The sequence below is a fragment of the Triturus cristatus genome, chromosome 7, assembly GCF_964204655.1.
Source record: "Triturus cristatus chromosome 7, aTriCri1.1, whole genome shotgun sequence".
Classification (NCBI taxonomy): domain Eukaryota; kingdom Metazoa; phylum Chordata; class Amphibia; order Caudata; family Salamandridae; genus Triturus; species Triturus cristatus.
Genome location: NC_140590.1, coordinates 643685706 through 643829884, shown reverse-complemented (window position 1 = coordinate 643829884; position 144179 = coordinate 643685706). Strand labels below are relative to the sequence as shown.

General features: G+C 47.0%; 1 protein-coding gene and 1 long non-coding RNA gene across 2 annotated transcripts; one reads left to right on the top strand and one right to left on the bottom strand.

The window, feature by feature from the left end:
- Positions 1–54449: 54449 nt before the first annotated feature.
- Positions 54450–59282, bottom strand: LOC146810281 (t-SNARE domain-containing protein 1-like). Its single transcript, XM_085617271.1, has 2 exons — positions 56492–59282; positions 54450–55588 (listed from the first exon to the last, which is right to left on the bottom strand). The coding sequence occupies exons 1-2, from the start codon at positions 57028–57030 to the stop codon at positions 55567–55569; spliced, it is 561 nt and encodes a 186-aa protein (XP_085473397.1). The 5' UTR covers positions 57031–59282; the 3' UTR covers positions 54450–55566.
- A 46-nt stretch (positions 59283–59328) lies between these two features.
- Positions 59329–133950, top strand: LOC146810280 (uncharacterized). Its single transcript, XR_014966570.1, has 3 exons — positions 59329–59451; positions 96324–96524; positions 133721–133950. It is a non-coding gene; the product is annotated as an uncharacterized LOC146810280 (long non-coding RNA).
- The last annotated feature ends 10229 nt before the right edge of the window (positions 133951–144179 follow it).

Here is a 144179-nt window from a genome sequence, read left to right as displayed (position 1 = left end):
ACATATTTTTCTTTTTAAATGCATCCAGTTTTCCTTTAAGGAAAACAGGCTGCATTAAAAAATATATATATACTTTATTGAAAAGCAGTCCCAGACATGGAGATCTGCTGACCCCAGCAGGCCACCATCGCTGGGAGTGCCCACCATTCCCAATGGGGCCGCAAATTGCGACAGCCTTCATTAATATTCATGAGGCATGCAATGGGGTCCACCCCATTGGGAAATGCTAACTGTGTCTCACACACTGTTGTACACTTGAAATTGCGACTTGCAAATTGCGACTCGCAATTTGTCGCAATTTGCAGGTCATAATTTCCAATGGTCTTACATCTGGCCCCAGATGTTTGTAAGTGGTTATTGAGTTTTTATGGGCCCAAACTCTCAGTTATAATAAAGTATTTGTTTATGATATATTGGGGATATAGTAAATGAGTCTACAAATCATCACCATTTCCACTGGATCACATGCAGGCAAAAGAACTCAGGGATCAGAAGATACATATACGGGGAGAGATTGATGGAAACAACCAACATGGGGACAAAGTGGAACTACTGCTACTTTGCGTATTTACATTTTGGATTTTGTAGCTTGATCAGCAACTGAATTTCCTTGAGTAAATTCCCTTACTCTGTTGAGCCAGCTTATGCTGACCCTCCACCAATGGGAGCAGCCTGTTCAAGTCAGTCTCCTGTAGCCAGAGTTACTTCACCCTTATTGCCTTTCCTTATGAGCTCTTGTAACCATTGGATCCATAATGTTTAATAAAGTCCATGTTATACCCCTGCACATAAAATGAGCAGTCAGGAACAATCAATATTGTGACAGAAGCATGTACCTTTTATACTTGTAAGATGACTACATATAATTCAGCTATTTGTGCTGTTGAATCACCTAAGAACTTCAGATGAACATGCCTAATTTTAAATTTAGAATCCCATCGCTCTTCCTTTACTGCTGTGGAAGAGAAGCACCGCTGTTGTCCCTACCACAGGTTGTGGCGATCTATCTGTTTAAAGACAGAATGAGTACAACTTAATGCTCTTCTCTTATTGGTGGGTGGTATGGAAATGCTTGTTGATATTGGAGGAATTGATTTATTTTTCTAATGCAGGACATGCACGTTATACGTTCGAATACTGAGCACACATATAAGGCTCTAGAATTTGGTATACTTGCCTTAGTGGCTGCCTCTAGTGGTGGTATGCGCTCCCTATAATACATTTTTGCTTGTGCTGTGGGACTTTCTTTAATAATGACCCTTTGGACTGACTTGGGGATTTTGTTCTAATGGAGCAAACACTTTTCTGAATTTGGATTCAATATATATGCAATCCGTGTGATTGGGTCATCATTGTAATATAGGTAAGTGAACCCTGCCTGACTAGGAATTATTCTTATTGTATAGATGTGTTTTATTTTGTGTCTGCAAATGTGCTGTTGAGAACTCGTCTTTCTGAAATTCTTTAAGAATTTGAGTGTTTTCTCCTTCCAGTTCTTCCTTGATCAACTGGTATTTTACTTTGACTTTCTTCACATTATTCGGGAGATATGTTTGCTTGAAATTTAGAAATCATTTTTGTACTACATACTGGGGCTCAAATGTCCTACACTTCTTCCAGAACACTTACCCAGGAATGGATCTCAGGAAGATCATGTTTACACAGAATAGTGTAGTTTTAGAAATAAGTGGTGGGGCCACAGTGAGCCAAATTCAAGTTCACTCTCCAACACAGATACTGAGCTGTGTTCCGATTAATTTTGCAGAAACACCATCCTAGTGGCATTTGGAATATGTAAAAACCAATCAGAATGTCAATTGTGACTGTATAAGTATCGATAGTTGTCCGTAGCGAGATGAGAGTCAACATCATACATTGAAGCATAAGATTGTAAATCAAGAAGTAAGTTCATTTCTGGTGTTCCACCTGCACGCAAGTTTTGTAGGGTCCAGCTTAATGACAGAATAGAACGTAATTGAAACTGGCCTTGACATATCCGGACCAAATCTTGTTCCACAATGTCTATAGCAGAGGATACAATGTTGCCCAATGAATATATCCTGGATGACAGAGTCGTTAACCCATTGTCGACCACAGCGAGAGATTTCTCTAAATTAATACGATCAATTTCTCGTATTCTTTCTGCAGCATCTGCTTGGGTAACCTTCCATATTTCATTATAAGCAGCATAGATGCTGGCATATATGAAACGTTTTTGACGCGGTTTTCTTGGACTTAGCAAGAATTCCCTAAGATTTGCGTCTTCTTTAAGTAAAGATAAGTGTTGTTTCACATCCTCTAGTGTAGATGTCTGCAGCCAATCAAGGCATAGTTTTCCTACACTGTATGTTGTTTCTACCCCTGGATGCTGTCTTTGAACATAGCGTGGGTCTGGCCTATTGATCGTTAGACCTTGTGTCTTGTTCAGGAATCTTTCTTGACATGTTTGTGTCTGTGGGCCAGAGCAACCATTTTTTCCATTCGGAATCTGATCTGTTGTTTTTTAAGATAGTATGTACGTCAACCACCCCCTGTGTAGTGCTATTACTTGCAGGTGCAGGTTTGGACGGTGTGTTCATGTCTTTGATCTTGGCTAACCCAAGGCAAGACGTTTGTTGGACAGTGTCATTCAAAAACATTATCTGCTGTGGTATGATGCAGGCTCTAAATAAAGCTTCTTTCCCCTGCACTTGCCAATCTTTTGTACCCCACACAGATTTTGTGTCAAATGTGTCTTTCCAAAAGTTGAAACCCTGTCTAGACAGTTGGGCAATAAAGGCAGCAGATTAAATCTGTTTCATATTGGTTAACATATTTTTCGTTCCTGTTTTGTTTACATTTTTAAAGTAAAACGTTTCTGGATTGGATGTATTATATCCTGAAAAATATGGAAACTACGGGCCCGATTCACAGAACTAACTTAAGACAATATCCTAAACTTACTACTTTTGCTATTCACAGAAGGCATTTAGTAGTAGTAAAGTCAGGATTTTGTCTTAAATCTGTCTTAAGTCTGTCTTAAGTCTGTCCTAAGTTTGTCTTAAGTTTCTCTTAAGTCTGTCTTAAGTCTGTCTTAAGTTTGTCTTAAGTCTGTCTGTCTTAAGTCTGTCCTACTACTTTTGGTATTCACAGAAGGCATTTAGTAGTAGTAAAGTTAGGATTTTGTCTTAAGTTTGACTTAAGTTTGACTTAAGACAAACTTAAGACAAACTTAGGACAGACTTAAGACATACTTAAGACAGATTTAAGACAGACTTAAGACAGACTTAAGACAAACATAGGACAGACTTAAGACAGACTTAAGACAGACTTAAGACAAAATCCTAACTTTGCTACTACTAAATGCCTTCTGTGAATTCCAAAAGTAGTAAGTTTAGGATGTTGTCTTAAGTTAGTTCTGTGAATCGGGCCCTTCATTTCAAATGTTTTTGAGCTACCCCTTGGTGGTGTAGGACAATGTTCCCATTGGTTATACATAAATACATTTCTAGGTGTTGAAGATTTATGCAAGAAATGATGACCATAGTGGTTGTAACAAAAAATCTGTTCATAGTCTGTTGAACCCTCTAAGTATTCATGGTTGGAGAATGCAGCAGACCTTTCTAGATCAGACATTATGTTATTAACAGTCTCAAAGTCCTAATCATCAGAATAGGTACTGGAGGTAATAAAGTTACTTAATGAAATCTTAAATAAGTGTTGAATCTTCAAAAGTTCCAATGGACCAAACATATCATAATCTGTTTTGTCCCAAACTATATCATTTTGTATAGGAACGGCTGTGATGTTTACTGCTGACAAGTCTCTTGCTTCACGATGGAATGATTTGTGTGGTTTCAAGAGTAAGTTCACATTTTTACTTCCTGTGTCCAAATGAATATATCTTCCATCTATCAACATGTTCAGAGTTATTACTAAAGCTAGCCAAAGTAGAAAGAAAAATATTCCAGAAATAATCCATAGTTCAATCCATGGTGAAACCAGATAAGTCTTTCTCACGTGATGAAAAAAGTCTTGTGTTTGTTCTTTGAAAGTTCTTTTTGCTGGCGTTGTTTCAGACTCACTGGGATCCTCAGAAAACATATCAAAGTTAATGAAATAGCCAGAAGCATTTCTGTCAATGGTTGGAATTGCCTCAGGATTTGTTGAATTCGCTGGAACCAGTGGATCACTCGCTACGTTGGTGTAGACCGGTGTATCTGGACGAACTGTTTTTTGGGTTTGAAGAGGAATGAGTTCCATAGCATTGTTGCTTAGTCCTTCATTTCTTACTGTTGGATTTTCAATGGTGATGAGTCTTTCAGTTTGAACCTCTTGGATAGTAGCTAGAGGAGTGCATCTGCTACTTGGTCGGAGTCCACATGGCCTACTGTTTAGTATTGGCCACATATTGTGGTTTGATGAGGTCGATGGACACAAATATTTTCTCCTTTTTACCAGCAAGGGGCGGCAGAAGTACTGTTCTTGATCCGTGGATTGCTAGGACAGGTACCGGTTGTCTGTAAGAAGGCCCAAATTCCTTCTTGTCCGCGATCTTTTCTCTGACTAGATCCCCAAGCTTTGGAATCCAGACAGGCCTTGCTGGGACGGCAAGGCCTGTGGTGGTTGGCTTCAGGAAAACGTTGCTTTGTTTCGATCTTAGTTCATTTAAGTCCTGTAAAACAGCCAAACGATCTTTGATATCAAATGGTTTATTTTCCACCACTGTGGATTCGAGATCAGGAACCCACATTCTTGTCCCAAATAGGACCTCATATGGAGTGACCCCCCTAGAAAACTTCTTGGCAAATTGTTTAATGAGCGTTGGAACCCATAAAGATGTTTGACCCACCCATCACCCGAACCTAATACCCTAGCAGTTATAGACCGCTTTATGTCACAGTTTTTCCTTTCCACAACCGCATTTCCCTCAGGATGGATTAGAGAGGAGTACCACAATGCTACGCCCAAACTGGCCATGGCTTCTTTGTAAGCCAGAGAGCTAAACGTAGGGCCCTGGTCAGAGTGTAGCGTACCTATTGCGTATGTGCCGATAAAGACTCGCAAATCTTTTATAACAGTTTGAGCGTCAGCCGAGCGCTGAGGCCACATCCATAGGAACCTTGAGCACGAATCCACTGTGACCATGATATATTTATAGTTACCATCCCTTTGCAATGGACCGCAGTGATCCAGGTAAACACAAGCTAATGGTTTGTCTGAAATTAACAGGGGCGTCTGCGCAGGACGTTTCACTGTAGAGACTTTCATCTTTTGGCATATTTCACATTCCAAAACATAGTTTTTGGTCTGTTTCCTAATGCCGGGCCACCAATATCTCTGTTTTAATAATGATACTGTGGCGGAAACACCTGCATGAGCAGAGGCTATCCCTTCATGTGCTGCTAGGATTAGTCCTAATCTACGTTCCATGTTTGGAATTACCCTATCCCCCACTCCAGGGATTCGAGCAAACGGAACGTTGTTCGCATCAATTATATACGAGTATTTGAGTGGAAATTGTTTAGGTAATGCTGCACCACGGCCTTCGCTTGAAGCATTGACAGCCAACAATATCTCACTGTCTATTTTAGCTTTTGAACTAGTGATTGCAGCTACGGAAGCCGTTTGTACAGCCCCCTTCGCGGCTTCATCAGCCAATGAATTCCCTGCAACGTGAACGCCATCACGTTGATGACTCAGCGTGTGTATCACGTGAGTGTTTTGTAGTCCGTTTTGCAACTGAACTACTTGTTCCCAAAGTGCTTTATGCTTGATTGTTCCATCTTTTGCATCTTTGAAACCATTTTGAAGCCAATTCTGTAAATATTCATTGTACGATTGTACACAGTAAAAATAATCGCACACTATAAGTGTGGGGAATTCGCGATCCGTATTTTCAAGTGCCAATTTGAATGCCTGTAGTTCAGCTCGCTGAGATTGTGTTTTAGTGACCATTGGTCGGAATTTACCATTACGCATACGACCTTTAACGATTGAGCATACTGCACTGTAAGCTTGCTTACTCTCCGTGGCAGGTTGTGCCGATCCGTCAGTAAAAATTATAAATTCATACTGGTCAAGAGGGAGAATCTCAAAAGGCAGAGGACATTTGTGTTCGTATTGCAGGAATGCTTGTGTTTTTAAATAAGGATCAAAAACATATTCAACATTGCAGCAAGAGAATTAACCCATTGTATCCATCTTGGATGTAAAGCTTTTGCATTTGGAATGCTCGCTTTTGTAACTGCCTCTAAGGCTGGTACTGGAGTCACGACAATAATGTGTTTCCCCTGGCCTAGAGCTCTTTCTTTTGCTACAGTGGTTTGAACTTCTGTCAGAATTTTTTCTGTCGAAGTGAATCGCATTTCCGCTTGTGTATACAAATGTGATTTGTATGCAATTGGTACTTTTTCACCTTCATTAAAAGGTAAGTAGGTGAATCCGCATTGACCCGAAAATATCACTAAATTGCGTATTTACTTGTGTTTGTAAGTGATTTGTTGCTAACATGTCAGCTTGGAGTGAACGCAGGATATCTGTGTGTTCCTGTGTCCAATCTTTGATTTTGGAATCAGGTTTGATTAGTTTGTATAGAGGTTCAACCCTTTCTGCGTAATTTAGAATGTAAGTTCTTCCAAAATTCAGGAAACCTGGGTGCCGATCACGATCCGGTAAAAAATTCCCCCGTGCGACTCGTATCGGGTCTTTTTACCGTACGAATCGTACAAGTGCCGTACGAACTGGCAATCACGATTCGCATGGTAAAAAGTCCATACGAACCGCACTGGGAATCATTCCCCACACGTCCCCGGGTCGGAAAATGTGTCCGACACGTCCTCGGACGATTTACCTTACAAACGTGAAAAACCAAGTCCGACCTAGGAATCACGATCCATCCCGTGCGTCCGAGGTTACAACCGTATGGAAAAAACACCGTCCGCACCGAACTCCTACAGCAACCATGGAGACATGTGCCCGCATACGTGCCCAATACTCCCCCCAGCCCCCGTACGTCCGACACGTACCCCCCGTATATGTATACCCCCACCCGTCTAGGTACACCCCAGTACGTTCCAGTCGTACCCCCACCCCAGTACGTGTCGTACCACCGTCAATGTACACCCCCCCACCCCAGTACGTGTCGTACCACCGTCCATGTACACCCCCCCCCTGTACGTGTCGTACCCCCCGTGTACCTACACCCCAGTACGTGCGAGCCACACCCCCACCCTAGGACGTGTCATAGCCCCGTCCACCCACACCCCAGTACGTTCCAGTCGTACCCCCACCCCAGTACGTGTCGTACCCCCCGTGTACCTACACCCCAGTACGTGCGAGCCACACCCCCACCCCAGGACGTGTCATAGCCCCGTCCACCCACACCCCAGTACGTTCCAGTCGTACCCCCACCCCAGTACGTGTCGTACCACCGTCAATGTACACCCCCCCACCCCAGTATGTGTCGTACCACCGTCCATGTACACCCCCCCCCTGTACGTGTCGTACCCCCCGTGTACCTACACCCCAGTACGTGCGAGCCACACCCCCACCCCAGGACGTGTCATAGCCCCGTCTACCCACACCCCAGTACGTTCCTGTTGTACCCCCACCCCAGTACGTGTCGTACCACCGTCAATGTACACCCCCCCACCCCAGTACGTGTCGTACCACCGTCCATGTACACCCCCCCCCCTGTACGTGTCGTACCCCCCGTGTACCTACACCCCAGTACGTGCGAGCCACACCCCCACCCCAGGACGTGTCATAGCCCCGTCTACCCACACCCCAGTACGTTCCAGTCGTACCCCCACCCCAGTACGTGTCGTACACCCCGTGTACCTACACCCCAGTACGTGCGAGCCACACCCCCACCCCAGGACGTGTCATAGCCCCGTCTACCCACACCCCAGTACGTTCCAGTCGTACCCCCACCCCAGTACGTGTCGTACCACCGTCAATGTACACCCCCCCACCCCAGTACGTGTCATACCACCGTCCATGTACACCCCCCCCTGTACGTGTCGTACCCCCCGTGTACCTACACCCCAGTACGTGCGAGCCACACCCCCACCCCAGGACGTGTCATAGCCCCGTCTACCCACACCCCAGTACGTTCCTGTTGTACCCCCACCCCAGTACGTGTCGTACCACCGTCAATGTACACCCCCCCACCCCAGTACGTGTCGTACCACCGTCCATGTACACCCCCCCCTGTACGTGTCGTACCCCCCGTGTACCTACACCCCAGTACGTGCGAGCCACACCCCCACCCCAGGACGTGTCATAGCCCCGTCTACCCACACCCCAGTACGTTCCAGTCGTACCCCCACCCCAGTACGTGTCGTACCCCCCGTGTACCTATACCCCAGTACGTGCGAGCCACACCCCCACCCCAGGACGTGTCATAGCCCCGTCTACCCACACCCCAGTACGTTCCTGTTGTACCCCCACCCCAGTACGTGTCGTACCACCGTCAATGTACACCCCCCCACCCCAGTACGTGTCGTACCACCGTCCATGTACACCCCCCCACCCCTGTACGTGTCGTACCCCCCGTGTACCTACACCCCAGTACGTGCGAGCCACACCCCCACCCCAGGACGTGTCATAGCCCCGTCTACCCACACCCCAGTACGTTCCAGTCGTACCCCCACCCCAGTACGTGTCGTACCCCCCGTGTACCTACACCCCAGTACGTGCGAGCCACACCCCCACCCCAGGACGTGTCATAGCCCCGTCCACCCACACCCCAGTACGTTCCAGTCGTACCCCCACCCCAGTACGTGTCGTACCACCGTCAATGTACACCCCCCCACCCCAGTACGTGTCGTACCACCGTCCATGTACACCCCCCCCCCTGTACGTGTCGTACCCCCCGTGTACCTACACCCCAGTACGTGCGAGCCACACCCCCACCCCAGGACGTGTCATAGCCCCGTCTACCCACACCCCAGTACGTTCCAGTCGTACCCCCACCCCAGTACGTGTCGTACCACCGTCAATGTACACCCCCCCACCCCAGTACGTGTCGTACCACCGTCCATGTACACCCCCCCCCCTGTACGTGTCGTACCCCCCGTGTACCTACACCCCAGTACGTGCGAGCCACACCCCCACCCCAGGACGTGTCATAGCCCCGTCTACCCACACCCCAGTACGTTCCAGTCGTACCCCCACCCCAGTACGTGTCGTACCACCGTCAATGTACACCCCCCCACCCCAGTACGTGTCGTACCACCGTCCATGTACACCCCCCCCTGTACGTGTCGTACCCCCCGTGTACCTACACCCCAGTACGTGCGAGCCACACCCCCACCCCAGGACGTGTCATAGCCCCGTCTACCCACACCCCAGTACATTCCAGTCGTACCCCCACCCCAGTACGTTCCTGGCGCACCCCCAACACAACCTCCTAAGTACGGAGCGCACCCCATGCCCCAACATCACAACCGCATGTACGAGTCGTACAAAGCCACACACAAGGACCAAATCGTACAACCAAATGGCCCATGTACACACCGTACACACGCTCAAAACGCACGTACACAACAAGGACAAAACAAAACAACTCAACAATACACCATTCGAAAGGCACACAGCCACTAAACATGGCCAACAACCACTAAAATAACACAATCACTGACCTGCAACTGTCAAAAACAAACAGAGGCCCAATACACCACCACTCCTTATAACACACCCACCCAAAATTCAAACACTGCCACACCCACCCATGGACCAATAAAAAGGGCCCACACACACAAACCATGAGCCTTTGCAACAGACCCACTGCTGCCAGACACCACAGAACCAGACTACAAGCGACACCACATCTTACACTTGCACACCTTCACACGACCACCCTCACAAACACCCTCTCATCACATTCACACACACACACAACCATCCACACCCCCCCCCAACATCCACACACCCCCCACACCCACACCATCCCCACCCACACCCCTCACCATGCCCACTACCAAGAATCCAAAGTTCAGTCACCGAGAGTTGGAGGTCCTTGTTGATCAAATCCTCAGAGTCGAGCCACAGATCTTTGGAACATTGGTCAGAAGCACCAGCCAGGCAGCCAAAACAGCCATGTGGCAGACCATCGTCGATGCTGTGAATGCTGTTGCGGACACCAGGAGGACCAAGCAGGATTGCCAGAACAGGTGGTACGATCTGCGGAGGAGGGTCAGAGCCAAGAGACAGGAGGAACACGACCAGGCCAACGCCACCGGAGGAGGGCCCTCCCGCAGAGCCGTACAGTACCATCCCTGGGAGGAGAGGGTGATGGCCATACTGCCGGTGGAGGCAGTTGAAGGAGTAGAAGGACTCCGAGACCCGGGTGAGTACACAAACAACGCACCTCACATGGGGGGAACTGCAACCACAACCAAAATTAATAACAGGCACGCAACCACCACAAGCCATCGCATTACTCAACCACACTCCATGAGCAGGCACATGCCACTGCTGCCACCATGCCCCATGCACCCAGCTGGACAATGTCAAGTCACAGGCCACAGAAGACAACAACACATGACACGGTAACCCGGATGGCGGGAGGCTGGGCACCAAGAATCACATAGTGCGACTCCAAAGCAGACAACAATGCCCTCTGCCCATATGGCCTAGGTCACAGCCAGACAAACACTGTGTCCCAACACAGGAATGACTTGCCAGCAAATGGCGGACGCCTTGCATCAACACATGGGGGTGAAGGCACTGTTTTGCACATGCCAGCAGCTAATGAACAGCCAACAGTGTGAAAGAGTGGCAGCACACACCACCACAGCAGCAGCGCACAGACACACAGCAGACAAAATGGGTGCCTGGAGATCAGAAACAAACTCACATCAACAGGCTAAGGGCCACTCAAAGATCTGCTAACAGTGTGTGCCCAGGAAGCTGGGCCAAGGTGACAGAGGGTGACACACGGAGGGAGGGAGAGGGGGACACAGAGGGAGGGAGAGGGGGACTGAGAGGGAGGGAGACGGACAGAGGGAGGAGGCTGACACACAGAGGGAGGGAGAGGGGGACAGAGAGGGAGGGAGAGGGGGACAGAGAGGGAGGGAGACACAGGAAGATGGACAGAGGGAGGAGGCTGACACACAGAGGGAGGGAGAGGGGGACAGAGAGGGAGGGAGAGGGGGACACAGAGGGAGGGAGAGGGGGACTGAGAGGGAGGGAGACGGACAGAGGGAGGAGGCTGACACACAGAGGGAGGGAGAGGGGGACAGAGAGGGAGGGAGAGGGGGACAGAGAGGGAGGGAGACACAGGAAGATGGACAGAGGGAGGAGGCTGACACACAGAGGGAGGGAGAGGGGGACAGAGAGGGAGGGAGAGGGGGACAGAGAGGGAGGGAGACACAGGAAGATGGACAGAGGGAGGAGGCTGACACACAGAGGGAGGGAGAGGGGGACAGAGAGGGAGGGAGAGGGGGACAGAGAAGGAGGGAGACACAGGGAGAGCAAATCAGTCCTGTGGTGTGTGGGAATGTCTGCTCGTCAGCAGGTGGACTGCGTGCATGTAGACAAGGGTGGCCAGTGCCAGAACCCCCCCTCTTCATCATGGCAAAACGCAGGGCCATGTCACAACCTGTACACGAGCACAAGGACAGCCACCTGCATCATATAAGTGTGTGGATCCACTCCATGTGCACATGTACAGTGCTACAAGGAAGGCGCAAATGCATAGCTCGGCACACATGCACACTCCACTGCTGACTGCAGTCACACTTGACGCAGCAAGTAAGACTGTGCCACACATAGTTAAAGGGGCCAAATTGGTGCCCAAGGGACACACACATGCACAAGTGCACTGTGAGTGGAATGCAAGACAGATCCTAATTCCAAGAGGAAATGTGCCAACTTTGTAACGGATGAAACATGGATGTTGCATGGATCAAAATTAACATTTTCTCTCTCACACACAGGTCAACGTCGTGCTGCACCCCCCAACACTGGGGGGGAACACTCACAGGACCCGGATCTGCAGGAGACCGATCCCACCGGCAGCGACCACTCTCACCACTCTGCGGACGACCCCGACCGACCTGGCCCCTCTGGTGTCCAACCACCTGCAGCACCTGCGTCAGGTACAACCGTGCCAACCACCACCCCCACTCCTGCCACATCCCAGGAGACACCCAGGATCCCTGCCCCAACACCACAATGCAGCCAGGCTCGCCAGGAGGGACACGGTGTCCCGGGCACCCAGGAGGAGGCAGGCGACAACGCCAATGCCACCCCTCAGGGGTCCCGGAGACCCGATGTGCCCACAAGTGCAGGCCAGACGCAAGTGGGCAGGGGTGGTGGGAGTGGAGGACGGCGGAGGCGCGAGCCTGACCAGTTGGCTGGGGATCCGGTATTTTCACATGTCCGTAACATCCTGGACTCATACCGGCAGGACACCACGGGCATGGCCCAGGTTGTGTCCGTCCTCGAGGGGATCAAGGTCCAGCAGGCCCAGCAACATGCGGAGCTAATAGCCTGTCTACAGCTACACCAACGGAGGATGGAGGACAGACAGGCTGAGCAAGTGACGGCGTCCCAGGGGATTCACGCTGAACTCCGTCGGATGGCCGACACCATGGCCGACCCTCCCTGTGCCAGAAGGCGGAGAACATCACCACCCACAGGGAGGGATCATGAGGAGGAGGAGGAAACATCCGACGGAGCATCCCAGACGTCGTCACGGCCTGCTGCTGAGGTTCCCCGCAGGAAGCCGGGTCGTCCACGGAAAGGACCGTGAGGGTGGCTGCTACATCACCATCTCCCAGGACACCTGGCCTGGCACCTGGCCCACTGGAGCAACAGCATCACAGCATCAAGAGACATTCTCTGCCACATGGCCCTGCTGGTCACTGGCTGACCAATGTTGACAAAGACTGTGGCATGGACTCTGAGGATTTCCAATGGCAAGGACACCAACTCCCCTACTGAACTTTGGATTCCCTAATCCCGGAAAGCCCCTCACTTTGTCCCCCCCCCCCCCAATAATAAATCACACTATTAAGAGTAGATGCCTGCTGGTAGCATTATTACCTAACATGTGTCTTGTACAGTCTAAACATGCCTGAGTCCTCTGTTCACTTCAACCATCCACACCCTGGGGCCTGAGTCTGGCACAGGACACATGGGTCACAGTTTATTAGGCAAGACAGACATGGAGCACCATACACACCCGTGATGGTCAGAACCAGCTGAGGGGGTGGCCGAACAACCGTGCTGACAGACACATTGAGTACAGCAACAGTCATGCGCAGAGGTCAGGGATCCTGGCCCGTGTCCTGGGGGGCACCCAGGTACGTGTAGACAGGTGGCAGAAACATGTCCTGCAAGCTTGAGTCCGGTGGATGCAGAGAATGGGGGCCTGGACAACGTTGGATGCATGGGGATGGCACATGTCACACTACCCACACAGTCATGGACATCATGCCCAATACACAGTCTCAGCACACACACACAGCTTGCATCTTGCCACTCGACACATTGACACATAGCCACAATCTGGGAATACCATGCCAGACATGCAGGATGCACCGTGCCAACACACCAGCATTGACTGAGAAGAGGCACCTTGGAGGCATAGGGACACCTTTAATAGTCATGTTTTTGGGATTGCAGAGGCAACTTGAAGTACACATGAACACATCATGTGGAGTAACATGTGGCTCAAACACTGGCACCCCCCTTCTGCAGCACAAATGCGTGATAGCCATGGAACTGGCACACAAGTGTCGGCTAACAGCTAAATACCCACAGCTGCTCACGGAGAGACTGCCATACACCATACATCCGCTGATGTGGAAGTCCCACGCCATGTCAAGACAATGTTAACCATATGTGTCCGAGGGCAGTGTCACACACATTGATGCCTTCATCACAATCCACTATCCCATCACTGATGACTGTCAACAAGTCTGACCATCTATTCAGGTGTACCCAGCTGCATGTTGTGTCCCATGGGGATGCCACATGTCTGCAGAGGAACCAAACCCCGACCGGGCCAGTGTGCACACATCGTGAACAACTGCCACACCCAATACACCCCAGATGCATCCCTTACCCCATGGAGACTTCCAAATGTGTCCGTGCCTGTAACGCTGAGTCAGCCCACGATGCCATGTCCATGAGGAATAGCAGTGCCACAACAATGCAACCAGAAGACGGCATGCGCAGGTACCTGGGGAAGAGAGACACACAAGAAGTCAGCCACAAAGAGCACAGCCACTTGCATGTGCATTGACTCGACACATGTATGGATGAAAAAATGCTAGGTCACAATTATGAGTGGGGAAATACTACCATCACTGCCACCATCACTCCAGTGACACACCCACGCACACCTCTGACTCACGTGCCATACATGCAGGTGGAGACACGCATCACAACACATGCCACACGGGGACCAAGGCGTGCACACTCAGACACTGGTACTCACCACTAAGCAAAGAAGTCGCGTATGAGCCGAGTCCGGATGTCCTCTTGCGGCTCCACATCCTCCACATCACTAGCCCCATTGCCAAGCCCTTCGTCCTCCACGGGTGGATGGTCCTCGTCATGTTGATTCAGGATGAGTGGCACAGCTCTTTCAACTGCCATGTTGTGCAGCATGCAGCAGACCATGAAGATCTTGCAAACCTTTGCCGGGGCATATGGGAGTGCGCCGCCGGTCTTGTGGAGGCACCGGAATCGGCTCTTCAGCATGCCAAACGTCCTCTCTATCACTCGCCTTGTCCGGCCATGGGCGGTGTTGTAGCGGAGCTGGGCCGGCGTGATGGGGTTGCGGAGAGGTGTCAGCAGCCAAGGCATGTTGGGATAGCCAGCGTCCCCTAAATGGAAAGCACATGGATATCGTTAGAACTGGCGAAGCGGTAGTGCTGCTCGGCCAAACAGAATACAGGACAGACAGACTGTACCCACCAACAACACATGCTCGTTCGTTGCGCAGCTGCATCATCATATCAGGCATCCCGCTACGCCTCATGATGTAGGCATCGTGTGCTGATCCTGGGAAACGAGCACAGACATGTGAAATCACCATGTTGGACAGACACACCACAAGGGCATTGATGGAGTGGTAGTGCTTCCGATTGCGGTACGCCACCTCCCGTGCGTGTGGTGGTACCAAACCTACATGTGTCCCATCTATGGACCCAATGACATGGGGCATCCCTCCCAGGGCATAGAAACCACGCTTGACCTCAGTCATCTGTTCAGGGTTTGGGAACTTGATGAAGTCATCCAGGTGAATCAACATGGCCTCCAAGAAATCATGCAGCACACCGCTGAACATGCTCTGGGACATGCCACCAACATGAGCTATGGTATTTTGGAAGGTACCCGTGGCAAGGAAATGTAGGGCAGCCATTACCTTCAGCTGGGGTGTCAGTGCCGTAGGATACCTGTGCTGCGGTTGCAGGTGTGGTGCCAGTCTCGCCGTCAGCTCCAGAATCAACGGTTGGGTGAAGCGGTAGAGCCGGATCCTGTCATTCTCCTGCATGGTGGCCAAGTCTGGAATTCTTCGGGCAACAGGAGGCGCTCTGCAGTAATTTGGAAGTGACAAGGAAGAGTGAGTGCACTACGAGAACAACTCATGTCTACTGAGCACATGTAAATCTGGCAATACACACATGCCACATAGGGAGTCAGGCATGTGCTACATGCCCAGGACACGTATGGATGCAAGGTGACACTCCTTCCAAGACCCAGCTACACACGGTGATTGAGAACCTCCCCATGCCACGCCATGGAAATAGCTGTGTCCCAGTGCAAGTGCACTGCCCGACGCAAGACAGGAGTGACATACACCCACACATCAGCAGAAGTGTGATGCCGATTGAAGAGACTGGCAGCGGAACACTTGAGCCACAGGTCACATGACATTACACTAGTCCAGCCCACACACCTTGCCATGAAGGTGCACATGTCATGACTCACCACACATTCCTTGTGAGTTTGCTGACATGGCCTTGTCACGCTACTCCGTGTCCCTTGCATACATGTGCACCTCACATCCGAGAACACATGTGGCATGGTGTTGGGAACAGTGTGCAATGACAATCTACACACAGCCACATGTTGGTTGCTGCAACGGCTGCAGCTTTTGAGGGTGCTACAACATCAACCTGATGTAAATCCCGGACACATATATGGCATAGTCACATTGTGCACTGTGGGTAGTGATAAGTCATGTTTCATGACCCCTGTACCTGGCATCATGGGACACTTCCGGGTGTTGGTGTCGGTGCCATGCCAGTGACGCTCACCCCAAGTGCGCAGTCCCACATGCACACATGTCAAAGGAGTCAAGGGCATGCCTGGCACACATTGCACCCTCACACAGTACACATGTACACATCTCATCATACATCTGGTGCCTTCTCCACTCAGGAGGCATGTTCCACATCACAGCCTGTGACACCTGTGCCCCACACATGTGGTAATGCACAGACGATGCCTTGATGTCCATTCCTGGACAAGTATGTCCATCCATGGACAAGTATGTCCGCCCTATTCCTACATGTGTGTCGCCTATCACCACAGTGATGTGTAAAATCCGCCGTACTGCTGCTGAGAGGGCCTGTGCATGTTCCCAAATCACTGTGGGAGTGCTGCCGTATGTGTACCCATCGTGATGGCGAGCGTAGATGCGAGTGTACGGTCCGTGCCACTACGGGTACGCATACGCGTGCAGACCCATAGTGATGGAGAGCGTAAATGTGAGTGTACGGTCCGTACCACTACGAGTACGCATACGCGTGCAGACCCATAGTGATAGAGAGCGTAAATGTGAGTGTACGGTCTGTACCACTACGAGTACGCATACGCGTGCAGACCCATAGTGATAGTGAGCGTAGATGCGAGTGTACGGTCCGTACCACTACGGGTACGCATACGCGTGCAGACCCATAGTGATATTGAGCGTAGATGCGAGTGTACGGTCCGTACCACTACGGGTACGCATACGCGTGCAGACCCATAGTGATGGAGAGGGTAGGCATGCATGTACGGGCCGTTGCCATGCATTTGGGGTGCCCTAGGGCCCCCACACGCACCGTACCTGTGTGTGATGCTCCAAATTACATAGGGGACAAGTATTAAGGCCTACATGCATGCTGGTTGTCATGGAGACCAAGTTCAAAATTCGAAATTGTTCTGGAAGGTGCACAGAAGAAGTCAGTTGGAATTTGTCTACTTTGTTGCAATGTGTTTGTGGGGCTGACATCATGCAGGAGAATGAAACCGATAGAGAACACACAGACTGCTAGGTTTGTAGGGATTGGTGGAAACATAGGATGCAAATGTGAGTGACCAATCTCTCTGTACTCCTGTGCATGAGACTGGGCAGAAGGGCACATATAAGGCAGCCAGGTCCCATGAGGGAGCACTTGCCTGCACATCTTTGCATTCGTCGACCCAGCTGCTGCTACTGATTCCCTGGAACCATGTCAAGGGCTGTGGAGAGGACACAGCCATTCACCCTGGAGGAGAACATGGCTCTGCTGGATGTGATCCTCCCACAGTACCCCATGCTGTATGGGCGACCAGGGTATCAGGTGAGTGCATAGGCCACTGCCACAGACTGTCCCTATGTTGTGACTGTGACTTCTGCCATTGCGTCCAGGTGTAACACACATGCCATGTACTGTCGGGGGGGTCCCAGGGGGGGGGTGCCTGATGTCTCCCAGCAGTGCCCTGAGACAGGAGGGGTGGGGGCCTATCACTCACTGCAGTGCCCTGAGACAGGAGGGGTGTGGGCCTAGAACTCACAGCAGTGCCCTGAGCCAGGAGGGGTGTGTGCAGAGTCCTCCCAGCAGTGCCCTGAGACAGGAGGGGTGGGGGCCTATCACTCACAGCAGTGCCCTGAGACAGGAGGGGTGGGTACAGAGTGCTCCCAGCAGTGCCCTGAGACAGGAGGGGTGGGTACAGTGTGCTCCCAGCAGTGCCCTGAGACAGGAGGGGTGTGTGCCTATCACTAACAGCAGTGCCCTGAGACAGGAGGGGTGGGTGTGATGCACAGTGTGAGCCTTGATCATTGATTGTGACATTGCCATCATTCCACCTGTGTACCCACTGTGGCACGTAGTGCTTTTTACCCTCACCAGGGGATGATGTCCCTATGACAAAGGTGCAATGCGTTGGCTGCATGACATGCCTTGTTGTAACCAGCTAATTTGTACCCATATGTCTCTCTGTGACATGTGGCTGGTGTATTGATGTGGTGTCACTTGTTCTTCCTCACAGGTAGGCGCCACTGCCAAGGAGCAGATCTGGCTGACCGCCGTCAGTGCCGTGAGGCGTGTGGATGGTCGGAGGCGGAGCCTGCCCCAGGTGAGGAAACGCTGGCAGGATATCCGGTGCTGGACGCGGAGGATTGCACGGCTCCTGCTGGGGGACTCACCTGAGAGCCACAAGAACCGCGGCCGCCGCCGTCTGAGCCACCTCCACAGGCGTGTGCTGCCGGTGGTCTTTCCAGACCTGGAGAGGCGCTTACAGGCGATGCAGCAGCCGGAAGGGGGTAGGTACATGTGTGTTTGTTGTGTGTCACCGGCATTTGTAAGGGCACAGTAGCATGAATTCACTGGCAGGGTTTAAAGGTGCTGTGCAGATCCTGTTTGCCCCAGTATAGCGCTGTGCCCCTGCCACCCTTCCCCTCCTTGCAATGTGTTCCCTGGTCTGTGTGTAGTCACTCCTTCACAGGGTAATGTAGGCTGGCGCTTTGTCCACGGGAACAATGTCTGTAGCATCATGTGTGGGGGTGGTGTGTAACAGGTTGTGGGACATTGCCTGTGCACTGTCAAGTTCACTGCATGTGGGTTCCATATCAGTTGGCACTGATGCTGACTCCAGACATGGGAGTTGGTCTCTCATGTGTCATGCCTTACAGCGCGCATGTCCCATGTAGTGGCCTGTGACATGATGTGCATGAGTGTGCGATACACATAGTGCAGGGATGGTGACGTGTGTTGCAGTCATTACCATTCAGTAGCATGTAGTTGCGTGCCCACTACTGTCCCCTGGGGCACCTTTTCCTCAGTGGTGTATGTGTCATCATAAACGTGGCCACTGTCAGTGTCTACAGCGTAAGTTGTGCTCTCTGCCATTGTCCCCTGTCACCATGTATATAGACGTGCTATTTTGTACAGGTGTCCACTGTGCAGCCTGACCTGATTGTCCTTCTTCATACTCACAGTTGCCAGTGCCTGTGTGTCTTGCTATACTCATCTGAGGATGGGCACTGGTACCACATTATTTGTACAGGCGCACCTTGGCTGTTTGGCATTCAATCTCGCTTTTTGCCTGCCCCTGTGTGTATCACCCAGACTATGAGATGTTGGTGCCACCTGTGTCTCAACAATTTGCCTCGTGTAGGGTCTTCTTGGGGCGGGCAATGCCTATGTGTTAAATCCTGATTACCACTTGCTGGGTCTGGGCAGTGTGTGATGTGTCTGGACACACACGCAATGTGCAGTGACAGAGTCATGTTGTGCATGTTTTCAGCATTACCTATGCAGCATGTGTCTCAAGTTCATGGATATGGTCCCTGGTCATCGGTATTTTCGCCAACGCTGTGTGGTGCAGATGCAGTGCTGGATTGTCCCCAGGGCCTGGGTGCTATGTCAGACTCCTTTTCCTGTGTTTAGCTATTGTCTCATGCTCTCCATGGTATTTCAGTGGCATGGTGGCTCAACCAACTGTGTGTTTCATGCCCTACATCGGTACCCTGTTCAGTAGATGTTAGGGATCTTCCTTTTCAGGCCATGCAATGTTACCTATGTAGATTGGACTCATGTGACAGATGTGTACAGATGTCTGATTATTTCTGTCTCTCCACCCTGCCCACAGCATCGTCAGGGGACACAGAGGGAGACATGGACACAGACCAGGCGGAGGGACCGAGCACCAGTGCCAGCCGTGACATCGGGTCTGGCACATCGAGTGGTACAGAGGCGGAGGAGAGTGTGGCCGAGGACCTGTCGACTGGCACATCAGACTACGAAGCTGACAGGTCCGGGGACGATGTCTCCGAGTGGGCGGAGGCTGCACCAGCAGCTGACAGCGGAACAACACCTCGCACCGCCCCCTCAGTTTCCACCAGCCGCCTCCCACTTGCTCGTGTCCCTTCCCAGCGTGCCCGGTCACAGCATGTCTCCTTCCTGCCAGGCACCGCACCCCCTGCCCCTGTCTCCACTGCTGCCGCCAATGCAGAGTCTGTGGACATCCAGCGGCAACTGCAGGTTGGTCAGGCTGCGATCCTTAATGTCCTCCATGCCCACGGCAAAACCCTCACCAACATCGAGGCTTTCTTGGAGGGCATTCATTCATCGCAGGCTGACCAACGCAACTTGCTGAGGTCCATCGACTCCACACTGACTGCAGCAGTGGGTCTCCTGCAGCGCGACCTCCCCCCACCTACCCCTGCCCCATCCACACTTCCCACTCCCATGCCTGTCACACGTACACCCAGACGTCGGCATGCACCCACATCAACGGACACGGGCACCACACCAGCAGGGAAGGTCCACCGCACTCCTCCTGACACGCACACACAGGGTGAGGTAGGCACACCCACTGGGTCGGGGGGCAAACGTGTGACACGCAGCCATAGTGGGAGTCCGCATTCCACCCAGTCCACTCCCTCCAAATCCCCTCCCCTCAGCTCTCCTGGCCACATCTCCCCCAAGGACACCTTCATGGCCGCTCTGTCCCTGAGCCCCACAGTTACACCACCACGCAAGCGGTCAAGGAGGTCCCCGGTCAGGGTGGTTGAGTCTCCCCCCCTGTCTCCACCCTCCCCCGGTGGCGCTGCGACCCATCCCTCTGACCCCCCCCCCTCCTTGGGGCCTGAGGTCCCTTCGGGTGCAGGGGACTCCCTGGAGGACCTTGCAAAGGTGTGTAGTGCCATCCTGGCCTCCGCCTTTGGCACTGACCCACCCCCTGTGGTGGAGTCCTCCATCCCTGCACCCACAACGCCGCCCCTTTGCCCTGATGTCCCTGCGGTGCCTGTTGCTTCCCCCCCCCCCTGATGCCCTCACCAGTGTGGAAGACGATGCCATTTGACTGTGCAGGCAATGTAGGGGACACGCATCCCACTGTGTCCCCCATCCAGCTGAGAATCATTGACTGCCCTATGGGCTTTGTGAAGATTGAACTGCCTGCGATCCACGGACATTGTGCTCATGCTGAATAAAGCTTAATTTTGTTTTCATTATCACACTACTGCTATGCTGGTATTGGTGTTGGTGGGGCTGCTACATGGTTTTGGGTGGTGTGTAAGGGTTTGGGTGTGTGGGATGTGTAGTAGTGTACTGCTCATTGGTGGGACCCTGTGATCTGTGTGCCATCACAAGGTGTTGGCTAACTTTCTTTGTTCATGTAAGCAGTTACTGCATGGTGCACTTGTCCTAGGGTGTATTCCTTCCTCTGTGTACCCAGCTTTCTTCCCTGCAGGGTGTTCCCAATGTTTAGCGCAGAGCTGTGTCTACATGAGCTGTGTGTGTGACGGAGCCCTTCTACTTTGGCCATGCATGCAGGGCCATGTCTCCACCTGCGACAATCGTGGCATCCTTGGTGATCACTGTACTTGTGTGTGGAGTCTGTTGACATGAGTTCATGGGGACATGTTCCCTTGTAGCCAGTATGCATGTGGATAATTCTGGCCTCACACACATGTGTTACACCCCTCCTGTCTCAGGGCACTGCTGGGAGTGATGGGCACCCACCCCTCCTGTCTCAGGGCACTGCTGGGAGGACTCTGCACCCACCCCTCCTGTCTCAGGGCACTGCTGGGAGGACTCCACACCCACCCCTCCTGTCTCAGGGCACTGCTGGGAGGACTCCACACCCACCCCTCCTGTCTCAGGGCACTGCTGGGAGGACTCCACACCCACCCCTCCTGTCTCAGGGCACTGCTGGGAGGACTCCACACCCACCCCTCCTGTCTCAGGGCACTGCTGGGAGGACTCCACACCCACCCCTCCTGTCTCAGGGCACTGCTGGGAGGACTCCACACCCACCCCTCCTGTCTCAGGGCACTGCTGGGAGGACTCCACACCCACCCCTCCTGTCTCGGGGCACTGCTGGGAGGACTCTGCACCCACCCCTCCTGTGTCAGGGCACTGCTGGGAGAACTCCACACCCACCCCTCCTGTCTCAGGGCACTGCTGGGAGTGATAGGCACCCACCCCTCCTGTCTCAGGACACTGCTGGGAGGACTCCACACCCACCCCTCCTGTCTCAGGGCACTGCTGGGAGGACTCCACACCCACCCCTCCTGTCTCAGGGCACTGCTGGGAGGACTCCACACCCACCCCTCCTGTCTCAGGGCACTGCTGGGAGGACTCCACACCCACCCCTCCTGTCTCAGGGCACTGCTGGGTGGACTCTGCACACACACCTCCGATTTCAGGATATGTGCGCTTGGCACATACACGGTGGGGGTACGCACAATGCATTCGAGGTGAGGGTACGAGTCTACTGACACTGGTGTGGTGGGGGTACGCTCCGTACGTCCGCGGGTGTGGGTGCGGGTCGTACTTACACTGTTGGGCTGGGGGGTACGCTCCTTGCATTCGCGGGTGGGGGTACGGGTCGTACTTACACTGTTGGGCTGGGGGGTACGCTCCTTGCATTTGCGGGTGGGGGTACGGGTCGAACTTACACTGTTGGGGTGGGGGTACGCTCCGTACGTCCGCGGGTGGGGGTACGGGTCGTACTGTCACTGTTGGGCTGGGGGGTACGCTCCTTGCATTTGCGGGTGGGGGTACGGGTCGAACTTACACTGTTGGGGTGGGGGTACGCTCCGTACGTCCGCGGGTGGGGGTACGGGTCGTACTTACACTGTTGGGCTGGGGGGTACGCTGGATGCATACGCGGGTGAGGGTACGGGTCGAACTTACACTGTTGGGGTGGGGGTACGCTCCATGCATACGCGGGTGGGGGTACGGGTCGTACTTACACTGTTGGGCTGGGGGGTACGCTCCTTGCATTCGCGGGTGGGGGTACGGGTCGTACTTACACTGTTGGGCTGGGGGGTACGCTCCTTGCATTTGCGGGTGGGGGTACGGGTCGTACTTACACTGTTGGGCTGGGGGGTACGCTCCTTGCATTCGTGGGTGGGGTACGGGTCGTACTTACACTGTTGGGCTGGGGGGTACGCTCCTTGCATTCGCGGGTGGGGGTACGGGTCGTACTTACACTGTTGGGCTGGGGGGTACGCTCCTTGCATTTGCGGGTGGGGGTACGGGTCGTACTTACACTGTTGGGCTGGGGGGTACGCTCCTTGCATTCGTGGGTGGGGGTACGGGTCGTACTTACACTGTTGGGCTGGGGGGTACGCTCCTTGCATTCGCGGGTGGGGGTACGGGTCGTACTTACACTGTTGGGCTGGGGGGTACGCTCCTTGCATTTGCGGGTGGGGGTACGGGTCGTACTTACACTGTTGGGCTGGGGGGTACGCTCCTTGCATTCGTGGGTGGGGGTTCGAGTCGTACTTACACTGTTGGCATGGGGGGTACGCTGCATGCAAATGCGGGTGAGGGTACGGGTCGAACTTACACTGTTGGGGTGGGGGTACGCTCCATGCATACGCGGGTGGGGGTACGGGTCGTACTTGCACTGTTGGGCTGGGGGGTACGCTCCTTGCATACGGGGTGGGGGTAGGGTCCGTACATATCCGTCCCCACGCTATGTGATGTTTGTGCGGCCCGTACCCAGGCCTTTGCCACGTGGGTGCGATCCGTCCCGCCATTGTTGGGGTGACGTGTGTGGGCGTGGTCCGACTGGTACCCACGCTCTTCAGGCGTGGGTACGGGACGTACCTGTCTGGTTGTGTTGCCGGTTCGTGTGGTGACGGACTTCCGTTGTGGCGGTCGCTGGCTTATCAGGACACGCCCCCACCCCCTCGTGGTGACCAGGGCATGGGAGTCAGGTATGTCCAGGCCATGTGTGGTGTGTGACTTATGTGGTTGTTTTGTGGCCTGCCCTGGTCGTGCCACCCCCACCCCACCCCACTTTCCCCCCTCCCTTAGTTATTCTGACCTTCTGCGGCGTCTGCGTCGTAACCTGTAGAGGAGGTGTACTGCTATGAGGGCAGGGATGACTCGTAGGTTCGGGTCCATGTCTGTCCGTCGCGTACTGGTCCTCCTTGTTCGCGTCGTCGTCTGTCCGTCGCGTACTGGTGGTCCTTGTTCGCGTCGTCCTGATTTCCCGGCAGTTTTTGGCTGCCGCAAAATATTCACCGTGCGGGGTGACGTCGGTGCGAATCGTGATTCCTGGGTCGTGAATGGCTGGCTGCGAGCGTCCCGACGTCAGGTCGGCGCTTTCCCGGATCGCATTGGTAGGTGTTTTTTGTTCGGTCGGGCTTTTTTACGAATCGTACGGTAATGGTGTACCCGTGCGAATCGTAATTCCTTGTTTGTAAAAATTGTCGACCGGGTACGCGTCGGGCGGAGATTATGCTCCGTCCGACGGTTCGTACCCGGTTTTTGCCGGATCGTGATAGGCACCTTGGAATCGACTGTACGTTTTTCAGCGTTTTTGGAGGTTGGAGCAGCGCGCACTTTTATAAAAAGTTTGCTGCCATGCTTTTGCCTTCACTTGAAAGTTCACATCCTAGGAAAAGGACCTTGAGATGGACAGTTCTCAATTTTTTAAAGTTGAATTTATAGCTCTCCGAGGCGAAGCCCAGTATAATGGTGTTCACCCTGTTCAAGTGCCTATCCAGGTCATCGACTGTCAGATAATTATCATCCACATATGACAATGCCTCGTCATCATATATTTGTAGTAACTCTGTTACTCTTGCTGAGAATAACCCCGGGCTGTTCTTGAATCCTTGAGGGAGTCGACAGAAGTGACGCTGGATCCCCATTATTGAGAAAGCTGTCAAGTACCTACTGTCAGGTGCTATGTTTTGACAAAAGAAACCATCTGAAATGTCCGATGTGGTTTTATAATTTTTACGCACAATGTTATTCATTAGTGCTATACTGTGTGCATTTTGTACTGCAAAAGTTTTAGAACAAGTGTTCAGGTGTCTGTAATCCAAAACTAGACAATATGTGTTGTCTGGTTTGGAAACAGGAAACAAAGGATTGATCATTGATGAGGTGCATGTTTCAATCACCCCTTGGTATTCAAGTTGATCTAAGATCTCCCTGACCTGTTTTTTAACTTCTTGCTTAATTGGGTACTGCCTTTGTGCAGTAGGTTGACATTTTAATTGGATTTTATGGTGAGGTGAGTCCTCATCCCATCCTACATGATTTTTTTATAATGCTGGGGCCTGGGCAACTGCCCATTTCATGGCATAAGTATATTTTAAATTTATAGGAACATGGTTGGAGAATGCTGGCATAATGATGTCTTCGCCATGTGGGCACTCTCTGACAAATTTTGATGGCCAGTCGTTTTCTGCTAGAAGTATGTCATAAACCCTTGAAAGTTTTTCCCAAAAGAGTGCTTTCACTTTTCTTGGTATGTCTCCCTCCATCCGGAGTGTTATTTCATATATCCTTTGAGGAGTACTAACCTTGGTGTCTACAGTCTCAGCTGTTATATACTCATTAAAGTCCACTATCTCCAGACGTTCCTTCAGGTTCTGGTGAGCTATTTTTATTTCTGCTGCACTGTCCAGCATTGTCTGAGCCCATTCTCCGTTCTTGAGTTGTGTCCTCAGAATTCTCGGCCTGTCTGATCTTCAGACCTGCTACCTTTTTCTTAGTGAATTGAGGTTTTGGTTTGTTTTTCTGAACCTGTTGATCGTCTCTGGACTTCACGCGTTCTTCCTTGTGATCTGACCATCCTCTTCTTTCGGATGTTTGTGAAGATGTCGGAAAGGTACGAGAGGAACGTGTATCAGTATCTTGATACCTGTCAGGTTTTTTCAAATTATCCCTATTCCTGAGGTAATACCTCTTGTTAGAGTGCTCCCTTAGAGGAGACCTACCTCGGGATTGAGAACGTTTTTCTTTTTAATGTTGTTTGTTATTTTCCCACTTCTTTTTAGAAGATGCAGGGTTGTGTTTAATTGAGTTCTTTTTAGGACCCTCAGACAGTTGTGGTTTAACTGGTTTCCCACCTAAACTGTCTCTACCAAATTCTTCAAAGGATTTTTCCATTATTCTGGGTAGTTCATGTTGATGTTCCGTTACATCAAATTCCCTTAATTTCTGGCGGATCGCCACTGATGCTGCCTCCCCTTTAATATTAGATAATATTATTGTTGAGAACTTGTCGAAGTTTTTCAGTAATTTCTAACCTAAGTTCAGAGCAGGCTCTGCCCCGTATTCATTTTGAATTTGTTTCAGGACATCAGGAATTACCGCAATAGACGGAACACCATGTGTTTTAGTATAGATGGCAGCAAAGACTGCGTCCCAAGAGGTGCAGTCTTCCAGATGTGGTGTGATCCCCATTGGTAAACAGATTGTTAGTATTCTGTGTTTCTCATAAGGGCTAGTATTGGGAAATACTGCTTCGATTTGAGTAATTGTTTGAGCTATCCAGAATGGAATTTGTTCACGTTTTGTGGGCTTTTTACCCATGACTGCGTGTAACGTCTGTGGAGTAATTTTTAGTGTATTCCCCTGATGAGTAGTTTGACTTGGAATGGTTATTGGTGGTTGGACTGTTAAAGTCCGCATGACATATTATACTAACTGTCTGTAAATTTTTATCAACTCTTTGAGTTGAGTGAGTAATTCTTCAATTGCTTCAATGTCAGGATGCTCCTGGTATGTGAGTGGAATGTCAACATCCTCAAAGGGAATATATTCCTGAGGTGGTTCATCTTCTTTGAAGAAGTGAAACATTTTTTTACTGGATTTGATTCTGGGAATACTATCTATTAATAGAACACCTCTGTCTGAAAAGATTCATGTGACTTTCACGAAAACTGCTCTACCACCTCTTGGTGTTAGGCTGTGTTTTATAAGTTTTAGAGTGATGGCTCTCCTTAAATTTGGATGGATGTTTATAACACCCTCATCGGTTTCATTTAAACCTGTAGTATTAAAGGCTGCTGCGACTTGGTCAGTCGCAGCCTCTGTATTATCCCCGTTTTGGGACATTGTTTTTTGAAAAATGTAGAACAAGTGTCAAGGAAACAAAGATAAGGTGCACAATATTTTGGAACACTGTATCCTTCAACGTTGAACAAACCAAACAGCTAATACAAAGGATTGTCGTCCTACTCAGCTATGGCGGATATTAACCCTACCCACTCCAGACATCTTATGGAGTATTATGAGTAGGGGTCTCTGAGAAAAGCACGACTGAGTTATTTCAGTATCTAGCGTTAAATTAGTGCTTTACCAAACGTTGGGCGCCATGTACTGTAGTTCCTATTTCCCTTATAGGCTCAGCGCATTGGAATAATATACACTATATATTTGCATAGGACTAAGGTCAGTATGCTCCTATTGAGTATATTAAACTTAATTACTTGTGTGTGCCAGCTAACTCAGAGGTCACTAGAAACTTCTCGAATGAACAAGAAGGGAATAGTTTCTGACAACCGCATAAACATGACAACTTTGTTTCCCTTAGAATCGGAACGCGTCTCAGAATCGTGGAAACAATAGATAACAGTTTCACTCAGTTAATCGTACATGCTTAGTTTCTCCAGGGGCACACAGAAATAGATAGACGGGCATTTCAATAAAAGGATTTATTGAACAGTCTTGTTTCTCGTGTAAGAGATATGAGCTGTTACAATCATTAGACAGTAAGCAAGATATAATACGCACAGCGTAAGCAGTAAGAAGAAATAATACTGCAATAGCATTGTCTTTTAGCTATGACATATATTCATATATACATACATAAATAACACAGGCTAAAAAGTAAATACTCGTCTGATGCTTCTCAATAGTTCTACCCCAGTATACCTAACCTAAGTGTAGTACGAGGTAAGAAGTAGGTGCTGCTTTCTTATAGTATGGTACATACTAAGTTTAATATGCCAAGAGTCCCTCTAGGTTCTGGTCAGCTCCATACCTTTAGAATGAGCGAGGTGGGTATCTCTTTCCGGGTCTCAAATTCTAACACCCTGCGAAGGGAGTCAGAACACTGGAAGCTGGATTCTCTGCGAGCAGGGATAACAGCGTCTGGTCAGTGCGTCAGGCCGGGATATGGTCTCTTCCATACTTCCCGTGACGAACCGTGCAGGCAAGTCGTGCTGAGTCGTGCTGTGGTTTGCCATAGTAAGGGAAAGTATATTTATACCTGGAAGGTGTTTAGGAATGCTAGCATTGACATAAAGTCGGGCAGAGGAAGACGTCATGGATGAACCCCTAAGGAATAGTAGTTCATGCATAATAGATGAGTTCTTGGAGAAATCAATAATCCTAGCTGGGGAAAGTCTCGTCGGCTTAAGGTGCTAGTTTCTAAGAACTCATTGTGACGTGGGATGGACAGATGTAGGTGACCATGCCTGTATTTGGATAGCATGGCTAATGCCTAAATAAGGACTGGGATTCCTATGCCTAAATAAGGACATTACGAATCGTGCCTATATAAGGACATGATTCAGGGAAACCTATATATGGGTATCTAAATCGAAACACAACACCAGGGGCTTGGTATAAATCTCCTTTGCTCAATTTGCTTTTGCAAATATTGTTATTATGTTGTCTACATGTTGTATAAGTATATTCACTGCATCATCTACAATGTTCAATTCAATTTGTCTTTTTTCAGGTGTTACAGAAACTTATAAAAGTACATGGTAAATGTTAGACCTGGCATCCTTGTTGTGGTTTTCCTTCTACCTTTTTGCCTTCAACCCTCCTGTTTTGATGACTTTGTTTTTGCTGACTTTGCGACTCTGCACCCTTTATTACTGCTACCCAATGCTAAAGTGCTTGTGCTCGCTCCTTAAAACATGGCAAAATTGGTTTATACTCAATTGGCATACATAATTTACTTGTAAGTCCCTAGTAAAGTGGCACTACCTGTGCCCAGGGCCTTCAAGTTGAATGCTTCGAGGGGGCCTGCAGCACTGATTGTGCCACCCACTTAAGTAGCACTTTAAACATGTCTCAGGTCTGCCAACGTAGCCTGTGTGTGCAGTTTTAAACTTCATATCGACTTAGCAAAACAAACGTTTTGCCAGGCCTAAACCTTACTTTTTATTACATATAAGTCACCCCTATGATAGGCCCTGGCCACCCCGTCACGGCTGGTTGCAGTGTATTTAAGAACAAAAGTCATGTACTTTTCCGTTTTAGATGTCCTGATAATGCAAAACTTTAAAGATAATTTTCTACTACTGCAAGTCCCGCTTTTCAATCAGATAATATTGGAGTTACCTTATTGTATTTAATAAGTGATAATTTCAAAACGGGAGCAGGTAACCAGTTCATGTTTGGTATCTTTGGAATTGTAATGGAAAACTCTCTCTCATGGTGAAGTTGAATTTTAAATATAATTCTGAAATTGCCACTTTTAGAAAGTTGCAAAAAGACTAAATGCAAAAAGAACAATTGATGGGCGGAATGCTGAAGAATGTCAAACACTCATTCCCAGTGACAGATCTGGCCCTAAATTCATCGGTATACCCACACGTGGGTCCCGTGCTCGTCATGCCACTAGATTCAAGCTATCCTGGCTTATGAGGGGTGATAACCTGAAACCCGTCATAGGATGCTTATTTCTGGTCCAGGGAGGACCTGGCCTGGCATTTTTGGCTGGACTGTGCCCATGGGGAGCAGGGTCAAAACTGATTTCCTTATCGCTGGATCTAAACTGGAATGGCGTGGTGAGCAAAACAACTATGATTTAAGGCCCGGATGTCTGACTGGGGGTGGGTGTTTGACATCGTTCATCAATTGTTCTATTTGCATTTGTCAACCCGAGTGGGGCTGGTATGCCTAGACATGGGTCTCGTGCTTGTCATGCCACTTGAGTGAATCTATCCTAGCATGTTTCCAGTCCAGGGAGGACCTGGCAGTTCAGGCTAGACTGTTCCCATTGGGAGCAAGGTCAAGGCTGATTTGTATATGGCCGAGCCCAATCTGGAATGGCGTGGTGAGCAAAACAACAATGGATTTAGGCCTAGATCTCTGACTTGGGGTGAGTGTTTGACATTGTTCAGCATTCTGTCCATCAATTGTTCTTTTTACTTTTAGAAAGTTGGCATTTTCCTGCTTAAGCCATTTAGTGCCTGCAGTCTGTCTCTGGGTCACATGACTGAGTGTAGCTGCCAGTCGGACTTTGTGTATTCCTACTAGGCAGCCACACACAATAGAGATCTTAGGTGTGCCTGGATAGGCCATCACTGGCAGGATGGGTGGGCAGAGAAGGTCACAGCCCTACTTACACTTGAATAGGCTTTGTCCTGCCTCCACACAAAGAGCTGCATACCCCCTGTAGTTAGTCTGAAGCCAGGACAGGGAAGGCAGGAAGCCTGTGGACTTCTATGAGAAACCTAAAGAAGCTTCTCCCACTTAAAAGGAATGCCCAGGTGTAAATACTGGACCCCAGACACCAACTCTCCAGTACACTTCCGGACCTGTGGAATGTCTGCCAGAAAGAAGGACTGCTGTGCTGCTGAAAGGACTTCCACTCTGCTGGACTGCTGCCCTGCTGGACTGCTGCCCTGCTGGACTACTGCCCTGCTGGACTTCTGCCTTGCTGGACTGCTGCCTTGCTGGATTGCTGCTCTGCTGTCCTCCTGTCTGAGTCTGAGGGATCTGGACCTGCATCTAAACCCAGGACTCCTAGAGTGACTCCAAGGGCTAGTCTGCTGGCCTTCTGTTCAAAGTCAAAGGGACATAACAGGCTCACAATCACAACCACCTGCACCAGCAACCAGATCCAGCTGGAGCAGGCCCCTGAGTGTCCCATGTGCCCCTCAGGTCCTGGGCCCTTGGTGTGGCCTCAGAGAGGCTGAATTGAAGTTTTTGAGCTCTTCACAACTGGGAATGGGTCTGTTGGCACCAGAGCCTTGTTACTTGCACAGCCTACCAATACGAATCAGCCCGACCCTTCACGCTACAGCACTGAGCACTGAGCACTCGCATGGAGCGCCACAGCGAAGTTCCAGCCCGCCCACTTGTGATGACAGCAGGATCTTCACACTACAGCGATGAGCATTCAGGACGCCAGGTCTGCTATTTGTGCTACATCGACAACAGTCCGCGACTCTTCTCCGATCCTCATGGACTTTTTCACTGCAAATGGAACTCTTTGTGCTGGACTGAGAAGGTAATTTCTCAGCAGGACTAACCTGGTCCCTGTATCCAACCCGTGCTCCATCGTGGTCAGCCTGAACTTGTGACTTTCTCCCGGTCTCTCACGACCAGTTATCCGTAAGTGGCACTTTGGGCTTTTCTTCACTTTTTTACACTTACATATTTATAATTGTATATCTCAGGTTCTACTGATTGGATTTTTTATATTTTGGGCTTGATTTATCTATTACATTCTACTTCATTTTTCTAAACTAGTTTGGCATTTTTCTTGTGCTACATTTTCACTTTATTAGTGTTTGAAGTGCTGCATCAATTCTTTACACATTGCCTCGGAATTAAGTCTGACGGCTCTGTGCAAGGCTAACAAAGGGTTGAACCCAGGTTAATTTGGGGTTTGCTTGTGCCTTACCCTGACAGGGATTGTGGTTGCTGATTGAGTAGGGTTTCACCCCTCAACCAGTAACCCAATTTCTCACAGTAAAATATGAAAAATCATGAAATTTCATATATGAACAAAGATGCACAATTAGAACAGATACAAAGTTAAAAAAGCAAAGAATTTTGAAAAAGTACAGCAGATTTGAGAAATGAGCCCATCCTGATCAATTAACAATTGTAAAACGTGTAGTGCTACCCATCTGTTTGTAAATTTGAATTTCCTTAAAAAGGTTCAAAGAAATTGTTTGGTAAAAACTACATAGAATCTATTGATAAAAATAAAATGCTAATGGACGGTCTGAGACACCATCACAAGGGCAAGCACAGACATTATTACTGCTGTACAGTATTAACAGGATGTTTGATCATACCTGTTCTAGATCTAAACGGTAGGGCCCGCTCCTAGCGGCCTGTTACATGAGTCAGGTAAGGCTCTATTGCATATGGTTACATATTTACAAAGTGGCGCTAAGCCACAAAAAGTGGCTTAACACCACTTTGTAAATTTGGAGCAGGACATTGCGCCACAGGAAACTCGGTAAACGTGACGTTCATGTGGGGCAATCCCCTTGTAAATATGCCCCTGTGTCTTTTGTAAAGTTGAAGAAGGGGTGTGATTGATTCCTATCTAAAGGCTAGAGAAAGTTAAAGACAGCCCACACAGTTTAACTAAACTTCAAGTGGTGGTTAGAAATATTAGTAGTTTCAAAGGAAATTAAAAATACCCCTAAATATGGAAAAGTAGATACCCTTTCCATCCTATTTTTTTTTTATGGTGAGAGCACACTCAAGCATTTAGAGCCACAAGGCATAATTTGGGATTTTGCAAAGTTGGTAACTAAATATTAGTAGGCCATAAACTGTGAATAGGCACTAACTAAGCATCATAAAGCCAATAGGACCTTATCGTCTGTGTAAAAAGGAGGGCTGCAAGGACACAGCCCTGGCTCACCACCCGCTGTAAATAAAACGAAACGTCATAAGGCCTTGGGAGTGAGGCCAGTAGGACCGTATCGTCAGTGTACAAAAGGGTGGTAATACGAAAACTGCCAATCATCAATACATCTAAACAAGCATTGATTAAGTAAGGATTATGTTTATAAATATATAAAATAAAAAGGAGAGGTGCAAGGACAGAGTCGTGGCGTATTCCCCAAAGAAAATAAAACTAGTCCGATAACTTCCTGCTGGGACCAAATCTAACCAATAATAAGATAAAGGTTTAGGGACTCCTCCATTGTATCCAGCGACTCCCTAAAGCTACATTAGCAAGGACTAAGTCTGTTATTGTCATTGGGGCAGCCTCACATTCTCGTGTAAATTACTCTTCCTATGATTTTAATCGAGGAGTCAGTAAGCGGGATTGGCCTATAACACCTGATCTACTGCCCTTCTTTAAATGTAGGGACTATGACCGATGTAGACCATGAACAGGGTAATTGTGTGTGTTCAAACTTATTAAAACTATTAGTTCGGAGGGGAGCTCAAAGTTCTATGATGCATTTTGTCTAGTCAATGGGCACTCCATCTGGTCCAGGGACTTAACCAGCAGGGCTCTGGTGTATGGCTCCAATCACTTCAACCAAATTAAAAGTAAGCTTGGGATCTGTACTAGAGTAGTTTGAAAAAGGAATTGGAGGGTGACCATGCAAGGGTGACAATAAATACCCATGATACATGTGACCCATTATACACTAATAATATGGCTGCTCGGCTCAGAAAGTGGGCTATTATTGGCTTTGATAGATTTTACGGACAGCTTAGAGGTTTTTGGGTTGGCAGCAGATACCAAACGCTCCCAGTTATCTCAATGGATGGTTTCTTTCTCTTTAAGGCTAATTTGTATTCTAAACGTGGGCATAAATCTCTTCAATATCCCTATGTCTGGAGGACAACGCATTGCATAAGACTTGATCTGCGGATGATCAAGACGCATCGAAACATCCGTGAAAATAACCATTAGGCTGCCACAGGCCTAAGCAAGGCCTCTTTAAGGTTAAAGCAAAAATTCATAAAAGGCATGCGTTCTTTCACCCCACATTAGCCTCCAAAGATTAGCAGATGGAGGACAGGTTGAAATGTGATGAATGATGCAAGGAGCTGGCGAGGGTTCCAGAGGCCCCAGGCCAGCCTAAGACCCTTCCGTTGAGGCCGTGGGAAGACTGTTGTCACAGGAAGGCAGCTGAGAAGCAACAAAGGGGAGAGGCAGTGAGGCGATTACAGGATTGTGGTCCACATAATTAACATCTAGGATTTCACCCTTCCTGAGACGCTTTGTTAAGCTAGGTGACAAGAATATATAGTTAATTACGGATGCGCAGTCTCTACCATGAAACAGGTTATACGCTATGCGCCCCACTATACTGAGTCTCGAAGATATTGATAGGTGATGAGTCATTATATAACTACTGAGTTTAGGACTCCCTCAGACTGTGGGCTCACCTATGTGACAGTTTTCCAAATGAGGTCAGATGTATTTAGTTGGAGTTTTGCAATAAAATCCGCACAAAGTATTAAACTGAGCTCCTGTGTGGACCATCTGTGCTTAAGCTTTAAATTGCCTATAACACTGAACAGCAGGAAACATCCAGTACATAGGGTTTATAAAGTCATTATTATAGAAACTGATCAAATAGAAGTGAATGTTAGGGGGGCGTGGCCAGGCGCCCGAGGAGTATGGATGCGTCTCCTTAGGGCTCCCGGCACTGACACGAAGGACTCTCGTTATACCGAACCCCAAGTGAAGCGGACTACGGGGGAAAATCGGCGAACCGATGTAGTCCAGGAAGGGACGAAGCCCGGAGTTTTCTGAGGCACAGAGCATTCATTTTTAATAGGTAAAGCGCTCCCGAGTTGATTCGCGGCATCGCAGCCGCCATTTTCAAATTTGGGCTTGAGCGATGAGCGACCTGTTGCCTTAATTACTCAAAATAACGCTGCCCGGACATGTTTAACACTCTCTTTGCTGTACCTTGGTTTAATGTCCACATAAACAGTGAACCCGTGGTACTAGTTACTATTACTGCACCATCAATCCACAGATGTTGAAGGGACTCTGTTATGGCCGCCATTTTGTGCATTTTTCCTCAAAACTCTGATGTGAAGTATTTTCCAGTGCTAGGATGACCGGCATGTGTTTCTTCTCAATTTCACTCTTGTGCTCAAATGAGTGACTGACCATTTTTGAATTATCCACTTCATGGCGCTATATGTTGGTTCCTAAGGTGCACTTTTTGATAGGAATTGAGGGTGACTCTTCGAAGAAGCACCGTTAAAGTGACACAACGTTTGCAGTGAGCTCACCCTCTGAGACAATACACACTGTTTAATCCTCGCAGATTCTATTAATACACTTGGCTGCGCTTCCCTTATTTTAAGTACTGTGTATTCCAAGTTGGCGCTGAACCCCTTTTGTCATTCCTCTTCAGCTAATTCTTTTTGGCCCTACCCTCAGACCTCTCTCCATTATCTGTTTTTTCAACTCATGGGTAGAACGAAAGGCTCCTCTCATAATGTGTTGAAACCACAGCGCTCTATTATTAAAAACTCTTCGCTTTTCTCACAGTTATCTAAACTGGAGCACTTACAACTACTTGGGATGGATAACGACGAAGGCACGATAATGGATTCTTCGCCAACCACCTCAGGAACATCTTCTTCAGGGAAAACCAATTTGAAAAGATTAAAAAAAGATCCTCCTTCGCCCCCTAAGCCAGCCTCTCCAGTTTCAATGGAACTGTTGCTACAAGAGATAAGAGCCCTTAGACCCTTCATGGAGGAGACGAACTCCAAGCTACAAATTCTTTCAGACAATTGGACATAACTAGATACAAGACTTAGTGCAGTAGAACACAATGTCTCATCCCTCAACGATACTACTAAAAGTGTCCCTTTCTTACACTCTCAAGTTTCAACCCTCCAGAAGCAGGTCGAGGACCTGTTAAATCGTAACAGAAGAAATAACCTACGGATTTATGGTCTGGCGGAAGGGGTCGAGGGTACGGACTCTATTACCTTCTACAGATCTTTCCTCCCTAAAATTCTGCACTTACCAGACGACACAGCGCTCAACATCCAAAACGCCCACAGACTGGGGCGAGCATCTGCTACTACTTCACCTTCACAAAGACCGAGAGGAGTCATTCTCTATTTTCTTGAGTATACAGACTTGCTAAAGGTATTGGCAGCAGCTAAAGCCATTCAACAAATCACATGGTCTGGTTCTACTTTGTTTTTTGCGCAAGATTATTCTAGAGCCACAGCAACTAGATGTAAAGCCTTTCTCAACTTAAGACCAGATCTTCGAACCATGGGTGCCAGATATGGCGTTTTTCACCCATGCCTTTTTAAGGTTACCTACAACAACAGGACGACGACTTATAAGGATCCAGTTCGTTTGCAGAGCTTCATTAACTCACATAAGACAGACTCTATGGTCTCTTCAGGATTCTCTTCATAGCTTATCACAGGAATTACTGAATTGCATTTCTAAGATGTTAGTATCCTTGTGTCTGAAAGCTTTACAAAGTTCGTTTTATGCATTCGTAGACAGCTCATTCCTATGGTATTTTAGCTTATTTGTTCCCTTCTATGCTGTTCAGATGACTTTGATTTTTGGTCACAATGTTCATTCTGTTCTATGTTCATAGTTCTTTTATTTGGTATTTAGTTATGTATCTTGTTCTTGCTTCACAGCTAGGTTTAATCGTCAAGAGGTTCCTCCCGGGTCATGCCGAGCCTTCCCTAGACGTCTGTCTCCTCCATGTGGTCCCACACACCCCATCCATATTTCCCTTATGTCGGTATGTTTTATGTTTTGTCTTTTGTTTTCTGTGTCGTTATGTCATTGTTTATCCAATGTGTCATGTATTTTCGGATTATTTGCTTACTAGGTGTCTTCGATACTCTTAATTCTTCTTATGTGCTTGCTATTATTTTTATATTTACTGTTACATGTCCAACCTTTGCTATCTCTTCATTTCTCCATTTTCTATTTACTATTCTTATTTTCTATTTTATCGCTATGCATTGTGCCGATCTTTGGCTCCGATTTCATTGGCTCTGGCTGTTTGATTTGATTGTATCTCTTTACTTTGACTTCGAGCTCATCATTTTTCTCTTCTTTTCTCTTATCACATTCTACATTGTTGCTATACTGAATTGGACTTATGTTCCATATCTCTAGACTGATTTGTTTTTAATAATCTATGTCATTAAAACTGATTATATGGAATGTTAGGGGTTTAAATTCTCTCATTAAAAGGCAAAGAGTCCTGTCCCACTTAGCCAAATTAGATGCTGACATTGCATTTTTGCAAGACACTCATCTTACAGATGTTGAATCATTGAAATTAATAAAAGGTTGGGTAGGAGAAGTTTTTTCCTACCCGGGTGATGGCAAACGCAATGGAGTATTGATACTTTGCCGCAAACCCTTTCGTTCTCATGTGTATCCCAAGAATCAGACGCTGATGGTAGATGGCTGAGTGTTAAATGAACCTTAACCTCTTCAGTGCCCATGACGAGATAGTCTTGTCATGGAGCACGGTCGCGCTGTGCCCATGACGAGACTATCTCGTCATGAACCCCACCCACTAATGTAACGCCCGGCACAGGAGGGGGAAAGGGCGTGGCACAGAAGGGGTTAAAGGGTGTGCCAGTCTCTCTTCTAAATGTATATGCCCCTACATGTGGTGAACCCTCTTTTTGGCACACACTGGCTAAGCAAATTACTCACTGCATAGATGATAATTTCATTTTAGCTAGAGACTACAATCAGATTTTTGATAGACATTCTAGAGTCTCCTTTGCTCCTAATAAATCACATAAGTCTTTGTTCATACTATCAATCAGCACTAGCTCCTTGATGCTTGGCGTCTTTGTAACCCGACCACCAGAGAGTATACTTTCTATTCCCCATCTCTTCACACCCAAGAATGGATTACATTTTTGTCTCCCACAATATTACGCAAACTCTTAATAATGCAGAGATTGGTCCCATTCTATTGTCAGATCACGTTCCCGTCTCAATTGGCCTAGACATCCTACCTATGGTTACTGGTCCCAGACGGTGGCGATTTAATAATGCTCTCCTCTTAGATCCAAAGTTTACTGCTTCCTTCATCACCTTTTTTGATGAGTTTTTTAGATGAATCAAACCCAATCCACGCCGTTCTCAACTTTATGGGATGCATTCAAACCTCAGGAAGAGATTTCATAATTCGCTTTGTTGCACAGAAACGAAAAAAGGCCCGTAAATTCACTATGGATCTCCTTCAGGATATTAAGAGACTGGAGCACTCTTACTACACTTCAGACTCGAAGGATTGTTTAACGGCCCGCATTCATGCAAAATGCAGTTTAATAAGAAGTCAACGGAGGATGCCTCATGATACTTGTTCAAATCTAGCGCGAAATTCTATGGAGGTAAAAATTAAGCAGGGAAGATTTTGGCCAATTATTTAAAAGTCAGACAAAACAAACTAAACATTGAGTCTGTCTTTGATGAACACTCAGATTTAAAATTTAAGGATGCTGACATTTTGAATGAATTTTCTCTTTTTTACAAATCACTATACACTTCTGAGACACAACCCACTGATCATTCCTTATTGCATTTTTTCTCCAATATCCCAAAACCTCAACACACACCTCCAGACGTATCCTTCCTAGAGTTAGATCAAACGCATAAGGAACTATTATAAGCTCTTCAACACCTTAAAAAAGACAAAGTACCAGGTCCTGATGGTTTCACTGTTGAATTTTGTCTCCACTTCTCCAAGCTCGTAATGCCCAAATTATATTCTCTAATAAATTCCTTTAACACATTAGGTGGCTCCTCAGGTTTCTTTTCAGAAGCACATATTTGCCTCATCCCCAAGGAAGGTAAAGACTCAAAATATTGTAAGAATTATAGGCCCATATCTTTAGTGAACATCGACCACAAAATTTTTTCCAAAGCATTAGCCATACGATTAGATTCCTACCTGCCAGATCTGTTGGGAAAAGAACAATCTGGATTTGTCAAGGGTCGATTCATAACTGATAATACAAGACTCCGCTTTAATGTTTTATCTAAATCCTCCCATTTAAAACAACCCCTTGTAGCAATAGCACTGGATGCTGAAAAAGTGTTTGATAGAGTCGAGTGGACTTATTTGTTTTATACCCTTAAATGGTTTGGTTTTGGCCCTAAATTTACATTTTTAATTTCTCTTCTCTATTCAAACCCTCGTGCGGCTGTTTGCGCCAATGGTTTGATTTCCCCTTTCTTTGATTTAGGGAAAGGGGTACGCTCTCCCTAAATGTCCTCTTTCCCACTTCCTTTTCAATTTGGCTTTAGAACCTTTTCTCTCTAAATTACGTCAAAATCCAAATTTACATGGCTTTCAAACATTAAATTCCCACATTAAACTTGCAGCCAATGCTGATGATGTTTTGCTATTTATGTCAAAACCAAATGATTCAATTCCTACCTTTTTGGCGGAAGTGCAAGCATACTCTAATATCTCTGGTTATAAACTGAACAATGATAAATGCGAGATTTTACCCTTAACCAAGTACACTTTCAACGAGGACTTTAGTGATTCCAATTTCACATGGCGCCCTAATCTCACATTAAATATTTAGGTCTTTATGTTACACCTTCAATTTCGGACACAGTAGCATTATGTTTGAATAAGTGCACACAAAAGATTTCAGACCTCACTACTAAATGGCACCCCCTTTACCTCTCCCGGTGGGATTGTTTAGACACTATAAAGATGATGCTGTCGCCTATAGTTCTTTATACTATTTCTAACATCCCGGTCCTTATTCCTACTAAATTTTTTAAGAAGATTAATTCCGTTCTCTCTTCCTTCTTGTGGAATAATCAGAGGGTGGAGTCAATTTCCCAGACTTCCCAGCGTATCTTAAAGCATTCCTCTTACGTCAAGCCTCTCTTTGGTTGCTTGATTCCACAGAGGATTGCCCTTTATGGACTACCATTGAACGTCTTTTTTTGTCCCCCTTCTCCTTTGACGAATACCTTTCCTTCTCACGTAAACCACAGGCTTTATCTACTCCCATAATAAAAGTGACATCTAAACTTCTGGAATCCGCCTCTCCTCTTATTCATAGTACTATAGATTCCTTTCTCAACTCACTAATTTGGCACAATAAAATCCTGCTTATCCGAAACAGACCTTTCTATTGGAAGACTTGGAGACAAAAAGGATTAATATGGATTCATCAGCTTTTCTCACAATCGGATTTTTACCCTTCTATTCACTTATTCAGTCTCCCTGCCTCATTTCATCACAAATACAACCTACTTAAGAAAGCTGTGACGGACACATACACTCACTTATCTGCCACAATTACTGCTTCCACCACCACGATCCATCCTTCGCAACTTCACACTTTGTTAAAAACTACTCCTAAAGCTTCCACTATATACAGTTATATACAGGGCAAAGATATTGTCAGACAGAAATCCAAAATAGAAGAGGCATGGGAACGAGACTTTATGGTATTTTGTCCAGTGTCTCTATGGAGCAAATTATGGACTAAGATATGTAAATCATCCAGAGCAGCCAACATAACGCAAATGCTGTTTTTTGTTTATAACAGACTTTTATTGAGACCAAATGCTTTAAGCAAAAGATTTACGACTATACCAGATTTTTATTGGACTTGTTCTGCTCCAAATGCTGATTTATTTCACATGTTATTCTCTTGCCCGACTGTATACAATTTCTGGAAACAAGTATGGACCCAAATTAACCTGATTTTCGGAACTACATTTTCCTTTTCCTTTGCTAAATTCTCAGGAAGTCTCTCATCTTGTTGGGAGAATGTTAAGCTTAATGTTACAATTATTGATTTGTTATTAGCGGTCGCATTTCAGCAAATCACTGTAAATTGGAAAGACTTCACAAAAATTTCCTATAAGGCTTGGTGGTATGCTGTTTGCCATAATCACAGATTGGATACTTCCTTTGTATATCCTATACATATGGCAACAAAATGTCTGGACTTGTGGTCACCCGTTACAATGTATCTTGATGCAAATGCTAGTCGTTGTTCCCAGCTGCAGCCTTCTCAACAAGAAGTTCAAAAACCCCCTTGAGTTCCCCAAAGGTTCCCAGAACATTTTATATTCCAATGCTTTTCATGATTATCATTTCATTTTTTCTATTTTTATTCATGAGTCTGATTCATATAACTTTATTGTAGCAAAGCCTTTTGTAATGACATGAATTTAATATTGTTAACTATGTATTGACACCTTTATTTTTTTATCAATAAACTTTCTGAACTTAAAAAAAAAAAGAAGTGAATGTTAGGCATACCCTTCACTAAAACTGTCTGAACCTCCAAACTCTTGGTCTCCACAACAGTTATCCCAAGATTTAGGAAAAGCTTAACCTAAATGGAAAGTCCATTTTTATCTCGCCCAGAGGAAGAGGAGGATGAAGGGATAGAGTGGCGTGTGTGTCCGTCACAGTTTAAAGTGAGAGTGGTCAGAGCTAACTGGAATAGAATGAAGCTTATGTTTATCATTCAAATAGATCATCAGGCTGGGATAGTTTAGAGATGATCCCAGCAATATTCCAGCTCAAAATATTATCGGGGAACAAGGTATGTTTAAAATGGAATGTAGACCCAGAGCTAGAACACGCAATCTCAGGCAATAATTCCCCTCTTGCTGGGCCATTATTTGTAGGAAAAGTAAGTCAATCAGTAACCTCAAGATACTGCAGGGCCTCGCACCTGGTAGTCACAGGGGTATGGATTAGCTTGCAGAGTGTACTATACGGTTCCAAAACCTAAGAGGACTTATAAAAGCAACCTATGAGCAGGAGAATAATGCTACTGTCTACCAACTGATTTAACCTGAAAGTGCTAACAGATTTCCACATAGATTGGATTTGCTAACAATACAATCACCATTCAAACTTTTCCTAGATGGAACAAGCCACGCCACACTTCTAGGCATAAGAATATTGTTGCTATTATAGTTGTTAAAACCCCTATTATGTGATAGCAAGGGCAACACTTTATGAAAAAGTTGTTTCCCCGAATCCCCGTCACCGTACCGAAGTTGGGAACAAGCAGATCATGTAAGTAAGTTCAGAATATTGCTCTTGTTAGCAGGGTCCTCATTGGGGTGTTGTGCCCGAGGTAGTTCATTTCACGCTGGGTCCCCCCCAAGAGGTCAGGGGCTCAATTTGTAGTTCAAGAAGATCTAGCAGTAGCAACTTGTGTTCACTGTTTCGTGCTCCCACTTGCGCCGCCTCCATCTGCGATGGATCGGAATTGGACAGGGAAGAGAGGCCACGCAACTGAGCCGCGGCCATGCCACAGGGAGCGCTCCCAAGGAAACAACAGCTTGAGCGCCATGGGACAAAAGAGGTTGATTAGTGACTCAATACGCTCTAAACAATCAATAAGGGGTAGCAATTGGGTACTTAGGATTTCCCTAAAACTGTTATGAACCCTTCTGGAGTGCAGAGGCGGTGCTAGATTGAGGGGAGATGTCTTCAGGAATAGCTACATTCAGAGAATTTTTAAGACATAGGCAAAGTGGGCCCTGGATCAGGCCCCAGCCTTTCAAGGGGCCCCAGAGAGAGCCAGCTCTGTTCTGCAGTCTTTCATTAATGACCTTGAACAATTCTTAAACAGATTGTTTGAAATACCATTTTCCTTGAATTTTTATTTAATGTGGGTGATGTGTGAGCTTCTATTACAGAAATTTTGCTGAGAAATTTTGATGCAACATTTATTTAAAAAAAATCTTTTTTAGATCAAAACAAGACTTCACATATGAGAAATAGGAGGGTGTCTCAGAGAGTATTTGCAGTAATATTAGTGAGCTGCTGCTGTGTTACATTAGCGAAAACGCACGTCACTATCCATGAACATTAGATGTAAACACATTTAGAATTTCGACAACTGCCCATGTGCACTGTCAGTGACATCGTCAAAGAAGGCATGAAAGAGCAGAAATTGGATCATAAATTCAAAACTGTTTCTAACAGGGGCCCCCAAAATACGTTTTGCCCAGGGCCCCAAAAATTGTTAAGATGTCCCTGGCTACACTGAGACTGTGGCGTAGCTAAAGCTTTTTGCGCCCATTGCGGCCCCTGCTTTTGCCACCCAGCGGCCGCGAATTAAAGGGGGGGGTATGCTGGTGATTCCCTTGTTCGGTTTCCATGATGCAATGGCTGCAGATAAGAGCGGGGGCGCCACCCCCAAAACTCAAGCTGCCCGGGGCGGACCATCCTCCCACCCCTTCCTTGCTATGCCACTGCACTGAGATCTGCTGAAGTCGCCACCTGTATTTCCCTTTTTTTCAGTTTTACTGCTCGTGTAGCAGAGGGTGAAAAGTCCAAAATGCAGGGGAGCCTCTGTGAATTGAAATGCTGGATATGGAAATATGAGAACAAAGGGCATTTACAACTTGAAGAATGGGTACCAAGTCTAGTGCATTCAAGAGAAAGTCTCCTTTTTAGGTCTTGAATGAGCCAGCACGCATGCGCTGCTCTGCGCGGCTTTTAGTAAGGACTTTTGAACTCTGAACACACGCTCGTGCATGTGCTGTTTTTTTTATTACCCCCGCAATTGGCCTGAGGATGCATCTTTCTAAAAAAGACAGCACGCAATTGGTCCAAGGCGGGTGCATGTCCTGCATTCTCTGTCCGCTGGCCTAGGGTGCTCGGGAGCGAGCTGCAGCGCCATCTGTTTCCAATTATCACGCCCGCGTCTCGCGGTCGTGCTGATTGGAAACAGATGGTGGTCGCTCTTTAATTCTTATCTTCTGTGCGTTGTTTTGTAGTCATTCATGGTTGTTACGTAGGTGGTAACTTGTTTTTGACGTTTCTGCCAGCACATGAGTGTTTCGGTCCACTTGCTTTTATGCTTCCATTAGGTGAATTCACACGTGATTTCACCGGCGCAATCACTATACAGAATGGAGGCAGGAGTAGTGGCGTACTGGCAGTAAGGTGGGTTAGCTTAATAGTGCGGAGGATCATGCACAAATTTATTTTTTTCATGGGGAGCACACTGCAGCCAAATAGATTGCTCAGCTGTGGTTACGGAGACTCTGCGTCTTTTGCAGCCATAGCGCTTAGTCCGCAGTGCAGCTTCCCTCGCACTTTTATTTTTCAAGACTTTTTTTGTAGCATTTTATATAACTTGAACTTCACCCGAAGGTATTGGAGCGCTTTAAATAATAAGCACTAGTTACATCACACACGATCACTCATATTTCCCTTAAGGTACGGAGAGATTCAGCGATTTGGCCAGAATAACCTGGTAGCTCTGGTCAAAACGCGAGATCCTCTCCCTTGCCCTACATCTTGAGAACATGTCAGGGCCACTTTCATCATGTCCGTTCTGCTCTCCGGAGTCCCTAGGCATCCGCCTGTCAACTTTAGAGCACAGTGCATGACCTTCAGCCAGCATAGGCGACACACTGTATGCCTCGTTCCTAGGCAGCCTATTTTGTTATGACTAGTAGTGTACCTCCTGCTTGCGTTCCTTAGGACATTGCGAAGTCCAGTAAGTGGGGCTACAGCTCCTTACCCTCTTATGCTGTGCTGCTGGATATCTCCTCTTGGACGGCATTGTAGCTGTGTCACTCCATGGTCTGGAGAAGACCCAGAGGGAGGGTCGGATTGACGATAGAAACAGACCTTGATAACCACCCAAAAAGAGATTTTTTGCTAAACATTGCTTAGTATCGGGTGGCTGATTTTTGGGGAAATGTCAAAGGCTGCAGGACATTGGGGGCAGTTTCTATTCACTTAGGGGCATATCAGCAAGGGCCGGCAATAATTATCGCTCAGCGCTCTTAGCGTGAGGATAATTATCGTCGGCCAACTCTGAATTTTATTGTGGAGATAGCGTGCTATTAGCAACGCTTATCTCCAAAGTGATAAAATTCAGAGCGCAAGCTGCCAATTGTGAGATTATCGCTGGAAATACAGCGATAATCCCACAAGGTTTGGCGATAGCTTGCTGATAGGGATACACATACTTAGCCATGATATCCACCTTACAACAGGATATCATGGCTAAGTCAGAAAAATACCAGATGTAAAAAAACAGCGTTAACCGCGGTTAGCGCTGCTGTTTTTTTATCTCTAACAGGGTTAGTGATATCCTTGATAATAGGAGAAATGTTGCTTAGCGACATTTCTCCTATTATTTTACTCTGAAACGCTCCCTTTGCATCTCATTAGAGATGCAAGGGGAAGCGTAGAGTAAAAGGGTGCTAACATACGAATTTGCGTGTTAGCACCCTGTTGCTGATAGGGCGCTAGTTTTATCTCTGCTTTTTTGGCTTTTAAAGCCAAAAAAGCAGAGATAAAGCCCTTGTTGATATGCCCCTAAATTAGTTCCTATAATTTCCCTTGCGATGATGAACAATGGACTAGACAGGTTTCCAAAGTTACATTGAAAGAACGTGATGCTCACAGTACTTGATATTTTACTATTTAATAGTTTTTTATATTAAGTTTGACAAAAAGTAACTCAAGTCAACACGTGTTTCGAGAACTATTACTTCATTTGTTGCTTCATCAGAACTCCCAGTATTGGTGAAATAATTGTTATTGATTGTTTTATTCATTTTAATGATTATTTAACAAGCCAAACATTTTTACTGCTCAGGTCGTGCACAGACTTTTGGCTCTGCTTTCCCTTATAATGTATTGGCTCGCCCACCTCTACTTCAACCTCGTAATGCCTGCACTGTACATGGAAACATACTATATGCAGCTCCTGAACGTGCACAAACAGAAAATATTTCCCCGCACTTCTTTCACCGTGCACAGGCGCACTCTGTCTGAGCTCTTGCACTCCATTATCACAGACAAACTTTTGCATATGTTATTTTTTTTACAGCGCTGTGCTTTTCACAAGCGCTACTGCCTACTTGTTAAGTGGACTACTTCTTAACAGTAGTCCACTTATAAGGTCCCAAAGGAGAGACCTATTGGCTATGCCAATGCTTGTTGTTATTGAGTTTCCTTCATTATCATGCCTGCTGCGAACCCCAAAATACTGTCAAATGAGGTGTTTTTAGAGGAATGATTAAAGTTGCCCACTGCCTTTCTCTTACCCAATATTGTGGCATGATATGCGAGCCTCAACCAATCAGTCCAAAAAAGAAACAAAAGACCGGTGGCCCAGCCAACCTCTGTTGGCTGCTGACGGGCACAGACCGGTCTGGTCTTTGCCCGGGTCACGCCCAGTGTTTAATTTGTAAAAAAAACAGTAAGTGCCAGGGGTCTAGTCACGAGGCCACTGCAGCTTTCACCACACATTGCCCCTGCCAAGCTGCCAATGATAGAAACAACACAACTACTAACCATCACACTTCTACAAGTGAGGGGGATTCAGAATATTACAGGCCTCCAAAGCTATGAGAATGGCTTTCGTAGCAGGTGATAGTCATTTTTAATGTATATTGAATTAATCAGAAGCGTAACTAGAGCCAAATTACGGGGGGGGGGCTACAAAAAATTTCAGGGGGGGCTAATTCTTCCAGCAAAAGACAGAGTGGAGATGCAGGGGCTCTCAGAAGGGTTGAAAAAAACAGCAAAGCCAAGTTAACAAGTAAATGGTCGTTTAAAACCTGTGAAGTACTCGGGTGCGGCTGCGATAAGACAGACGCCAGACCAGCCAGCCTACAGCAGCTTAAAAACTGTCAGTGGGGGTGCCCAGGAAGCTGTCTCAGCCCAGGCTGACACACACGAGGGGGGAGTTGGGGGAGTGGGGATCTGAAGCCCTTTGAGCCCTATGGGCGCCCCTGGAATTAATAATTACTTGTTGTGGTCATCTCTAAATTAGCCAATCAGCACCACCTTGTGGCAATTAAGTGCTGGTAGCGTGCCCCATAAACCACCAGCTCAAATTAAGCATTGGTCATGCCCAGGCCATATCCGCTGTGTCCCAAGCAGCGGGAGGCTGCAAGTGCTTTATAAAACACAGTCCAGGAAGGGGAAGGGCCCGCCTCCTCTTCCCACTCTTACTCGATCAGTTGTTCTGAGACTTGCAGTCCCACAAGTGTCTCCATCCATAATGTTAATATCATCTGCGTAGGACATCACAATCAAGTCTTCCTGCAGCAATTTAATGATGCTGATGGCCCTTGAGCTATTCTGTTATCCTTGAGGTAATATGGTATATCCAAAATATAATATAAATATTGTTAAGTAATATGTTTAAGGAACTATTTTTTGGGTAAAAGACCCATTTGCTGTCTCTAAAACGGTTTGGTACTTTCTTCCTGTGATTTTCATCATGAATCCAGTAGTATGTGCATTCTGTACGGCATATATTTTACAATACTGGTTCAAATTACGATAGTTCAAAATTAATCTCCAGTTTTTACCTGATTTTCATATCAGGAAAGTGTTCATATTAGATGAGAATGAGGTATATTTTCCTGAGGAAAGTGAGTCTGAAGCAAAGTGGTGTTTTTGGTAAAGAAGGAAGAGAGGTTTGAGTTTAGGTCCTGAGAGGGTGAAGTATTTTTAGTGCAGGCTATAGTGTTCACTAAGTCCTTAAGTATTGAGAAGATATCTTCACTAAGTCCTTAAGTATTGAGAAGATATCTTCACTAAGTCCTTAAGTATTGAGAAGATATCTTCACTAAGTCCTTAAGTATTGAGAAGACTATGTCCTTAAGTATTGAGAAGACTAAGTCCTTAAGTATTGAGAAGATATCTTCACTAAGTCCTTAGGTATTGAGAAGACTAAGTCCTTAAGTATTGAGAAGACATCTTTGGGGACATTACTAGAAGATTTTATTTTATTAGAATAATAAGATAAGAGATGGGGGAGTAACGAAGAAAGCTTTGGTACATTTTATTGGCCGCCTTTTAAGTATCTTTGGCCAGAGGCTCATAAGAGGTACTTCGGAGGCTTCGCAGTTTCTTGCATTGTTGTTTTGGTTCTCCGGGTTTGTCGTCGTACCAAGGAGCATCTTGGTTTAATAGAGAAAAGTCGAATGATGGCTTCATCAATACATTTTTTTAAATAGAGAGCAGACTCTGTGATGGCAGCAGAAAGGATAAAAAATGGGGGCTCAAAGTGCCTTCACAAGTTTGGTTGAGTCAATATTGGACACTGCGGCTGATACAAGTATGCTGACCTTGACTGAATTAGTAGAGAAACCACAATACGGAAAGTTGAATGCGAGATCGAAGAGATTAGCCCAGGTCAAAGGCAGTGCTAAGAAAGTTGGTAAAAATGACACACTGAGCAGGTGTCCTGCCTTGTGGATAGGAAAAGAAGGGATGAACTAAAGTCTGATTGTGCCGAGTGAATCGATGAGGCGAACGCACTCTGAGTGTTGGGATTGAGATCCCTAAAATTGTGAAGTTGGAATACTTGAGGCTATACAGAATAAGGATAACTGTAAGAGCAACTGGGAAGTTAGATTAGGGACCCTGGGCCAGGTTCAGAGGAGCTCTTGCATATAAAGTAGATGAATTCCATTTAATGGTGAAAATGAGAATTTCGCCAAGATTAGAACTAATGATAAATTGTCCAGACCTGAGCAAGAGAAAGAAATGCAGTGAATGATAGCAAGTTCACCTCTGTGTTTCCTTTTGTTGATTAACATGCAAGATCCGGTATCCAGAGAGGAAGGAAACAGCAATGCTTGGGAACAACGAGTTCCAAAACCAGCTTTCAGTAACAAAAATCACATGTGGCTTTTGAGTGACCTTGAAGTCAAAGCTATCATGGTGATAGCTAAAAAGGGATATAGTGTTGATTGAAAAGCAGTTGCAAACTGACTATTTTCACTGGCTCCTATAGCTAGTAGTAGTGGGAGGCTGTATACGTGTAGAAAAGTGACATTGAAGTTACAAAAGGAGCCCTGTACGATATACGGAAAGGTGGGGCTAAGTCTCTTCCCATAGAGACATACACTTGAGGGACAATGTTTGGCAAATCTACTTCTTTCTGATGTTATGTTATGTTATGTTATGTTATTTCCACTTGTAACGCGCTCGGCTACTCGAGAGTGTCCCGGCACGAACCAAAGGGGAAGTGAGGAGACAATCAACCAAAGAGATGTGTTTTTAGCTTTCTTTTAAAGACTGCAAACTCCTGTGTGAGACGAAGATCGAGGGGGAGAGCATGCCAGGCCCGGTTGGCTTTGACCACCAGAGAACAGCCCCCCGCCCTCTGGAGTTTATAGCGTGGGACCGAGGCCAGACGTAAAGACGACGAGCGCAGGGCCCGCGTGGGGACATAGAAAGAGAAGCACCTCTGAAGATAGAGGGGGCCCAGACCGTGAAGAGCACGATGGGCCATGACCAAGGATTTAAACTTGATCCTGGCCACTACAGGTAGCCAATTAAGAGAGTGCAGATGAGATGTAACACTCTTCCTGGATGAAATACCCAGAAGCAGTCTGGCCGCCGTATTCTGGACCACCTGCAATTTCTTAATCAAATACCCAGGAGACCCCACCAAGAGAGAGTTGGCATAGTCTACCCGAGAGAGAATCAACGCACAGGTGACTGTAACTCTGGCTGCCTGCGGAAGTAAAGGAAAAAAATTCCTAAGAGTTTTGATAAGACCAAAGCAGCAGCCAGCAGTCTTCCTGATATGAGTAGAAAAAGAGAGATTCTCCCCGAACCAGACACCCAAGTTCTTGACGGGCTGACCCTCAGAGATGGGAAGAGGAAGCTCCTGTGGCCACAACTGTTCGCGGAAATTGGTAGGGAAGGTGCCAAACAGCAAGATCTCTGATTTCTGCTCATTACACTTGAGCTGGGCATCTGCCAGCCAAGTGAAGATGGAGTGAAGGCACTGTTGGGCCACCAGGACTGAACTGGACGCCTTATCCCAAGTGAAGAGCAACTGGGTGTCGTCAGCATAGGCCAAAACCTTAACCCCAAGCGCTTCAGCCAGAGGGATCAGAGGCGTAACATAAATGTTAAAAAGCAGAGGGCTAAGGGAAGAGCCCTGCGGGACACCCGTGGTGACCGGGTGGAAAGAGGAATAGAAGGGAGGAAGCCAGATCTTCTCGACTCTTTCCTCAAGAAAGGATCTAAGCCAGCCCCAAACGGCCCCTGACACACCAATCTCCGCAAGGCGGGATAAGAGAACGTGCGGGACCGTATCGAAGGCTGCCGAGAGGTTGAGAAAAATCAGGGCAGCCCTACCCCCGGCATCCAGGCACGTCCGAATGGCCTCCACAACCTCAACCAAGACCGTCTCGGTGCAGTGACCCGCCCGAAACCCTGATTGAGCTGGGTGTAAGAGAGCCTCAGTCTCCACAAAATCTGAAAATTGCTTGTGCACCACATTCTCACAAACCTTGGCGATAGCTGGCAGGAGAGAGATGGGGCGATAATTGCCAGGATTGAGTGGGTCCAAGGATGGCTTTTTCAGCAGGGGGAGAATCTTAGCCTGCTTCCAGTCCTGGGGAACCACCATTGACTGTAAGGAGAGATTAATAATCAAGTTAACTTCAAGATGGATGCTCTCCGCTACATCGGCCAGGAGCCTGGCCGGGCAGGCCTCTGCCGGAGACCCCGATTTAAGCCCTCTAAGAATTTTAAGAGTTTCCATCGGGTGAACTGGGCTGAAAGTAGACAACAATGCAAGGGGGGTCACTGCGAGACAAGTCCGCCTCCCTACCAGGGCACCCTTGTCTGAGGAGAAAGAGGCCTGAATGGCCGTGATTTTATCTCTGAAAAACCCAGACAACGTAATGCACCAGTCAAACGAAGAAGGAGTCACACTCGCTTGGGCCAGTGGAGAAGTAAAGCTCTGAACAATAGAAAAAATTTCTTTAGAATTATTCCTGGCCGCGTCAATACGGGCCGCGTAGAAATGACTCTTAGCTGAGGCAATGGCGGCATAATAGGTTCTCTGCCTAGCTCTAAGTCTGGATTTAGCCACGAGACAGTAGTCGCTCCTACGCCATGCCCGCTCCAAAATTTTACAATCGTGCTTGATTACTTTGAGAGCGGGTGTAAACCAGCGTTTGGAGGGAGTAGCTCTGGCCGGTCTGATGGGGTGACAGGAGGTGATCGAGCTCACTGCTGTAGACACCCACCCTGTGAACCCCAGCAAACACTCCTCCAAACCCCCAGACAAGACAGGTCTGGCTAAGTCCAGATCATGCGCAGGTTCCAGGGGATCCACTTTCCCCAGAACAGGCTTCCGGGAGCTAATCGCCCGAGTCATCGCCCTAGAGACGGACCAAGAGAAGTAGGATATGTAGTGATCTGACCATGTCACTGGGAGAGGATCTTTAACAAAAATAGGAAAATTGGAACAAATCGGGTCCAATATATGTCCGGCCCGATGAGTGGGAAGGCCAATGTGCTGGGTAAGTTGAACCATATGAAGAGTATCCAGCAAGTCAGTCACCTCCCTGTCCTCAGGAACATCCATATGAAGGTTCAGATTGCCCAACACTAAATAGTGGGAGAACCTGACAGCCCTAGATGTGATGGCATCACCCCAAGCCTGAAGAAAAGAACCAGCCGGTCCAGGTGGCCGATAAATCAGGGAGACCCCCAGAGTAAAATGGGCTGACAATCTGATGCTAAAATCGAGCACCTCACAACCTGCCCAAATCTCGGAGTCACCCAAACGAAGATCCCAAAGATCTTTATAAATAACTGCAATACCACCACCCCTTGACCCCTGGCGATCAACTCTCATGATGCTGTAGCCTACCGGGATAGTCAAAGCCACTATAGGGGCAGAGGAGGAGTCAAGCCAGGTCTCTGTAAGAAACAGCATATCTAATGAACCGTCCTCCAACAGCCCATGGACGTCCACATGTTGTTTTTTTAGAGATCAGACATTAATTAACGCTGCTACGAGCTGCACGGGTGTAGACTGCTCATTAGAACTAGGGGTCATGATAAGAGGAGCAACACTACCTTCCCCTAGCTGAAAACCGCAAAAACTGCAGGTCGCTAAGGGCCGCACTGCCGCATCCAAAGACTGCGGATACCGGCAGGCTGTCACATCCAGGCCCCTAAGGATAGCACTGGAATAGCTGACAAATACAGTGGGTTCTTGGGATTCTTGAGGCGGCAGACAACTGGATGCTGGCATATCTTTGGCATTTTATTAACAAAGCTGCATCACTCTTAACATTACCTAACACTATTTTGGCTACATTGATATTGCCTATCAATGTCACACCGTGGTCTACTGCAGGTGTATTTGCTGAGGACTTTGGTTAATACAGCTGTTAAGGGTATAAAATGTGTAGTTTGGATGAGGTTGCAAATATACTTCCGTACAACTGGCATTGCTGTGGGATAGACATGATCCTACTGGAAGGCACATATTCATTATTCAGTGTTTATCCTGTGGAGCGGAGTGAGGATAAAGCTGCTCCAACTGATGGGCGCTTCTAGATATCCAAAATAGAATTTCGTTTTGATTGGATGAATATTGACCCTTCATTGCATCTATAGCGTGTGGCTTAATGGCAGTGGCTAATGCATGTGTAGATGTTTGAACAGTGCCTGTAACCTCAGTGCTCATACAAATTGTCTCAACTCTATGTACATTGTGCATTACATCAGTCATTATTTCCATAGTCTCTCCTGTAGGTAGTCACCCCATTTCAAGATGAGATGTATGTGTGACTTGCGCTGACAAGGTTTGCCCTGGCAAGGTTAGGGGCTAAATTCTCTGCATGTTGTGTTCCTAGGAATGTCAAGTTAAAGTACGTAAAGAGGGAGTAACAGAGCTACAAAATCACAAAAACATAAAGTCAAAGTTACTAAGCTACTTTGCCCCTGGCCCATAGCCATAAATATTTCTTTCCAGGAGACATTCCTCCCCAGAGTTGATACAGCATAACAGAAAGGTACCAGAGGTGATTTCTTTCCCTGATATTTGTATGGTGAATTGCACAAAAGGGTGAGGTGTGTGAGCACATTCTCCATTACTGTGTCATTATACTCAAAATATAGATAAGCAATTTTGAAAAACAATTTATTTGTGATGTACACTAGACCTGCGAATTTCTGTATATATGATGGGATTGAAAGGAAAGAAGAGGTGTGTGAAGTTGCGAAATCAGCTGATCAGAGTTTATGTGCACTTTTTCGTGCAATACTACCAATTTGTTTTTTTTTATAAACAGTTCTTTGTTATTGAAATGTGTAAGTAAATACTTCTGTCTACATCTGGAGGTGTCACAAATAAATTCACTCTAAATGACAGCCAATAACTTCACGGATATCTATCCCTCCCGTCCAGCTACCCCAACAATTCCCATGTTATGTTCCAGTGACATAGCGTGTGATGGTGTAATACCGGTGAAGTGTTCCGAAGCCCTGATTACGAGTGATTATCAGAAGCATTAAGGGCCATATTATCAAGGAACGGCGATAACATTATCGCCGCTTTAGCGGCAGGAAACTGCCGCTAAAGCGGCGATAAAGGGCTTGATGATATGCTCTTAAGAATTCCCATAGAAGCCCATGTTCTGGTGTCAACATGGGCTTCTATGGGAATTCTCTGGGGCACTTCTGTCCAGACCAGTCAATGGATTGGCTCTCCCTCGTGTTCCTTGAATTCCAGAACGACGTACTTCTGGAACTGATTGCCTATGAAGCAGCGCTTGCATTCATGGACGAGTAACTACCTTCCTGCAGCCACAACTGATTGACACCCAGAGCACAGGTCCCAACACCGTGTTGCATCCTGGAGGATTGGTTCCATAAGCCAGTACAACAGTGGACATGTCTACATTCGCTCGGACTCAGAATGCATGTGCGTGCACCTGCGCGTGTTGCCTCACACCTGTGCAAGGTGCTGCAGAACCATGGGCGGAGCTGCACAGCGTCGTTTGGCAAAGTTCCAAAATCTGACATACTGACGGAGGGAGACGGCACACATAGCAATGTAGCACGACATGTGACCTTTTTGGTCCGTTTTACCTGCTCACTGTCAGCAGAGCACCCAGTCGGCGCAGTCTGGTGGTACAGCTCCATGCTGATCCCATGATCTGTGAGTCGTGTCCCCTAACACGGGGCAATGACGAGACGCCAAACATCACATGACTCGACCAGCAAATCAAGGTGGGCTGAGACCGTTGCCAACCATAAGGATATGTGTACATTTTTCCCACCCCATTCCTTGAACATCGACACGTTCCCATTCTGCCTGTAAGTGTCTTCAGCATTTGTCTGCCTGTTGTGGCCCATCACCTGCCTGTACTGACACGCACATGCTAATAAAGCCTACGCAACTTCACCAGAGTACAAGTGTGATGAGTGTTGATTAGTAAGACCAATCCTGTGCCTCAATTAACATTGTCCGTACACAGGGAGGTATATAGGTGGCAAATCCCTATTGGCAGCTCCACCTCTGTGAGCCAGACATTGTGTTTGGGATAGTTGCTGGTAGACCTGTGCTCTTACGTGTCTTCAGCAATGTGAGTATGGTGTCCAACTTCTTGCCATGTGGACCAATAGGACCCATGATCCATTAAAACAGACTGTGTACACGCGAACAGAAGTTCCGTAGCCACACTCAATGGGGGACACTACTTCAGACGGGCTACCGATTCTGACATTGACACACACAGCCCTATATGATACATGGACGTGGGGCTACGTTGGGGGATGTAAGATTGTTGTGCATGTGCAATGACACCACAGCTAGTTCACACCTTCACAGACATCTAATTGGCCATGTGGGTCAGGCTCAAACATGCGCATTGATGACATTTACAAGGGTGTACCTTTTTGTGCATCAACATCCCTACATTCATCCATACTTGCACATGTGGGTGAACATAGACATGACACATCTGTGTGATTTGGAATGTTTTATTCACATTCTAGAAAGTCTTGGAGATGGAGGGGTACATGGCCAGTTCAAGTCCACATTACGTGGTTGCCCAGTGGTGGGCCAACCAGAGTCCTTGGGGGAATACAAAGTTAATCTGAAGAGGAAGAGTACAGTCCCCAGCTGGATTGCTGTGTCATTGGTCCTGGTGAATGTCGCAGAGTGTTCCGGGGGACAGTGGGAGGCGTTGTTCCAGGGCATGATGCATAGAGCTGAACCATGCAGGGACTGGCCATGTGGCGGGTACGGATGCTACCGCCTCCTTCCTCACACAGTTATTGCACTCCACATCGTACTCCTCTGAGACGTCTTCTGTGTTCGGTGTGTCATGTGTGTGTGGTGGTGTTATGGCTGCATCACTGTGGGCCACTGACACATCAGGGTGCGGAGGTGTAATGGCTGCATCACTGTGTGCCAATTACACATCAGGAGGCAGAGATGTGTGTGTCAAAGTTCCTGCAGCAGTCATCTGGTACAGGCTCTCTGGCAGTAATGGTAAGATGAGGATCTGCAAGGCCTGTAAGATCCCAGCTACATGCCACTAGTGTTCAGCCGTGGCAGCCCTACTTCCAGCCTGCATCCGCTCCATGGTCTCCATTTTCCTCCGCATCTGTGCCAACTCTGTGCTGTCATCGCTGGAGCCTGTCTGACTAGACAGTTCTTGTATCGAGTAATGGCCCCAGCGAGGTCAGCCAAGGATTGTCAGTGAGCATGGTGCAGACAGGAGGTGTCCATTAGGGACTGTACGTTGTCCCTGATGGGACTCAGACACACACGTATGGCATCGACTTTGGCTGCCACGAGGTCGAAACCCACCCGCAGCTGATCTTCCAACACCTCCTGGCCTGCTAACACACAGGGTTGGAATTCATAGTGTTGATCATGTGGGTCCTGTGGGCCAGCCGTGGTGGTGTGTGCTTCCGGCTGTGTGGTCTGTGCAGGGTGTGAGCTCACTGCGATGCTGCTGGGCTGCCCTGCTACTGGGGATAGTGTGCGGAGGCTGTCCACGAGCCGTTGGAGGGTGTCTGGGCAAATGTGCAGGGCGTCCTCTTCATCATCACTGTAGAGATGTGTGGTCTTCTCTTCAGGAGGTGTTGATTGTCCCTCTGTAATGTAAATGTAAAGGGGAGATGCAGGTTAACAGTGCGTTCCATGTATGTTCACGCATTGTACATGTTTACATACAGACTGCATGACAATGTACATTTTGACTGCTTTGGAAGAGCTGGCTATTTGCTGGGAAACAGTGTACATCTGGATTACATAATGAATGTGAGGTTTTACTCGTACATCATCATCTCACAGTGTCATGCAATGCCAGATGTTATTGCCCATTTTCTACGCACAAGCGGCACCAGTTGTGTCCTCTGTCCTGTCGTGGGAGTGTTGCACTTTGTACCACATTGTCGTCAATGTTGATATGCTGTGATTGCTATGTGTGTGTGCCGCATTGTTGGCGAGTCGACCCTGCAGCTCTGATTTGGCGGCCCCTCATCCCTTTGACTTGTGTGCTTTTCGGGTGCTGTGATGTTTGCGACTTGGGTCCTTTGTGCTCTTGTACATATTTTGTACTCTTGTGCATTGTTTGTCTACAGATGTGTTTTTTTGACGTCATGGGTTGTAGGTGCACGTGGATGTATCAGAGTGTGACCTGCTCCTTTACGGATGTTGTCCACACTCAGCCACCTCAAAGTCGTCTTGCGCTCCATATCATGTATTCTGACTGTAGCCATGCTATCTGTCATGCAGTGTCACTTGCATAGTCCGTGTGGCTCAGTGAGCCGCTGCATTTCTGGATTCAGCACATGTGCATGGGTAGGTTGTGGCATTGGGGATATGGAGGGCGGCCCATTTGTGCGCATTGTGGATGGGGGCCTACTTGTTGTTTTTATTTGTGTTGCAGTGTGCCAAGGGTTTCAGGGACATGTTCCATTGTGCTGTGCATGATTGTGTATGTGTGCCATTGTGCCCATCTCCCTCTGTCTCCCCAGGTCCTGGTCGTTACTCACCCTGTTGCTGTTGTGTCCAGACCCTCAACTCCCTGCACCGTCTCCGCACTGATGACTGTGGCCACCATTTCCTCCAGCTCATGCAGCTCCTCCTGCGGTGCAGGAGTCCCACCTCCAGTCGCCTTTGCTGCCTTCCAGTTGGCAGCAAGTTTCTCCTTGGTTAGGCTGTGCACTTCATGCCAGCGCCTCTTGACCTCCTCCATTGACCTCCTCGACACTCCAACTGCATTCACGTTGTTTACGATGGACTGCCATATTTCCATTTGTGTTGCCAATGACGTAGTGGAGGTGACGAACAGTTGTTGGTAGTGTTCTGTCACCTCCGTGACGATGATCTGGTCTTCCTGCGGACTGAACCCAATCTTCCTCTTCCTCTTCTCTTTGCCCTTCCCCGAACAGGGGGTTCCTGGCTGGCCCGCCATGGGGCTTGTGGGGTTCGGGTTGTCCTCTGCACTCGGTCCGTGTGCTTCCATGTTGCTACGCAGTTTGATTGGGATTTGGTGTGGATTTTTTTTCCGTTTATATTTCATTTTCCCCATGACGCGTGGGATTTGCAGTCCTGTGGCTGATTTTTGCTGATTTTTGTATCGCACTTGGCCTCATCGCAGCTTTGTTTGCGTTCGTGATTCGCATTTTTGCGGCGTCGCGTTGACTTCATCGCGGACATTTGACGCGTTATCGTGAGCCTATCGCATGGTGCCGTCGGCTTGGGAATGCCGCGTTACCAAGGTGTTATTTTCCCGCAATGGACTGCGATGTGAAGAGTTGCGTTAAGCTGCTTTTGAGGTAGTTGTCACACGTTATTGAGAATATTCCCCTTAGTTGTTCACTTAGCATTTCTGGAAACATGTGCATCACTTTAGGTGGACAAGGGTCCATTGGGCCCCCGGAACTAATTGTCTTCACTACCTGGCTGAGCTGTTCTACTGAGGGGGGAGAGAAACAGAAGCCAGTGTTGGAAGTTGAGGTATCCAAGCCTTGCTTGGTGTGCATGGCTGTAGCATGGATGATATCATTAATCTTAAAAGATTCATACACTGATGTGACTTTATCTACAAAAAACTGTCCAAGTGTGTTACATAGTTCGGTACCACTATCCATCTGTTTCATAGCGGGGAGATTCGCACATTTTTTACTGTAGCGAAGAGCTCCCTACAAGAGTTCTTAGCCTCACTTATTTTTGTTGTAAAATAGTTACTTTTTTCCCCTATAACCATTTTTTTGTAGTCTGCCAACGTTCGTGCATATTCAATTTTCCTACTTTGGTCTTAGTTAGCTCTCCATTTTTTTTTTTGCCCTTCTGCACACTTGTTTTTTGTACCCTAAGTTTATCCGTGGACCATGGTTCTGACCGATTTTTCCTCCTAGAGATAAAGCTTTTAGTAGGGGCTGCAATATTAACCGCTGATTTGATCCAAGAGGATAACCTATCAACAGTGAAATTGCTGTCTGCCGCTATATCAGGTTTAGTCCTGAATAGTAAATCCTGTAACATAGGAGCATTGATATTGGCCCAGTCCTGATAGGTAACTAGCCTATGAGCAGGTGTGTGAACTGGCTGCAACTGATCTGCACTTGCAGTAAACAAGATTGCTTTGTGGTCTGACCACGGTATGGGAATAATTTAGACAATTTTAAGAGTGGAGTTAGAAGAAAAATCCTGTCTAGCGTGTGCCCGGCCACATGTGTATCATGTTTAATGGTCTGATCCAAAGAAAGGCTAGCCATTGCATCGACCAGTAAGGCAGTGTTATGGTCTGCTAGTTTTTCTAAATGAAAATTAAAATCCCCTAATATTGTAAAGTCAGATCCATCCAAACTGGATTCTTTTATAGGGCTTAAAATATGCAACAGAGGGGTCCGTGCCCTCGGAGGTCTGTAAAGCAAAAGACCTTTTAACGTATAATTGTTAGTAAGTGAGATCTGAAAGGATAACAATTCACAGTCGTTGGAGCTTCCCACTGCTCAAACCCCTTACTTGCAGCTCTCCTCTGAAAATAATTGTTAGCCCCCCTGTCAGCTGAATGATGGCATAACCTGCCGGTAGTGCCAGGGCAATTTCAGAATCTGAGAAACCATCTGCCCATGTCTCTGTAATAAATGCCAAATCAAGTTTATGTGACTCAATCAATTCAGCCACCTCCATAATATGTTTCAATAGTGATCGTGTGTTGATTAACACCGCCTGAAAGGCATTTATAGACTTCTTGTCTGATGGGGTATGCTGGGGTTTTAGCGCTTTCATTTCGTAAAGCTGAGCGGCAACTTGTTATGCGCACACTGCTTAGGATCTCTCTGTAATTTCAAAGGTGGACAGCAGGGGTTTACCATAACCCTCAATAACTCTTTACTAGCGTATTTTATGCTCCTTGATTTGCCACTACTAGGTGCAGGGGTTCTGGCCCTAGGCACGGCCCAGGCACGGATGGGCGCTGACAGTGTATCCGCTGCGTGTCTGCTCTGGCATCAGTTTAGGTAGGGTGTGCAGTGGGAACAACTAGCCTGCTCCCCACTCGGAACTGCCAATGGCACCGGAAGTGAGGAGGAACGTGAAAGCCCTGAGAACACCCTCCGTTCAATTGGCATTTGCCGTGACGGACCGGGGAGACGGCGGAAAGGTGGGAAATACCCAGAAACAAAAGTGCAAGGAACAATGAACTATAAAAAGTAAGCTTTTTTAAAAGCATTAAAATCACGGTTTAAAATAGACAGCGCAACGGTAACCTTACCGCATCGGACTGCGCGTCTGGTCTGGCAACGGTGTAAGTAGGGTTGTGCAGCTGGAACAACTAGCACGCTCACCACCCGGAACTGCCTATGTCACCGGAAGTGAGGAGGAAAGTGGAAGCCCTGAGAACACCCTCCGTTCAATCGGCACTTGCTGTGACGGACCGGGGAGAGGGCGAAAAGGCAGGAAATACCCAGAAACAAAAGTGCAAGGTACAATGAACTATAAAAAAGTAAGTTTTTTTTAAAAGCATTAAAATCACGGTATAAAATAGACAGCGCAACGGTAATCCTACCGCATCGAAGGCTTTTGGAGGATGCACAGCTGCAAGACAAGTCGGGTTGTAATGATTGTCGGGACAGGAGCAGGCTGGCAGGGTTTGGTGCCAGAGTCTACTGATAGTCCTCAGTTCTCACTTCTTCTGCTCCTATTTGTCCTTCTTCTTCTTTTAACAGGTGAATCTGCATTCCTGGTGTCAGAGGGTCACCTAAATATTGAATTTAGGGGTGTTCAGGGGAGTGAAGGGTAGTAGCCTATGGGCTGCTTACCCTTTGGGTCACTACACATCCTATATGAGGGAAGAGGTGTGGCTCCGCGGCCAGGGTGACTGACTCTGGAATCTGGGAATCACGGTTCGATCCCCGTCACCGAGTGACTCTGGGCAATAGCTTGCTTAATCTTCCTGAGGGCCGCCAGCGCCTAGAGACCCTTACGGGTGATTGTTTGTGCTTTACAAATGTGGATTATTTTTATTCCTGTGGGGAGAGGGCATAACCCTGTCTCAGAGTTCCTAATTCCACCAAAATTAGCAGCCTTCCTTAGGGGTGTGACTAGCTTGGTGATGCAACACACCTACTTCAGTCACTAACTTCCCACCTGTCTTGGTGCCCAATGGATATCAGGGCAGGGGTTGGCATTTCACAGGGCAGGGGGAAGCTGGGGTCGCATATCAAAGGTTGCAGTGGCTTTGATGCCCCGGCCTTGATATGCTAAATCACTAGCTAGCCTGCTGATGAGGTGTGGACACCATCCTCCTAAGCAGGCATTGTTTCTGGACTCAGAGAGCATGGGATCTCACCTGCTGGGGGTCAGAAATATGTATTTGGTGGCCGGCTGGACGAAACTAGTCAGCCAGCACACTAAGAGGCTGGTAGATTTCCAGGGGCACCTCTAAGGAGCCATCTGGTTTCATATATTAATAAATCCACTACTGGCATTAGTACAGATGTATTACTGCATTTAATACCAAACACCATAGGTTTCAGTGAAGCCATCATGTAGCTGGGTAACTTGTAATGACTCATGCCCAGTACACATACTTAAGATGGCTTCCTTGTTCACTTGTACTGTGGTAAATAATTTAATTACCGGGACTTAATTTGATGCGGAAAATCTATAACAATAGCTCAGTAAAATAAGAGGCAGAATCCGTGGTATTAGAGGTTCGGAACGGGCTTTATTCCATAATCAATTTAAATCGATGAGCTCCAGATTCCATCACCACGAAGGTTCAGGAAGTGAAGACCGTACTTTATTGATAGGTAATCATTTTTATACAATAGGCATTACAGTGAAACAAATGGAGGAGGCGTAACAATTGATAGTAAAGATAAAACATACATGCGTAGCAAAAGTGGGTGTAACTGGGCGTAACTAAAGAACGTCATCAGGTATGATGTCATAATAGGGTGGTTCCATGAAAGAATTTCGCAATGTCAGCAGAAATACTTGGCAGAAATGCGCGCGCAGCAGCATGACGTGTGATTGACGTGCAACTAGGGGGTGAAGGGGACTTGACATTTAGCTCTACATGTGGCGACAGAAGTCTGGAGGGTCAAGTCAACCTAATCCCAAATCATATCTAACATCCTATGTTTAAAGAACTATGTTATCCAAAAGAGAGGCCTTCTTGGAGTAGAATCTTATTCTATACTGACTATACTGACTGTGAGTGCGTGTACAAGCGTCTAAGTGTCTACACTAGATGCGAGGGCAGGAATCTTCCATAGTAACAGGGCTATGAATTACTTGCATAAAGACAGAGAAGCCGGGCCCTTTGCTCGGTAGCTGGAAGAATGTTTACTTAAACTACTAGACAGGAATGCATTGGGTAGGGAGCGGAGCAGATAATTTCGAAGGTGAAATACAGTTTTTGGCAGGCAACAGGCTGATGTCAGGCACCGTTAGCTGCGCAGAGAATGAGGACAAAGTTCATGGATACAGATGCGAGCTCAGACTGGAGCTTTCAGAGGCAGAAGGCAGGAAAAGCTTGATGGCAGAATCAGGGCCTACTTGCCTGGACTGTAAAATGGCATAAGTGAACCATATAAAGCCGGTGGCCTTTCATACTTAGGAATGGAATATCCGGCCCATTCATGGCGGATCTGAAAGAGGACATGTTGGCGGTGGACGCACATGTGTTTGCGTCTTCATAACTGGAACTGGAGGGAACATACATGTACTTGTGATTTATACATGAAACCGTTGGGGTCCAAGATAGGGGACATAACTGACCAGAAAAATCCATATTTCCACATTCCCTCCTTGTCCCCTACTTGCCCGTCAAGAGATATCAATCTTCATTAATCCATCGATCTGTTCATATAGCATCATTTGTTCTTCTTTCTTCTTCCGTGATGAATGAAATCTTGGTGGTGGAATACACGATGTGGCACACAGACCACAGATCGCTGGTCCACATTGTAGACATAGACAGCAACTGAATAATATGAGGAAGCCAATACCTAGGAAGGATAGGACCTTCCATCCAAAGGTAGATAATACACTCCAAAACCAACCGGACCAAGTCCAGGTGCCTGGATTCTGGTGTATCTGGCTTACAATCTTATGAAGGCGAGTTATGGCTTTATATACAGATGGCGAATTTTCTGGTATGAAAATGCAACAACTTGATCCGATGACCCTACAAGCTCCGCCCCTATCGGCCAGGATGACGTCAAGGACAAGACGATTTTGAAGCACAACAATCCGCATAGCAGACTGCTCTTCTGTTAAATTGCCTAAGGCGGAAATAGTTTCGTTCACTACTGCTTCAAGGGTTCTGGTTAATCTACGTATCAGCTTACTATTGGTAACTGTACCTATATAGGGAAAGAGACCTTTATTGAAATCTGTGTATTTTTCCCATGCGGTCTCAGTATAATCGACTATTGGGAGATCTCTCCTTTCTCTATTGTGTACTAAATGAGTATTTCTGTGATAATCAGGAGGAGCTAGGAAAACAGGTGGCAAAAGGAATCCGATGTAGCAGATACCATCCCAATCTAGTGGCAAACGTATGTATGCTGTCTGACCACATATGAAGTAGGAATGGCGGGAAGCTCTAAATGTAGACTTGCCTTGATCACTAAATTCTATTACAGTGGTGCATCTACTATGGTCCATATGTATGGAACCATTCTTTCTTACACATAATTCACCTTTAACTGGAAATACTGACATGGCGGGCAAAATTGGAATAGCTTCGGATTCGACATTCAAGATCATGACATTGAGCGTAAAATTACCTAATCCATATACTTCATTTTCTAGATCAGTTCCTGTTCTTTTGGGAAGTCCCTCCTTGTTAGGGTGACAGACTTTGAGTAAAACTAAGTTCAGATTTCCCCATACCCAGTTATCCTGGTAAACTGCAGAATTCGAATCTAGGGAATTAATTAAACTAAACCATGCTCCACAGGAGCCGTTGTGTGTGAACGGGTATGGAAAGAGAGGTAGAATTCCTTTATAGTTCTGATAGGGAGGGAGTCGACCACATATCCAACAATTTGTAGCATTGCTAACCTGATGGGAATGATGTAACATACTAATAAAAGTGTTATTGCGCAGCGCAAATCTATAAGACAATTCATGCGGAGGTAATTCACTAAAAGAATGTTCAGCAGTAACATTATAAACATGTCTAGAAATAGGATAATATATGTGCAACAATATACTTGCAGTAATTATTAAAAGACTTAAGGACAACAGAATTAATAACGTCACTGTGCAATGACTACGCAGTGATTTACAGTACGCATGTCGTTTCAGCTTTATCCTTTTGTTTCTTTCTTTGTACAGGTCTAAGGGGTACATGTCAGAGACAAATTCGACCGCTTCACCTTGGAGAGGACTTAAACAATCAAATTGCCTGACTGGTTAGACCTGAGTTTTAGTCTGTATAGTTCATGGCTATTCAGTTCAACCAAAGGAAGTTTAGAGTCAATCGGGGAAGACACGCAAGGTGTGTCGTTTACGTCTGACGGTAGTCCATGAAATTTCTTGATATGACTTGAATGTATCCAGCCTTTTCGTCCTTCGATCTTTACGGCTGTCCTCGTCGTTAGCAGTACGAGCTGAGGCGACTTCCACCTAGGATCCAGCTGAGACTTCCGATCAAAGTTCCTCACTAGAACTAAATCCCCTGGAAGTACGTCATGGGGTTTCACCTCGGTGTTGTCGGGAAAGGCTGCAGCTACCTGTGAACGACAAGATTGTAGTGCAGACATCAAGGAAGCCAAGTAATCTGTCAGCATATTACAGTCAATATCAGTTATTTTGCGTGGTATAGGCGTCCCCCACATATTTGGTGGTCTACCGAAGATCACCTCATACGGGGATAGCCCTGTTCGAGAGTGTGCTACCATTCTCATGTAAAAGAGTGCAACGGGTAAGGCTACTACCCAGTCGACACCCTTCTCTCTGCATATTTTGGACAATCTAATTTTCAGGGTCTGATTATGTCTTTCCACGAGACCTGCTGCCTCGGGGTGTCGGACACAGTGAAACTTCCACTGATAGCCTAACAAAAGTGAAACGTGTTTCATTAATTCGGATGAGAACGGCTGGCCGTTATCTGAGTAGACAACACGTGGTAAACCGTACCGTGGGAAGAATTCTCGAACTAACTGTTTGGCAGTAGTCGGGGCAGTGTAATCTGAAACTGGGTATGCCTCTGTCCAACGGGAAAGAGCACAGACAACTACGAGAACATATTTGAATCCCCGACATCGTTCCATCTGGATATAATCCATCTGGAGGACTTCAAAAGGGTGATCAGGAGGCTGAAATCCACCCTGTTCTACGGGAATGCTTTTACCTGGGTTAAACTGACAACAGATCATACAGGTACGGACTTTTTGTTTAGCTGCTGCTCGTAAATGTTTGTTGAACCAAATGTGTTGAATGCTGTCTAGCATAGCTTTTTCTCCTAGATGTGCTGGACTATGTACAGTGTTAATAACAACTTGGACCATTGAATCAGGAAGGAACCACACAGATTTTTCCTTCGTCATCCATCCTTGATCCGTTTGGATCCCTCCTAATTCAGTCCATTTCTTTATTTCGTCTGGTGTAGCATGTGTCTGTATGTCGATTACGTCAAGAGCGGGATCCTTAACCATCATGCAATGTGTTGGTGTCGGGACTATTGTCTTTGTCATGTCGGATGTTTGAATTTGAGCAGTCTGTTTAGCTGTTCTGTCAGCTAGATCATTGCCTTGAGAAATGATATCAGTAACTTTCGTATGAGCTTTACATTTCATAATTGATATTGCAGTGGGTAGATGTATTGCATGAATAAGGGGTCCGTGCTGAATGTGGGCACCGTGAGAAGTTAAATAACCTCTCTCTCGCCACAGCACGCCGAAGTCATGTACAACTCCGAATGCATAACGTGAATCAGTGTATATGTTGACTTTTTTATTTGTGGCTTGAATACAGGCTTGTGTCAGAGCGATGAGCTCTGCTGCTTGAGCGGACAAGGTATGCAATTTGTTTCAATGATTTCAGTGTCTGTTGTGACTGCGTAAGCGGCCACTAGCTCTCCTGTACCTGTTCTCATACATGAACCATCTACATACAACGTCAGGTCTGGGTCTGACAATGGGACATCTGTCAAATCTTGTCTCGGTTTCGTCGTGATAGTGATAACTTCGATACAATCATGTGCAAGTGGGTCTGTTCCATTTATAGGTAACAGTGTGGCAGGATTCAATGTACTACAACGTCTGATTTCTATATGTGGCTGAAACAATGTTAATTCGTAACCAGTAAGTCGTGCTATGGTCAAGTGTTGTGTTTGTGTGCGGTTCAAGAGAACCTCCACTGCATGTGGTACTTGTACTGTCAATGGATGTCCTAATACTATGGCATCGCTTTGTCTGATTGCTAAAGCTGTTGCTGCCACTGATTTCAGGCACGCAGGCAAAGCCTGAGCTACGGGATCTAATGTACTAGAAAAATAAGCACATGGTTTGTGTGATCCTGCTTGTTCCTATGTGAGTACTGACAAGGCAGTACCTTCGCGTTCTGTAACGAAGAGTGTAAACTGTTTATTGTAACATGGTGTTGCTAAAACAGGTGCTTGGCATAAGGCTTTCTTTAGGCTTTCAAAAGCTTGTGTATGTTCCTGAGTCCAAGGGAGAACAGTCGATGTGGCTGCCTCCTGTGTTGTCAATTGAATGAGGGGTTTTGCTAGAAATGCATACTGAGGGATCCACTGCCTACAATATGAAGTGAGGCCTATGAAAGCCCGCACCTCCTTTTGTGTCTTGGGTATCGGCATATTAGCAATTAGCTGGATGCGATCTGGTGTAAGCTGCCTTCCCTCCTTGGACAGCGAGTGACCAAGGTAAACAACTCGCTGGACACAGAATTGCAGCTTAGAAGGGGACACCTTGTGCCCTTTTTCGGCCAAAAATTGTAATACCGTCAGTGAGGCTTTCTCACATTCAGGTTCGCTTCTAGCGGTGATCAGCAGATCATCGACATATTGAAGCAGGGCAGTGTTGACTGGCATGTGGATACTGTCGAGTTCTCGTTTCAGTGCTTGGCTATAAATGCTGGGGCTTTCTGTAAATCCTTGAGGTGCGCGTGTGAATTTAAAGCTTCGTCCATTTAAACTAAATCCGAACAAGTATTGGCTTTCCGGATCTATTGGGACGCTGAAGAAGGCATTCTTGAGATCAATTACAGTAAAGAATGTTGCTTCGGAATCAATGGCTGTCAGTAATGAAGAAATGTCTGGCACCACGGGGTATTGTGGTACTATGCATTTATTTAATTCGCGCAGATCAATAACCAATCGATATACTGGCGGGGCTGTTGGATCGGTTCGTTTAAGAATCGGAATTATCGGTGAATTACATACATTGGAGTCAGTTTCCACAACCACTCCTTGGGTAATAAGCTCGTCAATGATTTGTAGTAAAGCCACTACAGCATCTGGGGGTAACTTGTATTGTCGCATTCGTGGAAGTACCACTCCTGCCTTTAGTGTGACTTGATATGGTGTAATGTTCATGCAACCAACATCTGTAGGGCCTTGCGCCCATAAATGTGTCGGTAAGGTCTGTAGTCGGTGATCCATGTCTCGGGACACGTAGTGCCCTTTGAAATCACGTAAAAATAATCTTACTCCTTCCGGAGAACAACATATAATAGCTCCTAGAGCTTTCAAAGTTTTTATGCCTAACAAGTTTTCTGGACATGATTTAGTAAGCAATAAATCTGTAGTTCGTGTCAAGGGACCGATCGTAAGTGGAAGAGGCTGTGTTACTTCGTTAATGATAGGTTTTCCTGAAAAACCAAGGGAAATATTCTGTGTGCCTGAGAGGGGTGCCCCTGGAACTTCACTGCGTTTTATTGTTGTTCGGCTTGCCCCTGTATCAAGTAAGAATTTTCTATCTTGGCCTAATAGTTCACTGTGTACATAAGGTCCTTCTTGATCTACAGGGACCTCAATAAGGGGTAAGCCAACTTCCCTCTCTAGGCTGTTTCATGAGTATCGTTGATAATCAGGATAGTCATACTGTGCGGTCTGATACATCTGTCGTGTCGTTGTTTGTGTGGCAGCAATAGGCTGCGGTGGTGGAGCTGGTATAGACTGTTGCGGAGCTGGCATGGACTGTGCATGCTGCGGGGCTCCTTGTTGGTTCTGATCCTGTCTAATTGGTCGTGGTCTTTCTTTTGCGTTACCTATGGCAATATTATGTTTTAAAACGGGACAATCGTGTACATAATGACCTGGCTGTTTACAATAGTTGCACGTCCCTTTAACAGGACCTGTTGAAACACTGGACTGTGTTATACCCTTCTTATGACCGTCAGCTGGCACTGTCTGGGAAACTAGCATTTTCATTTTCGTGTCTTTCATGCGTCTATGTTCATGTTCTTGTTCTTCTCTAATTCTATTGTGATGGTACTGTAGCATTTGTAACATTTGTGACGGAGTGTTACCTTGCCAGGTACTCTCGAACTTCAATACTCTATTCTTAACTTGGGGCAAGGCATTTTCAACTAACTTTGTCACAAACAGATGTGGATACGACTCGCTACTTGCTTTTATTCCACTATTTATACCAAAACATTTCTCAAATCGGGAATAGAAATCACTAGTGTCTTCATCTGATTTCTGTTTACAGGCTGATATTGCACCCCAGTCTTCCTTTTTCGTAGTTAATAAACGTGGCAGTACCTGTACTAGTAGACCTGGTAGTGCTTTGATCTTGTCCCCGAGCCCTGAACCTGGACCTCGAGCTTTTTCTTCGTTTTCTAATGCTGTCCAATCTATCTTCTGGTCTCCCACCTCCCAATCTTTTTCCTTGAGTTTTTCGTAAATGCCCGCAGGCATTAATACCTTCAATATTGTCATAATGTCGGGGTAGGTATATTCTCCCATGAGTAACATATCTTTAATTTCACGATGGAAACCTGCTGGGTCTTTATCATGACTGGGTACCACTTTCTTCATTTCTAATAGTTCTATTTTAGATATGGGTGTGTATACAAACACACGTTTAAACTCATTGTCATCACCCTTTATCGGGTGCACTTCGCGTAAGGGATTCTGTCTATCCATGTAATGCGTCGTTCTTTCCTTGATGGGCAGTGAGACATGTTCAGGACATACAAAAAGAATATACTGCCTTCTAGATTCTAGTATTTCTCTAATTAACTTAGTACCGGAACCTCTCCATTTATTCGTGAGTAATTCAGTCAATATATCAGGTAAGGGACCAGGATCGGAGTGTTGGCTTTTATATAATATAAGGAGTTGTTGAATCATATAGATACCAGCTAAACGCTGTTCATCTGGGGCGAGGTTCAAAAACGTATGTACTAGTGTATCATCACCATATTTTCCAGGACTATCAACCCAGTGAACGGCTGACCTGGCTAATTCTTGTTCGTCCATAGAATCGAGTATATGATAACCCCTTCGTTCTCGGAGTAATTTGTCAGCGGCTTGGAATGAATGTTCGGGGGACCTTATATTTATTATAGGAGTTTGGAATTTTCTGTTATTATCTGGACGTATCGGACATATCGGATCAGTAAAGCATCTAGTATTATTGCAAGATCTTCCTCTACCTACATAGGCCATTGTTTCTAACTGTCCTGTGGGCAGTTCTAATTCTTCCTCGTCCTCGATTTGTTCTGGTTCGTCTACTGCTAATCTTTCCTCGTGTATTCGTTCTATTTCTTTGCGGATCTTTCGGCTCATAGCTACTATACATGATCGTTTATCGTGTCTCCCCTCTGATATATTCTTACCCCATGTGGTAAGAATTTGCATTTCTTCCGTATTTACCCCTGGTTGATCTTGATTTCTGATCACACAGTTTATGAGGAAACGTAACAGTTCCCCCTGTATTTCCACCTTTTGATACTCCATGGCTCTGTTAATACTCTCAGGGTCTCGCCCTGATTGAACAAAATGATATATATTTTCTAAATGTGCAGTCATTCCTGGTAGCTTCCCTAAATATATTGCAGCTCGTCGGATACGTAATGATGCCAGCATCATTTCGTCCCCTTTTCCGGGCACAGGGTCATATCTACAATCTATTAGAAGTTCCTTGAGCGTGCTGGGAGTTACTAGTTTGGGCGTACGTTGGTGGACTAATTCTTGAAAGGAAAGTTTATTTGTTCTGGGTGGCGTAGAAAAAATGCTTGATGTACCTCCGGTAGCACCACCTGGGGTGCTGGATGTGAAAGGATTCGTTGAACGTGATATAGCAACCATAGGTGTGGATGCGGATGTAGAAACAGATGTGCTTGCCGGAACTTGTGTCGGGGTTTGCTGTTGCAGAGGAGGAGGGTCTTGGCGTTGAACCCCCTCGGCAGGCGGTCTATGTGGCGCAGCATTAGCATACTCGGGAGCTGCGTCGTCTAAATAAGAGGAAAGAAAAACATCTTCTGAGGATCTGGGATGCCCTTTGGGATGTGCTTTTATTGGAAACAATGGGGGTGGCAAGTCTCTTGGTACCTCCGGGGTAGCCTTAGGTAGTCCTTCGGCCAGAAGAGGATACATACCATTCACAAGGGCATTTCTTTGTCTGTCTGTTTGTTCTGACTTTACTCGAGTACCTTCTTCAATTAATACACTTTCTCGAACTTTATTTGAATTCTCCTTACTCTTCTCTTCCTGTCTACGTGCTTTTTCTGTACGTCTATACGATTCTTTACGCCATAATTCAATGGCGTCTTTCTGTGACTGTCTAGCTTTCCTTTTCCATAATTCTTCCTCTACTTTCACAATGCAATCTGCATCCCAGGTCCCAGCTGCGGGCCACCTCTGACTTTCTGGTAATTCCTTGGTGTAGTCTACCCATAAATCAAGAAATAATATGGCGTCTAGGCCATGTTTATGATACATGAAGTACCCTGGAGTGTCCCTAGGAGGAATGGGAACAGCTTCTTCGAGTACCCCTTTTCTAGTTGTGATCTGTCTTAATTTCGAAAAGAGCGGCATATTTGAGAACTGATCCGATACCTAATTTTGAACACGTTTAATACCATAAAACACAATAATGAACAGTCATTCACACCACAATATACAGAACGTATTTAAAACATTTTAACATTTAACATTTAAACAAAATAGACAATGATGGCCAATTAGGGAACTAGTCCCTAAGCATAATACTCGATACTAACTAGGTAATTCTGAATTATATACTAGACATACTTGATATACTGCTAAACAGTACAGATACACTGCTGAAACAGTGCAGACCGGATTTGTGTACCCAAACCCGTCTTGACCGGCACAACCTATGTGCACGTCAGAACGCCTCCCCGATAATGGTACTCACCGGGTAGCTCGGAACGGAAGGCCTCGGAACGGAACTGAACTTGAACCGGACTGGACTCGACTCGGAACTTCGGAAACTTCGGAAACTGGTGGGCCTCTGTATACCTCGGATCTTGCTCTCTCAGCTAGGCTCTGGTCGGGATACTTCGCATTTCTCACCGCCTCGTCTGGGTGTTGATCGCAGCCTCAGTTACCCCCGCTCGGCAGGAGGGAGATACAGGAAATCCTGTGGGTACGCGTTGTTGTCCGTCCAGCTGTGACAGGAGACCGGGCCTGCAACGCACCGCCGGCGCGTGAGATGAGAAAGTGTCCCTGTTCGGGCGCCATTTATGTGGTAAATAATTTAATTACCGGGACTTAATTTGATGCGGAAAATCTATAACAATAGCTCAGTAAAATAAGAGGCAGAATCCGTGGTATTAGAGGTTCGGAACGGGCTTTATTCCATAATCAATTTAAATCGATGAGCTCCAGATTCCATCACCACGAAGGTTCAGGAAGTGAAGACCGTACTTTATTGATAGGTAATCATTTTTATACAATAGGCATTACAGTGAAACAAATGGAGGAGGCGTAACAATTGATAGTAAAGATAAAACATACATGCGTAGCAAAAGTGGGTGTAACTGGGCGTAACTAAAGAACGTCATCAGGTATGATGTCATAATAGGGTGGTTCCATGAAAGAATTTCGCAATGTCAGCAGAAATACTTGGCAGAAATGCGCGCGCAGCAGCATGACGTGTGATTGACGTGCAACTAGGGGGTGAAGGGGACTTGACATTTAGCTCTACATGTGGCGACAGAAGTCTGGAGGGTCAAGTCAACCTAATCCCAAATCATATCTAACATCCTATGTTTAAAGAACTATGTTATCCAAAAGAGAGGCCTTCTTGGAGTAGAATCTTATTCTATACTGACTATACTGACTGTGAGTGCGTGTACAAGCGTCTAAGTGTCTACACTAGATGCGAGGGCAGGAATCTTCCATAGTAACAGGGCTATGAATTACTTGCATAAAGACAGAGAAGCCGGGCCCTTTGCTCGGTAGCTGGAAGAATGTTTACTTAAACTACTAGACAGGAATGCATTGGGTAGGGAGCGGAGCAGATAATTTCGAAGGTGAAATACAGTTTTTGGCAGGCAACAGGCTGATGTCAGGCACCGTTAGCTGCGCAGAGAATGAGGACAAAGTTCATGGATACAGATGCGAGCTCAGACTGGAGCTTTCAGAGGCAGAAGGCAGGAAAAGCTTGATGGCAGAATCAGGGCCTACTTGCCTGGACTGTAAAATGGCATAAGTGAACCATATAAAGCCGGTGGCCTTTCATACTTAGGAATGGAATATCCGGCCCATTCATGGCGGATCTGAAAGAGGACATGTTGGCGGTGGACGCACATGTGTTTGCGTCTTCATAACTGGAACTGGAGGGAACATACATGTACTTGTGATTTATACATGAAACCGTTGGGGTCCAAGATAGGGGACATAACTGACCAGAAAAATCCATATTTCCACAGTACTACTAGTAAAAACTAGACAAGCACAGGGGCATATCTGCTCATGCAGATATGTCCACACATGTAACACAATGCACTCTGTCTTAGGCCCATAAGGCCTACTGTAGTGGTGACTCACATATATTGCTTGCAGTGTCTGTGGGCATAGCACACAGAGAGTGTGCTATGTCATGTTTTCTCAATTGTTTGCACCATTTCACACAGCCTGCAATGGCAGTCTGCACAAGTTTGGTGGTGAGTCTCTTAAGGTGGCACAATACATGCTACATTCCTTAGCGACCCTTTTTAGTGCCCATTGCCTACTTACCAGGGGTACCTTTTACTAGGGACTTCCAGAGGTGCTAAAAGGCTTGACAATTGGGGAAGAATTGAACAGTTACCTTGTTTTAGGGAAAGAGCACTGGCACTGGGTAAAATGCAAAAAGTGGGGTTGACCATGTCAAAAAGTGGCACTTTCCTACACCTCTGCATTGGCGGGTAGTCCGGATTGCCTATGAAAGGGGTGAATGGTGAGGGGAGTGTAGAAAAGGAACTCTTGATTACCGTAGTGTCCTATGCTACTAGTATCACCCCAGTTACAGGGGAGGATTGCAAAACTCAAGCTCTATGTTTTCTAAACAGCTAGGGTGCCTTAGATATGTGTTTCCAGCTCTAGTTTGTCTCAAGAAGCAACACTGTTTTTCACTTTCTTTGCAATGCCACTCCACTATGTATCTAAGTTGCACTGCATGATAGTAATACATATTAATTGATATGCCCAGCCCTCCCTCTTCGGTGGTTTATATATGTGTTGACTTACAATATGTCATCACTTTACCACCCACACAATGTTGTTGACAATCTGTCAGGGTCCATTTAGAAGGTTGTAGTAGCAGCGTCTAAACCATATATAGAAGGAAGTGCTGTCATTTTGACAACTGATAATCTCCCCAAACACAAGAGTTCTCCCCTGGAACAAGCTAAAAATTCTTCTGTAGCTGTTTGGTTAGATTATGATTGTCTTTTTTTTTTGGGAGTTTTATACAGCGCAAACATGACCGAGGGTATCAAAGTGCTTTACAGGAGCACCATTTGGGTTACACAAGGACACATTCATTTTTGTTAGGCACGGGTAGATTAAGTGATTTGCCCAGAATCACTGGATGTTGAGCGTCGTTGCTGAGACTCAAACCCGGCACCACAGATTTGAGATTGACCGCCTGAGCCGTTAGACCACATCCTCTTGCTCTGTATTGGCTAATGTTGGTGCTACTGCAACTCCAAGGTATTGTATATTACCTTTCACCCTCTGAATTGGGTATTGTTGTTGCTGGATGTCAACATGGAGTTTACTGAGAGGCTTAGGACCTGCAATTTTTGAAGGATCATTTTGAAGCACAACGCTTATTCGAAATGCTGAAGGATCGCTACTACTGCTGGGACAGAGCACACAGGACCGTTCAGCACCATTATCACCTCATCCACATATTAGCTAATCATATGTTCTGTGCTTACAAACTTTACCCCTTGGACTGAGTCATCATAACTGTTGCTATTATGGACAGAGGCTCCATGTATTTCTCATAAAATATGGGAGAAAGGGGCAGTCATATTTTCTTCTCTATGAATCTCAAAGAGAAGGGTGGAGAACTTGTTATTTCATATTATGACCTGTGGGTTGATGTAGTTGCTGAATGTCGAGGTTTGAAATTTGGGTCCAACGCCCACGCCTTTCATTGTGCCTGTCAGGAAGGACCAATGTACAAAGTTGAATATTTTTTCAGGGTCCACCATGAAATGAAGCACCTCCTTCTTGGACCTGTTGACTTTGTCATTAATATGTAACACGCTTTTCGTATTGTTGGAGTATTTGTGCCCTGGGATGAACTACACCCGGTCGGAGTCTATGAGTCCATACATGTGTATCCCTAGCCTGTTGAGGATCCTTACCTGGTTTGGGTATGATCGTGATAGCAACATCTTGCATTGCTGCTTTTATTGTTTTGGTTTCCCAAGCAGCATCAAAAAGTACAGCGTATACCAGTTCCAATTCCTGGCAGAATATTTTATGGAATAGAGAGGAGCACCCACCTAGTCCACCGGATTTCTGCAACTTTCAGAGGGCTATTGCAGATATCACCTCATATATTGTGATAGGCTTCTCCAGGGTCCGTGTTTCGATCAATTTGCGGAGGGAGATTTTATCCAAAAAGTCTGTCTTGCTAATCTCCTGGATGTCCTGTGCTGTATATAGCTTCACAAAAAATCCTCTTAAAGTTTATTTAATGCTCGCCTCTTTAGTGATTATTGTTCCTGTTCTGGTCTTTACAGCTGCTATATGTTTTTGTGTCACCTTAGACCTGAGCTTGCAGGCCAGCAGTTTTCCTGGTCTGTTCCCCCGTTGATAATATTTCTATTTAATTCTGACTCAAGCGTATTCTGCCCTGTTGGTGTCCAGGGCTTTGAGCTGGGCTCCGTCTGCTACAAGTTTATACCAGGTTTTAGGCTCTCCTGTTGCTTGTGTTGCTCCTCGAGTGCCCTTGCCTGGTCCTCGATCTGTTGTTTCTTTTCTCGTCTTTCTTTAATATTTTTCACTGCTTTGGAGACCATTGTGCTGCAAACGGTTGCTTTTAAGTATAAATGTGGAAATGGATTTTCTGACTTCCCCATTACTCACTAAAGAGAAGTATGACCCTAAGAAGCCATCTAATATGCTGTCCTGTCCCCTTGGACAACTGGATAGTGATCTGAATCTGCAACTAATGTGATAGAGACTGCATATTTATGTTGGAGGATCAATCATTCAATCAGGGGGTTTATAAAGTGTGCTACTCACCCGTGAGGGTCTCAAGATCTGGGGGGAGGGGAGGGGAGCAGCTCCAGATCAGTCGAAGAGCCAGGTCTTAAGGTCCTTCCTGAAGGTGTGCAGTGTCGGGGAGCGGCTGATGTTCACAGGGAGCTCGTTCCAGATCTTGGCTGCGATGTAGGAGAAAGCTCTCCTGCCTGTTCTGTTTCTGTGGAAGCGGGGGACCTCTGCCAGGGCGAGGTCAGCAGAGCGGAGGTTCCTCTTGGGTATGTGGAAGCATACTCTCTTGTTGAGGTATTTGGGTCAGATGTTGTGGAGGGATATGTAGGCGTTTGTGAGGAGTTTGAAGGTGACCCTCTTCTCAACGGGTAGCCAGTGGAGGCCTTATAGGTGTTGGGTCATGTGTTTGTGACGCGGTGTCCCAAGGACGAGTCTGGCTGCGGCGTTCTGGATGGTTTGGAGTTTGTGTGGAAGAGTTCTGTTGATTCCGACGTAAAGAGCGTTGCTGTAGCCCTGTCTGCTGGTTATGAGCACGTGGGTGACGGTTCTTCTGCAGTCGGGGGGATCCATTTGAAGGTCTTACTGAGGATGCGCCGGCAGTTGAAGCTAGTGGAAGCGACAGCATTGAGCTGGCGGTTCATGGAGAGGGAGGAGTTGAGGATGATGCAGAGGTTTTTTACGTGGTCTGTAGGGGTGGGTGGATTCCCGAGGGCGAAGGACCACCAGGTGTTATCCCAGGCGGAGGTGCAGGGTCCAAGGATGAGGACCTCAGTCGTATCTGAGTTGAGCTTCAAGCAGCTGTCCATCCTTCATCCAGGCTGCCACGTTCTTCATTCCATCCTGGAAGCAGAGTCTGGTGTCTTAGGGATTTTTTGTGAGTGAGAGGATGAGCTGGGTGTCGTCGGCGTAGGATACAATGCTGAGCCCATGCTGTCTGACGATGGATGCGAGGGGGCCATGTAGATGTTGAAGAGTGTGGGGTTGAGCGATGATCCTTGGGATACTCCTCAGTTGATATCAGTGGGTTCGGAGAGGAAGGGAGGGAGTCTGATCCTCTGGGTTCTGCCGGAGAGAAAAGATTGGATCCAGTCGAGGGCGGCTCCTGGTATGCCCACGTCGCGAAGTCTGGCTGTGAGCGTGCGATGTGAGACGGTGTTGAAGACTGCGGAGAGGTCTAGGAGGATGAGGGCCGCAGTGTGTCTCTGGTCGAATAGCATAGCATTCGGATGTCGTCAGTGGCAGCGAGGAGGGCGGTCGTGGTGCTATGGTTGCTGCGGAATCCAGACTGGGAGGCATCTCGGATGGAGTTCTCTTCGATGAAGGCGATCAGCTGGGTGTTTACGAGTCTCTCTGTGACTTTGGCTGTGAAGGGGAGGAGAGAGATGGGCCGGTAGTTTTTCAGATCCGTTGGGACGGCTGTTGGTTTCTTGAGGAGGGGTTGAACCTCAGCCCGCTTCCAGTCGTCTGGGAAGACGCCGGATCTGAAGAAGGCATTGATGTTATGTCATAGTTCGGGTGCAATGGCAGAGGCGGCCTTGTGGAATATGTGCGGTGGGCAGGGGTCCGTTGGGGCTACTCAGTGGGTTTTTTTCATGGTCGCGGTGATGTGTTCAGCGGTGGCAGGATCCCAGGTTATGCTGATTGGCTTATCAGCGGCGGTGGAGAGGGGGGAGGTGGTGTCCGGCGTCTATTTGTTGAAGTTGTGGTAGAGGACCTTGATCTTCAGATGAAAGTAGGAGCTGAGCTTGTCGCAGAGTTCCTGGGAAGATGTGACATCCATGGCTTTGCTAGGGGGTTTTGCGAACTGCTGTTTGACGTTAAACAGTTCCTTGGCGTTGGTCGCATTGGTCTGGACTTTGTCTCTTATGAAGGTCCGTTTGGTTTCTCTTATGCGCTGGTGGTATTCCTTCAGGGCGTTCCTGTGGTTGTTCCGTGCTTCCGTGGTTTTCTGGTTTCGCCAGGTTTTCTCAAGGCATCTGCAGGAGAGTCTGGCTTTTTGTAGTTCTGTGGTGAACCAGGCAGCATTCGGTGGGCGTTGTTTGGCGGGGTTGTGGAGGGGTGAAAGCTTGTCGGCGCAGCAGGAGATCCAGCGGTGAAATTCTATGGCTGCGGAGTTGGTGTCGGTTGTGGCGCTGGGGGGGTTTTGGAGGAGGGTGGTGTTGAGGTGTTCCTCTGACCTTGCTCCAGGTTCGTCGTGGAGGGCATGGGCAGGATTGGGTGCGGTGGTGGTGTTGAAGGTGAAATGGACGCAGTGGTGGTCTGTCCAGAGGGGGTCGGTGGTGTGGCTGGAGCGGATGTTTGTCCCTCCAGCGAAAATGGGGTTGAGGGTGTATCCAGCTCTGTGGGCGGGCGTGTTGACCAGCTGCTTCAGTCCGAGGTTGGCGAGGTTGTCGAGAAGAGTGGTGGTGTCGGGGTCATTGCAGTTTTCGAGGTGGAAGTTCAGGTCCCCGAGTAGGATGTAGTCCGTGGAGGTGATGGCGTGGGGTGGGGCGAGCTCGGCGATGGTAGTAGTGGGCTGGATGCGAGGCCCTGACGGTCTGTAAATGAGGGTGCCGCGTAGTGTAGTCCTGGGGCTGGTCTGGATCTGGAAGAGGAGGTGCTCAGTGTTGGAGTGGGGTCACTCGTGCTGGATGTGGAGAGTCGAAGGGGGGTCTAGTGTACGATTGTGATTCCTCCTCCTGGGCGGGGGGGGCAGTCCTTACTCTGGATCTTGTAGGCGTCGGGGATGGCTGAGGCAATGTTGGGGCCGGAGGAGGCGTTGGTCCAGGTTTCCGTGAGGAAGGTGACGTCGGGCGAGAGGGTGTCGATCAGGTCACAGATTTCTTTGGCGTGCCGGTGCAGGGAGCGCACGTTGAGGAGGATGCATGTCAGGGTTTTGGTGGTGCGTGGCGGGCCTTTGACGGGAGTGGGAGCTATGTCGATGGTGAAGGATCTGCGGCAGGGTCTGCACGAGAACTGTCCGTGGGTGGTGTTCAGCGAGGATCTTGCGCAGTTGGCATATCTTCTGGGATTGAGAGCGTGGAGAGTGGTTGAGTCTTAACGATAGGGCCTCGGAGAGCCAGGGTTCCTGGCGCTGGTCACGGTCTGGTCGCAGACAGGCTCAGACAGACTTGCCTTAGGCATGCCTTTGGCGCGCCAGTGGTGCACCCGCTGCGCGTGTCCACTGCACGACCACGGAGTGGTCGCCATTAAGTAGGGAAGGGGGGTGGTACTAGGTAGGGTGGCGGGGGCGAAGACTGTATCGGAGTGGGAGGGGCCGCAGGGGCAGCAGCGGGGGTAAAGCGGGCTTGGCAAGCGAGTGAAAGTTAAAAAATAGAACTCAGGGAGTCCGGCGGATTTACAGGCAATACAATCCCAAGTAAACACAAAGTGAACACAAAAGAGACACAAATGAAACCAATCACCAGGAGGCTGGGCGGGCTGCTGGCGCGAACCCTGACTGCAGGGGACTCGAGACTGCGGCGGTGAGGCGAAGCTTTGGGAGAGTGCTGGCCTGGACCCAAGGTCTAGGTTACACACGCGCTCCCCGCAGCAGTCGCTATTAAGTAGGGGAGGGGTGGCGGGACCAGGTAGGGAGGTGGGAGAGGGGAGTGTGTCAGGGTTGGGAGGGGCCGCAGGGGCAGCAGCGGTGGTAAAGAGGGCTTGGCAAGCGAGTGAATGGTAAAAAATTGAACTCAGCGAGTCCGGCGGATTTATAGGCAATACAATCCCAAGTAAACAAAAAGTGAACACAAAAGAGACACAAATGAAACCAATCACCAGGAGGCTGGGCGGGCTGCTGGCGTGAACCCTGACTGCAGGGGACTCGAGGCTGCGGCAGTGAGGCGAAGCTGTTGGGGCGAGTGCTGGCTTGGACCCAAGGTCAGATGTGATCAGGTTTCCTATGTGTACCAAGCACAGGCAGTGACCCAATCGTGTGTATGTTTTATGTGCTGCTGAGAAGTGTGTATAACTTTTGGTGTGTGGGTGACAGTATCACCAAGTATGAATCAGGCCTATTTCCGTCATCCACTCCCTACCGTTCAGTGAAAGAGCCCCTCTCTTTGTGCTGATCTATCGTTTCCTTCTGCACATCACTACGTGTATATATCTGTCTGTGAGTTTGTCTTTGTCTGGGACAAATGGAGTGGGGGAACAAACCTTAATTCTGCAAGCATGAAGTTTACTGGAAATGGGTAGTAGCAACTAACAATGAAATTATTGTCTGCCAACTGGAATACGCTTGCTGTTATACGTTAGGGCTTTAAGTGGGATGAAAAAACTGAGGGATGGGTGGGTCCCTCAAAGGGGCGTGGCCAATGTAATTGAGAACGGGGCTTAAAGACACTGTAAACGAAAAATCTGTGCTTAGCATAACATGCCCCCTGACTGGCATTTTGCTGCTTCTTTCATTTGTTGCATCCATATATATAGATATATATATATACATATAAAACAACAAGTAACATTACACCTAAAACAAGCTAGGACTATTGGCAAGGGTGGTACTGCTGCAGAGTTAAGATGTATTTTTCACCCTGAGGGTGAGGGCAAAAATGGAGAGCCCAATATGGGCCCATCTCAGCACCTGCTTTTTAGAACTGCTGGTGCTGAGCACCAGCAGGACCTGACCTACTTAAAGCCCTCTTATACGTAGTATTAAAAAAATGAAATTGAAAAAAAAGTATGTCTTTGTTTGAGGTTTGTAAGATGAGTGCAATATTTGCTTTGAAATGTTTCTCCTTGCCTGTGTTAAGTGCATATATCGATGCAACTGTGAACGTGTATTCTCCCTGAGCGATCCTAGTAGCTAACACGCCACCCAAAGATTCAGCCACTATTTCTTTTACCACCTCCTTGAAGGAGCTTGCCACCAGGATTGCTACCTCTGCTTTCTTCCTCATGTCAGGGGACAGGTATTGTCAGGGGAACCATCTCAAGCGTAGTCTATGCTAGTTCTTCTTGGCCAGTTAGGTTTCCTGGATAAGATAGATATTACACCTGAATCTTTTAGCATAGACAAGATAGCTCCTCTTTTAACTGGAGCCTTAAGGCCTCTAACATTGAGACAGCATTTTCACCTCTTCCTTTCTTAGCTATGTTATTATAGCTATGGGGACTTCCACCTCTTACCCATTTCCTTTTACTATTTTTGCATGAGGTGTTTTCTCGGATAAATTGGTATAGTTGACCCTGATTACCTCCCGCTAACGTCCCTCCAAACCCATTAAACAATAACCTATAGATTTATTGACCTCTCTAAAGTTGCGCTCTCTGACCATTGGGTCAAGAACTGCCAAACTGAAGGTTAGTGGCGGTTTCCGATTCATTTAGTCTGCGCCATCTATAAACAGCTCCCCCTCCTGACCCACAAAGCTGTAACCTTGGGTGCCCACTCTATCATATTGTTATTTTCTCATTGGTTCCCTCGGCTGCTATATTTGCTCCAATAAAGTTTCTTGAGTCTAATTGTTACCTCATAGTTGAGTCAGCAAGGCTTGTATCACTGCCTGCAGTATCTCTTTCATTAGTTTTCCTTTTAAAAAATATTGCACTTTTCCAATTTGAATATACGACACCCAGCCCCACCAAACCACCCCCCACCCGCCCCTCCCAGCTTACTCCTTAAACAGCGTTTCAAAATACAGAACATCATGAATCTTACTTCTATGCATTTTACAAAACATTTCATTAGAGAAATTTCATTAGAGGATTCATTATAAACAAATTCACATATCGCACTCCTACTGTCATATGAGGACTATGCGGTCTATCCTAGCATCATCCCCACTATCACTTCTGATCCGGATAGAGAACCTAGCGTTAACTTTAGATCCTTGAATAAGGATAACTTACTTCAGATCACCACGTCGCACCTAGTAGAAGCAACTAAAAACTCTCATATCAAATCGATGCTTCTCAACTGCAGATTAGCTGTGAAGCATTGATCTAGCCTCGTTTCAAAGCAGACTCTTAATGATCTGATGTCCTCCTGTGAGATCCTAGTCACTGAAATTTGGAACAAGGGCAAAATTGCTTGTGTGCTTCACTCGATCTATCATCCCCTGGGGATAACCTATGTTTCGTAGAGCAATTGATGGAAGCCATCTATGCAAGCTTAGCCCTCCAGCCTAACCCTATCTTTCTCGGTGACTTCAACCTTTATTGGAATGACACTAAAGATCCACTAGTTTGCTCTTTAAAGACTTTCCTCTCCAATCCCAGCTATATACAGGCCTGCAACGGACCCACCCACTGCAAGGGCGCTACCCTTGACCTCATTATAGCTAGAGATCACATCATTCAACTGGATGATATAGTACCATGTGATTGGTCGGATCATCACCAAATCACCTTTCACATTCAGGAAAAGATATTGCTTAGACAAGGTCAACCACTCAAACACAAGCAACTGACTCGAAATCTGAGCGATATCAACATCTCTAACCTATCCAACTTGAGCCAGAATCTCCTGGAACCTCCCACTAAAATGAATAATTTGGAAGAGTTGATGGATCATTACTTCAATGCCATGTCAAATATTTTCGACTCTGCAAACAATCCAAATCTTGGTTTAATGGTGTCCTTAATGACGAACGTTGCAATCTGAGGTTCTCTGAGAGACGTTGGAGAAATGCCCCCTCCACCTCTAGTCTCAAACAGTTAAGGAAGATGAGAAACTCTTATAACAAACACATTCACATTGCTAAATCAGATCATTTCAGAGATCAGCTTGACAGCGCTAAAAACAGTCCCAAGAAACTGTTTGATAACATCAAACAACAAGCTAATCCTATGCCAGCAATCAAAACCTCTGGACCCAGTCAGGAGGACATCTCAGCGCACTTTTCTGAAAAGTATAGGAGTATTGAGCCGGAGTTGCAACGTGCCGCTGCTAACCTGTTGTCTATGAACTCCCTGGGTTTGACAGTACCTGCGGCAGTGTGTGCTCCACTTTATCCCACAGAGTACACACCCAAAAACAATACCTGCTGGAATGCCTTCCGGCTCCCGGATTTGGAGGAGCTGTCACATTCCTTGGCATCTTTTAAACCATCCAACCATTTCAGTGATCCACTCTCCGCCAAATTGCTCAAAGACCTCAACTTGGCCATTCTGTCTCTCTGGTCCAGGATCATCTAACAATCTCTCTTACAGGGGAGGATTCCCGACTTCCTTAAAATAGGGCAAGTCACACCCATACCCAAGAAACCCAATGCAGACCTAACAGATCCCAATAACTTCTAGATGATCACCAGCATCATATCATTAGCAAAATTGCTCGAGAAATGTGTTCACACACAGCTCTACGACCACATCAAGAAAGTTCGGCTCCTGGACCAACATCAGTCAGGCTTTGGATCACGTCATAGTACAGAAACAGCTCTAGCTCTTGACCAAGATACGCCTTGTCTTCCAATTCTTCTGGACTTGTCCTCTGCTTTTGACACTATCAAACATGATAACTTGATTAACCTTCTTCAATATAGGATGGGGTTATCTGGCCCTGTCATAAATTGGTTCTCTTCTTTCCTGCAAAACCGAACACAAAGAATCAAAGTCAACCAATCTCTGGCGGCCAGCACCACGGTCTCTATTGGTGTACCTCAAGGATCTGCACTCTTGCCCACGCTCTTCAATCTATTCATGGAACCTCTAACTGCTATTCTGAACGGTTCAAACATTCAGTACCACATGTACACGGATGACACTCAACTATATTTGAAGATCTCTTCTCCAGATGACATTAAAACTCTTAATGGAGCGCTTAAAAAAACTCAACAATGGCTAACACATAACCATCTGTTACTAAGGGGCATATTATCAAGAAACGGCGTGAAAATTATCGCCGCTCTAAAACATGGGCTTCAATTGGAATTCCATAGAGCATATTATCAAGCCCATTATCGCCGTTTTAGCGGCAGTTTTCTGCCGCTAAAGCGGCGATAATTTTATCACCTGGCTTGATAATATGACCCTAAATCCCCTCAAAACAGAATTTCTCCTGATTATCCCCTGCAACCACAAGGCCCCCACAAAAAACTGGTTCAAAAAAATCTCTGCACTCAACTGCACCCCGCATATGGTGGACTCCGCTTGTTCTTTAGGTGTCACCCTGGACACATTACTAAACATGCAAGGTCACATCAGTGCCACCATTAAGAGTGACAATCATCAGCTCAACACTTTCCTACCTCCCGAGGACATCCAGTCAGCAGTCCAATCCTTAGTTATCTCACGAGTAGAATATGGCTTGGTGACCCCAGCTGGGCTTACTAAATCTAGGTTAGCTCCGCTAAGAGCTACTCTGAATGCCTCTGCCAGACTAATCACAGGTGCCAGAAAGCATGATCATATTACACCTGACTTAATTCAACTTAACTGGCTTCCCATTGAAGCAATGATCCGCTTCAAGATAGCCTGTCTGACACATAAAGCTATTCACTTCAATAGCCCTGTTTACCTGGCAAAAAAACTCGAGCTCTCCGGTTCCAGACGAAACTTAAGAAGCTCCAATACACTACAACTGAAACCACCTAAATTCAACAAAAAAAGAACTTACAATCGCACCTTCTCAGGGCTGGCTCCATGAATTTGGTTGCCCTTCAGTCGGAGATCAGAGCCAACACCTCGACTTCTTCATTCAAAAAACAGGTCAAATGGCTATTTTTGGAAGAACTTTATCAGCAATAGCCTCTATGTCATTTGCTAGACACTTCACTCTCGTGCTTGACAATCATTTTTACTTTGTGTGTTGAAATGTATGCTTGACAATCATATTCATTTTGTGTTTTGAAATTTGTGCTTGACAATCATTTTTACTGCGGGTTTGAAATATATTTTGTCGTTCTTTGGACGTAGTGCGATCCTAAAACTACACGGCCCCAGCCAGTAGGGCTTTTACGTGTTTGTTCACTTGCTACCTCGTCTTCCCCTAGCACCCACATTTACTTTTATGTTTCAGGTTCCTCTTATGTTGCCTTATTGTATTGTACTTATACTGTTTCTTCATATCAAGATTAGTCTTCCTCTTTGTACAGCGCTCTGATACCCGTCTGGGTCTTGTTTGCGCTTTATAAAACTTTTCAAATAAATAAATAAAGCTTGAGAAAAGCCGAACTTTCTAAAGTGCATGCTGTAAATTTATCTTGCTACCTGGTTAAGACATTGGGATCTTTCCTTCCTAATTTCTGGAAGAGCCCCTTGGGTACAGTTAATTTCTCGTGCCATCTCTTGAAATGTCTATCCAAATCGTCTACATTACTGAATTAAAAAACCCCAAAAGAACATTTTCGTCTGCTAATAAGTATGTCCACTAAATCGACTCTCTGAAAGCCTACTGACCCCGCCCTCCTTTCCATGTCAGGAAATCCCGCACTTGGAGATACTTAAAAAAATCTCTATGCTCTCGATTGAGGTCGTTCTTAAGTTCTGCAAATGAAGCAAACCCATTGATGGATATAGATGGCGAGAGGTTGTAGCCTTGCAGCTAGAGCGGTCGACCTCGAAGCTGGGGAACCGGGTTCGAGTCTCAGCAACGATGCTTAACATCCTGTGATTCTGGGCAAATCACTTAATCTCCCTATGCCTAACAAAAATGTACGTGTTCTTCTGTAAGGAAACTGGTGCTGATGAAAGGGCTCTGATACCCGATCTCTTGGGTCTAGTTTGCACTATATAAAACTCAACAACAAAAAAATTGAAATGCCCTAATCTATTTAACCCAGCAATATCTTAGTCTTCCAAATGATAATTAAATCTACCAATCACTCTGAGAAATGCCGACCAAACATTAAAAGACTCTTTAAAGAGTCTTAATGCGTATTCTTTTGTAATAATTGAACTCGAGATGTCACCAGAGACATCCCCAAGCGTCATCACCACTTAACAGTTCCACAGGAGTGTGAATATGGTCTCCAGTATCCACCTTCATCCTTTCTTGCAGTGGCTCTAGGTTATTCTGCAGCATTGTAGTCCAATAATAAAATTTGAGATCAGGAAGAGCCCACCCACCTCTCTCTCTGGGCAGTGTTAAAAATGTGAAGGCTCTTCTTGGTCTCGCATACAACCAAATAAGAGATTACCTCCTCCAATTTCGTGAGCCACTGACCCTCAAGTTCCAATGGTATAGCCCGAAAGAGATAGAGGATCATGGGAAAGAGGATCATTTTTAGGTTTCGTCTACAGAGCGCTTCTTGCGCTGTGCTTGAGAAATGTATTGTTTTTAATATAAACTTAAAAGGGACTTATATCCTGCCTCCTCTCTTTCCTGGCTTATCATCGGTTCCTGTGCGTGCCACTTACCTTTCCTCTATTTTCTATTGGCTGTAGCATATTTTCTTACATTTACCGATTCTATTCCTTGTCTGCTTATCTTATTAGTTTCTCGTAGCTGAAATACTGTCAACATCCGCTTTGGTGGAACTATAGTTTCATAACATTTTGCCTTTTACTATTGCAGCATGTTTATATAACAATTTATAACCTGGAGAGATTAAGTGATTTACATAGAATCACATGATGTTGTGCGGTGCCGCTCAGACTCAAACCGGGATCCCCAGCTCTCGAGTCAGAAACTCTGGTCCCTGCACCACATCCTCTCCACTCCTGTGTTAACTGTCACAGAGCTCTTTCCTTCTCCCAGACGATGATTGATGAAAACACCTGTTTAATAATTACATAGGCGAATCCGATGTATTTCCAATGCTTGTTATTATATTGCACCTACCAACTAAGAATAGATGTAGATTGTTTAATCTGCTCAAATCTCTGTTTGCCTTTCCAATCAGTGGACCAAGATTCTCCTTAACGATTCCATATATCTCTGATAAAATGCTTACATCAAGATATATTGCATTCTTTACTACTCGCTTATCCAAAAGGACAATCTTATCATTATCACAATTGATGTCTTTTCATTGTTTAATGAAAATCCCAAGATATTTCAGAAACTCAAGGCCTCCTGCTCCACCGCTTTTAATGATGTGATCAGATCTGGTGTGACAAGCGGAATGTCATCAGCATATGCCAAGGTCTTGGTGTCCCTTTTGGAAATTTTAATAGGTTGAATTAAGATGTTATTCTTCAATCTACATATTAGGGGGTCGATCGTATGTCACAAACAGAGGCAGTGAGCAGCGACACCCTTGCCTGGTCCCCCTCGAAATCCTGAAAGGCTCCAACAAATCTCCAGCTACATATACACTGGCTTCTGGTTTGTTATACAGGGCCTTACCAGCCTGGCATTATCCTGGCCCAATACCCATTCCCTGCATTATTACCCATAAAAATTGCCTGGGGACCCTATCGAAGGCTATTTCCACGTCCACCAGAATCAAAGCCATAGGGTCTCCAGACACCCGAGCAGCATCAAACAGGGTAATTACCCTGCAAATGTGGTCAGTTTTGCCCCTCCCCAGGATAAACCAGTGTTGTTGTCTGGAAACCACCATGTCCATAATTGGGGACAGACGAGTAGCTAAGATTTTAGAGCAGACCTTGGACTCACCATTGATCAGGGTAATTGGTCAATATGATCCCAGTTCTATGACTGGCTTATTTTTTGGGGGGAACACTACAATTTTAGCGAGTGACCAAGAGTTTGGCAGGTTGATCCCATTATACATTTGGCCAAATACATTTGATAAGCATTCTTTGAGCACAGGCATGACTATCATATAGAACTCAGTAGGTGTACAATCTATGCCAGTAGCTTTCCCCTTGGGTAGACTACACAGAGCAAGCAAAATGTCTTCCTACTCAGGAGGCGCCTCCAGTGACTCTTGTTCTTCTTTACTTAGTTTATCTAAGAAAACAGAATTCAAATCGTGTAGTATATTTCCTTCTTCTCCCTCCTTGCTTTCTGTATATAGTTCCTGATCAAATCTTTGAAATGCCGCACGGATGTTTACAGGATCAGATACCTTCCCCCAACTTGGATCTCTTATTTCCCACAACTCATTTTGCTCATTTTCCACCCTTGTCCTAATGGCCAGATGATACCCTATCTGCTCGCTGCTTTCATATAATTTCTCCCTCCAAACCATAAGTTTATCTGTGGCTTTCTTTGCAGAAATTTCAACAATCGCTGCTTTAGGGATTGTAACCCCCAGTTGAACTTCATTGATCTTATCGCCCTGCTGTGCAGCCATGACTAGTTTTCTTTCCTCTGCTACTAAAGCTGCGTATAACTCACCCCATTTATGTTTCTCGTTTTTCACTCGGTTCATAGTAAACTGCAGCATCTCCCCCCATATCTATGATTTCAATGTATCTCATACAACCCCTAATGTGGCGCTCCCAATATTTTCCTTCAGAAATATGGGATTCCAGTGGTTCATATGTGCTCAGTATTCTTTGTAATTAAAAGATTACATTCATAATTCTAATGGGTACTTTTTCTACAAAAACCTGCACCCTTAATTTCCAGTACTTGGGGGTTATGGTCAGACATAACCTGTGGATAGCTTACAATATTCCACACTTGTAAGAAAGCATGAGAGACCAGAAAGAAATCTAGGCAAGCATGAGATTGGTGAGGTGTAGATAAATATTGGCCTTCCATACATCCGTCAGACCATGCTTTTTACAGAGCCCCTTAACAATTGAAACACTTTAAGTTTCCAACCGGAGTAAACATAGTGATCCTCTAGGGACTAATTTACCGGTAAATGAATGATCAGGTCCCCACATAGGATGATGGGTGAGGGACAGAGTACCAATTGATTCGACAGCTGATCAAACAGCCCTGGATTGTCAGTAATACATCCATAAACAGAAGACAGTGTATATTTTTGCCTACATGACTGAAATTCGGCAATGACCCAATGCCCATGTTTGTCTCCTCGCACTTATTTAAAACAGTCATGCGAATTGCAAACTAGTATTGCAACTCCACATGTGCATGTCCCCAGCGATGTCCCCCCAATTAATTTAAATCCAAGTGTATCCAACACTTTTAATTGTGAACCCTCAATACGCGTCTCCTGAAGACATATGATATCAGTGTTTAGAATTTGCAATTCTAATGCTATTCTAACTCTTTTTCTCCCATCATTCCAGCCACAGATATTTACCGTTTCTATTCGCAATTTACTCATATCTAATATTAGGATTGGCCGTCCAACTTTATACTTCCTCAAAAAAAAACGTTGGATCGGGACAAAAGACTTCTGAGAAATATCCATCCACGCCCTTGGACTCGGATCTCGCTTGTTCCTGACTGTTTAAATGTGTAGTTCCCCATCCTACCACAACCTGAGCCCTCCCACCCCTCTACCGTCCTCTAATACATGAGCAATCAGGCCCCAGCATGTTTGATAACTACTGAAGGATCAAACCCGCCACCTACTCTCCCTCTACCCCATTTTTCAATCAAACGGGTGACCATAACTAAAGCACAAAGGTCAGCGGAAGCATTTATCCCCACAGAAATACTAGACACAGCTCTCTTCACCTCCTGTTGCACTTTTCTCATATATACTTTTTCTTTCTGTGTCTGAACTATTTATTGTTACTGTCATCCCACGACCTGTGCATGCACCTTATCCACAATATTGCTTTACTCTATTTGCTACTAACGGTGGCAGACCCTCTGCCAAGTTCTTTTAGATATTCCTGGGCCAATATCTCCAAGGTAAAACTACAAGTATGCCCAGTAAATATTACTTTGAGCCTTGCCAGGTTTTGAAGAAATACTTTAGCCCCTATTTTCTGAAATGGGCTGAAGATCTGTTGCAACTGCCAACACATGTTCTACAGTAGCATGCGCAAAATCAGGTCTAACAAAAAACTAAATTCCCTCAAATTCTGTTTGCATTGGGATCAGCCAGATCATAAATTACTTGTCGTAACAAGAAGTTCCCAAAATATACTAGAATGGCCCGGAGTCTCTCTTGGCCATCAGACAAATGTTTCTTCACCATTAGGGTAAATCGATGGGCACGGTGAACTTCTATATCCCAGTTCCAGTTGGTCTTTTCTGGGAACGCCCTTTCCAATTGAGTCACCATAAATGATCTTAAATTATTCCCCTCCACCCACTCTGGTATACCCAGAATTCTGAAATCGTTATTGCGTTGCCCATTATCTTGGTCTTTTAGTTTCCAGAGCATATCCGTCATTAATGCATCTTGAGAGGATTTCTGAGTTTTCCAAGTATTGATCTCAGTTTCTAAGCACTTTGTCCAATCTTCCACCAGCGTGTTCGTCTCTGCAATATCTGAGCAGGTTTTGTTTAATTTTCTGATAGTTCCGTGTAGATTTTTTTATGCTAATCTAGCACAACAGCTTTCACTCTGGGTTTCTTCCTGCAATTGCTTAACAGACTGGAGGATTACTGCAAGCATTGACACCACAGCCGATGGCCCGGTTGCTGCACTCTCCAAGGCCACAGTAATCACATTTGTTCTCTTCTCGATTTTCCCCTCTGCATATACTAGTTGCGTGGCACAATAGTCCCATCTCAGACTCTCCACGGAGGTTCCATCCATACTCCCACTACTACCCTCTCGGAGGATCTTCTCTCCCTTCTTTTTCTTCTGTTGAGTTAAGACTGCAGGATAGTCCAGGATACTGTTGGTGGAAGAGTCAGAGGTTAATTCGTCTATAGAAGATGATGAAGTGCTGCAAAGATTAAACAAATTTGAGTCATTCGTCAGGGAAAAATATTTCTCTACCACAATGGATGTCTTGGCTGCCATGACTATTTATGTACCATTCAAGGCTTGATCCCAAATGCTGACCACCAAGGTTCTTTGGCTACCTTTAGATGTTTTACTCATTTCACTTTTAGGTTTCATCCCCTCTTCACTGATTGTCAGGGCCGATGGTTCTCGTTCTTCATTTAGGGCATTCTCTTGCATTCTACAAAGTAAGACTACCCACTTTATTTTCCTCTGCTCTGTCGGAGTTTGAATTGGCTCCTTCGTTGTTTCCTCCCCTCAGTCCTTTTAGGACGAGTGCCCATCCTGGTAGTTTACACCTCACTCCTGGTAAAAGCTTCTTTAATTGAAGAGTCTTCCTCATACCTAGCTCTTGTCATCTTGACCATGTTTGAGGTGCAGCGGTGAGTTCTTTCTATGAGGCATTTCTAGTTGAGCTTTCAGGGGTGCACTCTATCTTTAATGGCGTAATGATTTAACTGTCATTTGCCACCATCTAAGTACTAGCTCTCTAGTTCACTGGGTAACGACGACCCGTCTCTGCACAGAGGTGTCTCGGAGTAACCGGTTTCTGCTTTCAGATCCTCTCCTCTGCATTCTAACATGTAGGCTTTTTTGTTATCAGTACAGTCCAATCCGCATAAAGGAGTTCATGATCCCTAGCTCAGCAGGTGGAGGAACTTTTTGTTTCTGTGGGTGGGTTGCTATATTCTTGAATATGCACCACTTTCAGGTTGTGTGAAGGATCTGTCTTTCCCCCACACCCAGGGAGCAATTCTCATAAGATGGGGAAGTGCACGCCATGTCCCGACTGCTCCTTTTCCTACACAGTCTCAGCCCTTCTCTGCTGCTGCTGCATTTAGGCTTTTAAGTTCTCTTCTAGGACCTCCCGCTATGCAGCAACTCCGTGCCCGAGTGTCCCAACGGCACTGCACCAAGGTGGGGTCCAAAGAGCCCGCAGGCAGTGTAGTAGGGCAGGGGCAGGCTGGAGCTCAGGGGTACAACCACATTAGGCCCACTTAGGCCACAGAAGCAAATCCGTTGAACCACAAGCAATCTGTTCCCTTATATTTATCACCTCAGCCGTGCTCGGCTGAGGTGTTACCTGCTCATGTCACGGCTCATGGAAGAGCCTGCGTGGCTCAGAACAGGCAGGACCCCTGCTGTCACAAAGTTCAAAGTTAATTGCAAACTTGTTCGCTACTCTGCTGTGCTCCACTTCAACTTTCCAGTTCATGCTTTTCCCTCTGTGGTCCTCTTCATTACTTCGCCATGGATCCACGTCAGCAGTACATTGGAGCCGGGTCAGCCATATGTGCAGTCCTCGTCTGCTCCAATGCTAGTTTCACTGGGCATGCTGGATAGAGTGTTCCTGGGCAGGTCTCCGTCTTTCAATCAGGCATGCTTTGTGGAACTAACGCATGTTGCACCTGTGTCTTTGCTTGAGACCCCAGTCCCAGAAAAATTGTATGGTGCTCCTCCATCTGGTACCTATGCCACGGAGAGAGCCTGGCTGCCTGCACGAAGTCCTGCCCTTTGCGAGTGGAAATTTCTGAAACAGCAAATCATCACCAGATGAGGGCTGGGTGGGATATACTCCACCTCAGCCAAAATAGGGGAAACTTCAGAAACCTTCGCAAAGTGTAACATTTCTTGATAATTATGATGGGACAGAGGCTGTACCATCATAATTACTAGAAGGGTGTGCTGAAGAGTGAATGGACCTGGTAGCAGCCCTGCCCCAAGGCTCTGCTGGGGAGTAGTGCTCTGATTCACTGCGTCCGGGACCCTTCTCATAGCTGGTCATTCACTTTATCCTAATGGCTTGCATGCTGTCTTTAATTTGAAAAGAGTCTAACTTCTAAATAAATAGACACACTCATCTTATGCAGCTGGCTTCCTGCCTAGAACCCTCGGGTGGCACCCATTAGGCATCTAACTTTGCTTGGATAGGCATATAGAGTTCTACATAATAAATGTAGGAAGCATGAGAGCCTGTCACCTGTTCTGTATCTGTACAAAATTGGATTTACAGGATAATTGAAAGTGGCTTATAGGCAGTGCTTAGTTTGTAGAAAAAATAAAAACAGAAGTGAAAGAGCCCATCTCAAGAAGCCTCTTCAGCTGGCACCACCCATTGCCCCTGACAGCACTGCCAAAGTCAGTACCAACACATCGTCTTGGAAATGGCCCTACTTGCAGGGTTATCCCCCAAACGTTTTGCTTCTTCCTCCTATTTTTTCCTGACCTGTGTTTGTTGGCTATAGGACTCTGGGCACTTTACCACTGCTGATCAGTGCTAAAGTGCATATGCTCTCTGTGTAAATTGTTATTGTGATTGGTTATCCATAAATGGCATATTTGATTTACCAGTAGGTCCCTTGTAAAGTGCACTGAGTGTGCCAGGGCTTGTAAATCGAATGCTACTAGTGGGCTTGCATCACTGACTGTGCCACCCACATGAGTAGCCCTGAAAAGAGGTCTCAGGCCTGCCACCGCAGTGCCTGTGCGCAGTTTGTTAACTGCCATGTTGACTTGGCAAGTGCACCCACTTGCCAGGCCTTACCCTTCCTTTTTCTTACATATAGGACACCCCTATGGTAGGCCCAAGGTACCCCCCTCGGCAGGGTGCAGTGTATGTGAAAGGTAGGACATGTACTGGTGTGTGTAACATGTCCTGATAGTGAAATACTGCCAATTTCGTTTTTCACTATTGAAAGGTTATCTTGCCCATAGGACAGAATGGGGAATGCTTTGTAACATTTTACAAGCATATCTTCCCATAGAGATATAATGGAAAAATTGAGTTTAGTACCCCTAAACTCAGAATTTAATAACACATCTTTTAGTAAAGATGTTTTTTAAATTGTGTGTTTGAAAATACCAATTTTAGAAAGTGGCTATTTTCTTGTTCAACCATCCTGTGTGTAGGCCTGGGCGGTAAATTCCGTTCCGTTCGCGGAATTTGCGGAATTTGGGCAATTTCGCGTTCCGCGGAGAACGCGAAATTGCACAAAAATCTGCGTTCCGCGACTTCGCGAAATTTTTTGCTTGTTCGCGTTCTCAATATGCGTGTTCGCGAGATATTTCACCCCGAGCACGCAAACAGCGATCGCGAACAGGAAAAAAGTATCGCGAACAAGCAATTCCGCGTGTTCGCAGAATTTCTGCGTGTTCGCGGAGATTTTTTACCGTTTCGCGGAGATTTGCGTAACGCGATTGCGCAAATTCCGCCCACCCCTACCTGTGTGCCTCTGCCTGTTTGGGATTGAATGTCTTGCTTTGGAGTGGCAGGGGCTGGGGAGGTGCCGTGGCTCCAGGAGTCTGGATGAGTCAGCACTAGGCTAAATAGGCCTGATCTGCATTTGGAGTGGTGGGAGGAGTAGCATCTGTACCTGAATAGGGCTGTGTCTGCCTTCCACAATGCTGGCTCCGCCCCCCTCTGGTGTGTCTGGGACCAAGGCCCACACTAATAAAGGATGTTGTTGTGCACTGGCAGAGTGCCCCCAGAACTGGGTTGAACCGGGCTCCAAGCCCCTTGCACATAGAGAACAAAGACATTTTGGGGTATAAGTATTAGACCTAAAACCCCTGAACTTTAGATCATTCCTAGACTTCAAGAGGAACCTTTGCCGAGGAGAAGAGCTGAAGAGACTGAGGAGAAGTACTGCCCTTGCTGTGCGTCTGGGGTTGACGTGCAGTTGCTGTTTCTGCCAAGGAAAGGAGAAGGACTTTGCTGGGTGCTGTGTCCCCTGCTTGAAGGAGATCTCCAAGGGCCTGAAGTGAGCTGGCCTCCTGTTCAGAAGTCTAAGGGACACAAAGACTTCACCCCCAGCTCCCCTGAACTCTGCTGTTGTGAGTTCTGACCTGCCTTGATGTGCCTGTGCCAGTTTTGGGCCTCTGGGGGCTGTTGCTGCTGTTTGGGAAGAGAGAAGAGACTCAAAGAACTACAGAAACCGATGCATTACTATTCTTGCGGCTGTTTTTCCAGTGCATCTTCACGGCGCGAGAAGAATTCCCACGCATCGCCGCGCTGCTGCGAAAACCGTCGCAGCGCCTGTCGCCACTGCAAGAATCGACGCATCGAGGGATCGTGGCTGAAGAGGACCAATGCAGCGTCTCGCACCGCCACCGCATCGATCGCCGATGCATCCTGAAGATCCACGCATCGTACCTGTGCGACACACTTCCCCGACTCATCACTTGCAGACCGAAATGGCACAAAGAATCGATGCATCACTCCCCCTACAGACCGGAATCGACGCAACCCTTCCTCTGCGTGCAGCAGGACTGTTGCATCGCCTCCTCAGGGTCTCAGGAGTGTCGCATCTCTTTGTCTTCCAACGCTGTGGTTGTTTGGCTTGGTGAACTTTGACGCTACTAAAGGTACTTTTGTGAAAAGTCACGCATCCATAGTTTTCTATGTTACAAGTTCCTGAAACCTTTTGAAAGTCATATTTTTAACTGTATATGTTGGATTTTTGTTGGTTTGGTCTTGTGAAGTTTAGATAAAGATATTTTATTTTTCTAATCTGGTGTAGTGTCCATTTGTGGTGTTTCACTGTGTTACTGTGAGTGTTGGTGCAAATACTTTACACATTGCCTTTGGGATAAGCCTGTCTGCTCGTGCCAAGCTACCGAGGGGGTGAGCAGGGGTTATCTAAAGTGTGTATCCCCCTTACCCTGACTAAAAGCAATGGTCACTATTTGGACAAAGTTACCTACCTCTGCCAACTAGAGACCCCCATTTCTAACACAACTGCTAGAGGAAGCTGGCTCTGTAAATTCTATACCAAAATAAGTTATAGTGTGCACAGAGTCCAGGGAGTCCCCAGAGGTATCACAGAGGCTACATTAGGTAAGTACTAACAGCTCTCTTTGTGGTAGTGTGGGCGAGCAGTTAGGCTTATCCACAGGGTGTGTTAAGCATTTATTGTATTCACTCAATCAAGAGCTGATTACACACACTCAGAGACAAACTCCAGGCCAATTAGGTAAGCATACAAAAGGTAAACTTATGTTTTATTTTTAGAACCAATACAGACTTGGCACAGGTAAGCAGAATACACTCTCAGATGCAAGACTGTTCAAGGAAATGCGGTTGTGTTTGAATTTGCAGTTGTTACAGGTCAGTATTACTTTGAAATGCAGTTTGAATTACAAAGTAATAACTTTTTAGTTACTTTTGAATTACTTTGGATTACTGGGGGTGGAATGCCTAGATAACACACCTTAAGGTATCTACATACAAGGTAAGAACGACTTTTTATGCTTTACAATTGACTTTACTTGTCCCCATACATTAACAGTTTCACACTTAGAACAATTTTAGGCCCAAAATCTTATAACATGCGTTCCTATGGGAGAAAAATGGTTATCGGTTTTGGAGGTAAGTACCCGACTCACGAGGGTGAGCTTTGGGGGTTAGGACCAAGGTTCCCCAAAGTCTAGATGGGCATTCATCAGAATTGTATAAGAGTGACAATTGAGACTGTTACAGGCCCCCAAAGCTATGAGATTGTATTGTTCAGTAGGTATTGTTTACTGAGTATATATACTTTGAAAATGACTAACTGTGATTGTGCTCATCCATATATTAGAGAAACAGTGCCACCATGTGGCAGACTTTCATAAGTGCTGTTGTTGACAGAAACCACCTGCTCAAATTAAGCACTGCTACTGTTGCGTAGCAAGGGTGAAGTGGGTGGGGGGGTGTGGTCCGAGTTTTGGGGGTAGTGCCCCCCCCCCCCCAGGCTCCTATCTGCGGCCATCACGGGGCAGCAAACGCAGGAATCGCCAGCAACCCCCCCACCGTTCTTACATTTGGCCGCCGGGGATGGCAAACACAGGGGCCGCCACGGGTGACACAAGGACTAGCTACGCCACTGCACTGATAATATACGGGATTGGTTTGATTTCCTGCTGTGAGTCACTTTTAAAGTCTGCCAAGTTGTACAGCAAACTAGAAACAAAACATGCCACAGGTACTTCTACAAAAGGACAAGAACAACACTTCACTGTAGGATCGCATATTAGCCAGAGTTTTTCAGAGTTATTTTTGTGTTCTAGCCTGAAGAAATTGTTAGAAAACAAATGCAAAATATTTCATTTGAAAGCACATTTGGTCAGTAACATTGGTCTTCACACGTCTTAAATTCAACTCAATTACTCTCATTACCACTTTTTTGAGCTGTCTCTCCCTCTCACTCTCTATCTCATCTTTCTCCTTTTGCCTCTCTAGTTTCTCTTGTGCCCTTTATTTCAAAGTCTGACACTCTGCCTCTATTGCCCTTTGTCTCTCTACCCCTCTCTGCTTTCTTCTGCATATGTCTTTCTTCTCTTTGCGTTCTCGAGGTCTCTCTCACCTCACCCATTGTATGTCCCATTTTTCATTCTCACCTCAGTTCTCGCCCTCATTGACTTTCTTCTTCTCTGACATAGCTTACATCTTATACTTAATATCACACTTCCCTCCTATTAACACACGTTCCTACTCTGTATATGTTTTTCTATTTCCTCTTTTATTTTGCCCATTATCTCTCTTCTTCCCCCTCGCTTTCCATAGCGCAATGCCATCTTCCTCTCTCCTGTACTTTCTCCCCTGATGTCTTCTTTCGCCCTTTGTCTGTTTTTTTCTCGAGGCCCTTCTCTCTCGCAGTGACTGTACTTCTCATTCATTATCATTCTTCTCTCTTTCGCCCACCCTTGTCTCCCTCTCCAAAGGCCCCTCTCCTCCCATTATGCTTTACTTGCATTTCTATCACACTTCTTTCTGCATCTAGATGGAGGCTGCTCACTGTGATTGATTTAGTGTAAAATTAAATCGAAATCAATAGTAATGGCATTACAGATGGTAAATTTCATAATTTCTAATTTCTTTAAACCACAATGCAACACAACATTCCATAGGAGTTCTAGCTATGCCTTTCTCCCACAAAGCCCAGGTCACTCGTGAGCAGTGTGTATGTTTTATAAGAGCACGATCTAATTGTAATATATCTATATATTAAGAGTAGCCTAATATGATACTTACATGATGTATGTTCTTTTTTCTCCTAGATCTGTCCTAGCACCTTGATACCTGTGCTTGAATGCAGAGCTCACAAGTACCCACTCACTTAGTGGTCGTGGTACACCACTCTAATTTAGTTGCCTTATCATCATTTTATAAATTGGTTCTAAAAATGTACTTTCTATTCGCTTGTGGAACGAAGAAGGAGGAAGGTCTGGGTTGTTTAACGCTGGATATTTACAAAAATGGTAAGTTACATTTAGTGTACGGGTCTATAGAAATGTTCATCAGTTATTAGACATTTTGACCTTAGACCTGAAGTTTTGTGTGAGTTCATGATCGTTTGCTATTCATAAAGGGATTTATTAGCAGTATCTTAACGTGTTCAGAGTCTTCACACTTAAAAAGATAGGACTGTCCTATCTTTTTATGTGCAGAAACTCCATATTCGTAAAGATACTACTCGTAAATCCCTTTGTAAATAGCAAACAGTTGTAAACGTACACAAAAGTGTACATTTACTTTTGTAAATCTTGGCCTAGTATTAGACCTGAAGTCAAAGGGCCTAATTCCTGCCCTTAGACTTCAGGTCTAAGTTTACCTTTGGGCCTTTAGTATGTCAGTTACAAAGGACATCATAGTAGTAATTTCCTTTTTATTAAAATAAAATATTTTTTTTTCCCTAAAAACAAAAAACAGAATTTTGAGGCTGTATTTTTTTTTTTAATTGCACAGAATATGGCTTCATACTTCACAAAAATGTTTAGACGTGGGAGTACCCATGGTGAAAAGCCCGGTTTTAATCCTTTAACTAAATAATCAAAGGCTTGTTTCATGACGACTGGAAACCGGAGGGCAATTCAAAACAGAGAGAGACAAACAAAGAAACTACGACGGCCGGTTTGGATTTCTGAAACTTTTAGTTCCACCAATAGGTTGCCTACGAAAGAAAAAGTAGTTTCGAATAGAATTCGTTTTCTCAAATGATGTGAAAAAGCGGCATTTATATGATGATTAAAGGAAGGTCAATGAAGATTCCAAGATATGTGACAGAATCTTGGGTTTCTGTTGATTATATGAGCTTCTGTATTTTACACATCCCGTAACTTATTTAGGAGCAATGTAGAGCCTCCTGAATTTCCTTAAAAGAAAGAAGCATGTGGAAGCCACTGATGATGTCTGATGCCATAAGCATAGTGTATTATCATGGTTTAACTCCTAACTTCTTTACTGAAGAAGAGTCTTAAACATGATATGCTTGGCCTGGTGGTCCCTCAAACGTTTTGCCTTCACTCCTCCTGTTTTCTGATTTTGTTTTTGCCGGCTTTAGGACTCTGTGCACTTTACCAGTGCGAACCAGTGCATAAGTGCTCGTGTCCTCTCTTTCAAACATGGTAAAATTTGTCCACACCTGATTGGTACATTTAATGTACTTGTAAGTCCATAGTAGATAGTACTACATGCATATAGGGCCTGTACATTGAATGCCACTAGTGAGTTCACCTTAAAACATGTCAAGCTTGCCACTGCAGCCTGTAGTGCTGTTTTAAACTGCCAATTTGACCTGGCAAAGTACACCTTTTGTCAGACCTAAATCTTCCTATTTAATGCATATTAGCCACCCCTAAACTAGGCCTAAATTCTCATAGGACAGAGTGCAATGTGTTTAAAAAGTAGGATATGTGTACTTGAGATTTTTATGTTGTAGTAGTGAAATACACCTAAAGTTGTTTTTCACTGTTGTAAGGCCTATCCCTCCCATTGACTAACGTTGGGTTACCTGATTATATTTAATACGCGCTAACTTTGTATTGAGAGCCATTAGAAATATACTATTTACACTCAAATACACTTGAATGAATTGTAATTTAAAATCTTCTTTAATAGTGAAGTTGGATTTTAAGTTACAATTCTGAAAATGCCACTTTTTCAAAGTTAACATTTTCTTGTCCCAACCGTCTGTGCCTTCTGCCGGTGTCCTGGGTCACATGACTGTGAACTGCTCTGCTGTTGGGGTTTGTGTAGTGATTCCAGACAGTAACAAAAAAGGGTGACTTAGGTGTGGACAGTATGACCTGGGAGGGGCTGAAGCCTGCCCCATTTGTACTACAAAGGGCTTTTCCTTCTACACACACACACACACAGAGACGCACGCACGCACGCACACACACACACACAAGCACACCAGACGCCAGGCCTGCCCTGCCCTGCCTTTTGCCACCCCCAGACAATTTGGAGCCTTGAAAAGGGAAGGGGAAGAACTTTCCAGAACCAGATGTAGGGTTAGTACATGGAGTCTCTTCACACAAAGGCTAGCCCCAGTTATAGATTCTGGACCTAGAGAACAATTGTGGAAGACGAATGGGCCTGTGGAAGTCAAAGATGAAGGATGGCCCTGCTCACAGAGGACTGCCCTGCTGCTTAGAGGACTACCTTGATGTCTGTGAAGGAAGACTATATCTGCATGCCTTTATCCCAGGCAATCCATGGTGACTTCAAAGGCCAGCTGGCTGACCTCCTGTGTGAGCTACAGGGACACACCAACTCCCTGTACCCAGCTGCCATGCTGAAACTGGAGCTGCCTGAGCCCTCCTGCTGGCCTCTAATGAAGTGATTGCTGATCTGTAAGAGGTGCCCCTCCAGTCCTGGGCCCTTGGCAGGCATCAGAGTGTATTCCTTCTGAAAAATAGGAGAAAATCCTCAGGTTTGGGCTCCTCGCAACCGTGAGCAGGTCCATTTGTATCAAGACTCTGCCACCCACAACAACCACCAATTTGATGCACCAATGAAACCTGTTTTTTGCCCCAACCAGAAATGTTCACAGCGACGAACAAAGCAAAACATGCACTTCACTCTTTAACAACGACTGCCCCAGCAACCACCAACATGAAGCTACAGCAATGATCATTCCTGATGCTCAACCAGCTTTTGTCGCGAATGCAATGACTTTCCACAATGCCCACGCAGCTCTTCTCACTACAGGGATGACCCTCCACGACAATCAGCCTCCCGCTCGCGGCCTCCTCCAATGTGAACGAATCTCTTTGCACCAGGCTTAAAAGGTAAATTTTTAGCGCGACGAACCTGGTCCCTTTATCCAACCCACGCTCAATCGTGGTTAGCTTCATCGCAGTTAGCCTGAACTTGTGACGTTTCCTCAGTGGCGCTTTGTGCTTTTAGCAAAAGACACACAATTGATGGACGGAATGCTGAACAAATCAAAACATTCACCCCCAGTCAAGAGATCTGGGTTAAATCCATCATTCTTTTGCTCACCATGCCACCCCAGTTTAGACCTGGCCATATGCAAATCAGTCTTGACCCTGTGCCTCATGGGAACAGTCCAGCCCGAACTGCCAAGCCAGATCCTCCCTGGACCGGAAACAAGCATCCGAGGACATCAATAGTTCTTTTTGCATTTGTCACCCCGAGTGGGACGGGTATGCTCAGACATGAGTCCCGTGCTCTGAATGCCACTGGAATCAAGCTATCCTGGCTGAAGAGGGGTGAAACCCCGAAACCGGTCCTAGGATGCTTGTTTCTAGTCCAGGGAGGACCTGGCCTGGCAGTTCGGGCTGGACTGTTCCCATAGGGCACAGGGTCGAGACTGATTTGCATATGGCTGGGTCCAAACTGGAATGGCATGGTGAGCAGAAAAACGATGGATTTAGGCCCAGATCTCTGTACTGGGGAGAATGTATGACATTGTTCTGCATTCTGTCCATCAATAGTTCTTTTTGCTTTGTGCTTTTAGGCACTATGTTTAATGAAAACTTTGAAACTAAATATCTGTAGTTCTGCTGATTTTATTTGTATTGTTCTTTTATTAAAATTGATTATTTTTCTTAATTAGTTTGGGATTTTTCTTGTATTGTGTTTTCACTTTATTACAGTGTGTGTGCTACTTTACGCATTACCTCTAAGTAGAACAGAATTTGTGGTTGAAGGATTATGCGTAAACATTTTCTTATGTTTTTTTCAACTTCTATCACTAGTTGGGGATTCACCTTCCACACTCCTATTAGTCACCCTGGTATTGTAATATTTCAGTCTCATTTAAGAATTTAAGAAGTTTGCTCATACATTGTGGTCTTTGCCTTGTCTTGTCAATCGCACAAGGTCATTTATTTATAGTTTTGGGTTTACAAACATCCTTCTCAGTTTTGGTGTCTATTTGAACTGCAAAGGGTAGTTGGGTGGCATTATGTCTTATTTTATGAAATTGTGTGTGCATCATTTCATGTATGTTGTCCCATGGCTGTGCAATTTCAATGATGCATCAATAATATTCCTGAATTCTAACTCAACCTTCCAGCAGACTCAGTTGGGCAGGCAGCATCTATAAGCTGAGTCTTCACTTACTGCGTAGGTCATACAACTCCTGACAGATTAGGGGGCCATAGGAAAAAGAGAATTGCATGGTTTGCCCTATTTAGGGGAGACATTGTGATGTCCTTTCTTTCTGTCCGAAAACCAGCCGGTGAAAACCTCACAGTCAGGGACAGAAAAACACAAAAGAACTCCCAGGGTGTGTGTGTGGGAGGGGTCACTATTTTTTTCAGAAAAAAATTCCAGCTTTGGGAGTTTGTTTATCAATAAAACACAAATGTATAAAGGTTTGATGAATGGCTGTCAAAATCAACATCGGCCATCCCCAGAACTTTTTGTACCTTGAATGGAAGCATTGTGAAGGTGGTTGCTTGCAAGGTACGGAGAGTGTCGCTGGGGGTGGTCATCTCTCAATTTGGTGGATGGTAGTCCATCCGGGTGGCAAATGCAATGTACTCCGACATGTTGACTGATGGAGTAATGTTCAACAAAGCCTAAATCCGACTTAAACTATATTACCAGGACTGGAGCCTGGTTAATGTAAAATACAGATATGTGCAGACGGCACATTAATCCATCAAGCTATATTTCACAACAGCCGACACTTGGTAAAGTTGTAGTCTAGAGAAGTGTTATTCAAACATAATGCATAGATGACCCTGCCCTTCTTGATTATATAAGGACTATTCCACATGACAATATGTAGATTTAAAAAAAATTTCATGCGTCGGCTGTCAACAGACAACGTCCCTCTGGGCGCTCCGTTGAATCTTCACTAAAGCGAATTAAGAGTTGTAATAAAGTGTTGAAACAAAAAAGGTTGATGCTCTGTTGGTCTCAAAGTTTATTGGCAAGACTTTATAAGTAATCCATATAGTTGTATGCTGAAGACTTCCCAATGAAATGATATCGCTGTATAAGCTTCGTCTCAACTATTAGACGTGATCCCAATGCATTTCGGGCATCATCAGGCCCTTCATCAGGGGAATCTAATAACAAAGGAATATATATACGTATGACTAAATATTATAATGAGGGGTTATGCCATTTCAACAAAAGACAAAAGGACAATGCCTAGCAGGTAAATAGAGTAAGAGCCCGTGGTGAAACGGTGCGTTAAAGTGATAAATCTAAAGATCTTGATCTGGTTTTTGCATGAATGTCACTGCTTCATCGTATTGGTGAACAATTCCAAAACATAAGATACGGTAAAAACACAGAAGAATGCTATCCGCCATTACAGTATGAAAAAGAACCAAAGAATGTTACATGGGTGTTGATACCATATTAGTGAAAAACGAGGTTCGTTGGAAAGAAAGGTTCGTTGAAAATAACGCCGTTAATCATGCTCAGTGACTTGTTTGTTAAAAGAAAAGTGCCTTTAAAACCAAACTCTATAAAGGACGTCTATGCAGTGTGTGAAACGTGACTACGTTTGACCATTACCGAGAAGAAAAAAGTGTCGGTGAGTGCTAGAAAGGCACATAAAGAACAAGAAAACATGCTCCGGTTCGAATTTCTCAGAAGAACAGTGATTAAGTGAAAATCGCCGGTTTTAAGTCGTGCTAACCAAAAGCGCTTCATACCTGTTGAGTACCATGGTGTCAAGCAACGATTCTGTATCGAGTTTGTTGGTGCTACAAGGGGCGTGCTCTTAAAAAGGAGGATATCCGTAAAGACCGGATGTCGGGAGTGATAAAAAGATGCTGGACCGCGAACGTGTATTAGAATGATTACAAACAACAGGCGCCATATTGCGAGTAGTGTGAAGTGTAAAAAGGTGATAGACATGATAAACCAAATCGGTAAGGTGGAAAAACATGCTGCGTGTTGAAATTTAGAAAAGATGCGGATGGTGGATGATCAGACTAAAGAAAAGAGATGATCTGTAATTAAAATATGTGGTAGACAATGAATAAACAAGAGATGACATGAGTCAGCTGCACATTAACCAGAAGTGTCATTTTTCACAAATAACATGCAAATTCCAAGCGGTCATTGAGACCCTTTGGTTTCAAAGATTCCAATTTGTAAATCCAATGATTTTCACGTTGTAAAAGAAAATTTTTATTGTCTCTGCCCTCCCTCCTCACCACAGTCTCCAATACCATGAATTTCAATTGTGCGATGTTGTGCTGATTCTCAAGAAAGTGCGCTGCTATGGTCGATTTCAAGTTGCTGGTGCGTATGTTGCTCTTGTGTTCATGTATGCGTGTCTTAATCTTTCTTTCAGTCTTGCCCACGTATACAAGGCCACATGGGCATTTCAATAAGTAAACCACATTGGTGGTATCACAAGTGGCATTTACTTGCAGTTTAATAGGGGTGCCCCTCATGGGATGTGTGATTTTGTTGCCCTTAATAATGTTATTGCAGTTACTGCAATTAAGACAGGGGATTGTCCCCTGAAACTCTGTGATAGGTGGTTCAATGTTGGGTCGAATCAATTCTTGGATGTTTTTGCTCCTAGTATGTGCAAACATCGGTGGGTTGCTGAAGATGCCATTGAAGTCTGTTTCAAGTTGGATTTACAAATTGGAATCTTTACAGATCATCTCTTTTCTTTAGTCTGATCATCCACCATCCGCATCTTTTCTAAATTTCAACACGCAGCATGTTTTTCCACCTTACCGATTTGGTTTATCATGTCTATCACCTTTTTACACTTCACACTACTCGCAATATGGCGCCTGTTGTTAGTAATCATTCTAATACACGTTCGCGGTCCAGCATCTTTTTATCACTCCCGACATCCGGTCTTTACGGATATCCTCCTTTTTAAGAGCACGCCCCTTGTAGCACCAACAAACTCGATACAGAATCGTTGCTTGACACCATGGTACTCAACAGGTATGAAGCGCTTTTGGTTAGCACGACTTAAAACCGGCGATTTTCATTTAATCACTGTTCTTCTGAGCAATTCGAATCGGAGCATGTTTTCTTGTTCTTTATGTGCCTTTCTAGCACTCACCAGCACTTTTTTCTTCTCGGTAATGGTCAACGTAGTCACGTTTCACACACTGCATAGACGTCCTTTATAGAGTTTGGTTTTAAAGGCACTTTTCTTCTAACAAACAAGTCACTGAGCATGATTAACGGCGTTATTTTCAACGAACCTTTCTTTCCATGGAACCTCGTTTTTCACTAATATGGTATCAACACCCATGTAACATACTTTGGTTCTTTTTCATACTGTAATGGCGGATAGCATTCTTCTGTGTTTTTACCGTATGTTATGTTTTGGAATTGTTCACCAATACGATGGAGCAGTGACATTCTTGCACAAACCAGATCAAGATCTTTAGATTTATCACTTTAACGCACCGTTTCACCACGGGCTCTTAATCTTATTTACCTGCTAGGCATTGTCCTTTTGTCTTTTGTTGAAATGGCATAACCCCTCATTATAATATTTAGTTATACGTATATATATTCCTTTGTTATTTAGATTTCCCTGATGAAGGGCCTGATGATGCCTGAAATGCATTGGGATCACGTCTAATAGTTGAGACGAAGCTTATACAGCGATATCATTTCATTGGGAAGTCTTCAGCATACAACTATATGGATTACTTATAAAGTCTTGCCAACAAACTTTGAGACCAACAGAGCATCAACCTTTTTTGTTTCAACACTTTATTACAACTCTTAATTCGCTTTAGCGAAGATTCAACGGAGAGCCCAGAGGGACGTTGTCTGTTGACAGCCGACGCATGAGAATGTTTTGACTACTTACACTCCTTGGGTTATGAGAGTGATACCTCTATGGCACAGGACAACAATTCAACTTTATCACCCTGTGGTTTGTGCACGTCCCAAACTCTTTTTGGTCAATATGTAGATTTTCTAATTGGGCATTGCCTCAGACAGGCTAGTAAGATTGGAACAGTGTCCGCCACGTCACATTTGTTAAATTGATGGGAAGTTGCATGAAAGGTGCTGGATTTAGAGCACTCTTACGAAATATCCCACACAGAATCACGATGCTTTAACACTGCAAAGTCTTGTTTATCACACCTGATCTGAAAGGTGAATAAAGACTATGACAATTCAATTCAAGGCCTTTCAGCTGTAAATGCCAACTACTGTCTTGGTAAACCTATAGGAATCCACCTAAATTGTATTTTTTCATATCACATATTCTTTGTGGTGTTCTATCTGTAAGCTATTAAGTACTGGAATATCAGGAACTATTTATTCTAGGTAAATGATGGTAATTTTAGTATTTTGATATATATATATTTTGTTTGTGAAAACATTTTATTAAACAAAAAATCAAAGGTGCACCTTTGAACATTACAGTATAATTCACTGCAGTACTTCTGGTAGCATAGGAGCCTGTCCTGACATGTAGCAAAGCACCCTTACAGTCACCACCACCCCCTCCCACCCTAGCCACCCCTCGCTTCCTCCCGCCCGCACCTCCATCTCCCCTCACATCACATCCCTCCCCCGGCCGCAAGAATGGCGTAGGTGCAGTTTCAGACACTGAGCTCGGACTCTGAGTCCGCCACCGGGGGTTCACAGATATTGCCTCTAAACGTGTTCCATTTTCCCCAAATTCGTTGCCAGCGCCTGGGACAGCCTCTGTTCTTACACACCACCCTCTCCGCTGTCATGGCACTGTCCATGTCCCGGGCCCATCTCCCGTGCGAGGGGGTTGCCTGCACCCCCCAGTATTGCGCAATGGACCTCTTTGCCAGTGTTAGCCCAATAGTCACCCAGGTTTGAGCATCCTGGTTAAGGTCAGTAGCATACCACACATTCAACAAACACATCCGGGGTTCCAGTGGGACCTCGCGCCCGGTGACCTGTGAGAGCGTCCCCACTACCTCCCTCCAGTATGCAGCTATGTTCGGGCAGTCCCATAGAGTGTGATAGAAGGTGCCCCGCAGTCCACACCCCCGTAGGCACAACGGGCTCTGTGCCCTCCCCATTTTGTGAAGTGTAGTTCTGGTGTAGTATATCCGGTGTAGTATTTTTAGCTGCACCAGCTTCAGTGTGGACGGGATGACCACCTCCCGGGGAGATACTAGCGCTTCAAACCATTCTAGTTCGTCCATGGGACCCACTGCCGCCTCCCAGTTTTGCTTGAGGAGCGCCGTGGGGTCTTTTTGGTGATTCACTAGTTTACGGTAGGTCACGGAGATAGCTTTCTTGGTGAGGTGGTCCGTGAGGAGCCGGTCCTCTAGCGGGGAGGACTCCAGCGGCGCGGTCCCACCGGGTATCGCTTTCTGCAGTGCATGCCTGATTTGCAAGTATTTAAATTGCTCGGTCTGCCTCATCTGATATTCTGTTTGTAGAGTCTCAAACGGTGTCACCCCGCCCCTCTTCCAGAGATCCCCGACCTTGGAGATGCCTATGCGATCCCACCCCTCAAATTCCTTACGCAGATGACCTACACCTATCTTTGGGGAGATCCATAGAGGTGTGTGTCTCGTAATTACCCCCTCCCATCCCAGCCGTCGCTGTGCCGTGTGCCAGATCTGGACCGTGTGTGCCGTGGGTCCCTGCAGTCTGTTCGACCCTGACCTAACATAGAGGGCCTGGAGGACGCCGTGGGGGCCCAGCTGCGCCCTGTCCATTCTCAAAGCGGGTTCATCCTGCGCAGCGTGCATCCAGTGATTAATTATGATAAGCTGGGACGCCCAATAATATAGACAGATGTTGGGCAGTGCGATCCCCCCGTCGTACCAGCTCCGCATGAGCTTGCAGAGCGCTATCCTATGAGGGTTACCCTCCCTGAGCAAATAACCTACCTCCGCATTAATAGATTGAAAGTAGGAGTCTGGTACTAGAGCGGGCGCATTCTGTAGCGCGTCGAGGAAGCGAGGGAGAGCCATCATTTTGAATAACGCCACTCTCCCCAGCAACGTCAGCGGCAGGGAGTGCCAATACTTGACATCCCTTTTCAATCTTTTGAGGGGTGGCAATAAGTTGCGTTCCAGGTAAAGCGTTGGGTCCAACGCAATGTGAATACCAAGATATTTGAAACCATCCTCCGCCCTTGGTATTAATACTCCACCCGGGAGTTGCGGCGGGGGCCCCTGTAGAACGTAAAGCACAGACTTCGCCCAATTGATCGAATAGCCCGAGAAGCGACCATAGGAATCACAAATGTCTAGCAATGCAGCTATGGACTGCCTCGGCCGCGTCAGATAGACCAAGATACCATCCACATAGAGGGAGATTCGATGATCCCAGCCCTCCGCCCAGCGAAGCCCGGAGATGACCGGATCTTGCCGGATCCAGGCCGCCAAAGGCTCCAGAACCAGGGCGAAGAGCAGGGGGGACAGAGGACACCCCTGCCTCGTGCCGCGCCCCAACGCGAAGTCTCGCGACAGTCGGCCATTCACCGTTACCTGTGCCAGTGGGTCCGTATAAAGTAGCCGCACCCAGGCGCAGAACCTGGGCCCAAAGCCAAAATGCACTAGTACCGCAAACATGAAGGGCCACTCCACTCGGTCGAAAGCCATAACCGCGTCCAGTGAGAGTATAACCGCATCCTCCTGGAGGTGCGGCCCACTGGCCAGTATGCCGTGCAACCGTCTGATATTCATTGCAGTGTTGCGCGCCTGCATAAAACCGGACTGTTCGGGATGAATGAGTGTGTGCAGATGCGCCTGGAGACGGGTCGCTAATAGCTTTGCCAATATCTTGGCTTCCACATTCAGGAGTTAAATAGGCCTATAGGAGGAACACTCGGTGGGGGGTTTACCAGGTTTCAGTATTGCGACCAGCGTTGCTACCCTAACATCCTGTGGAAGCGCCCCTTCTGCCAGACTGGCCTCAAACATGCGTAGCAGGTGCGGCACTATTGTGGTTGCCTCTCGTTTGAACAACTCCACTGGAAGCCCATTAGGTCCCAGTGCCTTTCCCGACTGAAGGTCGCGGATAGCGAGGGCAATCTCCTCTGCCGAGAGACTCCCTTCCAGTTTGAGCGCGTCATCAGGGGCCAGTTTCGGAAGTCGGATGTCTGCGAGGAATTTTAGGTTATCCTCTACTGAGGTTGTCACTGCGGAGGTATAGACCTGCTCATAGTGGGCCGCGAAGGCTGATACTATGTCGTCCGGGTCTGTCACCTCCTCTCCCGATGGTAGGCGCAGGCTCGCCACCCAGCGGTCGGCCCTTTCTTTTTTGTCAAGCCACGCAAGCAGGCGACCCGCCTTGTCCCCTAGCTCATATATTGTATGCTGTGTTTTCAGCAGACGCAACCTGGCCGCCTCCCACTGATGATCTCTATAAACTTGTTTCGCTAGTGTGAGTGTATGCGCGTTCGCCTCAGTGGGGTCCTGGGCGTGTGCCTCTTCCGCCACCTCCACCGCCACCTCCAAGGTAGCCACTTGCCGTGACGCTTCCCGCTTATGGGCTGTGATTACTGCAATGGCCTGCCCACGTAGCACTGTTTTGTAGGCCTCCCAGAGGACAATCGGCGAGGCGACCGAGTGCAAGTTCTCCGGAAAGTACTGTTTTGTAGTTTTATGCAGCGTTTTTTTCACATTAGGGACCCTAAGGTAGCCAGGATGGAGCGGGAAGGTGCGCCTCCTGCCCGAGAGACCCAAGGAATAAAGTAGCAGCATCGGGGAATGGTCGGAGATGCCCCTGGGGAGGTGCTTAACCTCCCGTACGCGGGTGACACACGTAGGAGAGGTGAGGAGGTAGTCAATACGCGAAAGGCTGTTGTGCGCGCTAGCATGATGTGTGAATTGACGGGTGGTGGGATGTCACATGCGCCAACAATCAATCAGCCCCATAGCGTCCAGGAAGCCTCGCATGGGTGTGGGGGTCGCGCTAGGCCGTGGGGGTTGTTTATCCCAGTCCAAATCCACTACGGCGTTAAAGTCGCCCCCTACTATTAGTTCTCCTTGGGGTAGGCCCAGTATGAACTTTCCAAGGGCCGGAAAGGCCAGGGTATGAAGCGCAGGGGGGAGGTAAACCGAGACGAAGTTAAAAGGACAGCCCTCCCACTGGCCCGACAGCGCTGCAAAGCGCCCCTGGTCATCCGCCCAGGTCCCGGTCACCACCAAGGGGCAGCTTTTTCGGAGGAGGATCCCCACTCCTCTGGACCCTGAGGTGAATTTGGAGTGCGCTGCCATTTTGAATCCCCATCTATCCAGCGCCTTCACGGCAGTGCCGGCCAAATGAGTCTCCTGGAGGAGAGCTACTGAGGGCGCGTGTCTCTTAATATGTTGCAGGACCAGACCCGCTTAATCTTATTGCCCAAGTCATTCACATTCCAGGACATCACTGACAGCGGGGCGCCTGGGCCCTGCTGATCATTCACCGATACATTCGCCATCAGGTCGTTGCGGTGCGCACCGTGGGTGCGTGCAAATATGTGGCAGGAGCAAACCCTGTGGTGGACTCTGGATCACCAATCCATGGGTGAGGTGCAATCGTGTACCTTCCCTCCCAATCTCAGGTGCATACTAAGAAACAACAAATCAGGGGACAATAACACAGCCCCGCAAACCAATAAAACGAAACCCCACCCAGTCACCACCCCCCTCCTTGCCTCCCTGCTAGACGGATCCCCAACTACCCGCCTCCCCAACCGAGCAGAGTGCTTTGATCCCATAACGAGTACTTGCGTGCCGGGGAATAAGAGTCCGTGAGTCCAAACTGTAGTCCCCAAGCCACCAAGACAGCCGTCCAGCCGGCCGTCGCCAGCACAGGGCCCCGCGGATCTCACCGGGCAGACCCTCCGTCCGCAGCACAGGCCTAAGCGGCGAAGGTTGGTAGTTTAACATCCCGTGTTCTCAGCACATCGAACGTGTGTGTCCCCCCGCAGCACCACTCCGCAGTGCATTCATTACTCAGAGCCGTGCAGGTCCCCCGTGTCTTCATCGATGGAGGGTGGGCCCTGGCGCTCCGGCGCGGTGCTTGTGTTGTCCCTCTGCGCTGTAGTCGTTTGTCGTTGATGTCGTCGCGAGGTCTCATCACACCCTTCCCGCCGCCATCCCTCAAGCCAGTCGTGGGCCTCCTCTGGCGTTTCAAAGAAGCGCGTCTTACCGTCTGCCACCACCCGGAGTTTCGCGGGGAAGAGCATTGCGTACGGCAGATCCCGTTTACGAAGTTCTTTCTTGACGTCCAGAAAGCTTCTGCGGCGCTGAGCTACCGTCGCCGTATAGTTCGGAAAGAAAGAGACCTGGGAATTATGGACTCGCACCGGCGGTGCCACTCTTGCTGCCTGGAGGATAGTGTCTCGGTCCCGAAAGTTAAAGATGCGGGCCAGGATGGGTCGTGGCGGCGCCCCGGGTTTGGGCCTACCTCCCGGCACACGGTGCGCCCTCTCCACTGCAAAGAGGGTGGATAGTCCCCGAGGTTGTAGCTCAGATTGAATGAGGTTCTCGACGTACAGGTCCATGGCATGGGTCCCCTCACTTTCTGGGACCCCAGTAATACGAATATTGTTCCTCCGAGAACGACCCTCCTGATCATCGAGCTTCGCCGCCATGAGTTTGTTATCAGTCTCCAGCTGCCCAACTCGCTGAAGCAGGGAAGCGGTGTCTTTCGTGAGGGATTTCGCCACCTGCTCCACCTCGGTCACTCTGGCGTTCATTTTTTGGAAATCCGCACGAAGAAAGGATACATCAGCAGAGATTGAACCCACCGTGCACTGTACACTAGCCAGAGCCGCCATAATATCCTCCAAGGTCACCTTGGCCACTTCCCCGGAGTCCGGAGCCCCCGCCGAGAGTTCTTTGCGCCCAGGCGGGCTCTTTGAGTCTTTGGCAAAGGCATATTTGTCGAGTTTGGCCTGTGCTGACCCGCGTGGGCCCTTTCCCCCCATCGTCTCCTAGTTCGGCTTGCAGTGCCAGGTAGCCCCGCCGCCTGCCGCCAGTCACGTACACCAGCGCGGCCTGTTGGCTTTCCCCGGTCCAGGAGTAGTGAGGGAGAGCGAGACGTCCGGTTCCGCGGCTATGCCCCCGCTGAGAGCCAGGAGCAGGCGGGGCAAGCAGAGGCGCCTTCAGTATCCCACCGCAGCCAACGGCGCCGTCGGGCCCACACTCTGGGAGGGGCCTGGGACTCTCCGGGTCCGAGGGGGCACCGGGCACCCCCGCCTCAGCAGCAGTCAGTCCAGCCCCAGACCACCTGCGGAAGCGCCCTGTTCGCTGCACTAGGCCGTCTTGCTGGGCCCTCGTCTCGCGCCCGTGGCGCCTCGGTCCGTGCTGCAAAGCCCGCCAGTTCAAACTCTAATCGCTGCCGCCAGGGGGGGGGGGGTTGCTCCGTACTGGTCGCACGTCGGGTCCCCTGCTCATCTGCGGCTCTCAATCAGCACCACACCGGCTCCACCCGCATCTCAGGCCTCCACTTGTGTCGATGTCTCCGGGGGGGGGAAGGCCCGCCGCCCGCACCCGCTCACCGGAATGTCAGATCTGGGGCCTCCGCCAAGGGAGCCGGCTCCGCCGTCCCCGCCGATTCAGCCCCCAGGCAACGCTCCTCGTCTTTCACACTGCGGAGCTTCTGGCCGGGCCCCTTGACGATGCAATGTAGTGTCGGCACCGCGTCTCACACAGAGGCGGGCGCAGGCACGCCTCCTCGCCCGCCACCCGTGCGTGTCCTAGGGCCGTTGGCTGGGACCTCGAAATTTAGTCCGTGGCTGCAGGCGCCGACCCAGACCGCCTCCCGTCCGCCAGCTTCCGCCGTTTCCCGGATCTCCCCACGGTTCAGGGCCAGCCCAATCGGCGCCCCCAACCTTCCGGTGTCTTCCGCTGTCTTGGGGCAGGATAAGTGGACGGATCACGGGATTTTCAGGGGAAACTACTTCGCCCTCAGAGCCACGCCCTCTATTTTTATATTTTTAATTATCCGTTTTTATGTATTGATGTAAGTGTTTTACTACCTTTCTATTCGATGCATTTTTAGCTGATGTATGCCTCTTTTGATATACTGCTGCTACGTATTGAGATACACACTTTTATGATTTTTAAAAAAATCCAATAAAGTTTAATGATGATGTATAAGCGTCCTATGTTTACGTACTGATAACATTTCTTTCAGCTTTATTAGCAGCCCTAGTTGCTGCAAAGCAATGTTAGCTTCCTATACTGCCTATTAACGTACCTGATGCCTATTGAGGAACATAAAGCTGGGTGTGGCGATAGCATCTCCTTGCAATACTAACTTCTTTAGCTGAGATTGCCATTAATATACATGCTTATATATAAATAGCACATATTAGTTTATTTTCAAACAGTATATTAACCTGGGTCTTCAAAAAGATTGTAATTAATCATATGCAGGTATACTAACTCACAAGGATGCAGATTTATGGCTTCCAGGCATTCAAAAGCTTTTCAGAAATACTTTTGGAGGATGTTTGTGAATTCTTGCAGGACCAAATACAAATGCTAACATTCTACCCTGTAAAGGGATCTATTTCTACAGCAGACAGGAGAAAATCTCAGAATATTTCCTATGTAGCAAAGAGCCTGAAAATGGGTTGTGAGTACACAAAAAAATGTAAGGTTGTGAGTGTTCACAAATTTCCATGGTATTCCCACCCTGAAAACACTCACCACCCACCCACAGGAGATCTAGGGCCAGATGTGCGACTTACAAATTGTGATTTTTAGCGGCTTGCAATTTGCAAATTGCAAAACCTGATGTACAACAGTGTCTGAGTCACTGTTTGTGATTCCCCAGTGGGTCCCAAGGGAACTGCCTCATTACTATTCCCGAAGCAAGTAGCAATTTGTGATCCCTTGGGAATGGCCGGCACTCACAGGGATGGTCAGCAGACCACCATGTTCTTAACTGCTTTTTAAATAAAAAATACAGCCCATTTTTCTTAAAGTAAAACGCAATTCTTTTCCCAAATAAAAATGAAAAGTTTTCTTTTATTTTTTTCAGAGAGGGCAGTAGGCCGCAGGACCAGTGCCTGCTCTGAAAAAATAATTGGTGACCCCATTCATAAAGGGGAAGGGGTCCCTAGTTGCGAATGACCTGCAAATGTTTTGCAACCGTATTCCTACATGCCAGTACAACTAGCTAATAAGGAAGGAACTCCCTTGGCATGCCCCTTCCTAATAGTGACTCGCAAGCCCTATTAGCGAGTCGGTAATAAGTTACCGACTCGCAAAATAGGGTTGGTACATTTGAAAGTGCATTTTACCTGTTGCAAACAGCGACTGGTAAAATGTGTCGCACATCAGGCCCTTACTTACATGGAATACTCTATGTGACTAACTCCTTTCAGGAGAGCAGTACAGACATTTGTGAAGTCAAAAAGTAGTTTTACACTACCAAAAAAGAAATAGCCAAACTTAAGTAAAACTGGCATGTGCAAATTGCTTTGTGAATCATCCTCATATGTTTTCTAATACAGTAATGTGACTCATGGAAAAAATGTGACTCACCAAGGATCAAGCAATAAAGTGAAATGTGTGGTATTTACTTTCCAATGCAAATCATGATTTGGGCTGGAGAGTGGCCTGAAGTAATGGAAAGTAGCACCATGTGCATCTTTGCAGTACTGTGCTTCAACCATGCGTAACATGGGTGGTGTGATGTCTTGGGCCCTAGGTCCACATGCTTACTAAAGGACCACACAGACACGATACTATGATCCTGGAACTAGCCTCGAGCACGTGCACCTGGGCCCTTTTATTGACAGGCTCTCGTCACTCGTGACGCCTGTGAGGGATGTGTGTGGGGGTGCAAGTGTGCCCACTCCCTTAGGGGAGTGGCTACTAACTCTGTGCCTGTCGAGACTCTAGAACGTGTCTGGCAGGACATAACAGGTGGTACATTTTTTTTTAACTTACTTTATTGGTTTTTTAAATTTTAAATTTTATATATCATACCATCATGTTACATATTTTTTTTCATGTCTTTATAAGAATACACATATTTACAATGTAGTCCTGCTTCAGCGTAAATGTACGTAACACGGCTATGTAACCTTTGCAGTAATTCACATTTCCTTTGGGATAGCGATCCCAACTGATGGTAATGCATTATCGCATTAATACAATTAACTGTCCCCAACTTCCCCCTCCCAATCCTCCCCGGTCTCACGCATACTTCTCAGTCTTGTGCATTTGCCTCATTCGGTATATGCTCGTGAATAACAGGTGGTACATAGTGGCTCCCATGCAACCATCCATGGATTTTGACACACATTCCTATCTGCTTACATTTGTCCAAAGGGAATTGACTTTGCACTGTGTTGAAAGGGTGTGTTTGTTGGCACACGGCAGCCTAAAGTATGCCAGCCTTGAGGAAGAGAAAAACAGTAACATATTGTGGTAAAAATGGCATTGTTCTGCTCTTTCTGTTTCACACAATGCATCACAGCATCATTGGTTGCTGCATTGCAAGGGCCAGACTGACCTCTTGTGCCACTTGGCATTTCCCCAGTGGGCTGGAGCCTCTGGAGGCTGGTTGTGATTGCACAGTGCCACTCCTGGTGCCTATGCCACTTTCCCCAGCTCCCTAAGGTCAATTGTAGAAGCAAGAAGAGGCTTGAAGAGACAAAGGGGAGAGAAATACAAAGAGAAAGAGCGACCAGAGAGGGAGAAGAGCGACAGGAGAGGCTGAGAAAGAATGGATAGATAGAACTAGAGAGGTGCAGCGAACAGACGAAGGGGCCGGGCTGGTTTTAGCCTTTTGGCCATGGATGCTTTTGGTTCCTCTGTCCGGCCTCGTGCACAGTCCTGCATGAAATGTAGGTATATCTGCTCTTTAGTCTCTGTTAAATTACACATTTTTCGTAGCTTAACCTTTGCTGATTGTCATCATGTTGAAATGTATTCTGGAAGTTACACCATCGGTGCAAATCTCATGCTACACTCCTCTGACTTTCCTTTCCACCATAGCCCAGTGCTTAGTGCCACTCTGAACAGGGTTTTTGTGGAACAGCAGACTATGACTTCATTAGTGTGCAAATCTGAGGTATTTTTTATAATTTCTGTGATACAGCCCTGCAGATTTTCACACAAACATGTGTTGGTAAATCTAGATCATCGTGTCCAAAGATTGATCAAAAGATATCACAACACAAACCGCAGACAGTAGGGCAATACGAATATTCAAAAGTACAGATCAGTGGAGACCTGTGCCATTCTACAAATGATGCCCCCAACACTCTGTTTTTGCTTGCTGAGTCAAAATACCCCACCTGAAAAGAATAATTAAGAATCTCACGGGAAATGGGAGAGCCTGACACACGATGGTCATACGATCACAATTTTTTTTGTTTACAGTCAAAATATATTGGTTTGTCTGAACCAAGATTTACAGTACCTTTTTGCATGCACCTCGTTGAACGCATTGAGTACTCTTTGGTTTTATAATGTGCAATGCTACACGGTGGCAGAAGATGGCAGGAGAGGACTGAATACGGAGTGAGCAGTTTCCAACAATGAGACGTGTTCTTTGATTTCATGTATTTGCATCCCCCCTCCCCAAAACATGGAAAGTAAACTGTTAATGTTTGTGTGATGTAAGCCGTCTCTACAATGTTTGAAAAACGGAACATTTCTAAGATCAAAGGTTCCGAATCATAAATATTTCATTTGCTCAAAATGTACTTTCAGGATTTCTCAATTCAACAAGCAGGGTGGAAAGCTCTACTACATTTCCTTAATCTAGCTAACAAGCGCCATCGATAGACTTGTTCGAAATTGCATATTTTTTTCCCCTGAAATCTAACGAAGTGTCATGAAAATATCATAATATTACACTTTAATATTGTAAGTTGGTTCGCCAGTGGCTCTTGACATTTTTATTTTTTTACCCAAAAGCCTACTTTATATATAAAAGTATCGCGAGATACTGGAAGGAGATTGATTGGTCACTTTTTTGATGTTATGGTAGCGCAATGTGCCACGGGCATATTTATAAAGCCATGTTACGTGGCTTTTCTTGGCCTTATAAATATGTGCCCTTTATAAGCAGAAAACTGCATCAAAGGGGGTTCCATGGGTGTTGCTGGATGCGTTCCCAGAAACATCTGTGGCTTTTTGACACTGCCCCAGATTTAAATGAAATCGTAAGTCTGAGGTAGCACCAAAAACTTACGCCTCCGGCACAACAAGGAGATATATCTTTATTTCTCCTTGTTTATCCTCTTTCTATGTGTGCTGCAAAGAGGAGAAAGCCTCTTGTGATTGTCTTTGTGCATGAAGTTTTCCCTTCCTGCACAAAAATGGTGCAAAGGGGCCTGCGTTGGTGCAAGGCAGCCCATTGTGCGCCGGTTGCAGGGTAAAAGGACAGGCATCTAATAGATATGGCGCATTCTTGCCCTTTTCTTTTGCTGTAGGGCAGCGCAGCGACTAGGCCTGCTACGCTGCCCTATGGCAAAAAATGCATAAATGAGGCCCCTAAAATGTTGTCTACATAAATAACATTTTGCTTAGATCTACATTAGAAGACACACCCAAGATACCTCTCCTAGTAATTGCACGTCTTACCCCCCAAATTACTATATAGCAAATCTAAGGATCACAATTCCCTTGGACAACATCCCAAACTCTTTTCCAATGCTGCTGCTTTGCGCCATTCAAAAGTGATGCATTGGTGTTTACGTTCTGGTGCAAAAGATAGTTTGCTCTAGAATATGCCTTTTTTCAGGGCAAATAGTGCTTTGCATCACTTTGATTCAAGGGTGCATTACTGAAGCAGATCATCAGAAGCACCTATAGGTTTTAATGCAAAGCCCAATCTATTAAAATAGCCAGACCCAAGCTGTAACTATGAGCAATGTTTTCATTTTTTTTTTAAAATGCATCCATCATATGTGTGCCGAAGTACAAAGCATACATCCAGTGCATGAGATCCTTCTCTGTTTGTCCAGATGTAGGAATTGAAACTGGGAGTGTATGCTACCAGTACGTATCTGAACTCAGACAGCAAACATTGCCCTCTGCAGCACATTTGTTACTGCACTGCACTGCATGAACAATTATTAATGCTGGGCCTTAATGTCTATGTCCAATCATACCTTGCACAGACCCCTAAGGCTGCTCCTGAGCGGTCGCTTGCTAAAAAACGCTTCTCAAAAAACTTTTAAACTGCTCATTGCAATTGTTTTATTGAATTTCCCTTTGTGTCCGCTCCCCCCCCTTTGAGCTACATTTTGCACATTTTAGGGGCTGATATTAATGCCCAGGACACGCTAGCACCTCATCACTCTTCCCCGCTTCCCAGGTGGGGCTTGGCCGTCCTCGAGGCTTAGTTCACCGGGTCCCGGGTTGCTGTAGTTGGCGGCCATCTTAGGTTGGGCGCTATTGGACGAGCGCTCTAGTCGCTCTACATAAACGGCCAGCTATGCCTCCGCGCAGCGGACGCGGGCAGCGGACGCGCCGGACCTGCGCCGGAGGTTCGCCAGAGGTAAGCCCGTTTGCGCCCGTTCGCGCTCGGTCGGGCTCAGGGACCAGAACCTCTGACCAATCTCCCAGCTGCTCACAGACATACTCCCGCCTGGCTCTCCTTGCATTGAGGAGTGTCTCGCTGCCCCCTTGCACTCATTCTATAAATCCTGCGACGGATCGTCCCTTCTGTCAACACTGCCCGTTTAGAACCACGGAAGCGGATATTAATACTACTAATCCAGAAGGCATCCTGAAAATGGCTTTGGTGAATTGCCGCTCATTACCCAAACATGCCACTGAAATCTTCTTGTTAATTCAAGATCTCGGACTTGACATTCTTTTTTTAACTGAAACGTGGTTGGGATCCACGTCCGGTCCAGATATTGTTCAGGCCCTTCCTCCTGGATATCTGATCCAATGTAGGGACAGACAACTCAAAGTTGGAGGAGGGATAGCCATAGTATACAGGGAGCACTTAATTTGTCGTATGATCGACAGCTCCATCCCTGACTGTGAAAGCGCACAATTTGCCATCACTTTATCCCCAGAAGTGTCATTTTCTGGACTTCTGATCTACCGTCCCCCTGGCGCTATTGGACAATTTCCGAAAGGAATCATTGAATCAACCATAGAGTTAGCTAGCAGGGTCTCAAATTTTATAGTACTAGGAGACCTGAATCTTCATTTCAATAATCCCTCAGACACCACCGCCACAGAATTAACTAAAGATCTTGCGGCATGTGAACTGAATTTGATAGTCTCTCACCCTACCCACTCTAAAGGGAACCTTTTAGACCCCATATTTTCCAATATTGTGGACTTAACATCAACAGAGCCATACCCCACCCCCTGGACAGATCATATGGTCATCCCCTTCATATGGAATACGCCCACACCCGGTCCAACAGAACCGCCCAGTAAAACTCTGAGTAGGCGGTGGACGAAATTAAAAATGAACGAATGGGCAGAGGCACTGAATACAAGTGAACCTCAGGTCGATCAGGACATTGACAGGGCTAATATGGACTTTAACCAATGGATTGAATCATCATTGGATAGGGTGCTTCCTAAAACAAACATCTCCAAAAAGAAAGCCTCCACTAAACAACCTTGGTTCACTTCTGAGCTAAGGTCCCTAAAACAAGAATGTAAACGGTTGGAGAGACAGTGGAGAAAACACTTTGTGGAAGAGAAAAAAACTAAATAAAAACTCTCTCTAAAAAAATATAAATCTGCTCTTAACGTGGCCAAATCCATCTTTTATGCAGAAAAAATAGAGATCTCAGCTAATGCCCCAAGAGAGATGTTCAAGATAGCTAAATCCCTGTTAAAAGCCCCTGACCCGCCATCCTTACCACTCTGCACGGAGGAGGCTGATGCTCACTGCATTAATCTGGCGAATTTCTTTGCTGAAAAAATTCAAAAGATCCTCCTGTCCCTCCCCCCTCTACCTCTTGAAGAATCCATCCTCCCTTTGCCAGATGATACAGATATTATTCTGCCTTGCCTCCCTTCCTTTTCCCCCCTTAGTACTGAACTGTTGCCCACGCTTTTCAACTCTGTAAAAAGCGGCTCCCCGCTAGATCCTGTCCCTATGAATATTCTAAAGTTAGCCTTATCCAACATCAGTACATACATTATCCATCTAGTTAACACCTCACTTGAATTAGGAAGGGTACCCCAAGACTGGAAACTGGCAATGGTTAAGGCCCTGTTAAAAAAGCCTCATCTCGACCCCCAGGACTTTTCCAATTATCGTCCCATTTCCCTGCTCCCCGGCATCAGTAAACTCGCAGAGAAATGGGTAAATAAACAACTAGCATCCTTTCTGGAGACCCATAACCTGCTCCACCCAACCCAAACTGGGTTTCGGAAAGGACAGGGCACGGAGACGGCACTGCTGAGGGTGGTTGAGGATTCCAGGAGGATTCTGGACGCAGGTGGCAGCGCGGCCATTATCCTCCTGGACCTCAGTGCCGCCTTCGACACGGTGAACCACCGTGTCCTCCTGTCTCGTCTTAAAAAACTGGGCGTCAAAGACAGGGCACTCATGTGGTTGGAGTCCTTTCTTGGTGACAGATCCTTTAAGGTCTTTACAGAAAATAGCTGCTCTCCAGCAATGCCATTACAGTGTGGGGTGCCACAGGGCTCCTCCCTCAGCCCCACACTGTTTAATGTTTATATGGCGCCCCTGGCAGAAGTAGTTGCCTCCTTTGGGATCCAACTGGTAAGCTATGCTGACGACACCCAGCTAGTTGTTTCTCTTAATCAGTTGGAATCCTCCCCCTCCAGGCTCTGTCACTGCCTGGAGGCAGTAGCTAACTGGATGGACCTGTCCCACCTGAAATTGAATGGAGGTAAAACGGAGCTGATGCTTCTAGGAAAACGAGCCACATTTGACAACTCGATACATTGGCCCTCCTGTATGGGTCCAGGACCCACTCCAAAGACCGAGATAAAGAGTCTCGGCTTCTGGTTGGATGCAGAGTTGTCATTTAAGATCCAGGCAAGGAAAACAGTAGCCACTTGTTTCGGACTGCTGAAAACAATCCGGAAAATCCTTCCTCAGTTACCCGAGGCAGCAAAGAAAACCATTGTCCAGTCCCTTGTTCTATCCAGGTTGGATTATGGAAATGCGCTCTATCTTGGAGCCCCCGTGTCGGTTATCCGGCAACTTCAGGTTGTCCAGAATTCCGCAGCACGGCTACTCACGGGCACTAGCCATCGTACATCAGCCAGGCCCGCACTTGGCACCTTGCATTGGCTCCCCATAAAGGAGCGAATCTATTTTAAGACCCTCTGCACGGTCCATAAAACACTCTATGGGAGTGGCCCCCCCATTCTAGATGATATGATCAGACCTTACAACCCTACCAGGAATCTTCGCTCGAACCAACAAAATCTGCTGACAGTTCCTAGGATCAGCAGATCCCGCACAGGAGGTCGCCTGTTCTCGCACAACGCGGCTGGGCTGTGGAATGCTCTTCCCCCACCTCTCCGCCAAGAGCCTAACCTCCTTGTCTTTCGAAAAAAGTTAAAAACTCTTCTGTTTCCAAAAAACTAGTTAAAATAACTCTTCATTTTTAATCCATCTCTGCTTGGTTAGTCTTAAGCGCTGGGATGCTCCCGAGTAGCCATGCGCTATATAAGAGCCTTTTAATAATAATAATAATAATAATCAAACAACTGATCCAAGCACCATCTCTGTGTCTCATTTAGCTACTCTCCTTACGCTTCTTATGTGTCTGCAATTAGAGCTGCTCTCAGATGAACTGTCTTGCCCCCATCAGCGATTTACCCTTGTTGCCCTCTCTATGTGAACAGCCCCTCTCGGCCGAGAGTTGCCATAAGAGTGCCTTCCTTTTATGCCTTATGTAACTCATTTCAATACCACACCACTAGTGTCCTTTATGGGTTCCCACTTGAGGTGGTTTCATAAATAATAGGGGTACCCAGCAAACCCTCTCCCACTTACATGATTCTGTAGTAACAAGGAGGCGAAGACAGGTACAATGTGTCTTAGAAGATAAATGTTCACCTCAGAATGCTGCCAAACGGTCCTCACCATTCTAAAACAGTGAATGCATTTGCCATGCGCACTCTCACACAAAGGAGGACGGGAGGGGAACCAAGGGTTATAGGACACAATAAAAACACATAATGAAGTATGTTTAACAGGACATTACATCTTTTCCCCATTCTCAACAATTATTTCAATATGTAATCTTTGAACTTAACATGTGGTACAATTGTTCTTCTGGTCATAACAGTGCTATTAGGATTGGTTGCAATCGTAGATGAAGACACGTTGGAAAAATTTCAACATGTGGCATTAGCAAAGCTTGTTCTACATTGCTCACTGTCGTTGGCATTTTCGATTGACTCAGATAAACTACTTTGAACAACTTCATTGCTGGTGATCTAATGCCAGGAAAATTTGATTCACTCTCACCCCATCCCCATCACCAGCAGTCACAGACATCTCCTTTGACTATTTTCCCCGCATCATGGTTGCTGCGCATGTGTTTCTGGCTTTGTCTACCAAATTTATCATTATGGTCTCCTTTTTCTTCATGTTCTCCTTTTCCCACTTCTTCCATGCTAAAGACCAGTATGGCTGCAGCTATGTGATGGTTAATCTATCCCAGAGCAACTCAAAGGGAGTTCTACCTGTGGTATTGTGTGGAGTGGTACGATATGGCCATAGCCTGGTTCTAAAGGCCGCCTCTATGAGAAAGTGAGACCTTAAAGCCATTTGAATAGTTTCCTCGATTAGGCTATGGCCCGTTCAACCTTCCCATTGCTTTGAGGGTGGTACAAGGATGACCTTACATGTTCGCTGCCATTTATTTTCAAGAACCTAACCCATTCTTGGGGTACAAACTGCACTCCATTATCAGAGGCTAACTGATGTGGGAAGCCCTCCCTACAAAACACTTCCTTCAGACATTTTATCACTTCAGATGTGGTGAGTTGTAACACAAAATTAACTTCAATCCATTTACTGAAGTAGTCTGCAACAACAATGGCATAACGCATTTCTAAGGGTAAAGCATTCATTGGTCCAATAAAGTAGATTCCGACCTTTATCCAAGGACCTTCAGGCAGCTCTACGGATGATATGCGGCAACGATGTATGGTCATTGGTTTATCTGCCTTAGCACAGACGGAACACTGGCGGTAAAGATTTCAACATCACGATCCATGGATGGCCACCAATGTTATGTTAATATGTTATGTTAATATATATTTATAAAGCGCCAAATCACCAACGGTCTCTAAGCGCTAACACATTGACCCAGAACCCGAATACCCCCCACTGCCATCTGATCATACAAAAGTGGGAAGCTTATCCAAATGCCTCAATAAACAGGAATGTCTTCAACTTCTTCCTAAAAGGAAGTAACGTAGATTCTCCGCGTAGGCTCTCCGGTAGCTTATTCCAGTATCCAATATCTTTCCCTAAGCTTTTGTTTAGTTTCTGTCATCCCTACATGACCTTCATGTGCGAGGGCTATCAACTTACCCCTTAAGGATGTAGGCACAATTAGGGTGTCGCTATGTGGAATGACTTAATCAAACATAGTAATGTCATCTTTAATTTTCCATCATAGTCTTAACTTTTCATTATTATGAAATCTGTTTATTGGCATTTCGTTAATATAGACATAGCATAAATCATAAATGGAACATCTCACAGGTAATGAGTCAGTTACTCGGAGGAGTCCCCGCCAATTGTGAATGCGGTGAACCACAGGATCAATCGCCACCCCCATGTGTGGAGCAAGATAAGCTGATAGGTCTCAGGACCACCGCCCACATTTAAACAGATTCATCGAACAACAAAAGGAAACAGGCTAAACAACAGAAGCCCAGCATAACAGCAGCAGCAGGTTCGGTCTTCGACCACATGACCCCCAAGATACCTCCCCCAGTCCACCCCCCCACCCGGCCCCCACCTCTCGTTACATACAGTTCCATTAAAGGCAATTGTCATTGTCCGCACATCTGCCCGGCTCAACGAGGACCTCCCCACCAGTCCTCAAAGTAGGTCCCCCAGCCTCGCCTCCGTTCCCCTCCTCCTCAGGGAGTGTCTCTGCAGTACGTGCCCCACAGAGTCCCAGGGCATCCCCATCCAGCTGCATCAGGGCCTGCAAGTGTACGTCCCACTGATTCGCTATGGGTGTGCGTCTGAAGCCCAACGTTTCTTCCCGCAAGAGAGCTGTACCCTCCGCCCCCGGCCACACCAGCAGGGAACTCCGCCACGCCTGCGCACGGGGGGGCTCAGCCGCCTTCCAGCGCTTAGTGATTAACCGCTTCGCCACGATCAGACCCAGGTCTGGGAAGCGACAGGTAACCTTCGTGGGGGGAGTTCTACGAAATAAGTGTAACAAACAGGCCGGCCATTCCCGCCGCGCCAGCGGGCCGGCACAGGTACTTAACGCTCCATGCACCGTCCGCCAATATGAGTCTAGCGCTGGACAACTCCATAACATGTGCACCAGTCCAGCATCCAGAGCCTGGGCAGTCCGCGTCCGCGCGATGGAAATAGCGGTTGATGGAGTCGGGAGTGAGATATGCTCTGTGCAGTATAAAATACTGAATTTGGCGAAACCGCAAGTTCCTAGGAACCCGCGTGGGTCCCCGCAGCGTATCCCTCCACTCCTTGTCGGTCATGGGGCGATCCAGATCCGCTTCCCATTTACCCCGCATTTACCCCGCAAAGGAGACAGGTCCGTCGCCACCTGCGTGCGCAGGGAGGCCGCAAACCAACGACTCATGTGACTGCCCCGTCCCATGACATGGAGGTACTGCATCATGAGTGGTTGTGCCGGCTCCTCCTGAAGAGCACCCCACCGGTTCGTCAGCGTCGCGATTAGCGAGCAGTGACGGAGGAACTGACCGACTGGTAACCCCGTCTCCTCCGCTAGTTGAGCGAACGGGATAAGCGCACCATCGCGGTAGAGGTCCCCTAGCGTGCAGATGTCCGCCGCGTGCCATTCCGCAAGCTCCGTTGAGCACAGTATCCCTCGACCACTAGGCGAACCCTCAATTGGCATGGCGGGGGCATATGGGGTATGCGACCGGGTCAGGTAGAGGGCACGCCGATAGCAGTTGTAGTCCACTGCCACAAGAAGGGGGCCCGGCTTGACCATTCTGGCCGTCGGGTGGAACAACGCTATAATATCCGCCAGGGGGAGTGGCGGCTCCGTGGACGCCGTGTCATCTCTCTCCCTGTCGGCCAACCACCTGGCCACCCATTGCAGCTGCGCTGTTAGGTAATAGTGCGCAAAGCACGGCATCGCGAGTCCCCCCTGACCCGTGGGGAGGTATAACTTAGAGAGCGCCACTCTGTGGCGTGCGTTGCCCCATACAAAATCCCGGAGGGAGCGCTCCAAGGTGGCGAAGAAGGACACCGGGATGTAGGTCGGCAGGTTAGCAAAGTAGTAGAGGAGTCTGGGCAGGGCCACCATTTTGACCAGTGCAATGCGGCCTGTGACCGCGAGAGGGAGGGTGCCCCAGAAACGCATCTGGGCCCTGATCGCCGTTACCGCCCTGCCCAAGTTACCCTCCACCAAGTCAGCTGGCCGCCTATACACCTGGATGCCCAGGTAACGGAAGGTGTCCGGCTGCCACCTGACAGGTACACCCCCTAGATGAAACCGGGGATCCAGAGCATCAGCACAGAACGGGTAAAGGCACGATTTGGCCGCATTCACCCTTAACCCGGAAAGCGTTGCAAATTCCGTGAGAACCCGCTCAAGGTCCCCTCAAAAGGTCATCCGCGTATAAGGAGACCTGGTGGGGGGTATCGCCCATTGGAATGCCGTCCGTCAACACCCTCCGCAGGGTGGCCGCTAAGGGCTCTATGGCAAGCGCAAAAAGGAGGGGCGAGAGGGGGCACCCCTGCCTGGTACCTCGGCCAACCGAGATGGCCTCGGAGATGTATGGGCCAGTTCTCACCCAGACCACGGGATTCTTGTAGAGGAGCACCGCCATTTGTAGGAACCCGAGGCCTAGTCCATAGTGCGATAATGCCGCCACCAGATACCCCCACTCTAGGCAATCGAAGGCTTTTTCAAGGTCTAACACTAGACAGCCCGCCCGCGGCCAATGCTGTGCGCCGTGTGTAGCAACACGGAAGAACCGGCGGAGATTAAGCGAAGTGCTGCGCTTCGGCACAAACCCATTCTGGTCCCTGTGCACTAGTACAGGCACAGTGGGGGCCAGCCGCTCCGCTAGGACCTTGGCCAGGATTTTGTAATCGGTGTTGAGGATGGCAAGGGGGCGATAGGACCCTAGATTAGTAGGATCACGCCCCGGCTTGGGTAAAGAGATCAGGTAGGCCTCCCTCATGGAGGCGGGCAGGGTAGCCTCCTCAAGGGCCGTGAGATATAACGCGTGCAGTCTGGGCACCAGAGATTCCCGATATGCCTTGTAGTATTCTGCCGGGAGACCATCCGGCCCAGGTGCCTTGCCAGAAGCCAGTGAGGCCACCACTTCCCCTATCTCCTCCAGAGTGAGGGGACCCTCTAACGTTTCCTGGTGGGCATCCGGAATTGTGGGGAGGCCGGCGGCCCCCAGAAACAGATCGAGATCCTGTGCCTGCCGACGCCCCACTGAAGTGTACAGGTCTTTGTAGTGTGCCGTGAGTATCTGATGGATCTCCCGCTGCGTGTGCACCAGCGTCCCGTCCGATCCACGGATGGAGGCTATTGGCACATAGCCCGATTCCTGCCTGATCAACCAGGCCAGCAACCGCCCCGCCCTATCCGACCTGGCGTGGACCCGTGCCGAATGGGCAGCGTAGTTATGGCAACGCAACCTCTCCAACAGCTCAGCATGGCGTGCCCGGAGCCGGGCCAGCCTGGTTGAGTCACGCCCTCCACCCTTGCCATGGCGTTCGCATGCCATTAGCCGGGTTTCCAGAGCGGTGAGTAGTAACGTAAGCTGCTTACGGATATTCCCCGTCGCCCCCAGGCAGTGTCCCCGCATGGTCGATTTGTGCGCATCCCACTCTGTCAACGTGCTCCCCGTCGTACCATCATTGAGGTCAAAGAACTGTTCGACCGCTGTGCCGAGCGAAGCCCGAAACTCCGCGTCCTCAAGAGCGGCCGGTTGCAAACGCCATGTGGGAATGGGGGGTCTCCCCAGATCCCAGCAGAGACGCAGCCTAAGAGGATTGTGGTCAGAGTGGGTCCGGCCCAGATAGTCCGCCTGGATTATCAAAGGGTCCAGCGACGGAGAGCTCACCACCCTGTCAAGGCGGACGTGAAGGTCATGCACCACCGAATAATATGAATAGAGCCGGTCAGTGGGATGTAAGGTGCGCCAGACGTCATGAAGGGCCCACCGCGACAGCCAATCAGTAAGGTTCCTCGCATTCGAGACTGCCTGTATGCTACGGAGTGGCGGGTAGGATCTGTCAAGGCTCGTGTCCAGCACTGCGTTAAAGTCCCCACCCAGCAACCAGGGAAGACCCACATACGGGGTCAAGGCCACCGAGAGGTGGTCAAGGAACGACGGCTGTTCAACGTTTGGGGCATAGATGGATCCCCCGCACCAAGGTGTATCGGCCAGTAGGGTCAAGCACTACTTCGGAGCATGTGAAGGGTGTGCCCGCCCGTACCCAAACCAACGTACCCCGAGCATGCGCAGAATATGTGGTCCCAAAAAGCTGCCCCCTCCACCGAGCGCGCAGCCTGTCCAACTCTGGCCGTGTCATGTGCGTCTCTTGGAGAAGCGCCACCCCTATCTTGTGCCTCTGCAGGTAGGCAAAAACAGAGTATCGGTGGGTCGGTGTGTGCATGCCTCTAATGTTCCATGTGACTATTGCAGTCTCAGCCATCGGTGCAGAGTGCGGACAACACTAGGCCCACAGGCCGAAGCAGGCCAGCTGGGGGAAGGAGGGGAGACCAAGAGTACTGTTACCCAGACCGCCTGCTGCAAGAACATGATGTGTGAGAGAACTGCAGAACACTGCAGAATGCAAAGAGGCAAAAGTAAAGATAAAATTAACAAAAGGAACTCCATAACCGCAAGGGCGAACCCCAGAACTGGCATTCGTCCAAACATGTAAGGCTCAATCGCCTGTGAACTACCAGGTCAAAGATGTGTTAGTGAGGGGCTAAAGAGCAATACCGTTGGTCCTGGCCTGTAAGAGCCCCATGTCACCCCCGTCAGAGCCTCATGTACCTATAGGGCTGCCAATCGCTCAACCGCTCCCCAGAGGAGTGTGTGTGGAAATTGCCACCACCCCACTCCCCTGTGACCAGAACATGCACGGACTCTCAACCCCGGCTCGTGTGTAAGGGGACCCGCATTGCCCCTCTAGCCCCTGTGACCCCCGCGGCACCCCAACCTGCTCAGCCATGGAAGCATACATGGTCTTAACTTTTCATGTGGTATTTTTAATCACGGCCCTCCTTTAACTCTGTACTTCTTATTTTTGTAATCTCATTGTCATTACTAATGGCCGTCATCCACACTTGTTTGGTAATGGTGCCATTGGATTCTTCACTATCAAAAAAGCAGGCAAACAACAAATCATCATCGTCCTCTGCTCAATTACAATCTGACTCACTATCACAGGGAGCTTGCGACAGGTAGCCAGCGGAAACATTCAATCCATCTGAAATATGCTACATCCTATTCTGGTATTCTTGTAACTTAAATGCCAACTTTGCTATACTTGGGGTCGGTTTACTAGAACCCTTTCCTTCCAAGATGCTGATCAACAGAGTATCATCTGTACATATGATAGACTCTTTGCCACAAGAAAACTTTTAAACTTTGAAACCGCCTAAACACTGGCCAATAGCACTCGTTCAATCACTGAATACTTTGACTTTGGACCTCTCAGCTTACGTGATGTAAAGGATATACTTTACTCTCCTTTTTCTGTTTTCCGGCTGAGCACTGCCCCAACCCAATTTGGCTAGCATCTATAGTTGCAATGCTTTGCAACTTCTCACTCAATGACTGCAGGGTTGGTGCCAACTCAAGTTCACTTTTTATGTCCTTTATGCTCTGCTGACATTTTCCATCCCATATAAAATCTGCATCATTCTTTTTTTTTTTTTTTTTTGCGAAAACCTTTATTGTACATAAAAATCAATACAAACATGGGCCTACAACCACCAGGGCCGGCCGCTAATATATACATGGTCAACAACATCAAGGCAGCAACAGGCCCCCTGGGGCCCAGCCGAATTTACAAATTACTGAGTGCACCTCCGAGGTTATCAGGATACATAGATTTTAGAAATACAAACAAAGAAAAAAAATAAAATAACACCAAAAAGCAAGGCGGAAACCATCAAAAAAGGGGCGTCTAACCACACAATACATACTCCACCCTCAGGTGGACAATGAGGATGAGCAAGGGGGAGGTGGGGGCGACGGGAGAGCCACAACCGTCTACAGGTAAAACGTAATAATCCGGGAACCTCAGGATCAGGGGGACAAGGCAGCATCAGATGTGTCCACGAGGGGGGGCGTGCAGATGTTCCCTCGGTACGCGTTCCACTGACCCCAGATTCTCCCCCACGCCCCCGGCTTACCCCGAGACACATACACAGTCTTCTCTCTGCACATGCACCAATCCATGCTCTCCTTCCATACTGACACGGTGGGAGGCCGTCGGGAACCCCAACGCTGTGCGATGTCCCTCTTAGCAATCATGTTCCCAAGGGCCGCCCACCGAGTTTGAGCCGCATTATAGTCATTAGGCTCCCACACGTTCAACAAACATCGGCGAGCCTCGGGCAACAAAGCGACCCCAGTGACGCATTCCATGACAGCATGCACCCGGCGCCAATACTCCGCCACCTCACAGCACTCCCAGAGAACATGGAGAAAAGTGGCGCTGAGCCCACAGCCGCGCCTACAGAGCCCGTCTTCAGAAAAACCCATCAAAACTAAACGAGGGCCCGTCACGTAGGCACGGTGGAGAATTTTAAGCTGGACAAGACGGAGACGCGCGGGTATGGCCACTTCCTTAGGGGAGGACAGCGCAGACTGCCAATCCTCATCGTCCAGTTCCACACCATCCCCGGTCCACGCCTCCCGAAGGCGCACGAGGAGATCCGCCCGAACGTTTATAAGTTTTTTATAGATAAGGGAAATAGTACTGTCGGGCAAGTGACAGTCGAGTATGCGGTCCTCGAGTGGCGAAGACACAGGGACTGCAGTCCCAGCCCCGAAGGCCGAGAGCAAGGCGTGCCGAACCTGGACGTACCGAAAGAACTCCCTCTCACTCAATTCGTACTCACTCTGCAGCGCAGCAAAGGATTTAACCACACCCTTCACCCAGAGGTCACCTACTCTACTGATGCCAATCGTGTGCCAACGCTCAAAGCCCTTCGTCGTCCAGAGGCTTCCCAATCTTTCAGACGCAAACAAAGGGGTCGCACCCGTCAAACGCTCATTCCAGCCCATGGCCACATTCGCAGCCCTCCACACGCGCACAGCAATCTTAGTGGGACCGGTTAAGTTCCTCCCAGCCGATCGAGAGTAAAGCGCTCTGTTAAAGTTGCCGCCAGGCAACAAAAATCTATCCATTTCGAAAGCCGGATTCGGATCAGGTGCGTACGTTGCATGGTTAATAGCAGATAGCTGGGAGGCCCAATAGTACCTCCTGATGTCCGGGAGCGCAATGCCCCCGTCATACCAGGGGAGAGTCAGTTTTGCAAGAGCAATACGTGCACGACCATCCCAAACAAGCCTCCTCTGTAAGCTCTCCACTTCCCGGAAGTAGGCCGCCGGAATAATATCAAAGGAGTTCTGAAGTGCGTAAAGGAATCGGGGAAGAGACATCATTTTAAAAAGCGCCGCACGACTGAGGGGAGACAAGGGAAGCTTACGCCAACGGGCCACGTCTAACCTCAATCTCCGAAGTGGAGAGAGGAGATTATGCTCGTAGCGGACCGCCGGGTCCAATGAGACGTACACCCCCAGGTACGTAAAGCCGGAGTGGGACGCCTTAATGGGAAAACGAGAAGGCAAGAGAGGAAAGCCACCGGATATAGCATAGACACAAGATTTGGACCAGTTAATAATCAAACCAGAGTTCTTGCCGAAGGAAGTAAGGATGTCAAAGAGCACATTGAGTGACTGGCGTGGTGAGGTGAGGTACAAAAGAATGTCATCCGCGTACAACGAAACTCGATCCTCGAAGCCAGGGGCCCACTGGATCCCTCTTATCGACGGTTCCCAACGAAGCCAAGCAACGAGCGGTTCCAAAGCCAGAGCGAAGAGCAGGGGAGACAACGGACACCCCTGCCTAGTGCCCCTCCCAAGAACGAAGGGCCGGGAAACCCTCCCATTAACGACAACCTGAGCCAACGGAGCAGCGTATAAGAGTTTAACCCAACTAATAAATCCCGCCCCGAATCCAAACTTTGCCAGGGCGGCCCAAAGATACGGCCATTCTATCGTATCAAAGGCCATCGTGGCGTCCAAGGAAACCAAGATGGCCGGCTCTGAAAGATATTCCGCCCTTGCAAGTACGCCATGTAGGCGCCGCAAGTTAAGGGCCGTATTCCGGTGCGGGATAAAACCGGATTGGTCCGGATGCACCAGGTCACAGATAACAGTAAGCAGACGATTAGCAAGAACCTTGGCAAGGATTTTCGGCTCGGCGTTCAACAGAGAAATAGGCCTGTACGAGGTGCAACGGTCCCGAGGCTTACCGTCCTTGGGAATCACGACTATAGTGGCCAGACGTTGATCAGCAGGGAGAGAACCAAGTCCAAGCAACTCCGAAAACATACGACGGAGAAATGGCGCAATTTTATCCGGTTGCAGTTTGTAAAGTTCAATAGGGAGTCCGTTGGGGCCCATAGCCCTGCCTGAGCGAAGGGAACGAATCGCGGTAGCAATCTCGTCAACCGATAACGGGGCATCTAACTGCTCACGCTCATCCACCGACAGGCAGGGCAAAGCAATATCCTTCAACAAGTGACGGGAGTCAGCCTCATCCCTATCAGACACCGGGGAGTACACAGCACGGAAGTAATCAGCAAAACACTCCACAATCTCACCAGGGTGGGTCACACTCACTCCCTCCGACGTCTGAAGCACGGGGACCACTCGATTCACTCTCTCCTTCTTATCAAGCCAAGCAATCAATTTACCCGCCTTATCCCCAGCATCATACAGCCTACCCTGCTGCTCCCTGTACATTGTCCGAGCAGCATCCGTAACAAGGGACTTATATTCGAATTGCTTCAGGCTGAGAGCGTGGAGCCCGTCCTGAGTGACAGCCGTCTCCAAGGCAGCCTCTAACCCCGATATCTCAGCCTCCAACGCAACCACCTCCCCGTTCTTAGCTTTCTTGGCCTCCACGATCAGGGATAGGGCATGTCCTCGGAGAACCGTTTTGAAAGCCTCCCACAAGGACACTGAGGACAAGACGGACCCCTCATTCTCAAGAAAATACTGGTCAAGCGACTTAATGAGACCCTTGCGGATCTTGGGGTCACGCAGGTACCAGGGGTTAATGGGGGCGACCCGCCCAGCGGATCGCATCCCGGTATCGAAGAGGAGCCACAATGGGGAATGATCGGAAATGCCCCGGGCCAGGTGCTTAACCTCCCGGACCCGGGTGGTCTGGGCCGCTGGCATAAGAAAATAATCTAGTCTGGAGAGACTCCCGTGAGCCCCGGAGTGGAATGTGTACTGACTCTGTGTCGGATGTATCAACCTCCAGCAGTCCACTAGGCCAAAAGTGTCCAAGAACCCGCCGAGCCACGCCTGGGCGGCAGAGAGGGCTCTGGGAGGGTAACGATCCAACTCGCCAGAAATCACGGAATTAAAATCCCCACCCACAAGCAAGAGACTATCAAGAAGTTCAAGTAACATACGACCCACATCAGAGAAAGTGGAGGTCTGGAGGCCCGGGGGAACATAGACCGAGACCAATGAAAGAGTCTGACCCTCCCACCGTCCAGTCAAGGACGCATAGCGCCCTCTATCATCAAGAGTAACTTTGTCAATCTCAAGCGGGAGGGAAGATCGCAGCAAGATGCCCACCCCTCTGGATCCAGTGGTGAAGCCAGAATGTGCAACCAGTCGGTAGCCCCCCCTGTTCATGGCATGACATACATTGCCCACCAAGTGCGTCTCTTGAAGAAATACCACATCAGGGGCCAATCGACGCAAATATTGCAACACAACCCCACGTTTGATACGGTCCCCCAATCCATTGACGTTCCAAGACATAAGTTTCAACCCGTCCCCCCCCATCCCAACACAAGAAGCTGGAGTCCCCGGGCACGCAGCCAGACACCTAAAACTGAAAGGAAACAAACACACCGCCTTGAAAAGAAAAAACACACAACCCAACAACCACTGTCCCCCTCCCACCCCCACGCCATTGCAACTCCCCCCACCCTGCACCCCTGTGGACTATACAGCCCCCCAACTTGCAGTGTGCCTCTCGCCCTAACAATCACATGCTACAAAAAGACCCTAAAGGAGGAAAGGGACCCGTCCCCGCCCGCATCCAAACAGAACATTAATAGACAAAATATACAATTGAAGTAGAACCTGGCTGGGCGCAGAAGGAAATGGCAAAGTAGAGGACCAAGAATCATTCCTGCGGAGGCCCTCCGCCCTCAGCACCGCCAGTACGCCCAGATCGTTCGCCCCGGTCCGGCAGGGAGTCTAACCAGTCACTCACAGTGTCAGGGCGTTCAAAAAAGAGAGTCCGATCTTCATATTCCACACGAAGCCTGGCAGGGAAAAGCATAGAGTATTTAAGTTCCAGATCTCGAAGACGGCGCTTCACCCCCTGAAAGCCCATTCTCTGTTTCTGAACGAGTTGGGTGAAGTCCGGAAAGAAGTTAACGGAGGCATTCTCATAGTTAACTGGGCCATGCACCCTCGAGGCCTGCAGGATCGCATCCCGGTCCCTGTAATGAAAAAGTTTTGCAATAATAGGCCTCGGGGGAGCTCCTGGTCGAGGCCTACCGCCTGGGACACAATGGGCCCGCTCCACGGTGAAGAACTTGCTCAGGCCTGAAGGAGCAAGATGATTGAGGACGAGATCTTCGACCATGAGGTCCACCGGACGATTGTCGAGAGTCTCCGGTACACCTATGACGCGGATATTATTGCGTCGTGCCCGACCTTCGAAATCCTTCAGCCGCCGGGACATCGTGTCGTTTGCCGACTTTAGATCGCCAAGAGTTGCCTGGAGGTCTGATACATCCGTAACAAGAGTGGATGTCCTCAAGTCCAGCGATTGAACCCTCTCGTTAGTCTTAGAGAGATCCGCCCGAATTAACTTAACATCAATGGCAACCGTGTCAATTTTGCGGGCCAGAGCCTCGTACTGCCGGGCGATGGTCTCCCTTATGCCGTTGATGGCGCCCATAACGTCTTGCAGCGACAATTCCGTGGGCACGGACGGGCCACCACCAGAGTCCTCCACGGCGGCACTTGCTGGCCCGGGGGATCCTTTGCCCTGGGTATAACGATCCATGATGTTACTCTGGACTGGTCCCCCACGGTGGGATGTCTTGGTCCTCCATTTCTTGGGATCCCCCTTGCCCGCCATGTTGAGCGATGCTCACCGGAGGGGTCCACCAGGACCGATAGCAAAGGGGTGCCAGCAGATCAGACACAGACTGTCCAAGAGCCCGCTCGGAAGAGTGGAGAAAAAGGCACAAATCAGTCCAGTACAAAGGCCGGAGGACGCCCCAGCCGCGCGAAGTAGCTCCTCGATCAGGCCATGCAGAAGTGCAAAAGCGAAACTGAAAGTGGGGGCGCGGTCAGTGGCAAGGCTCCGATGCCGTTGTTGTTCAACTACTCCCCGGCCCCACAGTTCACCAAAGCACCGGGCACAACTTCCAGGTGGGCCTCCAAAATGCAAGACGCTATATTTCAGGTCTCCCAGGTCCGATTTACGTTCTGAAAAGAGTTATGGATTCAGCCAAGGTTCATCTTCCAGAATCCGTCCACAAATCCAGGATAATGTCAGGATAAGTTGCGAGGTGCGGCAAGGGTCCAGAGAGCCCTGTGCCTACGCGTCCATCTTGGTTGCGCGCTAGGCTCCTCCCCCTCTGCATCATTCTTTAGCAATTTTTGGGGTAGGTAACTTTGAAATTGCAGATATCAAAGATGGCTTTGGCCATACACCATGTTCGTCAATGAGGTATCCAAGGGACACTACTGTTCAGTTAAAAAATGTACATTTGTCTTTCTGTAATGTTAGACCACTCTCTCTTAAATCTTTTGAAACACTCTCAGTAAAATATACATGCGTTCTTTCTCTATTTTCCTCCATGCAGGTATGTCTTCTTGAAATTACCTTACACCTTCCATACCTGAAAAAAGTTGGTTCATTACGTGTTGGAAGATAGCAGACACTGAACACAGCCCAAAAGTCAGTCTTCAAAATTGATAACATCCTTTGGGAGTGAGGAATGCTGTGTAATGTTTTGATCCTTCTTTCAATTGTTTTTGATGGTAAGCTGTACTGAAGTCTAGCACTGTAAAGATCTTTGTTGGGTCCAATGTCATTATCATTTCATTTATTAGAGCCAAGGGCTGACAAACAGCTACCACATGGCAGTTGAGTAGGCGATGGTCAATGCACAAACAGATTGAGCCATTCTTCTTTTTTGAAATGACAACAGGTGACAGCCACTCCGATGCGTTGACTGGTTCTATCATTCCATTGTCACACCAATCCTTTAGAATGGCTTTGACTTCCGTGTGGGCTGACAAGGGTATATTCCTTACACATTGCTTGACAGACTTTGTGCTTGGTTTTTAGAATTAGCTTATGCTTGAAATTCTTTAAGCATCTAAGTTATTTGCTCAATACCCCCTTGTATTCTTCGAAAATTGTTTCTAAATTGTCTTCTTGGATGCTAAACACATAAGGAGGTAGATTAATCAACATTCTCAGCTTCTGATGTTCTAACCAGCTGTTGATGTTGTAATTGTAGTCTAGTACAAAAACCTTTGTTGATGTACTTTTGTCCTTAAATGTCAAATCTGCATTAAATACTCCTTCCAGTTTTAGTTTGTGGCCCCAATAGGCTCCTGGGATGATTCTGTTGGTTTGTAGAGGAGTTTTACATCCTATATTTTCATAAGTGTCCTTTGACAGAATAGTGATTCTTGTTCCAGTGTCTACTAGCTCCTCCACACCTTCTAGGTTCACTTGAACAATGCACTTTGGTTGATTCTGTATATTTTCCTTGTTGATTTTGGCCACAAGTTACACTACATTTTCCACCATTTCACTATCATCTGAGTCTTTCTCTGATTTTGATTCTTCCACTTTGAAGACCTTCTTTAAGTGAGAGGTTTTGCAAACTGTAAGGAAATGTCTATATATCCTGCAGGTATTGCTCAAAGCAGAACATCATTTGTTAGATGCCAAATGAGTACTGGACCTGCAACAGTAGCATGCCAATTTGTTGCTGCTTGAATTGCTCTTTTTGCTGTTCTTTCTGAGCTGGTTTGTCGATGCTTCTCCTTCTTTGTGAACTAGATTGACATCCACATGATAGTTGTCAGTTTTGCTCAGCAACTTCACTCCCTTGGCAGACCTTTCAATACTCTTTATAGTTGAGATTAGCTTTTCCAGGCTAGAGTTACAATGACACAATAGTTTTTCTTGTCCTTTCACACAAGTAGTGCACATTACCACCTGATTTCGGTTCATTTCATCCATGTCTCTGAAGGAGCATGTTGTAGCCAACCTCCTTAGAGCCATAACATAAGACTTTATTGACTCACCAGGTGCTTGATAGCAGTAGTAGAGATTGTGTGATTCCATTATAACACTCATTGTATTTTTTTTTTTTTTACAGAGTTTTATATAGCGCCAACTTTACCCAAATCGGGTATCAGAGCGCTTTACATAGCACCAGTTGCATTACATGAGGACATGAGGACACATTCATTTTTTCGTTTGTCACAGGGAGATTAAGTGATTTTCCCAGAATCACAGGATGTTCAGCGTCATTGCCAAGACTCGAACCCAGTTCCCCAGATTCGAGGTCGACCACCCTAGCCTTTAGGCCAACTCCTCCTCTTTTTTCAACAGGGGCAAACAACCTTCTTCCACCTGCCTCAGACAATTATGCATCATGGCTTGTCTCCTGGCTGGATTATATTTGGTCCCATCTATAGCCTCCCAATGTTTTAATAACATCTGACCCATTTGGTCCAACTTTCCAAAAAGGATGCTGGGCATTGCCACTGCATTCATTATGCTAGGTATGAGGGCACTAATCCACAGGGATTACACTGTACTACAATTTAAGGTGTTACAACTGTCCACAACCATTTAAGCATGCAATGATCCCTGTGTAAAATTCCTTAGTATCAGTTTTGAGGATCTGGCTCTGTCCAGAGTTCACTTGAAGTATTACTTCAAGTGATGGGTTAATCCACTCACCATACTGATTTTGAACACCTCCAAGGGATGGTCAAGGCTGGGCGAAGGTGTTGCCAGCTGAAGTTAGAGAGATCCAGGGGCCGGCGTAAGCATGTGACAGGAGGTTCCTGAAGTCAACAAACACTCCTTCCACCTCGTCATGCTGGGGATGAATTGAGTCAGAAAGGAGCCAGCAGGAGGCTATGGATGCTGGCTTGCTTCACCACAACAGAGCCTGGGAGTTCAGGAGGGAAATAGTGGTGCACAGTTCCCTCAATTGTTGCCAAAGAAATTGTGTAGTAACAAGGAGACAAATACAGTTATGTGTCTTTATTAGATAATTATTTTTTGCAGAATGTCGCTTGCCAGCTGAATGCGCTTCAGTTTCCCTCAACATACTAAAACAGCACATGGCATTTGTCATGCACACACTCACACAAGGGTGGACGGAAGGGTAAGGGGAAGATGTGATGCAAGGGTTATAGGACCCAATAACGTAATTAAACATAATGATGTATGTTTAACAGGATCATACAATTCTTCTGCACCTCATAGGACCTTTTAAGAAAATGATGGGGCACTCACGCAAAGTGCCCATCCTTCAGTGCCTCATGTTACTACTTTCAATACAATGATACCAAGATCCCCTTTATACATGCCCTTCAAAAGGGCAATACATTAGGGAGCTCTGTGATCTGCCACTTGTCGTTTGTTTCCTCTCTAAATACTACTCCCTCAGTTGGCCCTCATGGTGCACCATTGAGGTGGGGGAAAACCCATATGAGGAGTCTTGTCCCCCAAATCACCCTCTCTTGGTCTTTGCACTTTTTGGAAGCCCCCTTGTGAGAGTTCAATGAAAACTATAGGTAGCTCCCAAAATGTTCACTCACATGCCCAATCATTCTGTGCCTCAAAGTACGCCAATTAATACGCCCCCCAATTTCCTTCCAATACAGCCCCATCCACCAGATGTGGTTGTCCCCTTACAAGGCGCAAAAAAAAATTGAGTGAGCACCGCCTTATTTGTACTCCGTATGAACTCTTTCAATGCCTTTTTCCTGGGCACCCACTGCACTCTTTGCTTGTCTAGGCCCATCCCATTTACTCCCTCCCTCTGTGTCCTAAGTGCACCCCTTTCCTTACCACTCATTGCCTGCCACTGGCTCTAGGTGGCTCTAGGTTCCTCATATACCTTTGAACCCCTCTCTATTTTGCCAGGTGTGTCCCCTCATGGTATGCAGGCATATATCCCTGTCTTGAGTGATCTGACTGCATGTGAAACTTGTGTCCTGAAATGTTGTTGGCCTAGCTAACAGGCTACACTGAGGCTTATGCCTGTCCATGCTAAAGCTAAAGATCAAAACCTGTTCTGTAACCTAGAGGGGCACACCAGGAGTGCCGTCTTTTGATGATGTGGGACTACTGTGCATGTTCTGGGTTCCTGATATAAAGTGGGGATGGAGGCGCCTGCTGAACCATGTTCTTATTTGAGCCTAAAAAATGCTATGTGGTTTACCTTCACTTTATTCATCTTTAGTAATTCACAGTAGGACCGCCTGAGGCCCCTAGAAGGAGGTGTTCATCAGGATACTGGGAGTGAAACTGATCATCGAGGCAACCAAGTGAGAAGTGGGGCACTATGCCCATTGGATGCTAATATCCAGTCTTGGTTGGAGGGGAAGGTCCCATCACCCAGACCCAAGTGAGATCTTTTCTAGGATTTACAGGATATTACAGTAATTTTGTGGGCAACTATGGGTGGGTAAATGTGCTCTTAACAGGGCCTGTGAAGGGCTGTGATTTGGACTGAGGAGTGTCATAAGGCCTTTGAGGACCTAAGCACAGTGCAGTGCTCCTGTGTTAAAGGCACCAAACAGCGGTCAGCCCTTCACTGTGCATTGTGCATACTGATACTTCATTCACAGAAGTTGGAGAAATACTAGCTCAACTAGATAAGGGTAGCGAGCATCCAGTGATATTCATCAGTCATAGACTGTTTCCTAGGGAATGCAACTGGGCTGCCATTGAAAATGCATGCTTCAATATAGTGTGGGACCAGAGGAGAATTGGATGTTACTTGTTTGGTATTATGTTTGTGGTCCAGACATAGTATACGCTACTCAATTGGTTGGTGTGATTAAAGGGTGAAAATCTAGTTGTTGACAAGGTCTATCTCATTACAATGATTAGCTTTCACTGTAGAAAATAAAGTAGTAATGTTGCCTGAGAATGCAGATTGACTTTCCTGTCGGTTTTGCTGCCAACTGAGGTTAAGCTTCTGAATAGTTTGATCTGTGAATGGTGACTGTTGGGACTGGAATGTTCACTGCATGGTATGCAGGTGTGTACTGCTGCCTTGAGTGACCTGTCTGAATGTGAAACTTGTATCATTACTTTTTGTTGGTCTAGCTAAAATGTGAAGCAAAATCTTTTACAGATTGTTTTGAATTAATAGCCACAAGCAGACCTTTTAACTGCTCTGTGGGAGTGTGACCTACTTGTCCCACTCGTGTAAAGTTCCACTGATATGCAACATAAAGACCCTTGTTCAGACATTCTGTGTGTGTGTCTAGTGCATACATGGCTGGTCTATGTACGGTAGCAAGACTTCATGTGTGATAAGATCCTGAGTGCTGTGATCATTTGGATCCGTTTTGTATGGCTCCTGGTTGAGCATGGCACCAGATAGAGCATAACAGCATCGCAGACAGAGAAAGTGTATTTACTGCATTCCCGAAGCTAGAGAATGACAACCTTATCACTAGAGTGGGTGGCTGGAGGCATGACTGCCCTTAGAAATTCTATGATGACCTTTCAGAGAGTGATTGCTGATTAGTCTTTCATAGACATTGCCATTTGGTCAATAGTAAGGGATGGGGACTTCCAGAAGTTTCGGTTGTTAAGGGTAAATCACTTTCTAGGAAAGCTTTGCCCTTTTTGTCTGTCTCTGATTGCTACTTCAGGAAAGCTGACAACAGCTGGTGCAGAAACATCATACTTTATTGTGCCCATGTTTTAGATACCCCTGCATTGAGGCAACTTCATCACTAGCTGCTGTGAGAGCCTTCACCTTGCACAAACATTGTGTCTGTATGATAGCCAGAAAATGACATTTGAAAAGGAACCCCCCCAAATCAATTCCAGGACCGTAGACAGTGATCCATATCTGCTGTCTAGAAAATGAGTATAATGGTGGGATCCAAACCAACCCACATTGATGTACTTGCTGTTAATGAAGGAAGTCCTGCTTAGAGTACTTGAGGACCTGCTGTGATCCAGTGCTGGAGTTCTTTGACAGATACTATTCCACAGGCGAGATGAAAACACATAAAATCTGCACTTTCTGCTGAAAGAGCTGAGAATTTGCTGAAAGAGCATAGAAGCCTACCTGCATGCTAAGCAAGTGAAGTAGTGTGCTTGACCTCGCAGGAGGAGAGACTGCCCATGGAAAGAGTATCAGCATGTTCACAGTGTATGGAGCACCCAAAAGAAGATGACTTTTACCAGGAGATAACTGTCTCCAACCCAAACTCTGAAGGGTCACCTGGTCCCACTGCGCGGTTCATAGGTTGACCTGGATGAAGTAACTAGCAACCCAAAGCAATAGCTGCTGTCCAACACTTTTGCAGTGGACGAGAGGGGCTTGTGCTGCCACTGACTAGATGAGAATCAGTGAGTCTGCGTAGGGGAGAACCTCACCCTGAACCCAAGGCCTGACACACCTTTTATTCCACAGCGCATTTCCCTGGTGGGCTGGAACCGTTGGAGATCTCTTTTTTAGGGCAGGGTACTAGTTCACCATGGTTAATTGCAGCAGGCATGGGGAGACTTCAAGTGGGAGAAAAAGAGAGGGCAGGCTTAGGAAGGTGGAGGAAAAGCGATCCAAGAGGTATAAGAGAGAGAGAAAGAGAGATAGAGAGAAGAGAAGCCAAGAGAGAGAATGGATGAATGAAAAGAGAGAGATTGTGTGTTGGGATGAAGAGAGTAGGGCTAGCTTGAGCATTTTGGCCAGGGCTGCTTTGGTTCCCCACTCCAGCCCAGTCTGGACCAGAGGTCTCAACTGTCGGATATGAACATACACCAAGCCAGGCTTGCCACGCTGTTTATTTCCAAGGGGCCCAAGTGGGAAAAGAGGACACCACCTGTGGTTCTGTGCCATTGATGAAGACACTCATGGCGCAACTGTGAATAGTGCATTACCAATCCCCACACCAATCTGCATCCCAGCAAACAGGTCTGATTTTTGTCTATAAACATTTATCGCTGCTAACACCATCTAGATATTTGTAGGGTGCCTTACAAGTTGGGTGAGGCCTCTATAGGTATTGTTAAAAGCCCATAGATGAGATGTACAAACCTGTAGACACTTACCCATTTATGTATAGTAGTTCATTTTATTGTGATATTAAAGTACTTCGGGGCATATCAGCAAGGCCAGGCGATAATTATCGCTAAGCGCACTTAGCGCTAGGATAATTATCGCCAGCTATCGCTGGTTTATATCGCCGAGATAGCGTGCTATCAGCAACGCTTATCTCTGATGCGCTATATAAACCAGCAATAGTTGCCAAAAGGTGCGTTTATCCCTGGAAATCCAGCGGTAAATGCAGAACGACAGGAGATACCTTGTTAATAGGGCTGGGTGGTCTCAGCCCTATAATCCACCACCCGTAGGCTAACATTGTTTAGTAAGAAGAAAAGCAGGAGTAAGGAAACCTGCGAGGAGCGCGGTTAGCGCTCCTTTTAACATCGCTGCACAGGTTAGAGTGCATATTGCTAATAGGAGTTAGGACATTTCCCTGGTAATTTCAGAGTGATACGCCCACTTTGCATCTCATTGGCGATGCACAGTTGGGCATTGATGTTACGGGCGCTAAGTCAGCAAAACACGCGATAGCGTGTCTTTGCTGATAAGGCGATAGACTTATCGCCGCTTTTCGTCTGAAAAAGGACACTAAAGCGGCGATAAGTTTATCTCCTGGCCTTGATGATATGCCTTTTTTTTTCTAGTAAGAAAAGCACCAAACTGGACAAGTATTGTGACTGTGTTTTACTGTGTAAAGATCTGAGGAGCAGATTTAAGAAAAGCCATGCAGTGCTGTGTTGCATCAAACAAATGTTCTGCTGTATTGCACAAGTTTTTATTTCATGGGCAGCACCTTATTTACTAAGGGGCATATCAACAAGGGCTTCATCTCTGCTTTTTTGGCTTTAAAAGCCAAAAAAGAAGAGATAAAACTAGCACCCTATCAACAACAGGGTGCTAACATGCAAATTTGCATGTTAGCACCCTTTTATTCTATGCTTCCCCTTGCATCTCTAATGAGATGCAAAGGGGGCGTTCCAGAGTAAAATAATAGGAGAAATGTCGCTAAGCGACATTTCTCCTATTATCAAGAATGTCGCTAACCCTGGTAGAGACAAAAAAAGCAGCGCTAACCGTGGTTAACGCTGCTTTTTTACGTCTGGTATTTTTCAGACTTAGCCATGATATCCTATGGAAGGAGGATATCATGGCTAAGTTTGCCTGTCCCTATCAACAAGCTAACGTGAGATTATCGCTGGGTTTCCAGCGATAACCTCACGTTAGCCTGTTAGCGTGAGGATTTTTATCGCTATTGAGATAAGCGTTGCTAATAGCACGCTATCTCAGCGATAAAAATTCACGCTAGCCGGCGATAATTATCCTAGCGCTAAGTGCGCTTAGAGATAAATATCGCCGGTTGTTGTTGATATGCCCCCAGGAGTAATGCAACGGTGCAAAGCTATATTCTTTGGTGCAATGTAGCATAACACAAATCATTATTTTGAAACATAAAGCACCCTTTACAGTTTTATTGTATGACCCAAGGCACCCTTCAATAAAGCTACAGTTTAGAAATTGATGCAAATCTGAAGCAACATTTTGGGATTCTTTCAAGCAACAAGATGGCAAGCCAGGTAGGCGATATAAGCAAGGAGGTCACTGAGCAAGAAGCAGAAGTGTACGTTTACCCTGGAGGAGTTTGATATTTTGATTACTGAGGTGACAAAACAAGAAACAGATCTGTTTTCACCTCAAACCTCTTGCTAGCTCATAAGGCTGATTTGTTGGACAGGAAATGTTGCCAAAATAATGCTGAAGCACCAACTTGCAGGACCGTGGAGAAGTGTAAGAAAATATGGAATGAAAGCAAGTGGAGGACTAAGGAAGCATGTGCAGAATGTAGTAATGCAACGGCGGTGTAAATGAGGCGCAAGGGCCTCATAAATCTGCCCCACAGATTATTCATGTCTGGACCTACATATGTTTTGCTTCCCAATCTCTTCTTTCTGTCAGTCTACCTAACATCTCTGCCCATTCTGATATCCCTTCTCCCAGCACTATTATTGTATGTCTCATCTGCTCCCTACACTTAAACCTTGAGAATTATGAATAGTCACAGCATGTGCTAGAGAATCTGGACACTGCTTGAGCCGAACATGCACGTCTTTTGCAAACATAATGCACCTTCCAATCTGCTTTAAGCCAGTAACCTGATCAAATTTTATTGCCCAGTATCAAACCTCATTCTAATTTGGAAAGTTCATTAAATCAATCACTTTACCCATAGCACTCTTTGCTAATCCATCCTCAACATTTACATTTCTATGCAAAATTACTCTACACTTCATGCACACACATAAAAATCTCTCTAACTCTACAGTTCTGGATACAGATTTTTCCAATGAATTTTCATTTAGGAGTAATGTCATACTCTGGTGTTCCATTTTGCCCAGTGCTGTAAGTTGTAAAATATCTTCTTTCTCCAATGTTAGTAATTCTTTGTTGAAACAGGCACACTCCTGAAGTGTAGCCATTAGGTACACTATGGATTTTCCTTCTCGAATAAAACTGAACATTAGCTCTGATGCTGTCTTGAACAGTCTCTTAACAAGTCGACTTTCTAGGTGATGTTTCCACCCTTTTGAGACAACACCTACTCTAATATCCTTGAGAATATTTGCATACTAAAAGTCAGATGTTTATCGCATATTCTTAAGTAGTTCCTTGCATTGGAAATGTAACCAAATGTTAACGTTTCCAATACTTCCCAAAGAATTCTGAGTTTCTTCATGGTGCAGTGTTTGAACACGGGGTGTCCTGTGACTGGTGTAAGTTGTAGTAGGTCACCAAACACAATCAAGGGGTATATTCACAAGAACGTGTGATAACTAACGCAAGAGTAGCGTAACGCAACTTTCAATATCGCAGCCAATTGCGGGAAAATAACCCCGTGCCAATGTGGAATTCACAACAAGGCGGTAGCATGCAATAGTCACCAGATAACCCGCCAAATCTCTGCGTGAAAATCAATGCCACACCGCATAAATGTGATATGCGAACGCAAACAAAATGCGATGAGGCCAAACGCAGCACAAAAAGTAGCGAAAACCTACCACAGGCATGCAAATCCCACGCATCTGGCGAAAAAATGCACCATAAAAACCACAGAAAATAACACACCCAAAACAATCCAAAGCATGTAGCAACATGGATGCACCCTGACACAGCGCAGGGGCCAACTCTAACCCCACAACCCCCACAGACTACACAGCAAGGAACAACGGGGATCGGGGAAGGCCAAGGAGAAGAGGGAGAGGAAGACTGGGTGCAGACCACAGGAAAACAAGACCAGCGTCACGGAGGTGACAGAACACTACTAGCAACCAACCCACTAGCAGACCACCTGGATTGCAGTCGGAGTGCTGAGGAGGCCAATACAGGAGGCCAATAGGCGCCGGCATGATGTGACTACCTAAACCAGGAACAAACCCGCTGCCAACAGGAAGGCAGCAACGGCGACAGGAGGAGGCAGTCCAGCGCCACCTGAGGAGCTGAAGGAACCCCAGGCAACAGTCATCAGTTAGGAGACAGTACAAGGAGTAGGGAGTACGGACACAGCTCGAGAGGACCTGACACAACATCAACAGGGAGTGCAACGAACAGGGACTGGGGGACGGGGGGCACAATGGAATACATGCACAACGAGGTGTAGCACACTGCACACCCAAAATCACCCAGGTCCATGGGCCCGATCCCCTTGGCACACTGCAGCACACACACATAGCACGATCAGCACACCCACATTGACGACCACGAGGAACAACGCTCATAGCCGACACTGCAGAACAGAGGACACAACTGGCTCCGCACATGCACAGAAACATGCCTACTACATCTGACGGAGCCAGAATCTGTGAAATGGAAATGTACGCGTACAACATCACATCATGTAGACTAAATGTACACTATCCCGCAGAAGAATCCAGCACCCCCAAACAGTCACAATGTACATTGCCATACAGTCTGCATGCAATCCTGCACAATGCGC

Bases quoted from the DNA above. Each gene is read 5' to 3' on its own strand.
- LOC146810281 (XM_085617271.1), bottom strand. From the start codon at position 57,030: ATGGGGAAAATGAAATATAAACGGAAAAAAAATCCACACCAAATCCCA. The intron at 55,589-56,491 runs GTGAGTAACGAC...TTTACATTACAG, and splicing joins CTGGACACAACAGCAACAGG to AGGGACAATCAACACCTCCT.